The following is a 142,232-nucleotide window of genomic DNA, read 5'->3' on the forward strand; positions in this document are numbered from 1 at the left end:
GTGAACCTAGGATTCAAGGACGGAGGCACAATATGATTCCAAACCTCTCCTTAATTTACTACTTCAGACCTAATCTATTTCACTTCGCCGGCCCATTTTTTTCTTCTCACTCTCGCCCATTTTTAACCTTCTCTCCCTGGCTTCTTCATAATTAATTTTTCATTAATCATTTTTTTAACCAATATAATTAATATAATTAAACATAAAAATTATTCGTATTCTGATATGTAGGAGTATGAATTTCCTGAGAGTGCTAAGTGGTGATGTTTAAAGGGCAGATATACAGTTATCACATTACAGAACTTAGGTAAAGGGGCTGGGGTTTTGTGATGCTGGGGATTGCGGCTTAGCGGCAGAGCACTTGCCTAGCACATGTGACGCCCTGGGTTTGATTCTCAGCACCACATAAAATAAATAAATAAAATAAAGCAATTGTGTCCAACTACAACTAAAAAAAAAAAAAATTAAAAAAAAAAAAGAACTCAGGTAAAAAGCATGTAAATGGTAAAAGTAATTTCAGGATGAAAAGTCTGTGTAAGGGGCTGAGGTTGTAGTTCAGTGGTAGAGCTTGCCTAGCATGTGTGAGGCCCTGGGTTCGATCCCCAGCACCACATAAAATTAAATAAACAAAATAAAGGTATTGTGTCCATCTACAACTAAAAATATTAAAAGAAAGAAAGATAGATCTGTGTGGGAAACTAACTTATATTAACGGGGAAGAGAAGTAAGGAAGCTTGGATTTACTGAATACTCAGAATATACGGTGCTGTACAGACGAGGAACTGGGTGTTTATAATGAGGCTGAGTGAGGTATTGGGATCACACAGCCTGAAAATGGGAAACCAGGATTTAAAGCCGGGTGGTGGGGGAGGGGCTGCTAACAAGGCTGTGGGATCAATTGGGATAAATCCCCAGTACCACAAAAAGAAAAAAAAAAGAGTACCTGCTTTAGATGCAGAAGGCCCTGAGTTTAATCCCCAGCATCACAAAACAAAAAATTTTAAAAACAGAAACAAAAAAAACCCAAAGAGCCAGGCCCAGGTACTTGGGAGGCCAAGGAAGGAGGATGGCAAGTTGTAAACCAGCTGTAGCAACTTAGTGAGAACATTTCTCAAAATAAAAAATGAGATTATGTACCTCATTTGAATCAAATGTATAATATGTCAAGATCATTGTAATGTTTTGAGCAACTAATAAAAAAATTAAAAAAAAAATAAATAAAAAATGAAAAGGGCTGAGAATATAGCTCAGTGGTAGACTTGCCCTTTAATTCAATTCCCTTTAATACAAAAACAAAACACCCCTCAGAAGAGTCTGATTTCAGAATATCTACCAAATACTTTTCTTTATCACCTCTAAATTAGATAAACCATTTTCTCCAACTCCTTCCCATTCAGGAATTAGACACCATTGGACACTATAATACATAGAACCTTGTCCTAGCATTTATTCATAGTAAATCAAACTGGTTCTATTTTATCAACCCCAAAGCTCCCATGTTCAGTCTTTTATTTTCTACCCACTGAAATTAAGGTTTAGTCCTCAACTTCTTTCAAACAATTCCTTACAATTTTGCTTAATTCTTGGTATCACTCTTGGACTCTCAGGTTTACACAGCATTGATAGATGCCCCACTAGCAAAAGAATATGTTAATGGCATTTTAGCTCTGCAAACAATTTAAAAATCCATATATTTTACAGTTGTAAATGATTTCTCACTTTTCTTAATTTATTGATAAAACAGACCAAGCAAAGTGAACCCTGGCTCAAGGTTATAATAGCTTGATGAACAGAACAGCTGTGAATGCAACTGCCTAGGCCAAGATGCTCTTCACTACACTTATGAGGTTTTAATAATTTCTATACTTTGATTTATATGATATCAATAAGTAAAATGATTTCCAAAATTTCCTGTCTGGTATATACTTTGTCTTGGGGGAAACACACACACACACACACATACACACAGACACAAAATTCAGCTAGGGAACAATATGCACACAAATTGTCACCAACTCCTCAGTCTTTCATACTTAATCATGATATTTTTTAAGGACACTAGTACTGTAAGTATTTTATAAAATGAGTCACTATATTGCTTTGTAGGCATTAATATATTATAAGTACATGGGGCTGAGGTTATGGCTCAGTGATAGAGTGCTTGTCTAGCACACGTGAGGCACTAGGTTCACACCTCAGCACCACATAAAAATGAAATAAAGATATTGTGTCCACCTACAACTAAAAAATAATAAAAATAAATTCTAAGTACACGAAACACTAAAAAAGTTATAGTATTTTTAGAAACAAATATTTAGAGGTACCTGAATGTTTTCTAAGGACTCTTGCCAATTCTTCAATAGTTCTTACACAGTCCAACCCCTGCAACAAAGATGACACAAAAATTAATCAAAATTGGAAGACAGGTTACTATACTGTTTATAGTATCCACTGTCTTCAGATATAATGAAACTCATTATATGTTTTTCACTTTTAGTTGAGAATCAGTCAGTATCCATAGGAAATATTCTAAATATGCAAAAACTGCCACACATCCTATGTTCTAATTGCTTTTGAAGGTGCAAAAAAGGTTAAAATCAGTCAGGAAGCCATGGACTGAGAGCTTCTTGAAACGTCTCTGAACCATGGATGAGGACTTTCATTTTTTTGCTATGTAATTACCTCTCTCAGAAGTACCCTATGTGCCAGAGTATATAAGAAGGGGCTTCTATGCCTCATCTTATTAATTACAGGTAAAATCTTAATTATAGTTTAAGAGTTGATGACTTGCTGTGGATAGTGATTAAGCTCACATTATTTCCCCACTGGAAGAGCCAAAATTATAATGCAGAAAATTAAGGTAATATAGCAAATAAGAATGATATTTCTAATAATTCATACTTAAAAACACATTCACAGTCCCTATCAATGTAAGCCCTTTTGATGACTGTACACATTCCAGAACATATTTGGAATTTCACTTTAGAAATGCCTTCAAAATTAGTTTATATACTAGGTTAAAAAAAATTAATCTCGGGCTGGGGATGTGGCTCAAGCGGTAGCGCGCTCGCCTGGCATGCGCGGGGTGCTGGGTTCAATCCTCAGCACCACATACAAATAAACTAAAGATGTTGTGTCCACCGAAAACTAAAAAAAAATAAATATTAATAAATTCTCTCTCTTAAAAAAAAATTAATTAATTAATTAATCTTGAGGTTGTATAATAGGGTTGTGCCATACGGAAGACCTAATCTTGCTTATTCATTTTATTCACCAAATTCTGGGCAGATCATTTTTGTCCATTTTTCCAAATCTGTTATATCTTCAAGGCAAAGAAAGCACTTGAGAACAGTAGCAGCACTCTTCTGGATATAGAGCCTTTGGACTACTGTTACAAATTTAAAAAATAGGGACATGGGGTGTAGGTAAGAGGTAAGAGCCCTTATTTAGCATGTTCAAGTCCCTCAGCACCACTAATCAAAAATAAAAATAATAAAAACAGAAATAAACAAAACAAACAAACAAAAACGAATAGGAACTCAGCACATCTCAGAATTTATATAATTTTTATATAAGTGCCTTCCTGTATACATCAGGGGCTGACAAATTTGTTCTGCTTTGCGAGCCACATAAGCATGTGTTATAAGTACTAAACTCCCAGTCATGTAGAGAATCAGACATACACAAAACATAGGGCTGGGGGTTATGGCTCAACGGTAGAGAGCTTACTTAGCATGCGTGAGGCACTGAGCCACTGGGTTCGATTCCCAGCACCACACACACACACACACACAAACCAACTAAATAGACAATACATAAATGAATGGGTGTGGCTCTGTTCTAATACAACTTTATTTACAAAAACAGGCTGTGAGCTGAATTCAGCCCATAGGCCAAAATTTGCTATCTCCTGACATATAAAAACCAAGCTGATATGCACTATGATCTCCTAAAGCAAGAGACAGAAGTTATTATTTCCATTTTATAGCTATCGACCAAAGACCACATGTTTAGGTACTGAAAAAACCAAGTTGTCTCAAATCCAGGTCTTTGTACTATAAAGGTAGCACTCATCATTTATACCACACTGCCTGCCTGATTTAAAACAAAAACAAAATAAAAACCTTATAGATAACGTATGGATATGCATATCCAGGTCAGTCTAGTAGCCAGGCTAATGGAACACCAGGAAAGCTGGTTTGGCTTTGCAGAATTCCCAGTGGTCACTTTCAAATCTACTTCATACTAAAAGTTGAATGTACAAGGCAATCTATTCTTCATATTCACCTCTAAGCTTAATGTATTTGGCTAGAGGGTGTGCCAAATGGCACACTCCATATGGCATGCCTTGATAAATTTGGAAAGTACCAAGCTGTACCATCAGTCAAGATAGTTCAAATCACACTGCCAGAGCAAATGCAAGTTTTATGTGGTCACTGTACCTCAGCAGTTTCATGTCCGTTAATTGTCATGCAGACGTCAAGGTCACTCTGCTTAAAACCAAATCCATTTTTGGAGGAGCCAAACAAGCTCAATTTAGTTCCTGTTAGGGATATATGAAAAGTAATAACTAATTACCTGAGTACATTTAATATTTTGACCAAAATGACCCTCTCATGAATCAAATATACCCAGGTGTTAACTATCCTATCTCATAATAATTTTTTTATTAACTATTTATTTATTTTTTCCAAGTTTACTTTAATATACAAGCTGTATATATCATGAAAGATTACTAGGTGACATTTCAAACAAAATGGAGATCATTTCAACACATTTAATAATGTATCACTCCTTTCTAAATAAATGCATATTTTAGAGGTGTGAACTCTGATTACAAATGTAATATTAAGTGAAATTCACTTGTGGTATCTATTAGAATAAATTCTGCACTGTACTTTCTTTTCTGTTCGTAAACCAGGATTTGGTGCACCAAAGACCATCCTAGGTATATCACAAAGCAACTGAAACTCCGAACCCACAATCACTGCAAGATGTTATTCTCAAAATTAGTATGCTCGTAATACATGTACTCTTTTGAAAGGAAGGTCACATTACCTTTTTTAAGGATTAAAAAATATATATCATTTACCTGGAAAGTCCTGTTTTATGAAACTTTCTAAGTTTTGCCGGATATGTTCACGAGCCTGATCTTCTAAAACAGTTGGAGAAAAATCCTCTGTTTAAAATAAATAGACACATTGAGAAAAAGACTGATGACTTTTTTTTGAAAAAGCTGAAAGTAAGACTTCAAAGGTTTAAAGAAAACACCCTAATTTTTGTGCCTTTGCCCAGATAACATTTGTAATGTAAAATAATCTTTTGTTTCTTTAACAGAAGAGTCTATTAGAAAGAACTACTCTTAAAATGAAAACTAATTTAGACAGGCTCTGTACCTGGGTTTTACAGAGACCTCAAAGAGTGAATCCAAAAATTTGTGAGCATGTCCATATTTTTTCCTAAAGAGAACCTAGTTTTCTTTTATAGATTTAAACCACCAAAAAGTTTTTGTTTTCATTTTTAAATCCCTGGCAGCCAGGCATGATGGTGCACACCGTAGTGCCTGTTACTCAGAAAGCTGAGGTGGGAGGATCACTTGAGTCTAGGAATTTGAGAAGGCTTTTGATAATACCTCAAAAGTTTTTAAAAAATTATTTTTCAGCATAGATGGACACCTCAAGATGTAGCAATATGAAGCATTAAGTTCTCCATTCTAAGCAGTAAAATGTCTCTATTGCAAAATTTTCTCATTGTAGGACTTGAAACCTCTCTATACCAATGCTCCCCCAAACTCTACTCTTCCTTAAAGGGCTGTCATGTTGTGTGCACTATGAATTAATGTTAACTAAGAATAATTCTGTGCTCAAATTTTGGAGCTGTTGGATTAAAGATATAAAATCAAGTTTCTTTGCTACAACATTGCTTTTAAACACTGCTTTTATCATGCCTTGCAAATCTCTAAAGAAGATTTACTGCTCCCCAAGGGAGGGGGCAATATGTACAGTTATTCCTTTGTGAGAGAATACTTCTGGTCATGAAAAATGCATCTAGGAAAACATTTCAAGGAATGTAATCTATTAGTTGGAAAAGCTAATATAGTATTTTAATCTTAAGACTTAAAAAGTCTTAAGATTAAGTAGTTCAGTGATAAAGCATGAGTTAAGCACGTGGAAGGCCCTGGGTTCAATCTGCAGCACAAATAAAACAGAAAAAACAAACAACTTAAAAAGATATTCCTTCCTTCTTTCTTTAATGATTACTTATTGTGTGTCCCAAATGGGACCTGCATGTCACACTGAAGCAAGAGGATCTCAAATTCAAAGCCAGCCTCAACAACTTAAGAGTGACCCTTAATTTAGCAAGGGTCTCAATAGAAAAAATAAAAAGGACCAGGAATATGGCTCAGTGGTAAAGCACCCCTGGGTTCAATTTCCAGTAACAACTACAACAACAACAACAACAAGTCAATTTACTTTTCTGACAAATGAAAAGAAATGTGAATAACTTACTGTAACACTGGAAACAAACTTGATCTAAGATATTTGAAAACTTGGGTGTTAGTGGTGGCAAAGGTTCCAGCTGGATTCTTTTGAAGTCTTCAGGACAGTCCTTCTTTAGATGACCCTCTCGTTTGCACAAGCTGCACACAACTGTGGGAGACTGTAGGAATATGGCAAAGCAAAATAACACTGAAAACTTTATTTGCCAAATAATGGGATTTAGAATTTTTTTTTTTTTTTTTTGGCTTGCAGATTGAACCTAGGAGCACTTAACCACTGAGTAACATCCCCGGCCCTTTTTACTTTTCATTTTGAGACATAGTCTCGTTAAGCTGGTTAGGTCCTTGCTAAGTTGCTGAGGCTGGCTTTGAACTTACGATCCCTCCTGCCTCAGCCCCTTGAGTGGCTGAGATTACATGCCTGGATCTTTTTTATTTTTGAAGTACAAAGCCTACTCTTCACTTTCCAAAGAAATGAAGCCATTAAAAGATCTGAGAGAGAAGCATCCTTATGATGTCATCAGGAGAAAAGGATAGTTACTATCAGCTTTCCATTCCTCCTACGCAGATTCCTACAAATCTGATTGGAAGGAATGTAAAGTGGAAGGAAGTGAATCAAGTGGCTGTATTAGGACAAAGGCAAAACTTCTTAACCACACCCAAAACATGGAGAATTATGTTCTTGTGTATGAAAATTGAAATTACATGTATTAAAATTGTTTAAAGTCTCCTGGTGTTTAATTGTTTAAAGTCTCCTGATTACCTTGCCTTTGGTGAAGATAAGTTTACTAAATTCATAGAAGAAATCAGACTGGTCCACTGGTGAATTTTCCTCACATATATTTTCTTCTTTAAGATTTATTTTATTAAGTTCCGTAAGTAGGGCGCCATCTACATTTTTTTCACATTCTTTCAAGTCTTCATATTTAGCCGGCTGAACTAATTCATCATCCTCTTCAGAAAGAGCATCTTCATCACCTGATCCAGTATAGGTATTGTCCAGCTCATCTTCATTAGCAATGCCATCCTCATCTTCCCTTTGGTTAATGGTGAGCCTGGGTTCTTCCTCCTCCTCTTCATCTTCCTCCTCTTCTTCATCAAAGTGAATGATTTCAGATGTTTGACACTGGACTAAAGGGACAAAGTGGTTTAAAGAGTCTTCTAGCTCATCAGTACCTTCTACACTTTCTTCATCAAGATCAATCTTGTCATCAAAAGTAGCAAATCCATCACACACTTTGGCTGTAGGATTTTGGAGGCCTTCTAAATTCAAAATGCTATCTGTCTCATAATTACATGGGCTGCTGCCAATTGTAAGTTCTCCACACTCATTACTGCTTATACTGGGGTCATCAGCAGTCAAAGGATGCTTTCCCTTCTTTCTGATTTTCTCTTTCTCATCTTTACTTCCTGTTTCTTGATGGTGTACTTTAATATCCTCATAATTATCACAATTGACTTCTGCCTGGATACAGCCAGAGTTTCCTAAATGTGTGCATTTCCTGATGTGTACATTTCCAATTTCCTCAGCTGGTGGGCTTCCACAGCTTTCAGCAGTCTCTTTAAGAGAAAGTGGCTGTGCCTTGCAAGCATTTTCAGTTGAAATGGTAGTAGCACCAGGGCCTTGAGCCAAAACTGAATTGTTGAGCTTATCGTCTTTTGTTTGCACATCTGGATCATGATTTATTACTTCTTTAAAATGTTCTGAAATACACGTAACTGTGCTCAGAGGCTTTGGAAGGCTGGATTTTGCAAGTTTGTGTGGAAGAGCAAAATATTTATATGTCGTTCTTAAACAGTGAAGTATATATTCAAACACAGGTTGATTATTTAGGGTCCTTGCCACATTTCTTTTAACAGAGTAGGGATCTGTAACAATAACAATGAAAAAACAAATATACCACTTAATATATTTCTATTTTGTGCTCTAAAAATTAGCCCGTTGCAAATAAAAATAGATAACAAATAAACAACAGTGAAGTTTATATCTTATATGCTTAAAAAAAGAAAAAATGCAGGTAGAGAATAAGAAGATACAGTATAAGAACAAAAAGCAATGTTTTCTGAAACATCTGTTCTGCTAAGAGAACCCATCCTGTACAGAACCAGTACCCCTTCCCTATTCTGCCGTGACTGCGGTGGTAGGAAAGATGTCATTCGTGTGTTTATCGTGCCCTCAGGAAGTCAGGTCTTCCCTATAGGCTTTGCTGCTGAGTGCTCTGCCTCCCCACTCAGCCAAGCCCTGTGGTTTGTCGAGCTTACCTCCACTCTTCTGCCCTGGGAAGCCCCATCACTGAATTGGCTGGACTGAATTTCAGGGGCGAGAGGGAGGCACCAGGAGGAGACACCACTTCTCTCAATCTTTTCTCCTCCCCTAGAACTCCAGCAGGTTAGGCAATTGGCCAGAAGAGCTGAGCCAGAGAAACTGCAGGGGAGGGTTTAAAAATGTGAGATCCCCATGACTGCACACAGAATTTATGCAAATTGCAAAAAACCCTCTTATGCAACATAAAGCTTGAAAAAAAAATCAAGCAAAAATAAGAGAATTCCATTTAGGAAATTCTGTAAATTATTAAAGGAGGAGAATTAAGATTTCTAGAGGGGTTTCAACCTCCTGACTTTGCAAAGCTGAGAAGAGATAGTCCATTTAATGACATCTACAGGGCACATCAGTGTGTCTTTCATATAGTGACTTCAGTTAAAGAAGCCTTCACTAAAAATGTGTTTTTAATGAGTAAGTTACTGATTACTACTTTAAAAAATAATTATCTGTTCCCTTTACTGGAGAGTTATCCAACTAAGAATGTCAGTCTTCACAAGAAAAAGTATTTTTCTCATCTCTGCAAAACTAAACAATATTAACAATAACCCATGAAAGGACTGAATTTAAAAATCCAGAAGTGAGAACAGCAGGAAAGGGAAACTCAGATCACTGGGAAAAAAACATTAAGCATTTAAGTTGTTAAGCAATTCACAAAGAAAGCAAGAACTCAGCTAACCATTATTCAAGTTGCTTAAAAATTAAGATATTTCATTATAGTTCTTCAAAAACTCAGGATAAACCTTTTGATCCTTTTAGATGACTCACTGTAACACATGCAAGATCCTAATTATTTAGTTCACCTTTGAGGTCAGGCCTACCTTACAAGTAGGAGATGAAAAGAGACTGAAATAAAAGCATGCTGTTAGACTGGTACCTTAAAAAAATAATAAAATAAAAAAAGAATAAACATTTTGAGATACCTTCAATGGCAATGCGCTTTTTGGGCCAATCCTTTGATTCTCGAGATATTGATTCTTTGACACGGATACTGATCACTAAATCAGCCAAATTAAATTCTAAAGCATAGAATCGCAGCAGTTCCACCCAGAGCTGCCCAACTGGTACTGAAGGCTGGTGTTTTGTATCAAATATTAATGATACCTATTAATATCAAAGAGAAATATATTGGTTACTTCGGGTGTTGGCTTAATCTGAAAAATTAAAGATCATTTGAGCATCAAATTAAAAAACCTGGAAAATCTGAGCAAAGATAGAAATTTGACATCTAGACAAATCACTTTGTATGTGGGAAAATAGCAAAACTTCACTGCATCCCTGACATTTGGGTAGGTTAAAATCTAGTCAGTACCATGGAACAGACAGGACCAATTTTATTTAACCAGACAGCACCGAATTTTGAAATTTTAATAACAGGTGGATAGGACCTTGCACAGTTTGCTAATACTCTCAGCATGGACCTTCACCTGTTACTGCTGCTGGAGGGCACCTTTATATGGATACATGGAAATGTATAGTAGCTAAAGACAGAGAAAAAGAAAACCAATACTCTCATTGCCCTGATATGCTACATAAGTACACTAAATCTGCCAGTGGCAATTAAAGTCAAATAACTATAATAGAAATTGATACTAGTTCTACAGTCACTGACTTGACAAGTTCAAATAACATACTTCCTATAATCTTTTGGGAAATACACAGAACTCAGAATAGGGGGGGAAAAAAAGGGCCCAAACAGTGATTCTGCCATTTCATAGCTCTTGATTGCTCTGTAATTTAGTGTTTTCACTCTCAGACTAGCAGTATTGCACAATGGTTAAGTGAACTGGCTTTGGAATTGGAACAACCTTAGTTTGAAATCCAAACTCTGCCAAGTACTAGCCGTGTATGATCCTGGTCAATGTCTATAACCTAAGACTTGGTTTCCTCATCTGACAAATGGGGATAATAGTACCCACCTCATTGGGTTCTTGGGAGGACTGAGTGAGATAGTGTCTGTAAAGTGCTTAGCACAGTGCCTGGCACACAGTGTTCAAAAAATGGTCGCTATCATTATCTGCAGAGTAGGGATGATACCACCTATAACACAGGATAGTTATGAGGATTAAATCAGAAACAAGGGAAAGCATCTGGCAGACTTGGTTGCTTTCTGTATTTTTTCACTCAGGTAGTCTTTAAGTACAAGAAATTCATATATCACTGAAACAATGTCACAACAGTAAGATGCTCTTAAAGGTAATCTAGTGAAGAAGTCCACATGTTAAAAGGAACTGAAGCCCCAAAAGTTTTCGTGACTTGTCAGAAGGTTGCACTGCTTGTAAGTGGCGTGAGAACTTGTTCTGACCCCAATACATTGTTTTTCTCACCACAGCATATGCAACTTCTACAAAGTCTAGAGCTCACTTAATTTCAGATGTGGCAGCATGACTAACCTCTCCAAAGAACATAAAAATATAAAAGAAAAGCATTAAATGGACTTACAGAAATAGCTTTTTCTTCACATTAGTCTTATAATTCACACTGAAAAAATTCTTTCCTTAAGTATACAAATTTGTCTCCAATCACACTTTACTAAATCAGACTTTAAAACAAGTGGTATAGTAGTTTATTCATGGATAAATCTCAACCACAAAGGGTCTTAGAGTAAGATAAAGTCATCTGGTAGGTAGACTTATAAGGCAGAACTGATAGATACTGGAAGTTGTCTGGGTCCCAAATACTAGAATTGAGGACACAAAGGAAACCCCCAGAAATTGAAAGCTTTATTAAATTTCACCTCTCATCCACAGCCTTTTTCAGCTTTACAAAGGATTTTTAAGCATCTCACTGAAATGACTTGAAAACACTTTAACATGGAACTTTAAAATATCTAGATTATCGTCAATAAAATTGTTTAGAAGTAGGGAACATTCCTTTTTTGAATAAAGTAAGAATAGTGTAGGTAACATTTCCTGAGTGCTTACCACATGCTTGGCACTGAGTTAAGCATTCTATAAATCAATGACCCTATGAGAGGGTACTAATATTATCCTCATTTACAGGGAGGAAACTGGGGCATGGAAAAATTAAGTAACTTGCCAAGGACATATAAGTGGGAGAACTGAGAATATTTGTATATCTGGCTCCACAGCCTGTGCTCTTATCCACACTGGAACCCCCAGTAGAAAACAGACAAAAGTGGTGCTGTTCTGGTGCCAGCAAGGCTGGGGTGGCATCTCCTCCTTCCTGCTCCAATGCTTAAGAATTCTAGGAAACACAACCGGAAACTCTATGATTCACCACTATCTCTTCATTTTAGGAACAAGTAAACTACAGACTGGAGGAATGATATGACTTATTTGTATAGAGATGGGATTAGATTTTTGGCATCAGAATTATTTCATGAATATTACTGTCATTGGGATCTAGGACCATTCACCAATTTGGGACAGAATAGTGCGACCTGTATAATCTGTGCACAAATTTTTTTTTTTGTTGGAAACTCTAATGGTAATTCTTTACACATAGATTTTTTTATGCATTTCCAATAGTATGGGACCAGTACATTAAATCATATGCTTATTTACTGTTATTTCAGTCCTTTGAAGTTAACATTCCATAGATTTAAACCTTAAATACAATTTAAGACCTAACTCTTTTGAAGATACACAGGGATTTTTCTTTGAATTCTCAGTATTTTTCCAAGGCCTCTGTACAAAGAATAAACCATATAAATAAATTTAATGATCAATTTTTTAAAATCTTTCCACATTACTTTTAAAAATCTTTTCATAATTTTTAAAAATCTTTCATGTTGATTATTCAATGGACTAAACAGATTAGGAAATGAAATAACCATGAAATACTTAAGACAGTTAAGGAAAAACAGGAAAACTGACTAACTCATAAACACCACAATTGATAACTAAAATAAAAATCAACAGTAAAATTAGAAATAAGAGAACAGACCTGCCCCCTTTTAATTGGCCTTTCTTTTGGTGACTCTTCTTTTGCTGTGTTTGTATCCCCAACATTATCAGTGTATTCCCAGACCACAAAATCTTTCTCAACGTCTTTAAGGTTGAAGTTCGTAAGTTTGTTTAATGAGAATCCTTCAATCTAGGAAAAAGTAGACATCTATTATTATAAGGTAGAAACCATTTTTGTATTGATTTGAGCATTTAATATGTTTGAAGAAATGAAAAAAGTTAATATATTCCAAGTTCACTGAAAATATAAAAGATATTGTTTGTGGAATATTTTTAAGATAAACATAAATTTAAAAATATTTTTAGCTGGGTTCTGTGGTACATGCCTGTAATCCCAGCCATTTAGGGAGGCTGAGGCAGGAGGATTGTAAGCCAGCCTCAGCAACTTAGCAAGGTCCTAGGCAACTTAGTGAGACCTTGTCTCAAAATAAAAATTAAAAAGGGCTGGAGATGTTGCTTAGTGTTTAAGCAACCCTGGATTCAATGTCCAGCACCAAAAAATGAAACAAAACAAAACCCAACAACAACAAAATCTGCAATCAAAGTAAAAAAGAAGATTCTGATGATTCTGATTTGCAAAAGAAATGGCAAATTTTTGCTCTACCACTAACTACACCTTCAACCCTTTATAATTCTTTAGTAAATATTCTGAATTGAGGATGTACTTTGGTGGTAAAGCACTTCCATAGCAAAGCCTTTGGTTCAATCCCCAGCACTGTAAAACAAAACAAAACCAAACCGAAAAGTTACAACAACAAAATTTCTGAGAAGGCAACAGGGCATAGTGACTAAAGCCATGAGTTTTGGAGTAAAACTCAGTGGTCCCAAATCTTGGATCCTCCAGGCACCTACTCTCTTTAGGTCTCAATTTCTAGTAAAATGGGATAGCACTAGAACTTCCTTCATGGGACAGCTCTGATATATATGCCGCATGTAGAAATACTCAATAAATCCAAGAAACTGTCATTATCAGTATTGTAGAGATATAATTATAAAAACTAAATTCTCCTAATTAGAATTTTTCTTTTTTCATAGTACTAGGAATTGAACCCAGGGGATTTCTACCACTGAACGGTATTATCGATCTTTTTGTTTTTCTTTTGAGATACAGTATCCCTAAGTTGCCTAGCCTGGCCTGAACTTGCAATCCACAAGTCTTTGCCTACCTAGTAGGTAGGATTACAGGCATAGGCCATTGTGCCTGGCTGGAAACTATTTCCAATATTTTAAATTCTAGTTAAGCCCAAAGGTTTCAAAATACAGTTTAATGTGGTATTAATGAATGCAAAAGAAAATGGTCTGGGCTCCAAAGTTCTGAGAAATATTAACAGAGTTGAACAGGTCTTTTTTTAATTATATAATGGACTCATTACATAATAAACAGGTTAGTGAACATAATAAATTGTGAGATGAGGTAAGGATAAGGTTTTCCAAATTTATTTCTACCCCAAAGAGTGATCCCTCTGAAACATAAGACATCGTGTCACACTCTTCTGCTCATTGTGGTTTCCTTCTTATTTCAGAGAAAATTCAGTCCTTCCAGGGTCTATGTAATCTGGCTCTTGGCTGTTTCTCAGAACCATAGTCTATCCTTCTGATTTGGAACTAACATCTGCTCTTCCCTCTGCCTGGAATACTCTTCCTGCTATCAGTCAATTATATGGCTCAACTTCCACATCTTATTTAGACTCTGCTCTACTAATTTTTTTTCTAGTATCTTCCTGCTTTTCACTCTTAATTCAATGCCCATTATGATTAACTTCAATTGTATCAAGATCTAATAACAATACAATGGGAAATCTGACTGGGAGTAAAAGATTTGGAGATTATCCTAGCCAAGGTGGAAGAGATCTGAGTACAACTGGGCAGAGAGGCTAAAAACCTCAAGAAAGATAAATCAGAGCACAGGGGCACAATATACTAAATTTCCTGATAAGAGAATTTAGTCTTGTTCATTTTTATATTCTCTTCAAGGCCTGGTACAATGACTAGTGTACATAAGTACTTTAATTGTGAGGACCTTGAAGGAGTTTCTGCAGAAGTGATGTAGGTGAAATATCTGGTAAGAATAATATTAATTCCTTTCCCCCTCATTTGCTTTATTTACTTTTCTTGATTAAGCTTCTGGCAGCAGCCACTAAACCAATGCCTGTATAGTTTATAACCTGCAGATCATTTTGGTTCATTAAGTAGATTTTTTGGTTCATTAAGTAGATTATTTGATCCATAGAGTCAACCCAGTGTTTGATCATCATGTATCTGTTTTTGTCATTAAGTCTTGGGAAAAAAGTTAAATGATACAATCAAAATAAATTCAGAGTTGCTTCAGAGAGTTTCCAGTTTCACTGCAAAGGAAATTATACATTGGCCTTGGAATAAAGTATTCATACTACTCTTAAGGAAGAGAAACAGCTTTTGTCCTACATCCTCACATCACTGACAAATGATTATTTAGAGAGGATCAGTACACATGAAAAGGCAGCTCTTACTCAGTAAGACATTTATGTGCAAAGCCAAATATCCAATTTATTTCCAGGCCCTTTTGGGTCCAACTGTTTTGGTCCCATCCTAAACTCCACTCTCTCTTGGGACAAGATGAAAGGAAAACTTCAAACAGTTTACCAAATTCCTTCTAGGGTGTGGATGACTTTGTTCTCTTGTTCTTTTTGGAAGGAGAGTAATCTGGCGGAGATACCCTCTTGGTAGCCCTGAATCCTTTCTTCTCAGTGTCATAGCTACAAAGAGTTACCATTAGACAACTAAGATATAGAGCATACTTTAATCCCTTGTGTCAGGATAAAGTTTGCAAGTAGTTTATTCTACTTCAGTTTTTTATTACTGAAGCCTGCTAGACAAAGTCTCCACTTAATTCTGTTTATTAAATATAAAGAAAAAAATGTCTAAAATCACACACACACACACACACACACACACACAAATATGCCTACAGATAAGAACTACCACTCTAGAACATACTTTGTGTGTGTGTGTGGGGGGGGGGAGTACTAGGGATTGAACCCAGGGACACTTTACCACTGAGCAAGATCCTTAGCCCTTTTATTTATTTATTTTTTAAATTATGAGAAAGGATTTAAATTGCCCAGGCTGGCCTCCAACTTGTGATTTTCCTGCCTTATCCTCCTGAGTTGCTAGGATTACAGGCATGTGATACCATGGCCAACTGAACATCTTCTTCAAGAGAAGACTGTGTGCTATTAAGTAAGACAAAAAGCAGTGAAAATATTCAATGTGTAAAAGTAAGCTTTTCAGTAAATAAGGCTTTCTATAAAATACCTACACACATAAGAATATACCAAGATAAACATGTAGAGATTAAAAATGGTTCCAGAAGCAATAGCATAATTTTGACCTTTCAGTGGCTTCTTATTAGACTTATTAAACAAATCAACTCAATTGTTTTTTATGGTTTTTTTCTACATTTTTTTATTGGTGCATTATAGTTGTATATAACTGGGATTTGTTGTTATGTATTTGCACACGCATATAATATAACAACGTAATTTGGCTAATGTCATTCTTTAGTATTTCCCCTTCCCACCCCCTGGTCCCTTTCCTCTACTCTGATTTCCCTTTGATTTTCATACGACTTCCTTACCCCCACTTTTCTTTTCCTTTTTCCTCTCTAGCTTCCACACATGAGAGATCACATACAACCCTTGACCTTCTGAGTTTGGTTTATTTTGCTTAATATAATGTTCTCACGTTCCATTCATATCCAGCAAATGACAAATTTTATTTATCCTTATGGTGGAATAAAATGCCATTGTGTATAAATACCACATTTTCTTTATCTATTCATCTGCTGATGGACACTTAGGCTGGTTCAGTAGTTTGGGCAAATATAAATTGTGCTGCTATAGACATGAGTGTGCATGTATTACTATAGTATAATGACTTCAATTCTCTAGGATAAGTACTAAAGAGTGGTATAGCTAGTCACACTGTGGTTCCATTACTAGTCTTTTGAGAAACCTCTAGACAAATTTCCATAGTGGTTCAAATAAACTCAACTTTAATTTTTTTCAGGTCTTGCTAAGTTGTCTAGGGTAGTCTTTAACTCATCATTCTCCTGCCTCAGCCTCCTCAACTTTAATTTATCCAGATTACATTATTATTGTTTTTTAAAAATATTTTTTAGTTGTCAGTGGAGCTTTTTATTTTATTTATTTATATGCGGCACTGAGAATTGAATCTAGTGCCTTACACATGCTAGGCAAGCACTCTACCACTGAGCCACCACTCCAGCCCCTCCAGATTACATTATTAAAGTCTAATTCACCTTAAAGATAAAACCAAAATATTATTGAAGAGTTGACTATAAGCTCTGCATCTTGTATAGTTAGTAATCTTGATGCTTTTATTGTTTTACAGGTCATGGGATATAAAGAGAAGCAAAAAACCAGAAATAGAAAGTAAGCTACACTGGTCATGGTAGTATATGCATGTAGACTCAGTTACTCAGGAAGCTAAGCCAAGAGGGTCATTTGAGCCTAGGATTTTGAGGTTAGCCTAGGCAACATAGCAAAAATTCATATTCATTCATTCATTCATTCATTCATTCATGTATACGTACATGAATTGAAGTCCATTTCAGAGAGACAAATGCTTCATATACTGTCTGAAGATGATATATAAGTTTAAGTATCGAATTAGAGTGCTGTACCCAAAGAATGTGTCAAAAGATAAACTTAACATAGATTCAAAGTCTCTTGTTTGAAATCTTCAGGTCCACAGGTGTTTCAAAAACTAAGATTTATAGGCTAAAAATGTAGTAATACCCCTAGCAAGGTATAGATCGGCATCTTGTAATCATATTAACATTTCAGCAATGAAAGATGTGAATACCAGTAAAACAAACAAATCTATTTTACTTCTGGTTAGCTTTTTAAATTTTGAAATTATGCATAAGGAATTGTAGATCTATAATCAATCAATCGGATATATAAGCAAAAAAGTTTCATACCCATGAGCCTAGATAAACTGGCAGAAGAGGTTCTTTCCTCTGTTGAAGAAAATAAATGGCCATAAGGGCAAACACGTAAGGTGGCAGGCCTCCTTCCTCAGGGCGATCTATACTGCAAAGCTATAAGTGAGAGAAAAGAGAATTTGCATTTTTTTTTTTTTGCATCAATTTGTGATTTAAATAACTTGGCCTAAAACCTGCAACCCATTCCCATATTGTAATGGTTAATTAGAATTGTCAACTTGATTGGATTAAGAGAAACCAGAAGGTGTGTTGATGACAGTGTGTCTAGGAATAACTGGCATGTGGAACAGCCAAATAAAATGGAGACCCTCCCTAAGTGAGGGCAGCACCATACAATAAAATGATGGTTTGGATGAAATAAAAGATGGAAGAACATGACAGCAACAGCAGATACAAGCTTGATTTTTCATGATCGAGTTCTTGACTGCAGCCGTGATTGATGATATGGGGCTCTCACTTTTTCACTCTTCCAAAGTGGATTCTGTCAGTGATTCTCCAGAAGCCTTCAGTCTCAGCTTGGGATAGCACTTGTTCTGGGGCTTCAGCTCCTTGGACTGAGCAGTTGCTGGTTCTTCCAGCTCTCTGCCTGTAGATGACCACTGTGGACTATCTAGCTTTTGGTCGCCTGAGAAATTCTCTTTTTGTAATTATACTTCCTGCTGATTCTGTTCCTCTAGGGAACCCTGACTAATACACATATATTATATGATATATAGTGATTATTCTGAATAAAGCAGCACAATAAAGGGCAGGGGTATAGCTCAGTGGTAAAGCACTTGTCCAGCATGTATAAGGCTCAAGATTTGATCACCAACTCCACAAACAAACCAAAAAACAAAGCAACAACAATCCCTCCCCCCCAGCAAAGTGATACAAATAGACAACTTCCTATTCCTTTGCAGTAACCACATACTGTGGTTTTGAAAGAGTTTCAATTTCAAATATTTAATCTTGTTAACTTACTCATGGAAGGCCCTAAAATACTATTTACTGTTTCATTTTTTTGACATCTACAATAAATCCACTCACTTAGTTAAGACACATGTTAATGAAATACAAATGATCGTTCAGTTCCAACTGATTTTGCTTAGCTTAAGGGTCCTCTCAACTTTTACAGTCCTGCAAATGCATGCTTTGGTCACAAAGGCAATTTGGGGAGAGAATGTTGGCAAACCCATCAGTACTAATTAAAATAACACCTAAAAGAGCATGGCCTACATAGTGATGAAGCAGAAGAGAGTTTTCAAAGAGGAGCATATTGTAATTATTAATTCATCCAGCAAGAGTGGGGTATCCTGTGTTGATCCTGGATCCAAGAAATTGGAACTATCTCTTATCACTGTTATACCTCAATCAGTAAGATTTTTGCTTTTCTTTATATAAGGCACCTTATAGAATATCAATTTTATCATTATGATCTGACCTTATACTATGGGGGAATATTAAGTGCTCTAATGATTATTACAGCATATCAACTGGGAGAATGTATTTAAAACATTGTAGATATAGGCAAGACCAGATATAGTATTTTTCATTTCTTTATGTAATCCTTGGATTTCTTCTTGAAAATGGTTATGAGAATTATTTTCTAAAACTTTACAGTGCCTAAGTATTACCCTGGGAAACTAGTTAAGATTGTAAATTCTTTGACTACATCCTTTGGGATTTGACCCAAATCTGACTTCTAATAAGCATTATAAGTCATTTTGATCTTTTAAGCAATACTGTTGTAATGAAACAGAAACCTTAAATTTTCCTTCTGTATAGTGTTTCTATTCCAATATTCAGATACTTTCTCTTTTGATGTCTATAGGTATTTTTCTAAACATTTAAGGTTAAATGAACCCAGTAAAAATTAAAGCGCAGTTAAGTTCACAGAATACACACATGCATTTAATGAAGTCTAACTTACCTTTGCCCAGTACCTAAATGCAATCACCAAAGGAACCAGCTTTGGTTCTAGTTTTCCGAGTGCAGTTAAGTGCTTTGTTGTCAGACAAGCATTTTCATTTCCTGCACTCACTTTACAAAGAAGACCACTGGTGGGTGTGCCGGTGAAGTTGGGAATGAAAAAGAAAGAGAAAAAGGTGTGTTACATAGGTATCAGTACATTTTTACACCAGTAGCTAATTTACACTGATAATAACTTTTTTAAAAAATGGAAAAAAAAACCCCTAAAACTCCCTACATCTTCATAGGTCATTTAAAAATACTGAATTAAAAAAAAAAAAAAAAAAAAAAAGACACGACAGTTACTTATTGAACAAACTATATTTTCAGAAGAACTCTGTTTTAATATGCTAAAATTATTTTGGGGGGGAACATGCAAATAAGGAAAATATTATGAAATATTTCAAATGGGAGCATGACTTGTCTCATTTTTTCAAATGGTGTTTTTACAAGAGTTAAGGAATCTGTTGGTGAAGAGTCATTATTGCTTATAAGCCACCCATTCATGGTAGTGATAGTTATGTTTCCAGATGGAGGGAGACCTATACAGGGGAGGTCACATTAACAGCTATTCAGCACTGCCACAAATGCTGGTAAAAAGGATGGCAAGTAAAAAGTGATTAAAGCAAGTAACCATTTGATAAGGTTGTTTTTTTACTTAGTTAAAATGGGTCAAATGCTTCCTTATAATTTTTCCCTCTAGGTAATTTTACTCTTTTTAAAATAAGATTTCTTTCCCTCTCTTGCATCAAATGCCAAAGTATAGACAGAATGCTAGTAAGAAACATGAGATAACCATATAAGGTATAGCTTATAACTTCAAAGTTGGAATTAAGATTTAGCAAAGTCCTTGTGCTTTTGGCAAGCTGATACCTAATGATCAGCTTAAAGAAACAGAGACCTTTGCTTTTCTCTGCATACTACCACCGGTACCCTTGCATGGAAATCTGCGTCAACATCAATAAAGGAGTCTGAGGAAAGAAGAAAACACATGTTAAGTAGGTTAATTAAAGCTTTGTTACAAGCAAAATGAGATAAAGTACAAGGACCCAAGTACCATGTGTGGCTTATCTATTCAGCCATTTTGAAAGACAACTACTAAATAAAATTCTGAAGGGATTTGAAAAAAGAAAAAAAATGTTATATTCAAGAATCAAGTAATCACATTAATTTAAAATCATTATTTTATAAAGCTTATGTTTAATTAAAAGTAACTACGCCAGTGGATCACAATATTTAAATATTATGAGGGTAACCTAATTAGAAATATAGACATATGATTTAAAAACAACATTGATACAAAGGCTACTGAAATCTTCAGTGTCAAAATATGTATTGACTAAAATAAAAAAATATTTAAATGCTTTATTCAATCAAAACAAAAAGGACAGGGGATGACTACTTCAAGGGAAAATTAGTGAGGTTATGAAAGCAAAAAAAGTCATAAAGCTCTAAGTTGGATAGTATATTGGAAAAGGCAACGGATAAACTTACATGGGAACAACTATTTATGAATTCATTAATCAGGATTGGGCCACACTTACTGCACCTTTATAAAACATTAATTTGAACCACTGGATACAGTATATTATTCTTTAATTTTACTCTCAAGACTAAATTATGCATATTTTGCATTTCTTCGTCACACTCTAAGACTCATTTAAGCTTTAAAAAATTTTTCTTGTAGTTGTAGATGGACAGAACACCTTTATGTATATTATTTTTATGTACTGCTAAGGATCAAACTCAGTGCCTCACACATGGTAGGAAGTGCTCTGCCACTGAGCTACAGCCCAAGCCCTCATTTAATCTTTATAGTGATGTCATCAGCAAGCTAAAAGCTTTGAGACATAGAACTACTACTAGAATGCTAGCTAGTTAATAAATCATGGCCATTTGCTTTAATTTTTTTGCTTTGGATATTACACTTATCAATAATTTTAAGAGGGAGAGAGGAAGGGAGGGAAAGGAAAGTTACTGGGGAATGAAATTAATCAAATTATGTTATGTGCCTGTACAAATAAGGCGTAATGAATTCCACTATTATGTAGAATTATAATGTAACAAAAAAGCAAAAGAAAAAAAAACTTTAAAAGCATGAGTTTCTATTTTCAGAGTTTGAGTAATAAGTTATATAAAATTTATAGAGAAAAGAAAATATTAAGAGCAAAGTGTACAAAGCATTTGACCTTACCACTGTTCTTTAAACATTCTTGAACAATTAAGAGGACATCTGGCTGAGACATCTAGGAAATAAATGAATGAATACATGAAATAATCCCTAAATAATTTTGCTTCACGATAAAATACACAGTCTAAAGTTCCCAATATTGTTTCCCAAATTAGAAATGAACATTGGTACCAGAATAAAGAACTAATCATTATGCAGTGTCTATGTACGTCAAAGACAGAAAGACAGATGAAAACCAAATGAGGATGAGTGTGGGCAAGAGACCTACTATACATTTAATTTGTGGTTAATTAATTCTTGAGGTAATTAGCTTTTTAGAAAATCTCAAAGTGGTAGCTGGAAGTTGTTACACTACTAATGACATTTCCTCTCACTCTGTAAGACTATTACAACAGATAGCTTACTGGTTCCAACTCTAAATCTTGTTCCACAGTGGAATCAAAACCATTAAAAATCATGAACTGGATTCTTAAAACGTATCAATGACTTTTCACTGACTGTAGATCAAAGTAAAATTCTTACCATGGCCTATGAGATCCTGCATATGGGGCTTCAGCCTACCTTCCATCCTAATCAGAGTTCAGCTTAAATGTTCCCTCTTCAATGAGGCCTCCATGACTGTGGCATCTCTTCACAGTTCCTGTTTTCTGTTATTGAACCCTATTTTTCTGCACAACTCTCATTATAATTAATAATATAAGTAACTACTTATCTCCTTAACTAGATATGTGTTCTGTGAAAGAGAAACTGCATTTGTTTTTTCCTTTAGAATCGAGTATAGTACCTGCCATACAACAGGTATTTAGTGAATATTTGTTAAATGAATGAATGAATGATGTCAGAACAAAATAACTGCTATGGTTAGTAATTTCACTGATCAGAATTTAAGATTAAAAGAAGAGCAAAATCCACTGGTTAGCTGACTAAGTAACTACATTACTCAGAGCAAGGAACAAGAGGCTATAAAATAGAATATCTGGGGGTGGAATCTCAGAGTCTATACTTTTAATGAGTAACCAAAGTAGGATACACCTTCTGCAAACTGACCTATGAGAATGACGAAGTGGGTAAGCAGATAATCTACTTAAGTTCCTTCCAGTTTTAAAATTCTGACTGTCAATGTCTTTTTGAATTACATTTAACCCAGAAATCGAGGCTGGGTGTGGTTGTTCAAAAAAAAAAAAACAATATTTTAACAAAATTGATATATAAAAATAGGAAATTCGGAGGCTCATTAAGCTTTCAGATCATAAATGTTTAAAAATCTACACTGTTTAAAACCTGAATTCTTTTCCTATTAATGGAAAGTTGATTTTACCAAGAATTTAAGCTTTCCAAGCTAACAGAAACCTAAATATCCCCATAAGATTCACATGGTTAGAAAACCAGTGTTACAAGTAAGTATGAAAGATCTGTAGTGTAAAATAAACAAGATTGAAAATCTATGGAGCATAAGAATTCTCTGAACCTGAAGCTGAAAACAGGCAAGACATAAAAATGGAACTTTTAAGAAAATAGGTGTCACCATTAAAGTATCTTTACGTATCTAAAATATATTCACACACAGTTCAATTTGAAATAAAGACAATTTGAAAGAAAGAATTTCCATACCACTGAAAATTTCAACATTTCATTTTGTACTTACAATGGCTGGAAATTGAATGTCAATGTTTACATCCGAATTTTTGAAACCCAATCTGCTACAGGAAGACCCATATAATCTTAGAGAACAATCTACAAATAAATAAATACATAGAAGGCATAAATAGAGTAAAATTTCTCAAAAAGTTGTAACAAAACACTGCTATTTCAGAAATGAACCATCAATTAAAACTACATACAAAAGCAAAACTGTAATGTATGTCACCAACAAAGGACAGGAATAGGTGGCTATTTGCTCATCCCTTAATTTTATGTAACAGGGAAGACAGCAATGACTGGTTTGGTTTAATGACTATTGATCTCAAGTCAGTTGCAAAACACTTTAAATAAAAATTTTTATTTTATCACTCTTGCATTTTGTGTAGAAAACTATTGGCAATAATTTTCAAAATAAGAAAGCTGAAAAGGGATGTCTATTTTACACTTATAAACTTTATAGTATAGTCAAGAGCTAATGCAAATATTTTTTGTTACTTATTTTATAATACAAATTACTCACAAACAAAAAGTATTTGATATAATGCAATCCCTTGAGAAAAACTTGCAAAATAATTACAATATAACCGATATCTTAATATGCTAGGCAGTATACATTTCCTTTTCAGAGGAGGATATAAGTGTTAACATGTGTATCTTCCATATGTATTTATGGAATTTATTTTCAATATTTTACTATTTTTGCCAAAATATTACCCATTCTTATCAAGAGGACATTTTCTTCCTTCAAGTTTGCCAATTCAAATGATTTCTTTGGGGTTTAAGATGCATATTTTTTTCTTCAGATGGGGACTTACTATGTTGTCCAGTTTGGACTCAAACTCCTGCCTTAGCCTCCTAAGTGCTGGGACTACAGTTGTGAACCATCATACCTGGCTTCAAGAGTTTTCTATTAACAAATCAGGTGTGATAGTCCATGTCTACAATCCCAGTGACTCAGGAGGTTGACACAGGAGGATAAGGAGGCCAGTGTGAGCAACTTAATAATATCCTGCCTCAAAATAAATAAATAGATAGATAGATAGATAGAGCTGGGAATGTAGATCAGTGGTAGAGCACTTGCCTAGCACATGGTTTAATCCCCTAGGTTTAATCCCCCAGTTCTGCAAAAATTGATAAATAGGAGTTTTCTATAAAAAAGTTTAATTTTACATGGAATTTCATAGCAAAAATCAGTGAAATTAAAATTTACTATTTGGGAAATACCTATGTATTGAAATGAGTTGAACTTCCCTCCTATTCTTGTAAAAATTATATGTATATGTATCCATGTATACATGTTATAAATACTTGCATGATCTCCAGGAACAAATAGTTTAAAGAATTATAAGGTGATATATACATAAATAATGAGTCTAGCCCTGTGAATCAGAATCACTTGTGAAATTTTCTAAAAGTAATTGTCCATGACTCCACAGATAATTCTTATTTATGGCAAAATTGAGGATGATTAAGCTATTCCAATCATTTATCTAAATAGGAAGGCCAATGACCTTTCATTGGCAAGGGTTGTTCCTATCAAGACTAGCAGCTGCAGTGTCAAGCATTTACCATACCCAGCCTTAAATTTTTATAAGCAGTTTACTCCAAACATTGTATTCCCTCCCCTATTTTGCACTAAAGTCTACATGAAAAATAATGCAAGTCAGTGGTGTGTGCCCGTAGTTCCAGCTACTCAGGAGGCCGAGGCAAGAGGATCATTTGAGTCCAGGAGTTCAAGGTGAGCTTGGGTGACACAGTGAGACCTCTGTCTCAAAAAATTAAAATAAAAATAGATATAATTTCAAAATATCAACTGAACAGCACACAAAACCCATTATAAAATTATTTATAAACTAGTTTTTCAAAGCTCTTTTAGATCCTCCTGACTCAGCCTACTGAGCTGCTGGGATTATTTGCACCATTGTGCCCAGCTATTTTAATTAAAAAGTATTCTGTCAATTCAGATGGAAAGGTAAACAAATACATACAAGAGTCCCACAGTGCCCCAATATAGGGCAATTAACCATATTGAATTTTATAAGAGAATAATATTTATAATGAAAACAGGTTCACAGTGGCAATGAATGTTTAAAGTCTGTTACCTTTGGAGAAGCCAGGAGAAATAACAACCAAACACAACAACAACAAACATACTCACTAAGGAAAAAAGCTTCAGTACATAACAAATGAATTTTATGAGGTGAAAATTACTTGAAATATGAACGAGTTACTTTTAAGTAGCTAAGTAGAAAAAAGAAATCTAGAAAATACCTGGTAACTTGTGCTGGAACACATTTTCCATGATACATTTGATTTCTAGCCTCTGTTCCAAATTCTCATTGTGTAAGCCAAACTCCTGTACCACTTTGTCAATGGCAATGCCAATTGCATTTATCTGGGAGGGTGTTGGCGGGGGTAACGTAGTGAGCAACTCTTCCTCCTGCTTCTCCTTTTAGGATCAATGTTCAAATTAAAAATGGCTCATACATAGGTTTTACCTTTTATGTTTCACTGAGACAACACCCTATAGAATTTTCAGGAATCTGTTTTTAGCCCTCCTTTTCATCTTAGCTGTGTTTGTCTTTATTGTAACAAACATATACACACTTTATGCATATAATTTGGATCAGTGACAATAGAGAGTAAGCAGGAACAAGGAGAAAGTGTAAGAAAAGAGCATTAAAACCAGTAATGACAGTCTGATTATTTTTTTTATTACTGTCATAAGGACACATATAGGTCCTAACTGTGATTTCCTATACCCTGATTTTATACTTAAGGAAATTCAAAAGACTGCCCAGAAAACACATCTGATTAATTAAAAGTATTTTGGTTAAAACAATTTCAAGAAGTTAATTAAAGTTATTAATATTCATAGCTTTAAGGAGAAGAAAAATGACAATGACAACTGATAGGTAAAAACAACAGTTTGGGTCACATAAAACTTACCTTAATGTTTTTCTTGTGCCTCTTCTCTTTGATATGCTTATGAGCAAATGCAATGGATTCAATTAAAACATCACAGAGTTTGCAGGTGTATTTTGCTGTAGGGCAGTTTCGTGGTCGCTATAATTTAAACAGATTAATCAAAAGGTATATCTCCAAACATCCAGGGGAAAAAAAATAAGCCAGAAAAATGATTTCCCCTTCAGTTTAAAAACCGACACTATGTTACTGTCTTGCTTTATCACTATCTTAATAGTAATTTTTAATTAAGTACAATTGCAACTATTTGGAATTCTATTGCCTCATAATGAATATACTTTTCAATGTGTAATACTTAAATACTGATAATCCAAGTAGTATACCTCAAAAGGGAGGTAGGCTTATTTGTATGATGGGCAGGTCCTAGGACTTCAGAACATGTGAAAAAAAGTTTTAACCCCCAGAAGGAAATAAAATCACTGAATTACAAGGGGAACTTTTTGACAATGCAAAGTGCCACAACAGGGTACAATAATTATCCCAAAAGATTCCTCAGGACAAAAGAAGACTACCTAGAGAAGTTAGGAAGTGATTAGAGGAGAAGCCTGATCCTAAAGTATTTCTTACAGGATGGGGCTGAGGAAGGAGAGATTTAAGGGAGGAGGTTTCATGGTATAGCAAGTTCATTAGTATATTTTCAGAATAATATGCCTGTTAAAAATAAACACTTGTTATTTTAACTTTAAAAAAGTAGGGTTCCGAATTCATCAAAGCTGGTATTTCCAATTACTAACACAGTTTAAACCAGAACAAGGATTTTTATTAGCAAATACATGCTCATAGCTGTTACCCTTTTTAGTCTGTCAATGCAGTCTCTCCTCAAACGCTCCTCAGCCTGCTGTAAGCCCAGTAGCTCCTTTGTCGAAAGCACAGACTCGTCAATCACAGGGCCTTCCAACTCTCCATCCTGTTCATTTTCCTCATTTCTAGTCCTCCTTGGTTTCCTGGGTCTGGACCGCTGCTTCTTGTTTTCTTAAGTTAGGGGAAAAATATTATTGGCAATATTGAATTATACCTCTTCTGGATAAAAAGCAGAATTTACCTATTTATTAATTAAATGGCATGACAGAATAAATCACATCTGAACACAGAGCAAAGGGAAAGGTGGATCTCCATGGACAAAATGTTTGAATAATCACTAAGCACATCATCTGTGATATACCAATCCACAGAAATACCATAACTTCAAAGGAATTCTGCTGGAATGAAGAAAACTGTCATATGTTTTTATGAATATGTCAAAACAAACCTTACTATTAATTAAGTGCACTAACAATAAAAAGAAGAAACAAGAAGGAAAAAAAAAATTTATCCAGGCATAGTGGCACACGCCTGTAATCCCAATGGCTCGGCTCTGGAGGCTGATGCAGGAAGATTGTGAGTTCAAAGCCAGCCTCAGCAACTTATCAAGGTGCTAAGCAACTCAGTGAGACCCTGTCTCTAAATAAAATACAAAATAGGGCTGGGGATGTGGCTTAGTGGTTGAGTGCCGCTCAGTTCAATCCCTGGCACCAAAAAAAAAAGGAAAGAATTCTGCTTTGATAATACAATTTGATTTTCTTTCTTCCCGATATGCTGCTGAGCATTCTAAATCAAGAGTAAAAATTATCCTCTGATGGCAAGTATATATGTAATTCTAATATATTCCATATTAGAATTTTCTAATATACTAACATATATAATCTACATTATACCTAATATTTTATTATACTTGTTACTACATCTGTAGTAATGAAAACTTCCCACGTTTGCTTTTATTTTTTAAGTGACCAATCTTAATAGTGTGAAGTGGACACTATTGTATACTTCTCAAGAATTCAGAAATCCTTATGAGCAGTGAAAAAAAAATCATTTAGTTGTAAATTAAGCCTTTCAAGACATAAAATTGGGGTCTACCAGAAATGGGAAGAAATATAAAATTTCATCTGCTGAGGGCACCATTTCCCATTTTATTTTTACTTTCATTTTAGATTTTTTGAGCCACCTGCACACCTAGCATATCAAAGGAAAAAACAATTGGTAGTTAAAATAAAGGCTTTTTTCTAAGCAAAAATTTATCTGCTTATAAACTCCTGCTGTTACTTCTATAATTTCTAGAATAAATGAATCAGTTCTTTTTTTTTAAGTTTACAACTTTCAACCTGTGAAAGAGAAGATGGTGGTGAGACTGAACCATAAACACTGTTTTAAGTACATCTGTGACTTCTAACAATAAGTTGAGAAAAATAAAGTTATTAATAATATGACTAAAATTTGTTTTCCAAATTAAAATTCTGTTAAGTGGATGGAATCATGTGCAATGGTTTAATACAAATTACTTTTTGGAAATATAAACCTACTGCCCAGCATGAGGCAAATTCCTCTCAATTTTTCAGAACTCATTAACTCATTACTAGTGAGCAAATTACAATGAATTAACTAATTGTAAAAAAATTCAGTGTCAATGGAAGTATAGGACCTCCAGTTTTCAAAAAGGCTATTTTGAGGCTGGGGAATGTAGCTCAGTGGTACAGCACCTGCCTAGTATGCATGAGGCCATGGGTTCAATCCACAGCATGGAAAAACACACAAAACTATAGCTAAGAACTCTAACACACAAATAGTAAGCAATATGCTCAATACACATGAGATGAATGTAATGAAATTTGACAAAAAGCTTCTATAATAAGTGAAAGTTTTTTAAAAACTAAACAATATTAGGGAAAAATGCACTTAAAAAAATCAAAATGGACTGAGCAGCAGGGCACTATGGCTCATGCCTAAAATCCCAGCAATTTGGGAGGCTAAGACAGGGGGATCCCAAGTTCAAGGCCAGCCTTAGCAACTCTGTGAAACCCTGTCAATCAATCAACCAATAAATGGGTTGGGGATGCAGCTCAGTGGTAAAGTGACCCTGGGTTCAATTCTTTTTCTTTTTTTGGTGGTGCTGGCGATCTCCTGGGCTTAATTCTTAAAAAAAAAAAAAAAAAAAAAAGACTGAGCAAATAAAACATCAAAAGATTAATAGTATTTGACTAGGAAATCATCAGGCTACCTCAATACTTCTTCCCCCAATTATCACAAACTTTTAAAGCCAGTAGTACTTATTGTCTTAATAAATTTTTGAGATGACCATCCCTTAACTTAAAAATGTGTTCATTCTCATTTAATTATTATTAGTTTAATCTTTATTTATTTTATTAGTATCTTTTTCTAAATAAATACATTTGACTTCAGTGTTCAGAACATGACAGAAACTTCTTACTTAGGCAAATACTCAAAAAAGAGTTTCAACATGTGCAACACCTTTTTAGAAAAGTCTCATATTCACAACAGTAATTGATATGTAACCAAGTTCCTTCATTAACTTCCTTTCTCTTGTTGACAAAAGCTTTCCCATATAACTATTTGCTGTCATTTTCTAAGGATTGACATCTCTCACCAAAGACCATGATTAACTCCAATTACTTTTATCTGTAGCATGGCTACAGAAATTCTGCCAGATGACGATAACAGTAGCTACCATTACTATTTTATTATGTGGCAGATGTAAAGCAAGCATTTTCTGTGTGCTGCTCTCGTTTAATCCCTACAGTAATCCTGACACGGATATTAATATTTTCCCCATTGTACAGATGGGGACAATGCCAGTCCAAGAGAATTAATAATCTGTTCAAGGATACGGGACAAAGTCAAAGGAAAGGGATTTGAAATACAGATTAAAATATGGATGGATCCTGAAATTCGGCCTTTCATCTTGAAACAGAAAAAATAAAAATTACTACAAAATCTCTTTGAGGCACATACAGACTCACATCTAGAACAGACTAGAAACTGATAGCAGTATAACCTCCTGAACTAAATCTCACAGGCCTGCAGGTATAAACTGTCAAAATCTCATTGGAGGGATTCTTAGAAGGTATAACTGGGTATTGCTAAAAAATTCCCATAATGGAGGAAGACCATCTAGCTCATTCCAAATTTATTGTAATAAGAGATCTCTATATTTAGTATTTGAATTTTCCCAGATTTTATTTGAATATGGTCCATTAGCCCATTCACAAAGGACATGTGTATCTGAGTGGATGTTTTCCAGCTAAAATAATTAATGGCATTTTCCCAAATATGTTAAATTGCAACCTAGGACATTTAAGAGATGAGGTAGAAACAGTAATGTAAACTGATAAACAGAAAAGATGGTATTAAAAAAAAGTAACATTATTTTCATTATATTTTCTCACAGTTTCAATAAGATCCTTCTATTAAGACACATTTTGATTTAAGGACATTTTGATCCCTTTAATGAGATCCTTTTTAGGATCCTTTAAATGAAGAGCAAAGTTTAGATATTAAACTGAATAACAGTTATTCAATTTGAACAACTTCCTTAGTTATTCCTAACACCAAATAAGAATACATGAACTACTTTTTGGGTCTCCAAATGGCACCTTGTATTGTCTAGCTGCAAATTTTTGATCTGTAAACCTTCATTTTTAAATGCTTTTCAACTTTTTCTTTTATAAAAGACAAGCATTGATAATTAAATTTAATGTCCACATTCCACATGGACACTGCAATACATAAATACAAATATACAATATAAAAAAGAAAAACAAAAACTAGAAGCCCAGAAATTATCAATAAATGTTCAGTTTCCCTATTTGGATTCTGGGTCTAGTGAGAATTACTTAATGGCCAGGGCGACGGAGTCCCCACTACTGTTCTACTTCCTCATCTACCACTTTGAATAAACAAGTGTGGATAAATTTAAACTCTCCAAACTGCAACTGCCTAATTTGTAAAACTGTGATTCCACCTTTGTTGTATCATAACAGTGCTCCATCAGAAAATTCCTTCAAGTTCTTTTCAGGCTTAACGACATGTAACGCTAAGGTATTACCTCTACCTATTATTTTAATTCTTTTATAATCTTGCATTCTGTCTCTGCTCCTTGATGTTAGCATTAATTTTAACTTTCCTTTTTCCTTTTCCCCCATTTAATATTAACAAGTGCTTGAGATTTTCACTTTGTACTAAGACTGTCTAATGATTTAAAAAAAAAAAAGAGCTTTTCCTTTTTAAGCATTCTATATGCATGAGTCCCAAATTCAAGTGCCTTGCAAGTAACACATATATGAACTGGCTACTGAGACAACATGAAGAAAGAGGCATCTGGAGACTTAGAAAAGTACCCACATTTGCCTGAATACATTTAAATTAAAAAAAAAAAAAAAGTTTAAAAAAAATTTGATTTGGACAGTTTACAATTCATTCTACATGGTCACTACAAAAGACTTTCAGCCAATAAACATAAAAGCCCATTTTTAAATACTATGTTTCATTTTTCCCATCCAATTTATGACTTCCCCTCACCTCAGTGAATATATCCATTAGATAAAAATAACCTTCCTGATTATAGAAATCATTGCTACATGGACATTATCTACCTTGAACCTTTCAGAAAAAAGTATAAATAATCACTCTGGGGTAATTATTATCAAGCATGTGAAGGCACTTAGAAATGGGTTGTTATTTACTGAAAACAAACAGCAAAGCTTTTTTCTGTATTCTGACTTTCTAAACTCATGTTTCCCAATCTCTGTTGCCATGCTTACCCTCTCACCCCTACCCCTCCATGGCCTTGCACAAGCTAGGTAAGTGTTCTACCACTGAGCTATACCCCTAGTTCCCCCCAGATGGTGACTTGCTGAATTCCCAGACTGGCCTCCAATTCTTAGGTTCAAGTGATCCTCCGTCTCCTCAGGGCTGGGACTACAGATGCATGCAACTAACTGCACCTGACAGCTCTTGAAAAACAAAAACCATGGGTTGTTCTCCTCTGGAGATTGATACTTCACCCAAAAGACAAATCCTTCTTTTGGCAGGCAATATATTCAGTCTATATTGTGTTTTCACATTGAATCTTTTTTGTTTTACTTTTATACTGTCACTTATATAATGGACATGTTCATTATTTAAATACAATTTTTTAAAAATTTTTTAGTTGTAGTTGGACACAATATCTTCATTTATTTTTATGTGGTGGTGAGGATCGAACCCAGGGCCTCGCACGTGCTAGGCGAGCACTCTAGCTCTGAGCCACAATTCCAGCCCTAAATACAAAATTATAAACATAATTTTAAAAATACATAATACCACTTAGAAATTATGCTATGGTCCCTAGGGGGATATGATACCCTCCTTCTATAAAAAACATATTTTTTACTGTATGAAAATATGTTCACTAAAGTAAAATAAGCCTTGAGGTAAAATTTTTTTTTAGTATGGGGGATTGAACCTAGAGGTGTTTCACCGCTGAGCTACATCCTCAGCCCTTTTTTTAAATTTTTTCTATTTTGAGAGAGCCAAGTTGCTAAAGGTAACCTTGAACCTGCAATCCTCCTACCTTAGTCTACCAAGTTGCTGGAATTAGCAGGCATGTGCTACACCCCCAGTGAGGTAAACTTTTGAAAGGACCAATATATGAAATGTGTTAGAGGTGCCCAAATGTCATGATTATAAACCTTAAAATAATCACATTAAATAAATTAACACTTCTGAAAACATATACTATGAAAAATTGGAAATTCACTGCTGAAAATAAAACTTATTTGGATGAAAAAGAATAAGACACTGTTGACTTTGGGCTATAACCTTACAAGTTGGAACACATTACCAGGACTTCCTGCTTCCATTTCTGACATGGCCTCTAGGCTTGTTAGGTCTTTATGAAACAGTCTTCTTACAGTTCTGCAGCCTCTTCCATCTTGCCACCTGTAACCATCTTCACTTTCTTGAAAGGCATCTTTCCTTGGTCTGCTTATGATAGGAATTCTAGGTCCAGGTTTAAACTCTCTCCAATTGTCTGAATTACCAGTAAGTTCATCAGATAGCCACCTCTTATTCTGATCTTTGTGGTTGTCATTCATCCAAGTGGGCTGACTGTAAATTGGGTTTTTAAATGCATATGGATTGCTGGAAACAGCGTATGATCCTTTTCTCGCGGTATTCCCATAGTTCCCAGGAGTTAGCTTTTTTTTCGGAAGGCCTTTTTCCATTTCACTGCTATGGCCTTTAGCATAATCATCCATTATTAAATAATCTTGTTGGGGGTGACCCCTTCTGAAATCATCATCATCAACAGGTCCTCGATCTTTACTGCGCTTCACAATATAAGGTTTTGCTGCATCTCCCATGGTCTTTGACTTCAATTTTCTTTCTTTGCACCTGAAAGAAGGCATTTCGGGAAAACAATTAAATACAACAAGATATGATACCAAGTACACAAAATGCCATATCATATTGATGCCCAAAAGTGTGTAAGAAACCTTTCCTTTTTTTCTTTTAATTAAATTTCTATCACATTCCTAATAATCAGTGCATTGCACTAGAAGTTAGGAGACATAGTCCTACAATCATGGGATTCGTACCTAGTATTTTTTGTGAAGACTAAATCTGTGAATAAGAAAAGCTCCTCTTATCCGGAAAACTATTATAGTAAAACGTTATATCACATTGGTAAGCTTTACTTATATACAAAAGCGCCTCTCTTCAAAGAAAACTTCAAAAGCAAACCTCATCCCAAGCCAATACTGCTACAGAACTCCTGAAAGTCTATTTTTTTAAGTTGGCAATTACTTTAAAGTGTTACACAAAGTAACCAAAACTTTATGTAAACAGACTACATTTCCTCTCAACTCCACTCTAGTTGCTTCATCACATTTCAGAACAGACCGGCTTTGATCTCTCGGGCTACAAGAGGGGCTGGGCTCCGGACTAATGAAAGGGACTGGGTTTCTGACCAAAGGACAACTCCAGAGAACCGTCCTATTTCTCATTCTTCAATACTAAACAAGTTTGGTTTTGTCACTAACAGCAATTCTCTAAAGAATGCCACACCTTTTCGATTCTTGTCTTGACTGCCCCACCCCGGTCTGCCTCAGTTTCCACCCCTGACCGTCCGAGATGAAAAAGTAGGAGGCGTACCCGCAGTCCCGGCCACGAAGCCACCGTGGGGACCAGGAAGCAGGAAGTGACCCGCCACTTCGATGGGATTCCGGGGTCCCCCCAGCCGCCAGGGGGCCGGGGCCGAGTGTCTCGACCCAAATCCCTTCTCCCACCCTCGCAGAGTCTGACACAAAGTGAAAAGGCGGACTCGAACCCGAGACCTCAGTTCTAGCCGGCCTGGAGGATCCCTAGACACCGAAACTGGACTAGGAGGCCGCCTCAGGATGGAGCCAACGTACCTATGGGGCCAGGCCCGACCTCTACTTTGGAGACTAAGGAACCCACGGGAGACCCAGCCAGGGGGCGAGTCTAGGAGGGACACAGGGAGAAGGCGCCCCAGAGCACTCACCACCTCCGCCGCGGTCCCCCGCCTCTTCCTGTCCCGGCTGGGCTCCCTCTCCGAGTTTTCCTTCGGTCCCACTTCCGGCGCTCAGCGCTGTCTCATTGTGCGCGATTGGGGGCCGGCTGTGCCCCCGCCCCGGCGCTCCGCCGCGCACGCCGGAAACGCGCGCCGCGCCCGGAGGGCCGCCCTCCGCCCCGCCCGCCGTCGCCCCGCTGCCGGGCCGCCCACCGTCGCCACAGCGCTCTGCCCCCGGGTATGGGTTGTCAAGGCCCAGCCCGGTTACGCCCCTCGGTGCCCGCGGGTGGTTCGCCCTCTACCCCGGCGCGCGGGCAGGGCCTTCTCCGGTGAGCAGTGCCCGGGGCTCCCCGGGTTCCCCTCTTGATTGTGGGCGCTAAAAGCTCGGGGTAGGGTGGGGGAAGCAAGGGGAGCCCAGTCTCCTGCGATCTGAGGGGAGTCGGCACTGGGGGACTCAGCTTTGCCCCTGGATGCTACTCAGTGGCTTCTGGGGGAAATTGAGCCAGCTTCTTTCTATTCCTGTTTTCCTGATAATTCAGAGTGACTTAACGTTTCCGTGAGGTCTTAATTGCCGACCTGGTAGAAAGGTCAGTTTAAGCATCTAATGTTCACCCACAGTTTAATGTGCCCCAGGGGAATGCTCTGCTCTTTCCTAAGGTTGTGACCCTAAGAGAAGATAAGAACAAAGTGAATTTTGACGAACTTGGCAGGAGAGTATGGCCAAAGCACGACCATATGTGGACATTTAAAAAGAAAGATAGCCGGGAATGGTTTACTTTTAAGAAAAGTCATTTTTAGAGAGTGAAAGTGATCAAGTTATATCTATGTATGAATATTCCACAGTGAAACCCACTATTCTGTACAATTATACACCTATTAAAAGTCGTTTTGAAAAGTATGTGTGATGGGAAAGGATGATCAGAGAGGGTCAAATTCAAACTATTTTTTTTTTTTTGATACTGGTTGAACCCAGGGACGCATACCACTGTTGAGCTACATACCCAGCAATTTTTTTTTTTTTGACCCAATTCTGCTAAATGGCCCAGCCAGCGATCCTCCTGCTTTGGCCTCCTGAACGGCTGTGATTCACAGGCCTCTGCCTCAGGGTTAGTTCAAATTCAGATTTTTGAACTGAAGAATGTACACCTTGAACTAGCAAACAACTAAGGGTTGCCTCCCCCCCCCAAAAAAAAAAAAAAATTGGTATTATCCTCCTTGCTACCTGGGATGTTCTGAGTGTTTAAAAAAAAATCAAAATTAATAGAATTAGGGAGTGCTGGGAAAATAGGACAGCTTATTTGTCCATTTTTCTAGAGCTTTTAAATTTAAACCCATGAGATTCTGTTGAGGCAAGAGTCTAAATCAGTAAAATATTGGTTATTGCCAGACATCTTTGAGAGCTTTACAAATATTAACTCATTTAATCATCCTCACAACAACTGCATTAAGAAAATATCATTATTCCCACTTTAAAGATGGGGAAACTGCTGAGTGGGGTGGGGCATGCCTGTAATCCCAGAAACATTGGAGGCTGAGGCAAGAGGATCAAATTGGAGGCCAGCCTCAACAATTTAGCAAGACCTGTCAAAAAGGGCAGAGGATATAGTTGGGGTAGAGTGTGAAGGATATGAAATATAACCGTCAAGGAGAAAGGAGGACAGTTTGTTTGGGGGATGATCTCTGAGCTCTGGACATTCATTCACCCTTTCCCAGCAACAAATTATTCAAATCTTATTTTTTGGAGGGGGGTGGATACTAGGGATTGAACTCGGGGGCATTCGATCACTGAGCCACATCTTCAGCCCTATTTTGTGTATTATTTAGAGACATGATCTAACTGAGTTGCTTAAGGTCTAGCTAAATTGTTGAGCTGACTTTGAACCTGTGATCCTCCTATCTCATCCTCCCAAGCTGCTGGGATTACAGACCTATGCCACCTTGGCTTTCAAATCTCATTTTTATGAATCAAAACTTACTCAAATCCTGTAAAAAAAAAATTAGACCCCTCCTATAATCATTTGCCATTTTTTCTTCTGAAAAAAATGTGCCATTCTGTTGCTTAATAAAGAAAGCTTGCTTTCCATTGAGATCTGGTCTCTGATTATTTTTGCTTTCCTCTGTATAAATAATAAGTAAAGATGGGGAAATTAGCACTTAATGGTGAATGAAGTAAATAGCACAACTGGAATCCAAACTCAGATTATCCTGAGATGTCTGTTCTTAACTAGGTGACTATACTATGGTGATTTTAGGCACATTCCTACAACTTTGCTGTAATTCTTTATTTAGATGTTTTGGGACTGCATGGTGGCACACACTTGTAATCCCAGCAGCTCAGGAGGCTGAGGCTGGAGGATGACAAGTTCAAAGCCAGCATCAGCAAAAGCGAGGCAGTAAACAATTCAATGAGACCCTGTCTCTAAATAAAATACAAAATAGGGCTGGGGATACAGCTCATTGATTGAATGCCCCTGAGTTTAATCCCTAGTACCAAAAAACAAAACAAATCAACCCCCCCCCCCCAAAAAAAATGTTTTGGTTTTGAAAATTCATGGGAATAAAACTAATAATCTTTTTGACCAGCAGGCAGTAGCATTTAGCATAGAGTAGGAAGGGAGTGTGGGCGATACATGATTGTATTTATTATGGGAAAATAGCATTACCAGTCAGGTTAGTACTTCCTATTTGAAAGAATTGGTTTAGGTAAGTCCATCTTGATTTCTGAACTCTAGGGAACCAAAATAGCAAACATCTTTTTAAGGATTTAGAATAGTTCATATTTGCATTTTCTTCAATGCTTTGTCCAAAGTGTAACTTCTCATATTATAAATTAGCTGACTTTAAGATTCATCTTGAGGATATAATACTAATTGAAACACTGGCAGTAGAGTTACTTTCTTGTGACCTTTTATACTGTAAGAGTAATTTAAATTGGTCAGTGGAAATCCTTAAATCTAGTTGAAAAGTTTGGAATTTTCTTTGATGTCATTGAAAGGAGGATTGAGTTTCTCAGAATGATAGCTTTTTGTTCTACAAATATTTTCAACAATTTATAGTAGAAATGTGGGGACAGAGGTTGTTCTCTGGTTGGGAGGTAGCGATACTGTTGTTACCAAAAGCATGATCATTATCCCCAATGCCAGTTCAATAAAAAGGACACAGTTTTGAGAAAAAGGAAAACATTTTGATTGCTTTGCAAGCAAAGGAGAAATATCAGGACTCCTGTCCCAGAGGCTGTGGTTCTGCCCATCTAGGGGAACAGGGATTTTTAAAGAACTGAATCAAAGGCTACTTTCCATGTGTAATTCACTTGTTAATTTGAGAGAGAGTCATTTCTTGTATTTTTTGGTGCCATCGGCAAGTCTGAATTACTTTGTTCCAGTGGTGGGTGTGTGCTCAAGGACAGATAACTGCAGAAGTGGAAGAAAGATAATCCTGTCCCATCCTGTGCCCCTCCCTGCCTTCCCAAGATTAGGGTTGGGAAGAGATTAGGGAGGAGAAGTGACTGAGAAAGGGGAAGAAACATGTTCCTTTTAAAAATAAGTTGCAATCATGAAATGGTGCAACCACTTAGGAAAATAAGCTAACAGTTTTTTGTTTTTTTTTTTAAAGATTAAATATTTACCTATCATGGGAAAAAAAAAAAAAGTTGCAGTGGCAGAGCATAAAATGAACCACTGTTACATTTCCTTATTTTGTATTTTATTTAGTGATAGGATCTCACTGAAATGCTTAGCACCTCGCCATTGCTGATGCTAGCTTCTTTGAACTCATGATCCTCCTGTCTGGCCTCCTGAGATGCTGGGATTATAGGCCTGTGCCACCTTGCCTGGCCCTTACTGTTACTTTCTACAATTCCCTTTTTATGGCAGTGACATCTCTGAGCTACTTTCTGTGTGAATTTGGGGGAAGTGACCTGAAGTTCTTGTTCTCTATCAGGTGGGACAGTTAAGTGTATATATTCAGCATCAGGGCAGACCAGAGGTCCATGGTGGCAGTTGGTAAGTGACTGGACAAAGTTTACATAGGACAAGGATCATGCTAGGACAATAATAAAGACTTCAAAGTATTATGTTTGGGTGAGCAATTAACACAAAAACAATTAGTATTTCTGCCAGTCTCTGAAAACCATAAACAAGTAACTCATAATCATGTCAATGAAAAACAGATCAAGTTTATCTATGTAGAAGGTTAAGAAGATTTGTAGGTCTATGAGATCAGGCTCAAATTGACTCAGGATATACTTGTGACTTTTGAGTCTTTCGTGATCATTATTATTAGGCATTCCCACACAAGAACCCTTCCTTTATAGCTTCCAGCTTTACTTACTTTTGGTAGCGTTGACAGAAGTGTACATCTTAAGTTACATTAAAAAAATTATCTTTCCATTTATGCATTTAGGAACCAGGGATTAAACCCAGAGGCTCTTAACTATTGAGACATATCTCCAGCCCTTTATTTTTTATTTTGAGGCAGGGTCTCACTAAGTTGCCTAGGGCCTTGCCAAATTGCTGAGGCTAGCTTTGAAATTATGATCCTCCTGTCTCAGCCTCCCAAGCTGCTAGGATTACAGGCATGTGGCACCATGCCTGGCTGTCTTTCTTTTTAAATGTCCACATATAGTCATACTTCAGTCATACTCTCCTGCCAGGTGTTTAAGACCAAGTTGGTCAAAATTCACTTTGTTCATATCTTCTCTTAGAGTCAGTGATCTCAGGATTCCTTAGCAATCATTCTTGGGGACATAGTATGAGAAGTCTCTTTCCTCTTTTAGCCTTCCTGTACCAATTGTGTTATCTGCTAGGATGGGTCAAAGTCTTGCTGACTGTATCAGGATATTTCCCTCTTCAATGACCCTGTTCTTTGCAGAATGTGCACTGATTGGCTGGCTTCCTGTTCTCTAGTATCTCCTTGATCCCCCTGATGAGGAGGCTGGGTGACTCCTTGAAGTTGCAGGGTCCTTAGAGGGGTTCTGTCATTCTCTGGCTCCTTGCTGATTTGAGAGAGCAAGGGCCAGAAAATTGGCTGCTTTTTCCTTGGCCCTTTTACTTCCTTGACTTGGGTCTCCCAACTTTTTGGTTTTGAACATCCAGCAGGCCAGTTTCACCAGTATTAAAAGTGGAAAATATGGGTTATACTTTTACAGTCACCCTATCATTTAATTGAGGTATTAGTACTGAAAAGCAGCATTGCAATCTGTCTGTTCTTTAGGTGATAACTTATTGTCTTAAATTCATTACGGTTGTTCTGTTCGAAGTAGAACTTCTGTAAAATATTAATAGGCAATAGTTATATACTTTTATAAGGAAAATACAAAATGAACACTAGACTATCTTTGGTATCCTATAGCTTCTAGAAAGATCCATATATCTATCAACTCAATTACATACAAGTTTTGTTTTTTTCTTAACTCTTTTACAAGCCTAAATCACTTTTACAGTTTGCCCAAACTTTTACTTAAGTATCACATCCCTTGTTTATTTTGAGATCATAGTAATCTTTACAACAACAACAAAATAAGTCTTTTGAACACAACTTTAAGCTTAATTTTAGCTTACTTTGGAACTCTTCTAACATGGAGAAGGACAAGAGCCAAGCCTTAACTTAGGTGAGGCTGGACTCTTGACAAAGTGTTTATTCCTGAAGCTGATCTGATCTTTGCCTTTCTTTTTTAAAAAAGTATCATTTTACAAAGTTCTCATGAATTGTTTCCTGAGTCTGTCTGAATAGCAGTTAGCATAATACAACATCACATCTGAAACATGAATCAAAGAAAAAAGGCTAAGAGAGTTCTTAACTTTCTTTTTGTGGAAAAAGTGACAAAATGTTTTCATGTTCCACATTGTCAACCTTTGAACAAATCAGGCTCTCCTTATTATCTTCCAAAAGTACATTTAAATTTCCATCCCAGTGTAAAGAGTACCACAAAATTTTATATGTAATTTATTGACAATGGGTTACTTTTATCCAGTTACAAAACATTAACTGACATAAGTAAATACCAACCAAATTTGTTATTTCTATATAAACCTGAGGGTGATTATTGCTACAGATAATTTTAGTTTAGAGAACACCAACCTGGTAAATTGCTCTTCTAAGCTTACATTTAGATGGCTTATATATTTGAAGAACATAAACTCATTTACTATTCAAAGAAGCTAGTAATGGTTAGCATTACAATTGCATAGATGTCCCTATATTAACTAAGTTTAACTTAAAAGTAAAATTTAGAGTCCACATTGTATATGGTAACAATAATCATGAGTCTTCATACTAGCAAAAATCAAAGAATAGCCTTAAGTCTCATATATTTAGGAAACTATTAATAATCAGGAATAGGCTTAGTCAAAGCAAATAGATATAAGCCAGGTCTTCAAATGGCATTGTGGCCCTTCTATGTCAGATACAAAGTATAAAAGAACATTTATTAGTTACCTTGCTAGTAAACCTACATAAACTTTCATTTTATGAACTTACGTAACACTTAGACCAGGCTCAGGCAAACACAATTCTCAGATGTATACTTATCTCTGGTAACATGTATTCAGGGTGTCAACTATATTGTAGTAACCTAAAATAGAAGTTGCTTATTTAACTAGTTATGAAGTAATCATTTAAAAGACTTTAAAAGAGCAGATAAATGTTCTAGACTTTGCTTCATATCATTGCATTAAAATTTGAATAACTTTGACTATGCTAATTACAGCCAATTTAATCACACAAACTTTTTCAGATGTACCTTCACAAACCTTCTGCAACTTATTTAGCCATTCTACACTTGTTTACATCCTTAGTTTTGTCCTCTCTTTCATCTTGGTCATTAGCGCAAGAATATTACTTTATCAGATAAAATACTTCATCATCCAGAAATTTCTTTTACCTTCTAAGACTAAAATATATTTCCATACCTATAACTTTCTTACATTTCTTTTCTAGTTTCAGACCCTCTCTTAAATTCATATTTTGAAATAATCTTTATGAATATTATATGTGCATGTAATTACTCAACAAATTTTATCCCAGGAGAGGACCAGACAATTTGGCATATAGAAAAACTGTACCTTAATCTTTTTCTTCTAGGTTGGATTCAAGGGGTTGGAGCACGGGATATTTTTGAGCCTGACCTGTCTCCCTTATCTTTATTATAATGCCACCAACTTTGAGTTCCCCAATGGTCAACTGTACCCCAAGTCACCTTTCACACCATTTTCTTACACTAGGCATATTGATGGTCAATAGAAGAGGCCCTTTCCATCCTTTTCTTTGGGCATTCTTGAAGATCCCTTTGCGGAGGTTGCCAGCAAAACTTGGGATTGGCTTTAATTTCTACTTTTATTTATTTATTTTTTATTTCTGAGTGCAGTTGTTTATCCTACCAATTTCCTTATGCATTTAGTTTTTTAAATTTTTTTTATAGTTTTAGATGGACAGCATGCCTTTATTTTATTTGTTTATCTTTATGTGATGCTAAGAATTGAACCCAGTGCCTCACACAAGCGCTCTGCCACTGAGCTACAGTCCCAGTGCCTGCATTTAGTTTGATGGGATACTGTTATAGCAAGGATTGCTCTGCCCCAGTGATGGATATCCCTGACTGAATGGCTGCTTTCCCTGTTGTCATTTCTTTTGGTGCCATCCCTAAGTCTGAATTACTTTGTTCCAGTGGTAGGTGTGTGCTCAAGGATAGATAACTCCTTGGGATGGGGAAGAAAGGTATTCCTGTTTCTCCTGAGGTTAGGGAGGAGAAGGGAGAGAGGAAGAGAAATAAACATGTCCCCTTTAAAGTCACAGTGGCAGAGCAGCAAGGGCTATATTCAAAGCATAAAGTAGACCACTGTTACACTATTACCCAATGTTCAGAAGACATTAATACTGCTTCTTATGTTACAATATGTCATCTATCTTAAGCCAGAAGATTTAATATTATATCTTGACAATCCAACCTTTAACAAAACCAATGCCCCTTTTCCTGTGGAGCTGTGGTTTCCGAAGTGCAGGAATTATATTCATAGCTTTATCAGCCACGTTTTTTTCTTTGAATGCTTTCAAGCATTTTGTTAGCATGTAATATCGTTCTTCCTTTAAATATATATCCAGGGGAAATAAAAGATAAATGTGGTCAGAGTTCAGTGACTTCTGGACACTCCTTCTGCTTGCAACATGGTCTTTCTTAGTCATCACCATGACTTGCCTGGATTGCTGAAATCAGCAGTTTCCACCTTTATCCTCCTCTAGTCTGTTTTTAACATAATAGGCATATGCTACCATACTCAGCTTGCCAAGTTTTCAACATCATAATGCCTTTAATTTTTTTTCTTTTAATTTCTCAAATAGAACTAGGGATGTAACTCAGAGGTAGGGCACTTGCCTAACATGCGTGAGGCCCTGGATTCAGTCTCCAGTACCAGGGGTGAAAAATCTAATTAAATAAGAATACTTTTTTCTTTTTTTTTTTGGTACTGGCAATTGAACCTGGGTCACTTTACCACTGAGCTACATTCCCAGCCTTTTCTATTTTTAATTTTGAGACAGGGTATTGCCATGTTGCTGAGGGTCTTGCTAAGTTTCTGAGGCTCGCCTTGGACTTGTGATCCTTCTGCTCAGCCTCCGGAGTCACTGGTATTACAGGCGTGCACCATTGCACCTAGCTAGAATACTTCTTGAGCCACTTAAGAAGTATAGGGATTTGGGTTCGAAAAACCTAATTTAAACTGGTTTAAACAATGAGGACATTTATTGATTCACAAAATAGTGTCCAGACAGTCTTCTGTGCCAGCTTCATCTAGTGGCTGTGCTTTCCTCTCTGTGTGTGAACATCTTCAGAAAGGCACAGTTGTCAGTAGCATTTATTAACTTCACTTCTACCAACAAGAAAGAAGGTAAGCTGGGTGCAGTGACACATACCAATCCTAGCAGCTTGGGAGGCTAAGGCAGGAAGATCATGAGTTCAATGCCAGCCTCAGAAACTCAGCAAGGCCCTAAACAACTTAGTGACACCCTGTCTCGAAATAAAATGTATAAAAAAAAAGGGCTGGGGATGGGGCTTAGTGGTTGAGCGGCCCTGGGTTCAATCCCTGATACCAAAAAAAAAAAAAAAAAGAGAGAGAGAAAGAGAAGGTGGCCTCCAGAGATCAGGAAGAACTTTCCAGTAATCTTTTGCAAACTTCATTTGACATCTTAATATACTTAAATAGGTCAGTCTAATAGCAGTTTCAGGTAAGGGGGAATCATTACCCTTAGACCAAGTTTCTCCACCTCAAAACTATTGTATTTTTGAGTTGGGTAATTCTTTGTGTATGGTACTGTTCTCTGAATGATAGAATGTTCTGGATCTCTAACTGTGATTTCCTCTGTCTGTGACACTCAAAAGTATTTCCAGAGAGGTGGAGAATGTAGCTCAGTGGTAGAGGGCTTGCCTACAGTGGGCCTGAGGTTCCATCCCCAGCACTTGGAGGGAAAAAAAAAAGGAAAGAAAAGAAAGATCTTACTCAGACCCCCCCCCCAACTGAAAATTGATCTAATCTTGCTCTGAGAATCCTACTCCCCATTTAATGTATCTTAGTTTTTTCAAATTTGAATTATGTCTTATAGTTCCACTTCTTTTGGATATATGTCCTCTCATTCAGATTTCCTATTTCACTTTCCATGGATACCATTGGGGATGTGATGATCTGGACTTATGCTTGGAAAGAGTCCTTGTACATACATCCACAGGGCTGTTTGTGTGATTCTCTAACTTATTTATTTTATATTTCATTGATTTTGGTACCAGGGATGCGAGTTACATCCCCAGCCCTTTTTAATTTTGAGACAGGGTCTTGCTAAATTGCCTAGGGCCTCACTAAGTTGATGAGGCTGTCCTGGAACTTGTGATCTTCCTGTGTCAACCTCCTAAACTGCTGGGATTACAGGCATGCACCACCATGCCCAGCCTCTTTTTTTTTTTTTTTTAAACTTAATTGGTGGTACTGGGGATTGAACCTGGGGTCTCTATCATGCTAGATAAGCACTCTACCACTGATCTAGTAGACTCCTTACCTCTTTTTAAAATTTTATTTTGAGCCAGGATCTTGATAAGTTGCCCAGGTAGGTTTCTGTTCTACTTGCTTCTCTGATGTTTCCAATGTCAAATAAACATTACATTGCTTTGAAATGAGAACCTGTAATAGCCCAGGTTAGAAACCTAAATGGAGTCACACACTAAAGTTTCATGTCACAAAACTGCAAATAAGCTAATTTTTTTTCTTATCTTCTGAGAAATTAGGATGAGAGAGGTAGCAGCCAAATTTCCCAAATAGGGTACTTTCACTTGACAAAGTAGTGAAAGTTTCCTCTACCTTAATCCTTACACAAAGAAGTTATCCTAAAGTGATCTGAAATTTATCCATCAGTTAATTTTTCTATTGTCTATTCCCATCTTACTAAGAACTGTTTTGAAATGATGAATCTGCTTTTTGTTCTTTTGTTTTTGCTTTCTTTATTCTCTGTTTATAAAACTGACCTTTTCTGCTTTGCCCATTGGAACCCTTTTTCTCTTCTGTGGAGTGAAGACTTGCCTGATTTTAGAATAAAAAATAAAGTCATTTAAGATTATTAATCTAAATTGTTGTGGTTTTGTCTTTTAATACCAGTCTCTCTTCATTGCCTTATTGATGATATCTAATGGTGAGTCCATCTCCTGTGCTTTGTTCCTGCTGACAGGGACCCACCTTTCACTTTAATCACAGGTGATTTTCAGTATGGGTGGTCCACTACTTTGCTCCAATTGTGGCTGTCTCCTGGTTACTTTGCCATATGTTTTCCCTTGGCACCACGAAGAACCCAGGAATGCCTGGATTCCTTTCAAGGACACATGAATCTCAAGTGTGCTTTAAATTTGCCAGTTTTGGGCCTGTTCTGCTTGCTATGCCCTGCTATTATTTTTTATAATGCTGAAACCATTCTGTTTCTGTTAGTGGTTAACTTCCCCTAGTTCCAAGCCAGGGTCACATACTCTAAGCTTTTCCTTTGACTATTCTTACTCTCAAATATGGTAGAATGTTCTGTTTCCTTTCCTGTTGCCTTGGAGACCACCCTGCCTTTCCCTTCACTTCCACTTCCAAGTCTCAGCCTTCCTTTTTCTGAATACCCAACTCCCAACATTTTTGTAGATAACATAGCTGTGTGCCTCAAACTTTCACTATGGAGAATGGTTCTCTCATCTCTATAGTCATCAAATGTAGGCCTCCACTTCTCTCTGGCTATCCACGCCCTGCTTCCAGAACTTTCCCTAGAGATCTCTGCATTCACTGGGTCACGAAGCTGAGTATATCCCTGGGCCTCAGGGCTACCTACATAGCTTCTAGTCCTCTCATTGCTGGCTTACTGGGGGTCATCCTGGGGCTTTCAGACTCATCCCTAGGCTATCTTCATCTTTTTTTTTTTTTTAAAGAATGGAAAAGGTATCTTTAATTCTTTTTTGTAAGATTTATTTTAGTGTTACCAGTGTGTTATTTTTTTTTTAATTTTTAAAACATTTTGTCAGTGAATGATAGCAGGACTCATCATGCATCTTTGTACATGCACATAAGATAATGTCATTAATCTCATTTCCCATACCTTCCCTTTCTCTCCTTTCCTCCCTCACCATTATCTGCTTGCTCTAGTGAAGTACCTCTAATTCCTAAAAGTCTGAGCTTCAGCCAGTCAATGTGGGTTGAAACCGAGGAAGCTAGATTTCAAGGATCAGACGAGGCCAGGAAAATTTAAAACAAAGGAACGAAAAGAAAACTTGGACCAGTTTTGAAATCTGATAGACTTTGAAATTAGGATAAAGAGGCCACCAGATTACATTGACAGTGCACAAATTTTACAATAACTTAAGAAAGCACCAGTATTTTAAGACTCTATTTTAGAAAATAATATAAACTCTCAATGAATTAATTGTTTGTAATGAAAGATGTTATGTCATGTGTGTGTAAGATTGAGATGGCAGTGTACCTCCTTTCATTGTATAGAATTGATACTAAATTAATCCCTGTTAAACTGGAGATTGTGATCTCCCAGCCCTCATCTAGGTATAGTCAGCCATGTGGTATAAGTCACTGTCACCAATAAGGACATAAACAGGCACATTGTGTGGCTGTCTTCATCTTTATAGACCTAACCCCCAGAAGAAGCCAGCAAGCTGCTGCCTTGCACCTGACTAATAATTCTAGCATAGATGGAATGCCTCCTTTAGCACTTGACATTGGGCTATGATGGGAAGAAATCAGGGCTGCATTCTTCAGAGGAAAAAAATCTATCTCCTTAAAAAGGAGATCAAGCTGGTGTTAAATAGACCTGTTACCATGTTGATTATGCAAAGACAGGAGAGGGAGGAAGGAAACTTCTATATGTAGTAACACTGGGCGGAGCACTAAGTATATGTGACTGGTTATCTTTTTGCAATCTACAATTTATGAGTTAAATTAGAAAGTGGAGGCTCGTTGAAATTAAATTATAGGCAGTGGTACTATGGCTTCACTGGTCCTCTTTAAGACTTGAGGAGGTTTGTTTCATTTGGGGGGGGGGAGGTACTGAGAATTGAACCTAAGGGCTATTTACAACTGAGCTACATCCCCAGCCCTTTTGATTTCTTATTTTGAGACAGGGTCTCACTAAATTGCTAAGTCTGGTCTCCCCCTGCCTCAGCCTCCCTACTTGCTGGGAATACAGGCCTGTATCCCCACACCCGACTGACCAAGATCTTTATGACTTCAAAGTTTATACTCTTTTTACTAGACCACAGGCTAAGCTCTTGTCCCCTGATGGAGGTCTTATACTCCAAAGAGCCACTGTTTCTTTCTGAATTCTCTTTTTCTGAGACTATTCTCAGAAACTAAGACTCAGTAGGCTCAAACCATAGTTCCAGTAGTGTTTCTGCTTTGATCTTGGGCAAGTTGTCTTCCCTCCTGGGCCTCAGCTTCCCTGTCTGTAAGGAAAAGATAGAAATATAAAGTCAAAATCTTCTGTTCTTGATTTATCATGAATAGTTTAATTCTTCTTACTGAGAAACTTATCTTGGGGTGTGTTGGTCAAATACCTGACAAGAACAGCTTAGAGGAGGAAGTTTATTTGGCCTCGTGGTTTCAGAGGTCTCAAGTCTATAGATGGCTGACTCTTTTCCTTTGGGCTCAAGATGAGACAGCACATTATAGGAGAAGGGCTCAGTAGAGGAAAGCTGCTCAGTTCATGGTAGCATCAGGAAGCAGAGAGACCGGGCTGCAGAGAAAATGTACCCTTCCAAGGTACATCCCCAGTGACCCACCTCCTCCAGCCATGCCCAACCTGCCTACTGTTACCACCCATTTATTCTACACAAACTGATTAGGTAATAGCTCACAATCAATCCAAACATTTTACCTCCAAACATACCTGCATTAATACTGGAGCTTTGGGGGAACACCTTGTATCCAAACCATAACATGGGTGAATATTTTTATAAGGCTTTATTTATTTTTGCAGTACTTTGATTTGAATACAGAATCTCATGCATGCTAGACAAGGCTCTACCACAGAGCTACCCTAGCCCTTTGTGAGACAGGGTCTTCCTAAGTTGCTGGCCTTGAGCTTGACATCCTTCTCCCTCGGCCTTCTGAGTAGATGGGATTACATATAGGCATTCATCACCACTCAGCTTTATGATTTTTATGTTTTTATTGATCATTTTAAATTAAAAATTTAATGAGATTAATTTTTAAAGATTTGGATTTAAATTTCTAAAATTTAGAAATTAAAATTTTGTATATTTTGTATTTTTTGTTTCTATTTTGTCATGTTCTTTTGAAGTGGATTCTTGCTGTATTCCCCAGGCTAGCTTTGAACTCCTGGGCTCAAGTGATCCTCCTGCTTTATCCTCCGAGTATGCACAATACCATGCATTCCTTTTATTTTTGTTTTATTTTTAGATTTTATTTTATGGTACTAGGGATTAAATCCAGGGGCCTTCTACTGTTGAGCTACATCCCCAGCCCTTTTTAAAATTTTTTTTGAGTCATGGTCTTGTTAAGTTTCCCACACTGACCTCGAATTTGTGAGGCTTCTGCTTCAGCCTGCTTGGTTGCTGGGATTACAGACATGCATCATCACACCTGGCTCTTGTTGTTATTTGGTCCTGGAGATTGAACCCAAGGGTGCTTTACCACTGAGCTATATCCTCAGTACTTTTTATTTTGACACATGTTCTTGCTAAGTTTCCAAGGCTCGCCTTGAATTTGCAATCCTCCAGCCTCAAGCCCTTGGGTTGCTGAGATTACAGACTTTCTGCTTACTTTTCACTTTTTCCTAGTATCTGTTCCCACAAAAGGCAATGTCCCTATATTAATAGTATTCCAGGCATTAGAGAACCAGGGTCAGAATTACAAGACTTTAAGGCTACTTGCTTTCTTCTCCCTTCAAAATACACACACACACACACACACACACACACGCACGCACGCGCGCGCGCGCATGCACACACACACGCACACACACACACACACACACACCCTGCCTTTGAAAGAGTCATTATTCAAAATATAGCCTGAAAGCTGTCTAGGCTGTAAGCAATTGATAATTAAGATGACTGCAATATACGTTTAATTTGTGTGAGAATGGGGAAGGGATCAGTTGTAGTATCAAGATAGAGTACTCTGTGAACTGGTCCTGAAGCCAGCAAATAGATTGCAAAGGTTTATGCAACAAGAGGACTAATGACATTCTCTCTTCCAGAAAAGTGGAGTGACTCAGTATACAGATGTTCCACCTACCCCAGCGTTTGTAATTATGAACTGGCTGGCGGCAGTATGCGAGTAGTCTTTGAATCATCTGTTTTTATAGTTTCTTTGGCTGCTACTCTTTTTAGAACAATCTGGGACATGTCAACTGAAAAATGCACCAATTGCTTACAAGGAGAAAAGGACTTGGTATAGGGGTGCGGACACAGGGAGTTCTTAACCTGCCTCTACTCAGAATGGTGGGTAGGGAGAATGACCTGATGATTCTCAGAGAAATATATGACTTCTGATGAATCCAGATATCTGGAGAACATGAAATGAAAATACTAGCCTAGGTGTATACAAAATGAGGCAAGCTTCAGGAAGAAATGCTGATATCACTTTAATAAATACTAACACAAAGGAGATAAAACTAGAAAGACCTGAATTTGTGGGTAGCCTCATGAAGTAAAAATAAGCTGGGCGCCTATTGCAAAATCATTTTTGTTGCAGTGTGTGCCCCAGGAATGTGCCATTCCTGGTAATCTTTTCCATTTGCATGTGAGCATCTTGTTCCAGCAGTCTTTGGATTCAAATGAACAGAACTTTGGGTTGAGTGAGTTCTTGGTCATCCTGGCACAGAACAGGCTATGTATTAGTCAGTTTTCTGTGACTATAACAAAATACCTGAGATATTAAACTTAGAAAAGGTTTACTTTGGTTTAAAGTTTTGGAGGTCCGTGTTCATGTTTGGTTGGCCTTATTGCTTTGAACCTGTAGTGGCAAATCATGGTGGAAGTACATGGCAGAGGGAAACTACTTACCTAATGACCAAAAAGCAAGAAAGAGAGGGAGAGTGCTGGATCCCACAAACCCTCCCCCGCCTTTTTAAAAATATTTTTTAGTTGTCAAGGGACCTTTATTTTATTTATTTATATGCAGCGCTTAGATTGAACCCAGTGCCTCACACATGCTAGGCAAATGCTCTCCCATGAGCCACAATCCCAGCCCCCCACAGTCCCTCTTAAAGGGGATTCCCCAGGGACCTAAAGACTTCCCACTAGTCCCTACCTCTTAAGTTTTTTACCTCCCAGTATGTCAACCTGGGGACCAAGCCTTTAACACTTGGGCTTTGGGGGAACATTGCAGATCCAGAGTATAGTAGGCTATATGTGTATCTTTTAATTTGTCAAGTATATCTTTGTCAAAGTAGTCTATAAAGTACTGCTTTGGTTTCTGTGTTGAATCAAAGGCCCATATTTTAGAGCTGTGATCCTTACCTTGGTGCTCTTGGAAGGTGGTGGTAGCTTTAAGATAGGGCCTAGTGGGAGGTTTGTGGGTCATCAAAGGCTTTGAACTCAGTCGGCCTGCCTCGGCCTCCCGAGCTGCAGGGATTACAGGCATAATCTATAGACTCAAGAAAACTATTGAATGAATTTAGGAGTTAAGCCTGAACTTTTATTTGGACAGTATGTTACATATGAAACAGAAGAGAAGCATGCTCTTAGACCACTGAATTGGGTGTTATGCTTTATTAAAGAGCCTCACTATTAAGACTTAATTTTAATTTTTGTTCTTTCAATTCTTTAGTCATAAGACAAAGATGACCACAACTCTTCATGACATGGTAGACCAACTGGAACAAATTCTCAGGTGAGAAAAATGAAGTCTTTTGGTTCTGTGCCAAGTAAGTGGGACTATCCAAGAAGTGTGACCCTAAGCCAGCCTTTTAGTCATTATTTCTCCTTTGACCTTGTATTTTTTTTTTTCTGGTTCTTTTTTGAGTGAATCTCCCCAGTGATGAATGTACAGCTGCCTTGTTATAGCAGAATGGAAGAATAGTAAGAGGCATGGGATTATAGACTGATGAGCCTGTATTCAAATCTAGACATTTCTGCTGTGTAATCTTTGAACTTGTGGTTTCCTTATTTTTAATTACTGAACTCGTGGAATTTGGGAATTAATATTATATGAAGCATTTAAAGTCCCTTAAACATAACAGGCACAAAAGAAATGATAATTTCTGCAGCAAGTATTGAATCTGACTTTTGTGGGTACAATATATTATATTAGATCAAACTGTGCTAGAACCTTCATATTACTTGGTATTAGTTTTCTTTACTGTTCTGAGGAAACATTGAGTTATTTCTTTGAGATTGGAACATTCTTAATTTGCCATTTAAGAAGTTAATATTGTTTGTGTTTATGTGTATGTAAAAATGTAACTTTAAAATATTTCAAATAAAATGTTAAGAATAACACTGTTCTTTCAATGTGTAATTATAGAAATTACAGATAATAACACCACTTTAGTAGTGGTAATATGTATGGTAAAATATAATTTGGAGTTCAGTAATTTTATTCACTCAAACTAAGGGTCTTTAGGGTAAATATTTTAAGCTGCACTTAAGGGAACAGAATGTTTTGTGTACCATGTATGTGAGTTAAATGAAGAATTAACTGTTTTTCTCAGGACCTCCATTTATTATTAGCTTGATTCTTATTATTCTATGTTCTGAAAATTATACAGTTGTATTTCTTACAGAATGTTTAATAAATCAAGTGCTTCCTATTACAAGTTGACTTTTCACTACTCCTTTTATCTGTTTGCCTAATGAAACCTAGAAAAGAGATTTCACTGAGATACAATGAAATAGTCATACTTTATTTACTGCATGTTTGTGGTCCTTATGCCACCAGTACCTCAAGAAAACAGTAGTATCCTATAGGTCTCTGGATGATGCTTAGGTCTTACTTTTAAGGTGTGTGTGGGTGTTTTTTTTTGGGGGGGGGTACTGGGATTGAACTCAGGGGCACTTATCCACTGAGCCACATTCCCAACCCTATTTTATATTTTAGAGACAGGGTGTCACTGAGTTGCTAAGCGCCTCGCCATTGCTGTGGCTGGCTTTGAACTTGTAATCCTCCTGTCTCAGCCTCGCACACCATGTTTGACACTGTGCCTGGCCGTAGGTGTTATTTTAAAATAAGAACTTTTTAGTCTTGTTGCCCCTCACAGCTACAAATCATAGAATTGTTAACAATGAGTTAAAATTGGGCAATGAAATTATATATTTGGTTTATTTTACTGATTTGTGTTATTATGGTAGAGGGAAATTGCTAAAATAATTTTGAAATAAAAATGCCCTTTTAAAAAATATGCTTTAGTCCAGGTATATTCTAATGAAAGTCGACGGGGAAAATAAGATTTGAAATATAATGAGCTTTGTTTTTCTTAAATTAAAATATAAAACTGGATCATTGTGAACGTCTAGAGCGTTCGGGTCCCTGGGTAAGGGTCGAGAAATAACCAGGACACAGGGGATGCAGAGCAAAGGCAGCAATTGCAACTGCATGCTGAGGTTTATTTGCAAGTTCCTTTTACACACTTCTTCTAACAAAGCAAGCAATTTTTCAATATCACGTTACCCACATTGCCCAAATATCATGCCTCAGCGGATACACAGAGCTAAATTCAGATTGTTCCTGTTTATTTGATAAGTACCCTCTTAAAGTTCTTTGTAGACATTATCTAATCCCCTGAGGATGCATTTGTTTCTTTAGAATGTACTGTTCCCAGGATAAGTATGCAGGAAGCTTCTTCCTCTTGGCCAAACCACGCAGAACTTGTGACTTGCGATGAGGGGAAGAGAACTTTTCCTCCTCCTAGCTGAGGTTTGCCTCAGCTGACCTAAATCACAACCACAGCTCTTGCAAAATGTCAGGCCTGAGGGAGCTAAACTCTGAACACTCAAACCCCAACAGATCATATTGTGTGATGCTCTTTGTTTTAATACTAGAACTTAAGTATTTGTATGTTTAAGATTTTTTAGAGTCCTTTTGTTTGGCAGCAAGATTTTAAATAATTCTTTTTTTACTTACAGTGTGTCAGAGCTTTTGGAAAAACATGGACTTGAGAAACCTATTTCATTTGTTAAGAACATTCAGTCTAGCTCTGAAGAGGCTCGCAAGCTGATGGTTAGATTGACCAGACATGCCGGTCGGAAGTGAGTCGTTAAAACTCATACGCATATACAGTTTGATAAGGTTTGACATATATGTGCTCATGAAACCATCAGTATTGTCAGGTTCATGAATATATTCATTCCCCTTAAGGGTTTGCTGTTGCTTCTTTACAATCCATTCCTGCCAGCTTCTCCTCATCAAGTCCACATTCCCTTACAAGGTCAGATCTACTTTCTGTCCCTTTACATGTTACTTTACATTTCCTAGAATTTTGTGTAAATGAATCATCCGTATTTTGTGATGGTTATTTGACATCTTTTACTCAGAATATTTTGATTCATTCAGTAGCCCATTCATTTTTATTTGCTGAGTAGTATTTCATTGCTTGGATTAATCTCACCTTATTTAACTATTCTATTAGTGGACATTTGGATGGTTCAAGTTTTGACTTTCACAAATATATCTGCTGTAGATATAGATTTCAATTTCTCTTGAATAAATACATAAAGGTGAACTGGCAGGATCATGGTAGGTAGATGGATTGGTCAGTTTTGTTAAGCTCAGCTATTTTAATAGGTATGTGGGTAGTATCTGATTTTGGTTTTAGTTGCATGTCTTTAATAATGTTGGGGATCCTCTTATAGGCTTATTTGACAAGTCTCTTTTCATGTTTTTTTTTTCTCCTTTGGTACTATATATTGAATCCAGATGTGCTTTATCACTGAGTTAAATCCCTAGTCCTTTGTAAAAATTATTTTTTTATTTTGAGAAAGGGTCTTGCTAAGTTGCTTAGGGCCTTGCTATTGCTGAGGCTGGCTTTGAATTTGATTCTCCTGCCTCAGCCTCCTGAGCTGCTGGAATTACAGGTGTAATTCAGGAGGGGCTTATTTTTTTTTTTTTTTTAATCGTGTCTTCGTTTTTTTTTTAATATGTTCAGGATACATGCTCCTTGTTAGACATATGCTGTGTAATCTTTTCTCCCCTTGTGCCTTATCTTTCCATTCTCTTATTTGTCTTTTTAAAAGCATATTTTTAAAAATCAATTGGTGGTTCTTGAATTCTGCTTTTGTTTTCATATCTAAAAAATATTTGCCACAGTTTTATATTTACCTTTTATAGCAGAATTTTTAGTTGTATGTTTATTTTTAGGTTCATGATGCATTTTGAGAGTTTACTTTTATTGTTCAAAGTATGCATCACATTGGAATGAATTTTTGGTGGTAGGAGTCAAACCTAGGGCCTCGTACACACTAGGCAAGGAGTCTACCATTGAGCCACGTTCGCAGCCCTCACATCTGAGTGTTAACCACACTACTTGTTGAAAATACTGTCATTTCTCTACCTACTTACCTTTGCAATTTTGTTGAAAATCAGTTGTGCATATGTGTAAGGGTGAATTTTTAAAGTCTTTATTCTGTCCATTAATTTTTCATTCTTCCAAAAGCACATTACACTGGTTATTATAGATCTATAATAAATCTTGACATTAGTTAATATTAGTCTCTCAACTTTTTTCTTTTTCAAGTTTGTTTTGCTTATTATAGGGCCTTTCCATTTACATGTGAACTTTAAAATCAACATGTCAAGTGTTCTCATTTGGGATTTTGGTAGGGATTATATCAAATTTATATATTTTGGAGGCATTGCTATCCTAAATCCCTATTAAGTCTTCTATTCCATGAACACAGTATACCTCTCTATTTACTTGGGTCTTTAATGATTTTGTTGCTTTTGATGCACAAATCTCATACTTATTTTGTTAAATTGATTTCTAATATTATTTGTTGATTCTATTGTAAATGAAATTGCTTTCTTAATTTTAAATTGTCCATTCCTAGGATGTAATGAAATACACTTGATTTTTGATACATTGATCTTGTGTTTTTTAACTTTGTTGGACTGACTAGCTTGACTAGTTTTTCTCTGCAGACTTCATAGTCCTGGATGCTAAAGTAGAAAGCTGCCATGTGCTTGGAAAGCTGAGAGTAGTCAGAATGGAGGGCATGTGGCTTGTACAGTGTGTGCTAATCAGGATTGTTGTAAGCCACATCTCTCGTCTTTCCCAGTCATGACCTCCCTTCAATACATAACTTTGCCCCTTTTTACTGCTTGATGCAAATAAAATTCTATAGTATGTACTTTTATGTAGTCTCCCTGCATTATATGGGTGAAATTCATCTACATTGCTGGTATAACATTATTTGTTCATTCTCATTGTTGTAAAATATTTCATTTTTTGAATATAATACATTATTTATAAATTCTATGTTATGGACATTTTGATTATTTCTCAGTTTTGCTTGTTCTTAATACTATTTCTATGAATAATTTTAATTTTTAAAAATTTGTTCTTTTTAATTAAACATGATAATAGAATATATTTTGACATATTTAAATAAATCTGAAGTATATCTTATTCTAATAAAGATTCCAGTCTCTTGTTGCACATATGTGGAGATTCACTGTGCTATGCTTACATATGTACATAGGAAAGTTAAGTCAGATTCATTCCTCTGTCTTTCCTATACGTATGTCTTTGGATATATATGCATATGTGTTTTTCTTGAATACCATACCTACTTAGCATACAATTGCTGAGTTATAGAATATACCTGAGACCAACTTTAGGAGATTCTGCCAAATCATATTTCACAATTATTGTGTATATTGCTCTAGCAATATATAGAGTTATTTGATAGAGTTTTTTTTCCCCTTTCCTCCTTTTTTAAGCAAATACGATAGCATTTTACTGAAATCCTAATGTGTATTTCCCTAATGACAATGAAGTTGGGACTTTATAATAGGATCAAAACATCACATTTCTAGCAGTAAATCTAAAATGAAATATATAAATCATATACACTGAAAATTACAAACACTGAGAACAATAATAGACAAAAAATGGAGAAATATACCTCATGTTTGTTGATTAGAAGATACAGTAGTGTAAAAATGTCAGTTCTGCCTAAGCTGATCTATTCTTTTCCTGCATTCCTATAAGGATTCTAGTATATGTACATATTAAGAGCTGCGCAAGTATAAAATTTGTTCAGTGGAAATGTTATTTTCTGATGCTGATCAGAAAATATTTGTGTTGCTCAATAATTTGGTGAATATGTGACTTTTTCACGTACTATTTCTGTTGCTTAAAACAGTTTCTAAGAGTTTATAGGTAATGAATCTTTTCAAACGAATGAGTGAATAAGTGTAAAAAGATAATGTTAAATTTGATAACTAGAACATTTGTATTTACACTAATCCTGTATGTTTCTATGTTAACGTCATTTGAAGTGTAACAGTCATTCTAAGGAAGGTAGAAATTTTGCTGAGTTTCTCTTTGGAAATTTACTTAAAACCAGTTATAAGAGAGACAGGACAACTGAACTCATTAGTTAACATTTACATTTCTTAAATATTTATGAATTTTTTATTTACATTATTTTATGACTATTTTGTTATGGATTTTGACATACTTAGTGTCTGTATTATGCTTGATGTCAGGCTTCTGAGGAAAAAAGACATGACACCTGTCTGGACTGGTTGGAGCTATGTCCGATTAAATTATACTAATAGAATACTCATGAAGTCTATGTGAGAATTAACAGATTACCTTGTAGAAAAGTTGGCAACAGAGTTGAAAGGCATTTTGAAGTAGGTGGTATCCAAATGTTCAGTAATAAACTCTAAAGTGTTTTTAATCTATTATACTAGATTTTTAGGCAGGGAAATAAGCAGAGAGGACCTGTGACCTTGTGGCCTTTAGGTGGAGATTCCAGATTGAAGATGGATGTGAAGATCAGAGAGGTGTGAGCTGGAGGTAGGGAGTGGAGGGTGATCCCCAAGGATGCAGGTGAGGTTAGATTCTGAACCTGTCCCTCAGGAGACTGTATAAAGATGTGAAGAATGCTTGGGAAAAGTCTTCTCAAAAGCTAATGCTGAAGGGGCAGCCTCACAGGAAGTAGGATCAAATAATGAGAGCTTTTCAAAATCTTCTTTCTCTCTTATTATTCGAATTTTGAGATATAGTTTAAAGATGAAAAGAAAAAACTCCCATGCTAATGAGACAGTCTTATATATTTCCCTCTTTTAAGATCTTGTTCCACATCTTTTTAGGAAACCTGGTTTGACTACTCCAGGTGGAATGAATTGTTTTTCCTGGAGATTCCCTGGCTTTTCCCATGTGCCTCCCTTGCTGCTGTCCTCATTTCTCGCAATAGCATCCTGTGGTTATTAAAGTCTGTACTTCACATTCCCCTTTAGATCCCTCTTTCTCTAGCACGAATGTGATCACCACCATACAGCTCAGATGGGAACTCACATATCAGCTGTCTGATTATTGAATGAATGATTAAGATTTTGAATGATTCAAGTCTTAAGATTTCTTAATGGGCTCTGGGCTGCTTTCCCTTCTTGAGTGGGCACGGAGCCCCAGCATGCTGGTTCAATAAATCCCCTTCTGCCAAAAAAAAAAAAAAAAAAGATTTCTTAATGGCCGGAGGAATGCAACTCAGTGCTAGTAGCACTTGCCTCGCAGACTGGGAGACTTGGATTTGATCTCAAGTTCTGCAAAACAACCAACCAATCAATCAAAATGCAAAACAAAAATCCCACTTCTCTTTCCTTTAAGAGGGGGAAAAAAATTTCTGTTCAAGTGGGGTGTGAGGTTCTGACTGCTCTAAAACCTTCTCTTTAACAGGAAAGCCTTGCTGTTGCTGCAAGATTATCCTCACATTGAGTTTCTTACATAATGTTGAAGTGTCTGAGGTTAATTTCTACTCAGTGACCTGTTTACTAAGAATACGGCCCATTTTCAAAGTAGTATGTTTAAAATGAATTTAATTATTTTGTTATGTTACCATGGCTTGGTCTTCATTACCTCCAGAATAGTCTTGTATATATCCTAAATGGTAGCAATGTCCCCAAATCTGTTAAAACTGAGGTTTGACCATCTTGAATACAAGACTGTTTTTCCCTTAAAAATCCACCTCTGTTCCAAAGCTCAACTCATACTGTGTATGTGTGTGTTCAGGAATCTTGTTAATTTGCAAGCCTGTTTAGTTTCTTCAAGTTCTATTCTTCATTCTTATTTACTGAATGTTTTCTGAAGAAGGCCATTATAAATAATGTGTTATAATTTATTTTAATTAGAACTCTATTTACGACTAGCCATGTGTGAGGAAACATTAATACCATCTGTCCCAGTGCTGATGGCTTCTAGAAGAACAGCTGGGCTGTGAGGACTTGAGTTCAGCTAGATGATGCCTAGGTCTGATTTTATTGAGCTGGTGGAAGCTGGGGCCCTCACTTCATCAAACATTTCACTGTGTCTCCGCTTGCATACCAAAGCTGAAAGAGTCCTCCATTCTTTGATGCCAGAGGGTAGAGTTCAAGTACTAATATCAAACTAATGAAAACATTTTATGGATTATTCTGAGAAATTCTTGCCAATATTATAAATTTTGTGTGTGTGTATGCTAAAAAATGGTTTTCTTCTTACGTATTATTACATATGAAACGAGAGTAATTCATTTTGCGTAATATAAAATGCCAAAGGCAAGTGAAGCATATTCTTATTAAAAGAAGCATATACTTATTAAAAATTTTTAGGAGAAGCTGGGCAAGGTAATGTGTGCCTTTTACTCCAAGAACTCAGGAAGTTGATGCAGGAGGATCACTTGAGCCCATGAGTTGCAGGACAGCCTAGAAAACATAACACAAAAATTTTTATAGACAAGATTTTTTACAGAAATTACCCCTCAATGCATACTTTTTCTATAGAAATATTTATTATATGTGTACTGTCAATCTGCTCTTTTTAACACAGCTCTTGGAAATAGTAATGATTTTTTAAAAATGCATTATATGACATAAAGCCAAAAATGATTAACAAAAAGATACATTATCTAGTTGGTATTTGACAAACACAAAACAGAATCTACCCTTTTCAAACATTGAGATTCAGGGCTGGGGTTGTGGTCCGGTGATAGTGTGCTTGCGTTGCGTGCATGGGATACTGGGTTTGATCCTCAGCACCACATAAATAAAATAAAGGTATTGTGCCCATCTACAACTAAAAAAAAATTGAGATTCATTATGTAGAACTTGAAAACAAATTTTAGGTAAACATAAATGATGATTCCAAAGAAATATATATTAATCTAAGATGAACTTTTGAGAATTATAATGTTCTTTCTACAAGGCAATATTAGTAATCATATGTAACTTAAACACAAATGTATTTGTAACTTCATTTTCATTCATTGTTTGTTGAAAACTTAATACCAGAAAAATTGGAAGTCTTTTTATATGTTCTAGTTTAAGTTCATATTTATAACATAGATAAAAGGGAGCCTAGAACTCAGTATATTAAAAACTCAAGTTCATACAGGTAATTAAGCTTATAGGAGCATCTTGCATCAATGTTTGTGTTTCATCAGAATTATTATCCATTCCTTTTGAGACTGAGGTGGGCTTTGAGTTAGGAAAGTGAAATTCAGAAACATTAAATGACAGCTAATCTGTGACTGTGGATGAAAATGTTAGCAAAACCCTTTCCCCTGCTACAGGAGATCTTGACCATTAATCCCCTTCTCTGTACCTTTGGAAGAAAACATAAAATGGTTTTTAATCAACCGAATTACAAAGGTCTCACTGCTTGGGTATAATTGATCGAACTGGTAAATTACTTCTGGCATGGAAGAAGTGTAAATGACCCAGAAATACCCTGTGGGACCTTTTCACTTTGGCCTTTCTTGAGTGTGGTCACTGGCATGTTTCTTAAGGGGCCTGGAACACTGTCTGTGGAATAGTTGCAGAGGGTCCTGGCTCTTGGGAACAGGAAGCTCCTTGCTGTGCCCACGGGGTGAACTGCTGTAACTGCTCCATGAGGCTTCTTTTACCTGAACTGTCACCTGAGAAGGTGACTCTGCAGTATTCTGTAAGTTGCTGTATGGAGTGCTGTCCATACTGTCACTGAAGGAACAACTCAAATGGCCCTGCTGCGAGTCATGGTTCGCATCCTGCCTTCAAATCCAGTGTCGCCTGTGGTTGCCCCATGTGTTTGAATGTTCAGTTGAAGACAGACCTCAGAGAGGAGGTGCACAGTGATGAAGAAGTAGTTTGAAATGAATTCCTGTCTCCAAATGCTTTTTCTTCATCATAGCTGCTTTATCTTTTGGTGCTTTATTTTACCTTAGAAACTCACAACTTGTCGATATGCCATTTGTTGTTTCTGCTGCTCGTTTCGTGTCTAAGCAGCCTATGACAGGGGCCGATTTGGCAGCAGCTCTAGCATTGAGGTACAGCTGCCCAGCTTTTCCTTCTGTCTTCATATGAGATCATTCCTAGTGATCATTTGGAATGGTGGTACTTGTTTGTTGTGTTCTTAACTTTTAACTAATAGAAGAGAGATCTTTCATGTTTTCGGTTTTCATCTTTTGTTTTTCCTGTTATTCCAGGCAGCCTCCTGTGAGTGAGTCTCATTGGAGAACCTTGCTGCAAGACATGTTAACCATGCAGCAGAATGTGTACACGTGTCTGGATCCCGATGCTTGTTATGAGGTAACTACACCTGTAAACTGCTGCCTTTTAATTTTTTACACTGTTGGTGACAAGGAAGATGACGATAAGCTGCACTGTGATACTGTTCAAATAGCTGATAATTGACGGGTACTTCCAGTTTAGTAGTTTTATACTCACTATTTTCCTATCTTTGCTTATTGCAACACCAAGTATTTAATGGGGTAATCATGAGCTAAATACAAAATTGTACATGACTTCTCTTCGTGGTGGTTATTAAAACTTTATTTAGTGGCTGAGGGTGTAACTCAGTGGTATAGTGCATTCTTAGCTTGTGTGAGGCCCTTAATTCAGCCCTCAGCATGCAACAAGACTATAAAACCAAAAAACATATTTAATGTACCTTAGAAAATTCTTCCAGATTTGTCTTGTCTTCCTTTATCTTTGCTGAATTGCAGTAATCCTACTTGTTTTCCCTATGTCTGTATCTCTTTATTGTTTATCCCGTCAGGGTATTCTAAAACGAAATGTTCATGGTGCTCCCTTTCTTAAATGTGTTGCTTGATATCCATATAAATAACCAGATGAAAATGTTAGCATTGTAGTTGTTGTTTGCATGGCATGGAGAGCCACAGCAGCCTGCTTTCTCCTGTCCACTCCCACCTTGGTCACACTCCACCATGAATTTATATTCCAGGAGCTCCATCAAATCTGACATGAATCCACCTATCCACCATCATGCTGGTCCACATTTCTGTGACTTTATGTACTTTGCCAGAAATATATTCCTTTTTCATTTACTTGGAACATCCCGATGCATTTTTAGGACTCAGCACACTAATTCTGTCCCCTGTCCCCTAGGACACCTTCCTTTGTCTTTTCATATAACTTACCTCTGCTGTAGCTTTTCTTAAAATACAGTTTTTGCTTACATATGTGTTCCTTTGATTTGGTCATGAATTTGGTCATGGTCCTAGTTAGGTGTTATCCCAACACATTCATCCTTACATACCCCAGTGTTGTTATGTCTGGAATGTAAAAAATGATGCTTAAGAAATGGTTGTCACTTGACTGGGAACATAATCCAGGGGGACTTATTATTTCTGAAGGTTTGTGTAATAACAATAAATTACTGATGATCCAACTAACTCATTTTTAATGAGATTCAGCCTAAAAGAGGTTTCACATTTGAAGTTTCTTGTTAAATAAGTCATGTACAAAACTATATAGGGCATTCCTATAACAAAGCACAATCCATTTTATGGAATGAGAGTTGTAAAAATAGGTCTCTATTTTGTGAAATTGTTGAGTTTTTTAATTCAAGTAATTCAAATAAAAAAGCAGTAACAGACTGTTGAGAAAAGAATGATTTTATATTTGAAATTCAGGTTTTTAAATGCTTGACTGACTGTAAGGTTGATATTGTTGATTACAGTCTCACAGCACATACAACTGCCAGTAACTTCCCATTGTGTGTTTAAAACAAAACTTGAAATCAAATTTAGGAGAAAATAATCTGTATGTACTTGGAATCTAAAACTGACTTACTATGTCTGAATAGTATTTTTATATCACTGTGGTGGTGTTTTGGTACCTTCCTGTTTCGGATTAGGATTCTGATTCTGATTGAAAAATTGGCCATCTGTATGTTACGCTTCAACTAGCTCCTTTGTGCAGTAATCTCTCATAACAACCGGATTGATATATTACATTTTAAAATATTGTAGTACCTTTTTATTAGGCTTGACATCTTAATGATATCTATTTGAGTGTCTCTCTGTTGAGAAAACATTTGAAACATTATGAAGATTCTAGAAGACAGTTGTATAGATTTGATAAACTTAGAAGTTTTAAATATCATTTTTGTACCTTTAAACTATGCTATATTGTCTTACTGACTTTCAGTTATTAGATTTTGCTGTCCTTGGAAAGTAATTTGAAACCTCAGTGGTGTAACTTTGAAAATGTTACATACAGATTTACTTATAGACTGTAGAACAGAAATCCATACTGTTCATTTTAGCAAGACTTTAAGTTTTAGGATTAAATAATTTGAGTTTTTCAGCTTTTGCCTTGAGTCTTTATGGCTTGCTTGAATAAACCAGAGGTATAGAGAAACTGGTCCATGATTGGAGGAAGCTGTTTTGGTCAGTCAGATGGAAGAAGTGATGAGGACTGTTCATTGATTTGCTTTCTATATAATATTTGTTTTATAGAAGATACTTCTTAGACATTAGTGACTTTTTTCTTACCAGACATCTCGATAAAGGCCTGGTCAAAAATGCTTCTCGTAAAGTGATAACAAGGGAATACTGTGAAAACTTGATCTTAATTATGAGGAAACTCTTCTCCATGAAATATATATATATTTTTATCTTTTCTGTTTCTCTTCTATCTTCATCCAGCTGTGGAATGCTAGGGAAGAACATTCTTGGGGAAGTTCTTGTGCTAATTATAGATCACATTATTAGTTTCCTTAAAAGTTAAAAATTTTTTTTTAGTCATACATGGGCACAATATCTTTATTTTGTTTACTTTTATGTGGTGCTGAGAATCGAACCCAATTCAGGAGCTCAATTCAACTATAAGAAAATGATAAGGAGAAGGAAATACTAATTACTCTGATTTCATAAGTACATGCTACGTGCAAGTGTTGAAATATCCCACTGAACCCCATTAATTTGTATAATTAATATATGTTAATATAAAATTTTTAGAGTGTGAGGTACAATAAGGACATTTTCAAGTAAACGGAAATATCACAGGACTGTACTTCAGGCAGGAGAATTAGCTAAATATTCAAACATCATGAGCACAGACTAGTAGATAGGTGAGTAAATCTAAACAAATCACTGTCCAAAATAATAATAATAATTGTCTATTTTGTAAAGGAAAACATTCTAGAAATAAAAGACAACTGCAATAATTTATAAGGTGGAAAAGAACTAAATAGAGTTTAAACATTCTAATATCTTTATACTCTGTGAGAGAATAATAGGACATTGATTAATGTAAGCCGTTGGGGCACTAAATGCTAGTGAGACTGCAGGGGAAAAAAAGGAACTCTTATTGCTGTCAGTGAGTATATAAATTAGTACAGCCACCATAGAAAACAGTATGGAGGTCCCTCCAATAAATTAAAAATAAAATTACCATATGATTCAGCAATTCTACTACTGGTATACATATCCAAAGGAGATGAAGTCAATACACTGAAAAGAAACTTGTACTCCCATGTGTACTGCAGCACTCATCATAATAACTAAAATAGGGAATCAACCCAGATGCCCTTTAGTAAGTGAAGGGAAAAAGAAAATATTATATTTACACAGAGGAATACTATTTGGCCATAAAAAAGAATGTAATCCACGTCATTTGTAGCATTATGGATCAAACTGGAGGACACTATGTTAAGTAAAATAATCCAGACACAGAAAGACAAAGACCATATGTTCTCACTCATTCGTGGAAACTAATTAAGTCAGTCTTGTAGAGGAATGGAATGAAATAGTGTTCACTGGAGACTGGAAAGGACAGTAGGGGTCAGAGTTGGAAAGAAGTTAGAATGGTGGAATTACTTCTTTTGCACATTAGGGTTTTTTGGTTAAAAACTACGATATATTTCAAAATTACTAGAAAAGATTACAAAATTCTCAAAATGTAAAAATGATTAATGGTGGAAGAGGTGAAAATGCATATTACTCTGATTTTATTATTACACACTGTATGCATGTATTGAATTAACATAACATATCCCATAATCTCGCCATCTGCCCACGTTGACTAGATGAGCTGGGTTCAAAAGAGCTGGCTGCAAGATTAAGATAAGAAAACTGCGAAGAAAATAAAATAAAGATACATGTGTTTTCATGTAACACATGGAAATGAGTTTCTCAGATTGAGGGTAGGACAGCTCTTCGACCTTAAGGGTCAACTGGGAAAGAGAATGTGCACCCAGAATCTCTTTATTTTTATAGGGGGTACACACAAAGGAGATTTGATGGAATGTTCTTCACCAAATAAGGCAGGGGATAATGTTTCAAAGGTGGAGTCTTGCTTTGTGATGTCTTGTGGTCAGCAGATTGACTAACATCTTGGCAAGTTACACCCATCTCAGGTGCTATATGGGAATCACAGGCAGAGCAAGAGGACGCAGAGCACTTGCGTCACACAGCCCAATCAGCATGCAATGCCAGACCTGTCCCTTCATATAGCTCTAATGTGCATAGCTCACACACACAGCCCACAGATGGCTCATGACACCATAAAGATGTACAAATATTATATTTCAATAAAAAATAAATTTAAAAAGACAGAACATAACTTCCAAACCAAAACAAATTAGAAAAAAAAAATTGAGCAAAAATTAAACCCAAAACAAAGTCAAGAAAGGAGACTCTTTTTAAAGGAAAGGCAGGACTGAAAACATGAGACAAAAAGAAAGACCATAACAAAATAAAATGGTCTATGACAAAACAAATGGACTGGGCGCTGTGGCACAAACATATGATCCTAGCAATTCAGGAGGCTAACGAAAGTAAATCAAGTTCAAAGTGAACCTGGGTAATTTAGTGAGAGCTTCAGCAACAAGAACCTGTCTCCAAGTTAAAAATAAAAATAAAAGTGAAAAGGATGGGATGTGGTTTAGTGGTAAAGCACCCTTGGGTTTGAAACATCCCTAATACCAAAAAAAATTTTTAAATGACCAACAGTTAGTCTCCTTCACAAAGCATGTCATGTGAGAGTGATTAGTTTGAGCTTTCACTTGAATTCTCTCTTCTGAGAATTCTATATAAAACAAACAGGACAGATTTTGAACTGACAGAGTGTGTGCTCCCCCTATGGTAATGGGGGATATGGAGACCAAAAGGCAAAACTTAAAAATATCAAAGAATACACATGCAGTGGCATACACCTGTAAATTCAGCAACTCAGAAGGTTGAGGCAGAAAGACTGCAAGTTCCAGGCAAGCCTCCACAATTAAGCAAGACCCTGGGAAACTTAGGGAGACCTTATCTGAAAATGAAAAACAAAAAGGACTGGAATGTAACTCCGTGGCAAAGTACCCTTGGATTCAATCTCCAACATTGTTTAAAAAAAAATGCTGAAGAGAAAACAAGAACAAAACAAAACAGAGTTTACTTACTTTTCAACCCAGATTTATTCTGAAAAGTTGGATATTTATTTACCATAACCTGTCAGGGGAAAGGAGGAAATAAGTGGAATCACAAATAACACAAATTCTTTTTTCTTTTCCCCAAAACCTTATGCTTACGTCCTTTATCCATTTTCAATTCTAAAGGGTGAAGAGGAAAATTGCTGATTGGCATTTAATTTCTGGAATTTTCTTCTAAAAGTTTTAGGCAAATGAAAAAGATTCTGATTCTTATGTGGAAGACCGGGATCCTAGGCCAAAAATATATATTTTTTTTCCAGCCACAGGTATTGATGTACCATCTAGCTGGATAGAGACACTATAAACAAGAAAAAAATGCTACATGAAATGGAACAATTTAAACCTATTCAATAAATAAAAGAGCTATCACAAGACAAGTAGTGATTGTCAAAGGAATCAGTGCCAAAAGAAATGCTAGCAAAGATGGGCTGATGACATTGCTAAAGCATTTACTTCCACACCAAGAGATATGTGAAGGCAATCCCACATAAGCCTATGACCCAGTAACAAGAAAGAGAGGGAGAATCCAGTGGATAAAGAACAAGCAAATTCTGCACAAACCCACAGTTGCAGAAGAGGGTGGCAGTGTCAAGGCAAGGGTTCTGTATCTTTTGATCAACCCACAGCTCTGTTGCTAAAGAAGAATAACACTGTGGGAGCAAGTTAGGTGAGAAAGAAGAGGAGGGGTCCTGTCTCTGCTAAGTCAGCAATGGAGATAGTGCGGGAAGGACACTGAAGACTAGTGCAATGGGAACTGATGAGTCAGGGGGAAAGAACTCATCCCAGCTCCCACTCTGCAGCCACATCAAAGGTCTCAAGGATAAGCAAAACTGCTTAGCCCGTCATGCAAGTGATCTTAGATCCTGAGAATCTAATCCAGTTTATGAGTTTATTCAGGCCAGCTTTATGTGAACTTGGTACAAAATGCTTAAATCACTTTTTTGCTAAAGGAAGAAAAATGGAAGAATAGTCCTTAAGGAGCACCCTCATTCACATTTCCTAGTGGTAATGCAGCAATTATAGAACTCTGCTAATATTTTAACAAGAAATCATGATAGCCAAAAACCCAAATCATAGTCTCATATTCTTTTTTCCCTAAATAAATTAGTCTCAGTTATCTAGATTATTTGAGTAGTATCCTTTCTATTCTCCGGTCAACATATTGCTGTCACGGAAACCAAAGGATAGGTACATTGCTCCCTCTACTGGCTCTACAAGTACAGCTAACACAAATTTAACCTCACACTCAAAGCTAGACTCCTTTCTCTAATGACCAAGAAATAGAACAATGGTGCAAGTTTCCTAAGGTAAAAAATCAAAGATTGGGAGCTCTCCAAGATGGCCATGAATAGAGTGCATCACACCCCATGTACCGCGTCACTGCGCAGGTGAATAACGAGTTACAGCGACAAAAAGCTATCTTGTTAGGAATTTACAGCAAAATAGGGGTGCACCGAAACCTAGAGGAAGGATTTCCAGCACCGAGGACCGGTTATTGAATCTCTAACACGAGCCAACTGTGCAACCAGAGTTCCAGGCTGACTGATCCGCCGCCCATCGCGCGGCCCGCCCCGCGGCTACAGACGGCGGGGTGACGTCGAGAAGCGACCAGCAAGCAGAGAGAAACAGTGCTACGGATTCTGTGGAATCCTGCCGGCTGTGCACTCACTGAGCTTCGGGCTGAGTTCGGGATTTGAGACGGGGAAGGAAGCTGTCCACTTCTATCTCCCACAACACAAAGTCCACCAAGGAAGCCAGCGGCCATCATCTTGGAGAGCTGACGTCACCACCGCCACTCTCCGACAGATTGCAACAATAAAACAGGTGTGTGTTACTCAGCCCATCTCCCATACAGCGGGGAATTCGCATAAAATCTCTCCCAGGCTTTCCGGGGGAGGAATTATCAGAACGAGCCTGCATAGAGACACAGGGAAAGGTAGAGACACCTGACCTTCAACTCCCCCTCCCATCAGCGGCGAAAACGAAACCTGTCTAGCCAGCGCTGGGGGAGGGGCAAGCGGAAAAAAAACAAAACAATAGGGTGCCGGGGTTCCCAATAGCCACCTTCCACACCCAGCAAATTGCAGGGCCAGAGGACAGTTTGAACTGCCGAGAGGCATCACACAGGGGAAGGCCGGGCTAGCAGGAGAAACCAGGGCTAGCAGGAGAAGCCAGGGGACGAGAGGCCAGGCCCTTGCGACTGAGCGGCTAGAGATCGCCCGCCCGCCGGCGACCGCCCGCTGCCCGCGCGACTGGGCGGCTAGAGACCGCCCGCCTGCTGGAGACCGCCCGCCCACTGCCCACGCAACTGGGTGGCTAGAGACCGCCCGCCCGCAGGTGACCACCCACAGCCCCCACGACTGGGCAGCTGTAGACCGCCCGCCCGCTGGCGACCGTGCGGCTAGACCCCGAGGTGCGGCCCAGCAGGTACGGCGCAGAGACTCTAGGAAGAGGTCTATAGCCAGGCCTTCATGAAGTAGCTAACCGGGAGCTGAAACCAACCAGAGACAGACCAGTCCCACCCCTCCCTTCGGACACCCCGGCAAGGAGCCTGGGGCCCGCCATAGCAGAGAGGTGACGTCACCAGAGTTCGGCCGTCGGAACTCCTTCCCAGCGGAATCCACTTTAGCAGGCATAGTCTACCACCACAAAGGAGAGACAACAGAGATATACAAAACCAAAACAAATTTATAGGAGAGAGCAGAAACAAAGCAATCAAACAGAGCTGGAAAGTAACGTGAACAACAGGAAAAAAACAAGGGAAAAAAGGATTACAAACAATGCAGGACAACTTAAGTCTACAGGAGGACCTAGAACCATCAGAAACATGGATAGGGAAAGAACTCAAGGCATACCTAACTCAGAGGGAACGGAATATTAGAGAAGACATGAGACAGCAAGTCCAAGCAATGAAAGTATATTTTGAAAACGAATTAAACAAACAAATTCAAATGGCAAAGAACGAGCTTTACCAGGAGATAGAGATCTTAAAAAAAAATCAGGGAGAGGTGGGGAGGGGGGATGGTGGAGAATGGGAAAGGCAGCGGAGCACAACAGACACTAGTATGGCAATATGTAAATCAATGGATGTGTAACTGATGTGATTCTGCAATCTGTGTATGGGGTGAAGGTGGGAGTTCATAACCCACTTGAATCAAAGTGTGGAATATAATATGTCAAGAAATTTGTAATGTTTTGAACAACCAACAATAAAAAATTTAAAAAAAAAGAAAAAAAAATCAAACAGTAATCCTAGAAATGCAGGAAACTATAAACCAAATTAAAAACTCAAACGAAAATATTACAAATAGACTAGATCAAGTAGAAGTCAGAACATCAGATAATGAAGACAAAGTTTATCAACTTGAAAAGAATATAGTCAACACAGAGAAGATGCTTAAATCTCACAAGCAATCTATTCAAGAGATATGGGATGTCATAAAAAAAAACAAATTTGAGAGTCATCGTGATAGAAGAGGGCATAGAGGTTCAAACCAAAGGAATGGACAACCTATTAAATGAAATAATCCTAGAAAACTTCCCAGAGATGAAAGATGGAATGGATTGCCAAATCCTGGAAGCCTACAGGACCCCAAACATTCAAAACCATAATAGACCAACTCCAAGACATATAATTATGAAGATAGCCAACATACAGAACAAGGAGAGAATATTAAAAGCTACGAGAGAAAGGAGGCAGATTACATTCAGGGGTAAACCAATTAGGTTAACGACTGATTTTTCATCACAGACTTTGAAAGCCAGAAGATCCTGGAACAATGTATTTCAAATGCTGAAAAATAATGGATTCCAACCAAGAATACTGTAGCCAGCAAAATTAAGCTTCAGATTTGACAATGAAATTAAAATATTTCATGATAAACAAAAGCTAAGAGAATTTGCAGCCAGAAAACCAGCACTGCAAAGCATTTTGAGCAAAATACTACAAGAAGAGGAATTGAAAAATAACACCCCAAACTAACAGCGGGAGGTATCTCAGTAAAGGGGGAGGATAATAACCAAAGAGTAAAAACTAGCCAAACTAAAATAAATAAATAAATATACATGACTGGAAGTATAAACCATATTTCAATTGTAACCTTAAATGTTAATGGCCTAAATTCACCAATCAAGAGACATAGGCTAGTAACCTGGATCAAAAAAAAACCAAATCCAACAATATGCTGCCTTCAGGAGACTCATATGATAGGAAAAGACATACACAGGCTGAAGGTGAAAGGTTGGGAAAAATCATACCACTCACATGGCCCTCGGAAGCAAGCAGGAGTGGCCATACTCATATCGAATAAAATCAACTTCAAACCTAAGTTAATCAAAAGGGATAAAGAAGGACACTATATACTGTTAAAAGGAACCATCCACCAACAAGACATAACAATTATCAATTTGTATGCACCAAACAATGGTGCTGCAACGTTCATAAAACAAACTCTCCTCAAGTTCAAGAGTCAAATAGACCACAACACAATAATTATGGGTGACTTCAACACACCGCTCTCGCCATTAGACAGATCCTCTAGACAAAAACTGAATAAAGAAACTATAGAACTCAATAGCACAATCAATAACCTAGACTTAACCGACATATATAGAATGTATCAACCATCATCAAGTGGATACATGTTCTTCTCAGCAGCACATGGATCCTACTCAAAGATAGACCATATATTATGCCATAGGGCAACTCTTAGTAAATATAAAGGTGTGGAGATAATACCATGCACCATATCTGATCATAATGGAATGAAACTGGAAATCAATGATAAAAGAAGGAAGGAAAAATCCTACATCACATGGAAAATGAACAATATGTTACTGAATGATCAATGGGTTACAGAAGACATAAAGGAGGAGATAAAAAAAATTCTTAGAGATAAATGACAATACAGACACAGCATACCGGAATCTATGGGACACAATGAAAGCAGTTTTAAGAGGGAAATTCATTTCCTGGAGTTCTTTCCTCAAAAAAAGAAAAAACCAACAAATAAATGAACTCACACTACACCTCAAAACCCTAGAAAAGGAAGAGCAAAACAACAGCAAATGTAGTAGAAGACAAGAAATAATTAAAATCAGAGCGGAAATCAACGAAATTGAAACAAAAAAAAATTGATAAAACTAAAAGTTGGTTCTTTGAAAAAATAAATAAGATCGACAGACCCTTAGCCATGCTAACGAAGAGAAGAAGAGAGAGAACTCAAATTACTAACATACGGGATGAAAAAGGCAATATCACAACAGATACTACAGAAACACATAAGATAATTAGAAAGTATTTTGAAACCCTATATTCCAATAAAATAGAAGATAGTGAAGATATCGATAAATTTCTTAAGTCATACGATCTGCCCAGATTGAGTCAGGAAGACACACACAATTTAAACAGACCAATAACAAAGGAAGAAATAGAAGAAGCCATCAAAAGACTACCAACCAAGAAAAGCCCTGGACCGGATGGGTATACAGCGGAGTTTTACAAAACCTTCAAAGAAGAATTAATACCAATACTTTTCAAGCTATTTCAAGAAATAGAAAAAGAAGGAGCTCTTCCAAATTCATTCTATGAGGCCAACATCACCCTGATCCCGAAACCAGACAAAGACACTTCAAAGAAAGAAACTACAGACCAATATCTCTAATGAACTTGGATGCAAAAATTCTCAATAAAATCCTGGCGAATCGAATACAAAAGCATATCAAAAAAATTGTGCACCATGATCAAGTAGGATTTATCCCTGGGATGCAAGGCTGGTTCAATATACGGAAATCAATAAATGCTATTCACCACATCAATAGACTTAAAAATAAGAACCATATGAAGATCTCGATAGATGCAGAAAAAGCATTCGACAAAGTACAGCATCCCTTTATGTTCAAAACACTAGAAAAACTAGGGATAACAGGAACTTACCTCAACATTGTAAAAGCTATATATGCTAAACCTCAGGCTAGCATCATCCTAAATGGAGAAAAACTGAAGGCATTCCCTCTAAAATCTGGAACAAGACAGGGATGCCCTCTCTCACCACTTCTATTCAATTTAGTTCTTGAAATACTAGCCAGAGCAATTAGACAGACAAAAGAAATTAAAGGCATAAAAATAGGAAAAGAAGAACTTAAATTATCACTATTTGCGGATGACATGATGGTATATTTAACAGACCCAAAAGGGTCTACAAAGAAACTGCTAGAGTTAATAAATGAATTCAGCAAAGTGGCAGGATATAAAATCAACACGCATAAATCAAAGGCATTCCTGTATATCAGCAACAAAACTTCTGAAATGGAAATGAGGAAAACCACTCCATTCACAATATCCTCAAAGAAAATAAGATACTTGGGAATCAACCTAACAAAAGAGGTGAAAGATTTACACAATGAAAACTACAGAACCCTAAAGAGAGAGATAGAAGAAGATCTTAGAAGATGGAAAAATGTACCCTGTTCATGGATAGGCAGAACTAACATCATCAAAATGGCGATATTACTCAAAGTTCTCTACAGGTTTAATGCGATGCCAATCAAAATCCCAACGGCATTTCTTGTAGAAATAGATAAAACAATCATGAAATTCATATGGAAAAACAAAAGACCCAGAATAGCAAAAGCAATCCTAAGCAGGAAGTGTGAATCTGGAGGTATAGCGATACCAGATTTCAAACTGTACTACAGAGCAATAGAAACAAAAACAGCATGGTACTGGTACCAAAACAGGCAGGTGGACCAATGGTACAGAATAGAGGACACAGAGACCAATCCACAAAATTACAACTTTCTTATATTTGATAAAGGGGCTAAAAGCATGCAATGGAGGAAGGATAGCATCTTCAACAAATGGTGCTGGGAAAACTGGAAATCCATATGCAACAAAATGAAACTGAATCCCTTTCTCTCGCCATGCACAAAAGTTAATTCAAAATGCATCAAGGAGCTAGATATCAAATCAGAGACACTGCGTCTGATAGAAGAAAAAGTTGGCTACGATCTACATACTGTGGGGTCGGGCTCCAAATTTCTTAATAGGATGCCCATAGCCCAAAAGTTAATAACAAGAATAAACAAATGGGACTTACTTAAACTAAAAAGTTTTTTCTCAGCAAGAGAAACAATAAGAGAGGTAAATAGAGAGCCTACATCCTGGGAACAAATTTTTACCCCTCACACTTCAGATGGAGCCCTAATATCCAGAATATACAAAGAACTCAAAAAATTAAACAATAAGATAACAAATAACCCAATCAACAAATGGGCCAAGGACCTGAACAGACACTTCTCAGAGGAGGACATACAATCAATCAACAAGTACATGAAAAAATGCTCACCATCTCTAGCAGTCAGAGAAATGCAAATCAAGATCACCCTAAGATACCATCTTACTCCAGTAAGATCTGCAGCCATTATGAAGTCAAACAACAATAAGTGCTGGCGAGGATGTGGGGAAAAGGGTACACTTGTACATTGCTGGTGGGACTGCAGATTGGTGAGGCCAATTTGGAAAGCAGTATGGAGATTCCTGGGAAAGCTGGGAATGGATCCACCATTTGACCCAGCTATCGCTCTTCTCGGACTATTCCCTGAGGATCTTAAAAGAGCTTACTATAGGGATACTGCCACATCAATGATCATAGAAGCACAATTCACAATAGCTAGACTGTGGAACCAACCTAGATGCCCTTCAATAGATGAATGGATAAAAAAAATGTGGCATTTATACACAATGGAGTATTATGCAGCACTAAAAAATGACAAAATCATGCAATTTGCAGGGAAATGGATGGCATTAGAGCAGATTATGCTAAGCGAAGCTAGCCAATCCTTAAAAAAAATGCCAAATGTCTTCCTTGATATAAAGAGAGCAACTAAGAACAGAACAGGGAGGAAGAGCATGAGTAAAAGATTAACATTAAACAGAGACGAGTGGGGGGAGAGAAAGGGAGAGAGAAGGGAAATCATATGGAAATGATAGGAGACCCTCAATGTTACACAAAATTACATATAAGAGGTTGTGAGGGGAAAGGGGGGGAAACAAGGGAGAGAATTGAACAACAGCAGATGAGGTAGAGAGGGAAGATGGGAGGGGAGGGGAGGGGGGATAGTAGGGGATTGGAAAGGTAGCAGAATACAACAGTCACTAATATGCCATTATGGAAAAATGTGAATGTGTAACCAATGTTATTCTGCAATTTGTATTTGGGGTAAAAATGGGAGTTCATAACCCACTTGAGTCAAATGTATGAAAGATGATATGTCATGAGCTTTGTAATATTTTGAACAACCAATAAAAAAAAGACAAAAAAATCAAAGATTTACAGTAGCTGGGCGCAGTGACGCATCCCTGTAATCCCGTGGCTCAGGAGGCTGAGGCAGGAGGATCATGGGTTTAAAACCAGCTCAGCAAAAGTGAGGTACTAAACAACTCAATGAGACCCTGTCTCTAAAGAATACAAAATAGGGATGGATATGTGGCACAGTGGTTGGGTACTTCTGAGTTCAATCCCTGGTGCCCCACTCCACTGCAAAAAAAAAAGATTCACAGGCTATTCCTTGCTTACGATGTATAGACTAGTAGTTCTCAGACTATGTCTAAGCCTGTATTACTCCTTTTAAAAAGTGGTAGGTAGTGTGCCATAAGCTATTCCATTTTGAGTTTAAGTGCTGAGATAGAATGACTCTATACCTTGTTTGTCCAATTACAAAAAAAAAAACACCATTTGCATAGAAAATTGATAAATAAATTAATCACACTAATAAAAATAACACCTGTGGAATTATCAAATTATCAAACTCAAATTATAAAAACTATGAGCTTACCAAATACACCAGGCCACCAAATGAAGCAAACCCCTCACTCCAGGTCCATAAAAGGAGGAGTACCCTGAGACTGGACACCATGGCACCCTGCCCCTATCACCTGGTGACTCCTCACAAACTTTGCCAAAGGAAATTGCTATAGCAACAAACCTCTAAATCTCTATCCTCAGGCTTCAGCAGAGCATGACTTCTCCTACTCATAGCTACCACACATGGCCTACTCCAAGATGACATCTCAAGTTGACACTCTGAGCTGATACTCTGAAACTGCTGTTTCATCTGGACCTGGACCGAGAGTAAATTCCTATACTTTGACAGCTTTGCACCATGAACAAATTCTTGGCTGGTTCTGCATCTTATCTAACCAATTACAATGACTCTTTGCATTCACATCTGCTCTGTGCCTTTGCTTTCAGTTCAGCCACCTGAACCTTTGTGGCTGTCTTAGCCCTTTTCTTATTCTTTCTGTTATATATGAAATTGTATTAGTATGACATGTGACTTCAAATGTTATATAGAAATTAGGATTAGAATAAAATAACTTGTGATTACCTGATTTATGACTACCAAGTAACCCACAAGTATTCAGTGAACCAATGAAAGTGGTGTAACCTGAGAATTTATTCTTATTCAATAAATTCTGACATTGTGGAAAGATACAAATATATTTGGTATATGTTAATGACCATAGCTTGCTCATGACAAAAGTTAACATAAAAATGTTTAAATCCTTAAAAATAATTCTGTTCATAAACCAGGCACAGTGGTGTATTCCTATAATTCCAGCTACTCAGGAGGCTGAGGCAGGCACAATTCCAAGGCTAGCCTTAGCAACTTAAGACCCTATCTCAAAATAAAAAATAAAAAGGTCTGGGAATGTAGCTCAGTGGTAAAGCACTTGATTTTCAGTTCCACTAAAAATTTTGTTTTGGTTCATGTGATACATGTTAGAACTATTATAATTTTCTGTCATTGACTGCAGGGAGCATCAAATACAGAAAAATAAAAATAAAGCCATTTTAGATGTTTGTTTCAAAGCAACATTTCCCATACTCTTTTCCTATTCTCTCTCTTATCAATACTTGCAGAATCTCTGCTACCCTGTTTTTCCATCACTGAAATAGACAAACTCACAGTGTTCTTATACTTCCCTGCTTTGAACTCTCTGAAAAGAATGCATATAGATGTACTGACTTTACTGAGCTCAATGTGGCATTCCCTGATTCTCAAAAGTTACAGAAATAATAACAATAGTCTAATGATAACAACAATTGAACTCCCCTTGCAAGAAGCCAACTATTACTCAAATGACTTAATAGCTGTTCCTCCCTCACTGATTACGTATCATATGGTCCAAACTTGATGTTCCAGAATGTATGCTCTCTCTTTCAAATTGCCAATTCCACACCTAACTTATTTGTTCAACCAAATTCATTCATTGGAGTATTTTATATTTACTGAGCATCTACAATGCAATTTTTTCCCTAATGTTTGAATTGAACCCAAGGCCTCATAATACTAGCTAAGTGCTCTATCACTAAGCTACATTCCCAGCATGAGCATCTACAATATATTAAGCAATGTTGTAGGTACTGTGGATACAGAAGTGAGTAGAAGGCCTCAGCCCCATTTCACTGGAATGGAGAGTTAGCTTGGTGAGTTACCATTTATTCTCAAAGAGTTTGTGCATCTGCACACAAACTAAGGTTAAATTCCTATTCCATGAAGTTTCCATTGACTAACTAGGGTCATGGGTCTCATATCAACTCATCTTATCCTGTAATTAAGATACTATGTATTTCCTGTTTAGAGATATTACTCACATCTCTCATTGCCTTGGATTAGTATTTAAAGATTTCACTGAATTTGACTTTTCACATACGTGTTGTCTCCTCAACTAAATTAAGAGACACATGGCTTGACATACAATAATATGAGAAACCTTTAAAAAGTTTAATAATAAAGAAATATACAATATACCTTTATACAATATACAATGTTTAACAATATATCTTTTTTTTACATTAAATACAGCCCATTAGCAAAGCTTTATATGCTATAGAACTTTAGTGGTTATTAATCAAAACTATATTATTATGTTAACAGTAAGTTATATTTTATGTAATCCCCAGAGCAAATGTCAAAAACTAACTCAAGAATATAGTAAAAAAAAATAGCAAAAGAATTAAAATGTTATGCTAAAAATATATCTATTTGACACAAAGGAAAGCAATAATGAAGAACCAGATGAGCAAAAAGGATATAAGATACATAAAAAGCAAAAAAATGACAGGAATGAATCCTGCCTTTATGAGTAATCATATTAAATGTAAATGGATTAAACACTCCCAAAGGCAGATATTGACAAATTGGATTTTCTTTTAAAACTGATCTAAGTCTATAAATATAGACTATAATCTATATATAGATTCAAAGACATGGGTTAAAAGTAAAAAGATGGTGCTATGGTTTGAATATGTTCCCTTCATGTTGCCAATGTGATAGTATTAAGAAATGGAGCCTTTAAGAGGTCATTAGACCATGCAGGTTCTTCCATCACAAATGGGATTAAGTTCCTTATAAAAGAGGCTTTATGTGGGATTTGGATCACTTGTCTGTTTACCATATAAAGACACAAAGTCCCCCACACACTGGAGATTGCAGCAACAAGACATCAACCTGAATGTGCAGAGAGCAGGCCCTCATCAACCACTAAAACCTGCTGGTGCCTGCCTTGATCTTGGACTTCCTAGCCTCCAAAACTATGAGAAAATAAATATATGGTCTTTAGAAATTACTCAGTACCAGGTATTATTATAGCAGCACAGATTTAAAAAAATATACCATACAAGAAGTAACCAAAATAGAGTTGGAGTCCTATACTAATAGCAAACAAAATAGACTTTAAGGCAGAAAAGACTGATGATAAGAGAGTCAATCCATCGGAAAGACATGACAATATAAATATGTATGCATTTACATACAAATGCTTGTAGCAATGCAATTCACAATAGCCAAATTATTCCATAATTTGGAACCAGCCTGGGTGCCCCTCAATAGATTGGATAAGTGGTTGATATATACAATGGAGTTTTACTCAGCCATAAAGAAGAATGAAATCATGTCATTTATGGGCAAATGGATGGAACTGAAGAACATTATGCTAAGTGAAATAAGCCAAATTCAGAAAGTTGAAGGTTAAATGTTCTCTCTCCTATGTGGAAACTAAAAAGAGAGGAGGAAAGTTGGGTAAAATGGTGATGTATCTCAGGAAAATAGAACAGAGATCAATAGACTAGAAGAAGGGGATTGAGAGGAAGGGCATGAGGAAGTAATGGGGAACAAAATTTACTAAGTTATGCTAGGTCCATGTTCAAATATACCACAATGAATTCTGATATATATATATATATATGAATGACACAGACAGACAGACACTCCATGCAGAGGGAGCCATAAGAAAAATCAAAAACAACATTTGTTCAGGGAACTGGGATTAGCTCAGTACAACAGGAACATACTAAGTTACAGAAAAGCCTAGTGAGGCAGGCAAAAACCAAGTCACAGAATGTCTTATTTCCCCCATCACTGAACTGAATCACCAGATAAATAGGGATCTCCCTATACCCTTCTAACAGAGGCACTTCCTTTTATTGGTTTTATTTGTGGTGTTGCTGTCACCAAAGGTCAAAGGGCAAAACAAGAAGGACTGAACACACTTTGCCATGCTTCAGACAACTTAAACATTTCTAAAATGTTCTGCTCATTTTACTTCTGACAAGGCTAGTCATTCACTGGTCAGTCACCAATGTACAACAAGAGACTGCAACAGCAATCAGAAACAAAGTTTCCTTGATAAGTGCTGTGCACTTTGTAAAGCCCAGTTTTCCTTCCCTGCTCCCTACATGCATCATTCCCACACTGTACACCAGGAGGCTAAAACAAGATGGCAGCTCCCAGAGGAGTCCCCTCAATTACCTACAACAAGCAGCTGCACATAGAGTCCTCATCATAGGTGATTATGGCCATGGGTTAATCTAGTGGTTCCTCCTAATTAATAGCCCGGAGTATTGAAGAAGCCAGAAGTGACCACAACACTCCAAGTTTTTGGAAAACCCCAGCTGTGTAAGTGTCAGACTTGCATTAGGCCAGCCCTTGGTGTGCTGTTTAACCACATCACCCTTTCCTGGAATCCAGCCCTTTGGCTGACACTCTTCTGTGGAGACAGAGTGTCCCTCTCACGGTTCACAAATACCACTTAGGCTTTTTTCTGCTTCAGCTTTCCCAGCCCTCAGTCCTCAGCCTCTTCTAATCCATTCTTATCTTCTCTAGGAAACACATTCTTTCCTCACTTGTTTGTCAGTTTATTCTCTCTAGAGTTTTGTTTTTCCTTTTTTCTTAAAAGAACTTAAGATTTTCCAATTTCTCCCTTTCCTACTGCCCCTCATCTTTCTCTCACTTATCTATTTTTCCTTTTATCTACTGCCTTCAAATGAAACAAGTAGATTAACTACATTAAGTGTTTCTTGACATTTTCACCAGGTTCCATGCACGGACTTCTTTAATTTGGTTTGTGTTTTTTTTCCTAATTACTTGTTTCAATAATCATCTCCCATGAATCCAACGATCATTGAAACAAAAACAAGAATATTCTACAGTGATCCCACCACCACCATTAATGGTCACCATCATGCTAAAACCTGTGCATCATACATCCTTTCTTTTTATAGTTTCATCCTATCTAACTACTATAACTAATTTAATCTACTCTACATTTTTACATTTATGAAAAGGTACAATACTATTTGTACTCCTTTTCTATGTTTTAGCCTTATTTTATAGAACTTTTTAAAAATTTTTACCTTGAAATAAGTTCAAACTTACAGAAAAATTGTAAGGATAATACAAAAACTCTCTCATAGCTTTACTGATACTTACATATATGTATATGTTATATATATTTATATATTATTAATATTTTCCAAATCACTTGCAAATAGGTTGTATGTATGTATGTGTGTGTGTGTGTATATATATATCATGACTCTTTTCTCTCTCAATATGCCAGTGTGTATTTCCTAAGGACAAGGAAATTCTTATATAACCACAATTATCAAATTTAACATTGAAACCATATTTATATACTATCTATAGTCTATTTTTAAGTTTTGTCAGTTGTCCCAACATATTGTTAATAGAGGCTTTCCAAGTATGTAATCCGGTCCAGAATTACACATTGTGCTCAGTTGTCTTATCTCTTTAGTCTTCTTTAATCTTAAACATTTCCTCAACCTTTCTTTGCTCCTCACAACCTTACCATTATGAAAGTCTGATAATTTAACATGTCAGTGCCTGGTATTTTATTAATGTCCTTCATTTTGGTTCTTCTGATGTTTCCCTTTGATTGGATTCAAGTGATTCATTTTGGGCAAGAATATAACAAAATCCATGCTACAAGTTTCTTAGTAAGTCACATCCTGAGGCCCCATGTTAGTAACATTAGCTTTCATCCTTTTGTTACAGAGCCACCTAATTTCTCCAGATTATATTTATATCTTTGCATATATTCTTGGAAGAATTGCTATTTCACTTAATATGACATTGCCAAGATTTATCCATATTGTTAAATCAAATATCTCTCCCTTAAGAATTCCTGCCTCCTCTCTCTCTCTCTCTCTCTCTCTCTCACACACACACACACACACACACACACACCCCTTCATTTTTCTTTCATGCTTTTGTACTCAAAATAAACTTATGGGAGTATATAACTCCTAGCTGAAGCACATGATTTCTCCTGTTAAATTACTACAAACTAAATCTCCAAAGACTAATAATATATAGTGTTCCAAGAATGTGTTGCTGCGCAAATGTGACTAAGAGATACCAAAGATATCCTTCCCCTTTTACTCACGCAACCAACCAAACTGTCAATACATAATAACAGAGTAACTATTACATTCATAGCACCTCACTTGAATAGATAGAGGAATTTAAAGTACAAAAATACAAAGGGCTTTAGAACTCAAAACTCTCACAACAGTGCACCCATAGACACCTTCCTCATGCTTCAAGACACAGCCGATTGTCACCTTCTGTAAAGTGAACCATTACTTCCCTGTCCATGCCCCCCGCAAACCCAAGTAACTGATTGAGTACATACTATTTTCCAAGTTCAGTATTGGATTCTTTTGTCACTATAGTAGTCTGGAAGTTAGGTATTACCATCCTCATATCTCTAATGAATAGACTAAAACTCAAAATGTTAAAGGACTTGAATACAATCACACAGCTGTTTCAGGGCAAAGCCAGAACTGGTGCCAAGTCCTGATTTCAAAGTCAATTAGTCTTCTCACTATCCCATGATATATACTAAGAGATAATTATGTGCTTTTTCCTGAAAAATCTTATTCTTGCTCATAGCTCAATTATAGTGGTCATCACTGTATTATATTAGTTTTGTTCACCTCACTCCCCTGAGATTAATTTTTAAGCTTGTTGAGCATTAACAGTTAAGTCTTATTCATCTTTGAACATATAGAACTTGGCAAAGGCACTGCAAATACAGTCAATCCTCATTATTCACAGATTCCATATTTGAAAATGTTAAATTTTTTTATTCCCCAAATCAGTATTTATGGCACTTTTGCAGGCATGATCACTCACAGCAGTGAAAATGTTGAGTTGCTCCATGAGTGCATTCCAAGCTGAGGTAAAACAAGGCTTCCAGTTTCAACTCTCTGCCTTCCAGTTGCAGCTCTCATAATGTAAACAGGTGTCCTTTTTAGAGTCTATATGGTGTCATTGTTTTTCATATTTCGTGTTTTTTGTTGCTGTTTAAAATGATCCTAAGCATAATGATGAAGTATTGTCCAGTACAAAAAGACTCAGATGTTACAGAGAAAACACATGTGTTAGATAAGCTTTTTTCCAGGCATGTGTTATAGCAGCGTTGGCCATGAGTTCAATGATAATGAATTGACTATTGTGTTAATCAGCTTTTATGTCTCTGTGACCAAAATACCTAAGAACAACTACTTAGAGAAGAGAAAGTGTATTTGGGCTCACCGTTTCAGAGATTTAGTCCATAGTCAGTGGAGTCAATTGCTCTGGGCCCAAGATAAGAACATCATGGCAGAAAGGTGTTGAGGAGGAGAATTGTTCTGATTCTAATAGCCAGGAAACAAAGAAAAGGAAGGGAAAAGGGGCTGCAGGGAAGATGAACCCTTCCAGAACATGCCCCCAATGACCCATCTCCTCCAGCCATGATCCACCTGCTTATAGTTACCACCCAATTAGTTCATTCAAACTAGGAAGAACTGATTAGGTTACAGTTTTCACAATCCAATCATTTCATCTCTGAATATTCCTGCATTAACACAGGAGCTTTTGAGGAACACCTCATATCTTAACTATAATAACTACATATTAAATAAAGAGTCATTAAGCTGGATGTGGTGGTGCATACCTATTATTTCAGCTACTCAGGAGGCTGATGCAGGAGGATCACAAATTGGAGGCTAGCCTGGGCAATTTGTCTCAAAATAAAAAGGGCTGGGAATATAGCTCAGTACTAGAGCACTCCTGGGCTCAATATCCTCGCCAAAAAAAAAAAAAAAAAGAAGGAAAGAGGACACGGGTTATAGTGATGATATTAGCAGATGAAAAGCTGCTTCATAAAGACATTTTAAGCCAACTAGATATAATATTGATATAATCAAGAAGTACTGAATTATGTTGCTCAGATTGAAAGATATTATCATGAAATAAGACTTACATATAAAAGAAAGGAATAACAAATGTCACTTTCTGCTCAATAAAAAGAAGGTGTTATGTAACAACTTACTTCTAAAATAATAAATATTATGCAAATTCAAGTATATTTGGCTGCCTTGAATTTAATAGTCTATAATTAATAACTTTACTCTTAATATGTCATTGAGCATATTAAAAATCTGTATGTTTTATGTTTGCATAACAGTACTAATTTTTTGCATGTGAGATGCTGGGAATCAGCCCAAGGCCTTACACATGTGAGGCAGGTGTTTTACTACTGAGCTATATATACCCATAGTCCTGTACAACATTTTTAACCCTAAGAGTTTTCAAAGGTTCACTATAACTCTTCCCCCAAATTTTCTTACTACATTTCCCATACAAAATACAGCATTATTACCACTACTTTTTAAAAGAAGTGCTAGGATATTTATCTTTGAGTTCCTCATGAAGCAAGGAAGAAGGAATTTGGTTGATCTTTTGACTGACTATAAAAAGCAAGATTTTAGCTTGGCATGATGGCCCATGCTTGTAATCCTGCAACCCAAGAGGCTAGGGCAGGAAGATCCCAAGTTTGAGACTAGCCTCAGCAACTTAGAGAGACCCTGTCTCAAAATAAAATAGGGCTGGGGACGTGGCTCAGTGTTTAAGCACTTCTGGGTTCAAACTCTAGTACCAAAAGAAAAAAAAAAAAAAAAAAAGCAGATTCTACCCTGTTTCATGATGGAAGAAGGCCTGGCCTGCTAGTCCCTTATCCATATGATTGTGGTAAAAGCAGACATAACATTATGGCTCAAACAGAACAAAGATGAGCTTACAAAGTACATGGTTAAAAATTCCAGAGTTTGGGGACACATCTCTTTTTTCAAGACACAAATCTCATGTAACCATAATCATGATTGGTAGTGGGGAATTTTAAAAACAGAGCCTCCCCCAAACCTTCTAGACTTAGTTATGCCACAGCTAAATCAGGGGATTCCAACACATGATTCACATCCCACAAAAAATGAAATGTTTACAAAAACAAAACTCCCAAAGAATAAAGCAGCCTTTTCTCAAAATCCATTCAAATTTTTAAACCAATCTTTCTTTCTGTGTTTTGTTTGACTTAACTGCTATGTTTCTTCTTCTAAAAGTCCATGCAAACACACAGTTTTCACATCTAAATTTTAACTTTCCCAAGATATCGTAAACACAGTTTTGTCTTAGTAGAAGTCATGAGTCAAATCTATTATTATAGTGATGTATACATACATAAATACATACATACATTTTTTATTATGAAAAATTTTAGTCATACTCAAAAGTGTTACAAGGGCTAACATAACACACTACCAAGTACCATCTAGCTTTAAAAATTATATGAGGCTGAGAGAGTAACTCACTGGTAGAACATATGCATGAGCCCTTGAGTTCAATCTCCAACAACAGCAGCAGCAAATACTATTTGAGATATCAGAAATAATTTTGAATATAAAGATTATACAGTATCCTGTCTTGTCCAGCCAATACCTACAGCAAACAATACTACTACCACCAATACTTCACAGAATATATGAGCTGTTTGACTTAAAAACACTTTAAATTTCAACCTGAAACGCCCAGGAGAGCAGCCAGTAAAAGCAGCTTTCCTAAATCCCTTGAATAATAAAATTGATGGGAACAATTCATGTTGATTATAAAAATCTGATTTTTAAAAAAGAGATTATTTTCTTTTGTTGTTACAAAGTTTTGCATTTTCATTTTGCAAAAGTTATAAATCACATAAATTTGTAGATTTTATTATATTATGAAATAATAGTTTGTTTTCTTTGGTGTGATCATGATGCTATGTCTAAGCAGAAATGTTATATAAGGAGATACAATAATGAATTATTTGAAGCAGAAATGTTATAATGTGCAGCTTGCTTTCAAATGGTTCAGCAAAATGTATGTGTGTGTGTGTGTGTGTCAAGGTTGGAATATTTTTTGGAGTAGGGGAATTATTTTTGGTTTTGTTTTTATTTTGTACTGGGAATTGAACCCAAGGGCACTTTACCACCAAGTTAAATCCCCAGTCCTTTTTATTTTGAGACAGGGTCACTACGTTGCTTAGGGCTCCAAACTTATTGGGTTACCCTCCCCAAGTTGGCGCCAACTAGGCTTCTCTTCTGGGTCCATTTTCCGCTTTATGCAGATTAAGGCACCAATAAGTCACCAATGGGCAAATGACAAAACCATTCTAATGACTGTAATCCAATGAGAATTTGCTTCCTGTCCTAAGGGGCTCTGCCTACCCTGGATAAAAGGCTCTGCTGTACTGGAATAAACGGACTTCTTAGATGGGTAACTCCATGTCTCAGTTTCAGTTCTTTCTCTCCTGGGGAGGGGACAATCTCTCCCTTAGGACCCCTCCCAATTCAAACCTACCAGAGTTTCTCCTCCTCATCCACCTTCTCGAGGGCTTGCTTCTTCTGGACCAACACCAGCCGATCTCTAGGTGAGTGGGGCCCCCTATGAAGTGACCACCTGGGTCTTGCTATTGCAGAGAACCATGATCATTAGGCAACTCCGACGCTTGGCTGTGGGAGGAGAATTCACCCCACCTAGGTCTTCATGACCACAGTGGTCTCCTAGGTCATTTCCCAAGACAGTACCTGCCTTACCCTAACGAAATCAGAGGGAAGAACAGACCCCTCCTTCCCAGTCTCTCTCTCTCTCTCTCCTCTCCTTCTCCGACAAATGCCTAGTGCCAAGTGCTCCGAGACCTCTGGCATTTCCACCCTACGGGAAGAGCCCTTGGGTGATGACCCAACTGCTCCTCCAGTTTCACACTCTAATGAGTCCGTCAAACAGAAATACCTCTTGGGGACGCCCAACTGGGTCCCATTTGTAATTCCGGTCCAGAGTTTCTTCTCCTTGACTTTCCTTGTTCTCCTCTGTCCTCACCATGGGGGCCTCTTCTTCCCTTCCGAATGACTCCCCTCTAAAATGCCTTCTTTACAATTTGAACTGTCTGTCCTTTGCTCTAGACATTAAGCCTAAATTATTAATCAAATTTTGCACTCAAGACTGGCTATACTATCCTTTGGACAATCTCAGTAAATGGTCTGCTGAAGGGTCCTTAGATCCCCAAATTCTTCGTGACTTGTTCAACTACTGCGAGCGCTCAAAAAAGTGGAAGGAGATCCTTTATGTTGAAGCCTTTTCCCTTCTTCGTACCCATCCCAAACTTTCCTCCACATGCAGTCCTCAACAAGTCCTCTTAGCCTATAAGCCTGTCCCCTCACCTCCTGGTGATTCTTTTGTATCTTCTTTTGACCTGGCTGAGGAACCACCCCCTTATCGTCCTTCACCATCTTCTGCACCCCAGCCTTCTGCCCCACCTCCACTTTCCCCTTCACCCCCAGCCCACTCTTTCAGCCCCCCCCCACAACCCTATCTCTCACGCTTCATAATCCTTCTAGTCAACCCCTTACTATGGCCCCTTTACGTGAAGTGGCTGGATCTGAAGGCATTGTGCATGTCCATGTTCCCTTCTCTATGTCCGATCTCACACAGCTTGAAAAGAGGCTGGGATCTTACACCATTGACCCCACTACTTATATTAGAGAATTTCAGTGGGTCTTACAAGCCTATAGTCTCACCCACCAAGATATATACATGATCCTGGCCAATACATTACTCCCTGGGGAATGTAGAAGGGTATAGGACTTGGCTCCGGCCCATGCAGATGGGACCCACCTAGTTAACCCTAATCACCCTAACTGGTCCCCATGCGGTCCCAGACCAGGAACTGAACTGGGACTATAATACTGTGGCTGGACTCCAATTGAGGGACCAATTTGCAACATGTATTATTGTAGGCCTTAAGAAGGCCTCTAGAAAAGCAGTCAACTTTCAAAAACTTCAGGAAGTTATTCAGAAAAGGGAAGAGACTCCTTCAGAGTTCCTGGAGTGCCTTACAAAAGCCCTCCAACAATATACAAATTTAGATCCTGAGTCTCCAGATGGGAGACGTGTCCTTATGACGTACTTCCTATCCCAAAGCTACCCCGACATAAAAGCTAAATTGAAGAAATTGGAACAGGATCCTGCAACTCCTCAGACCGAAATTTTGGCCATAGCCTTTAAAGTATATCATAACCGGGATAAGGAGGCTGAGCACCTCAAGCATCAGAGATCTGAAAAATTTGAACACCAAAAATTTCAAATGCTGGCCCCGGTCTTACAAAAGGCTCCACAAGCTCAATGACCACTGCCCTTCTGGGGTAAGAGTCCTCTGGGTGCCTGCTTTAAATGCGGTAAAGAGGGTCACTGGGCAAAGGCCTGCCCAACCCCGAGGACTCCAACGCCTTGTCCGAAGTGCCAACAGATGGGCCGTTGGGGGTCGGATTGTCCCAATCCCCGAAGGAGGAATGCGGTCAAACACCCTGGCTCTGACCTCCTGGGTCTTGCACTCAATGATTGATGAGGTCCTGGGTCCTCCTCCCCGACTGTTACCATCAGCAGGCAAGAATCTAGGGTACAAATTTATGTAGAAGGGCACTCTATTAGTTTCCTCATAGATACCAGAGCCACGTTTTCAGTCCTGAGGGAATATTGGGGTCCCACGTTCCCTTCATCTTCTCCTATTGATGGGGTAGGAGGGAAGACCATCATTCCTCATAAACCCCCCCACTTGTTCCATAGAAAAGTTCCCATTCACCCATTCTTTCTTGGTTATGCCTCAATGTCTTGTACCCCTTCTGGGAAGATATTATTTCCACTCTCCGAGCTACACTCTCCGTCCAATTGCCAATCTCATCCATGCCCTCCTTCCTTTTAACACTTCTGCCTGAAGATTTTACGCTCCCCTTCTGCTCTCAATGTGATACATCAATAGAAGCCCACTCTGAAAGACGCTTTCCTACACCTGGTGGATCCCATAATATGGGACATTCAAAGTCCATCCAGGGTAAATTGCCCACCCATTTTGGCGCAACTTAAGGATCCCTCCTACTTCCCCAGCCAGCCCCAATATCCTTTATCTACAGCAGCTCTCATTAGCTTAGAGCCAATCATAAAAGACTAATAAGGATACATTAGGCCCACACATTCATCATTCAACACCCCCATACTGGCAGTAAAAAAGCCTAATGGCACTTACCGCCTGGTTCAAGATCATCACCTCATTAATTCCACTATTAAACCCATCCACCCGCTGGTTCCCAACTCCTATACCCTTTTGTCACAAATTCCTACCGTAACCACCCACTTTTTTGTCATGGACTTAAAGGACTAAACTACTTCCTTTAGCCCTTCTCCTGCAAGCCCTACCTAAGAAGCCGTCATCTCTCTCTCCCTTTGAGGTCATATATGGAAGCCCAATCCTTCTCCGGGCCTTACCCCATCATCTTGGCCCATCCCCAGTCGCTATGCGTTACCACTTCTTACTCATCTCCATGCTGAGATCTGGAAACATCAGGACTGGCTTCTTCCAGATCTGGAAACCTCCCAGATCCCTCTCTCCATGTCACCTGGCCAATCTGCCCTCTTTAATCTGCCAGGAGACAAGGGTCCCTTACTATCAAAGTGGGAAGGTCCAACACAAGTTGTATTATGTATTCCAACTGCACCCAGGCTAGTGCTCCCTAATAACCAATTAACTCCTTGAATTCATATTTCCAGGCTCAAGCCGACCTAGGATTTATCTGCATGCGGCGCAGTCTAAGCTCCATCTGTCTCAGGTCGCGCTTCTTGAACCCATATTGGAAAATGAACCCCTGGGTTTCTAAGCCGCTCCTTTTCTTAACTCTCATAAGCCTTATTCTTATGGTCTCTTCTTCCCCTTATGTCTGGAGATTTAAGGCTAGACAAACCTATACTTAAAAAAATACTAAAACTACAGCCCTAAACGCAACGGCAGACTGCCCCCTGCATGGTTGCTCTGACACTGAGTACTTATCCTTACCTGCCTCAACAAAACTTATTCAGCAGTCCTCAAGGCCATACCTTTGTTTCCTATATGATCAATGGGATGAACAATGCCGTTGGTGGCCAGAGGTATATGGGGGATGTCCATATTCAGGCCAATTAAACATGGGAATATGCTCCTATGTTAGCCAGATTCAAAAATATAACATCACCATCAAGGACCCATGGGACCCACAATGGGCTGCAGGGGTCACCGCCTTCTTCTATCTCAAGTTTCTCGAGTGTCCTCTGACATTCTGCATTCAGAAGAGGTTATCATATAGGCAATTCGAGACTCCTCTTCCTCTTCAGCCTCTTCTTCACTCACAATGTCTTACTCTTGGCTCCAGATCCTAATGGATACTTAACAAAACATCAATAAACTTAATGATCTGGCAGCAGGCTTAAGGAAGACATCCCAAACCTCTTCTTTTTCCTTCTGGCTCCAGTCACCCCTCTTGACATGGATGTGGCCAATAATGGGACCGCTCTCCATTATTCTGTTGGCCTGCCTCTTTCTCCCTTGTATGATTAAATTTGCTCAAAATCAGATAGCAAAAATCTCTAACCAATCTTTTAACCAGCTCCTTCTTAGGAATTACCAACTACTGGCCTCAGAAGATCCTGATCAGTCTTCTACCACTCAACTCACGGCCTGCTAAATGGCAGATCCATGGAAAACCTTTTTGGATGCCCTTCGCCATGAACACTGAGGAAGATTAGTGGGACGTGATCCAGGACCTATGGTTTCAGGGTACTTTTTTTGGCCCCATCAGAAGTCTTTAGTTTTTTGGTGCTGCTTTGGGGATTAACCTCAGGGTAATCCAGTGTTCTCCCCGCCCCTTCCTGGCAACGCCCCTGCTCAGCAGGAAGCAGTCAGAACGAACTCTGACCCTACACCCATTATTAAACTAAAAAGGGGAAAATATTGGGTTACCTGCCCCAAGATGGTGCTGACTAGGCTTCTCTTCTGGGTCTGTTTCCCACTTTATGCAGATTAAGGTGCCAATAAGTCACCAATGGGCGACTGACAAAACCATTCTAATGACTGTAATCCAATGAGAATTTGCCTCCTGTCCTAAGGGGCTCTGCCTACCCTGGATAAAAAGCTCTGCTGTACTGGAATAAACGGACTTCTCCTATGGGTAACTCCATATCTCGGTTTCAGTTCTTTCAGTGATCCTCCTTCCTTAGCCTCCTGGGGCACTGAGATTATAGAAAAGTGCTACTGCACCCAGCTGGAATTTTTTTTTTTTTACACAGGGTAAGATGATGAAGTTTTAGGTTTTGCAGACCAAGAGGCAAAATCAAAGATACTTTGTATGTATGCATATAGCCAATTAAAATACTGCTATTTGAAAAATGAAAAAAAACATTTCTTAATTCAGAGCTGTGCAAAAACAGATGATGGGCCAGATATGGCCTTGAGACAAAACTTATCAACTTCTGATGCAGATATATAGATAAAATAGATATAGATCATATATGGGAAAACAAGCAATTGTTGAATCCAACTAGGTACAAGGATAATCATTGTACTAGTCTTTCAAATTCTGTCTTTAAAAGATTTTTAAAGATAATAATTGGAAGAAAATGAAAATATATAAAAATAATAATGAAAATAAATATGCATAAGGATAGCATCCAGAGATGAACACCATTAACATCTCAGTAAATTAGTTTTTAGTTTATGGAGCTTGTGCTTTTTATTCCAAGTCTTATAAGATCCTATTCCATATAAAATTTTATAGCTTGCTATTTCATTTAACATGTAATCCCAGTAACTGGGTTAGTGGGGTAGCCCAGGCAGGAAGATCACAAGTTCAAGGCTAGCCTCAACAACTTAGGGAGGCCCTCAGCAACTTATCAATGATTTAATCCCCAGTACAAAAAAATTGATAATTACTATAAATAAAGCAATTTAGTTGTGTATGTGTATATGTGTGTGTGTCTTTGTTTCATACATAATATAGGGAAAAAGGAGAAAAGATAGTAAAAATTGATGGTCAATAATACTAGAAAAGCCAGGTGCAGGGGCACATGCATTTAATCTCAGCAACTGAAGAGGCTAAGGCGTGAGGATTACAAGTTTGAGGCTTGTTACAGCAACGTAACAAGATCCTGTCTCAAAAAAATAAAAAAGGCTAAGAACGTGGTTCAGTAGTAAAGTGTCCCTGGGTTTAATTCCCAATATAAAAAAAAATACTACTAGAAAGTATCCATATCTTAAAGTCCTTGTCCTTGTAAACAGTTACTTGAGAGGATAAAGTAAATAATAGGAATAATGAAGAAATAAAGAAAGTTTTTTGATTGTACTAAAATATGTATAATATAAACTTTGCCATTTTAACCATTTTAATTGTACAGCTCAGTGGCATTCAGTATATTCATAATATTGTGCAACTACCACCACTAACCATTTCCAGAACTTTTTCATAATTCCAAACAGAAACTCCACACACATTAAAAAATAACTCCCCATTACTCACTCTCCTTAGACCCTGGTAACCTCTGTTCTACTTTTCTTCTCTGAGAATTTGTCTATTCTGAGTATCTCATATAAGCAGAATCATACAGTATTTTTTCTTTCTTTTTCACTTAGTATAACACTTTTCAAGTTTCATCCATGTTGTAACATGTATCAAAATTTTATTCCTTCTTAAAATTCAATAATATTCCAAGTATGTGTACATATCACATTTTGCTTATTCATTGATTTGTCAATGAACACTTAATTTGCTTCACCTTGCAGCCATTGTGAATAATACTGTTCTGATTATGGGTATGCAAATCTCTCTTTGGGACTCTGCTTTCAATTATTTTGAATACATACCTAGAAGTAGAACTGCTGGGTAATATGATAATTCTATGTTCAACATTTTGAGAAAATACCAAACTGTTTTCTGAACAAAGATTTTGATAATATTACATTCTATTAAAGATCTTTTCTCCTCAATGTCTGTTCACTTACTGGTTCATAAGGCCAAACCATGATCTGGCCCTAGTACCTGCCCAGTCTCATCTTCTGGCTGGTTCCTATCCTTCATTTCATTAAGTCATACTGGCTGCTTATCCACCTGACTCATGGTCTTTGCATAGAAACTTCTCTCCAGATGCACAGAGCCCACACCTGGTTTGCTCAAGCTTTTACTCCAACGTCACCTCTCGAGAGGCCGGCCTACACTGACTACCCTATCAAAGTAATAGTAATTTTCATTTTCTTTCTAGTACTTACCATTACACAATCAATGGTATGGGTATTTGCTTTTTTATGTCTTTCCTAGCTCCAGGAGGGCAGAAATTTTGTCTACAATATTGGTTGCTATAAGCCCTGTAAAGAGTCTCATATTCAGTAATTGTTAATTAAGTATGTGTTAGATGAATACCAGTCTGGGGTCCAACCATGGTAGAGACTAGGCCTTAATTTGCTAGAATAGTAGGTCTCATCCAAAACTTCTTAGACTGATATGTTTGGTATATTTATTATAGTTGTGGTTATGCTGCATAATAATCCCTTCTATGAATCTACTATGCATGAGTTATGACACAATCTCTTATGTGTAAGTTATGTGATAACATTTTTTGCTTTTCTAGTTTTTAATTTGAAACTTTTAAAAAAATTTATTAGTTGAAACATTTTTAAACTATGGAAAATATACAAGAACAGTACAACGAATACCACATGACTTCCACCCAACTACACCAATTGTTAACGGTTTTACACATGTGCTTTATATCTCCCTCCCCATAGTCATTATTTGTTATTGTTTTTGAGAATCTTGAGAAAATTGCCCTTAAATTTCTTGTTAAACTATTCAAAAATCTACTAAAGAGCTGACTTTCTCAGGATTTCCAATTTTCAAATCAAATGTCCTCTGAAACATAACTAATCTTGAATAAATCAATTAAATGACACTTGAAAATTGGGCTGGAGTGTAATCAGTAGTAAAATACATGATTAGCAAGAGAAAGGCCCTGGGTTCAATTCCCAGAACTACAAGTAAAAAAGAAAGGAAGAAAAGAAAGAAAAAAAAATGAACAAACCCAAAAGATATTTTTAATAATAATGTCAAATTAACTTTTTGCCAATTAAAATTAACTTCATGTATTGGGATTTAGAGTTAATAGTTCCCTAATAGTTCCCTAAAGGTATGTACTTTTATCTTATAAAGACTCAAATGCAGAGAAAGAATTCAGCTCCAAACACGTTTTGTCAAAATGAGTATATATGTTCGAGTGTTATATCACACCTTCTTGTAATTTCTCTTTATATAGATTTTGTTCTCCCTCTGTCTTCATTGCAGCTTTGTGGGAAAATTCACCAAGTCTCTGAAATAAAGAGATAGAGGCTTTTAATGTTTTTCTTTTGCTCTACTGCCATCTCATGGACATAAAAGAGAATTCTGAGCTCAGTAAAAACAAAATTTGCTTGTTTATCTTGGGACATAGCATATTTTACTATAAAATAAACTCTTAGAAACTTACACCTATCATAGTCTTATTTCTTTGCTATGGATTAAGTAAATTTCTTAGCAAAATCATACTTCAAAAAATCCACCATACACGTATTTCACATTGTCCTGAAAACAATACAGGCATTAAGGCTTGGTTTTGTTAGTGACCTTTTGGTCCATTTGGCCTCACAAAGGGGGCCTCCATTTTCCCTTTCTATACAGTCATGTCTTCAGATCTTTGGCAAGGTTATATTCCTTCTTTCAAGTGTGGCAAGTTGGGAGCAGGGAGAAGAAACAAGAGAGAGAAAGTCAAAAGAAAGAGGAAGAGAATGAGATGGGGTATAGATGATAAGGGCAAAAAGACACTAAAGAAATTAAACAGTGGGATGAGAGAAAGAAAGTAGAGAGGGAAAGCCATATAATGCTAGAGTAACAGACTGGGATATGGTTTGAATATGTTCCTCAAAGTCTCATGTAATGAAAGATGATCTCTGGTATGGCAACATTGAGAGGTGGTGGGAACTTTTAAGAGGTGGGACCTCATGGGAGATTGTTAGGTCATGATCCTTAGAAGATATTAACATAGTTCTCACAAAAGACCAGTTTTTGTGAGATTATCATTATAAAAGTTATTATAAAAAGGATAAATCTGACCCCAAAATCTCTGATTTCCTATCTTTCCATGTAATCTCTTGTGCTTACAGAAGGTTCCCTTTTCCTTTCTCTACAATGTTGTGACATAGCTAGGAGGTCCTTGCCAAGAGACTGGCACCATGCTGTTTGGACCCTCCAGCCACCAGAATTGTGAGCTAAATAAACCTCCTTTATTTACAAGTAACACAGTCTCAGTGATTTTTTTCTGTAATAGAAAATAGACTAATACAGCTGGGCATGTTGGTTCATGCCTATAATCCCAGTGTTTCCAGAGGCTGAGGCAGGGGATTGCAAGTTCAAAGCCAGCCTCAGCAACTTAGCAAGATCCTGTCTCAAAATAAAAAATTAAAAAGTACCTCTGTGTTCAGTCCCCAATACACACACACACACAAAAAAAAAAAAACTAATTCAGAGACTCAAGAAGGTATAATGACAATGAAATACAAGGGACGGATTGGGGGTGCAGCTCAGTAGTAGCATGTTTGTGAGGCCCTAGGTTTAAGTAAGAAGGAAGGAAGGAAGCAAAGAAAGAAAGAAAGGGAGAGAGAGCGCAAAAGAAAGAAAAATTATAAAGAAATCATTTGAGGAAGGAAGGAAGGGCAAATATCAATTAATAGAAGAAACAAGGTAAAAAGAAGGAAAAGAAAGAAATGGAGAGAACAAAGGGGTGGGCTTGTCAATTGTTGTTCATTTTTTAACCTCAAGAGGGACACCTGGCCAGATCTATGCACTTGCATCTTGAGCAGTTTAGAAACCTTCAGTGGTCCCTAACCCCACATCCCATTCCCCCAACACCCAGAGTTGCACACGTGTGCAGTGGTCCTGATGTCCCCTACCCTGCTCTGTTCATTCCCCAGTACTCAGCATCTCCTTTCCTACCATCTAATTGGCTTATTTGTTAAGCTTTCTATTCATTGCCGGATTTTCCCTATCCCTGCTGGAATGCAACCTACAGAAAGGCAAAAATTTTTATCTTTTAGTCTTTCCTGATTTGTTTGTTTGTTTTTACAGGGATTCAATCCAGCAGTGCTTAACCACTTGGCCACATCCCCAGCCTTTTTTATTTTTTGAGACAGGCTTTCTCTAAGTTGCCAAGGCTGGCTTTGAACTTGCTATCCACGTGCCTCAGCCTCCCTTGTCACTGGGATTATAGGCATTGCACCACACACCTAGTTCTTTCCCGTTTTGTTCACTGAATTTACCCCCACTTGAACAGAGTAAAGCCTGGCATACATATGACAAGCACTTAATAAATATTTATGAAATAAATGAACAAAAGGAATAAATGAAGAGAATGTATATTTGCATAATTTCCTTTGCTCTGTGACTGATACCTTTTCCCAAAGGCAGAACACATTTTCATTCACAGGCTTCATATTTCATTCACAGTAAAAGATCACATTCATGACCTTTGGTATTTTGTTGTTGTTGTTTGTATCCTAAGGAGAAGGGCAATGTTGCTTCCTTTCTTTTACTACCATTTCACTCAAATAAACATTGATTCTGTTTATCAAAAACAGAGAAACCATATAATACTAGACATTGTATGACTAGATATTACACAATACCGTACATCAAAAATAGATATTTTGCTAGGAACCATGTAATGATAGAATGGAATAACTCTTTAGAAACAATAAAGCAAACTAGACAAGATATAGATTCTCAGTTCAAGCTAAATCTTGGAAATGATGTTATAAAGCAATAATACCAAATGTTAAAAGGTTGTTTTTCCTTCTATCTAGTGACAACCTTATTTGTTTTGTGGGGCTAGGAATTTAACCAAGGGACTTGCACATAATAAGCATGCACTCTACCATTGGGCTACATCCCCAGCCAAATAACTATAATAAATTTCTCCTTTCCCTACATTTTACTCCTTGTAAATTATTATAGATATCTTCTTAGATTCCCAATTCCTGATTCAGATAAAGTAATCACTATGAATTTCTGAATCCTGAACCTTGTATAAACAAAAAAAATTATAAAGAACTAATTTTAAAAATTATGTTAAGAATGGATTTCATCCTAGGGATGCAAGGTTATTTCAACATATGCAAATCAACATAATTTACCACAAAATAATAATTGGAAGAATCACATTATCATCTCAATAGATACAGAAAAAGCATTAGAAGAATTAAGTATAGCACCCATTCATGTTTAAAACTAGAGAAAATAGGGATAGAAAAAACTTACCTCAACATTTTAGGACTACATATAACAAACACAAAGCTAACATCATTCTGAACAAAGAAAAAACTTAAAGCATTTCTTCTAAAACAGGAACAAGACAAGAATATCCATTCTCACCACTCCTATTCAACATAATCCTTAAAACTCTAGCCAGAATGATCAGACAAGAGAAGGAAATTAAAGGGATATAAATAGGAAAATAAGATGACAAATTATCAATTTGCTGATGAGATGATCCCATTATTTAGAAGACCCCAAAAAACTCCACCAGAAGTCTTCTTAAGCTGACAAACAAAGTAGCAGGGTACAAGATAAATATATAAATCGTTTCCCTATACTCCAATAAATCTGCTGAAAAATAAATTAACACTGAAGAAAGAAATTGAAGAAGACATTAGAAGATGGAAAGATATCCCATGTTCTTAGATAGGCAGGATTATTAATACTGCATGACCATCAAAATGGTCATACTAACAAAAACATTATGAAGATTCAATGCAGTTCCCATCAAAATACCAATGACATTTCTTACAGAACTAGAAAAAATAATCTGATTTGGTGGTGCATGCCTGTAACCTCCTGAATTCAGGAGGCTGAGGCAGAAGGATCACAAGTTCAAGATGAGCCTCAGCAACTTAGCAAGACCCTCAGCAACTAGTAAGATACTGTCTCAGGGGAATTAAGGGAAGGGAGGGAGGACAGATGGTGAAATTATTCGGACCTAACTTTCCTATGTACATATATGAATACACCACAGTTCGAATCATTACTCTAAGTACATGTATGATTGCACTAATGCTGTGACTCTACTTCATGTACAACCAGAGAAGTAAAACTTTCTGCTCCATTTTTGTACAAGGAATCAAAGAGATTTCTACTATCATGTATAACTAATGAGAACTAATTTTTAAAAAATTAAATTAATACACTATAATGAATTCCTTCATCATGTACAAGCACAAGGCTGGGATCCTGATTAGAATAAGATGGACTCCATGTTTGTATAAATAAGTCAAATTATACTCTACTGTCATGTATAACTTTAAGAACAAAAATTTTTTAAAAATTTAAAAAAGAATGACCCCCCCACACACACAGTCTCAAAATAAACTCAAAAAAGAGCTGGGTTTGTAACTTAGTGATAGAACGCCTTTGTTCAATCCTCACTACTGAAAAGAACTAGAAGAAACAGTTCTAAAATTCATTAGAAAGGACAGGAGACCCAGAATAGCCAAAGCAGTCCTGAGCAAGAGCAATGCTGGAGGCATCATAATATCATATTTCAAATTATACTAGAGTTATAATAATAAAAAAGCATAGTATTGGCACCAAAACAGACACGAAGATCAATGAAAGATAATAGAAGACACAGAGACAAATACACATAGATACAGTCATCTCATACTTGACAAAATTGCCAAAAACATACCCTGAAGAAAAGATAGTCTTTTGAACAAATGGAGAGCCATATGTAGAAAAATGAAACTGGATCAAAGCGGATCAAAGACCTAAGAAGTAGATCAGAAACTCTGCCACTGCTAGAAGAAAATGTGTTGGCTCAACACTCCAACACACAGGCCAAGGCAACAACTTTCTCAATAGGATCCCTAAAGTTCAGGGAATTGTACCAAGAATTAATAAATGTATATCCATAATGTACTAATTTTTTTAAAAAACTGTACAGAAGAAAGGTCTGCAGTGTAAAGGAAAGGGAACAAAGCAAGGGAGGAGAGAAGAAAAAGGAAAGTACTGGGGATTGAATTAGAGCAACTTATATTTTATACTTGTAAAATTATGTCAAAATGAGGGCTGAGGTTGTAGCTCAGTGGCAGAACACTTACCTAGCAGGTGTGAGGCACTGGGTTCAATTCTCAGCACAGAATATAAATAAATGAATAAAGTAAAGAGGTCCATCAACAACTGAAAAAAAAAACGTTTAAAAAATGAACCACAATGTTATGTATAACTATAAGGCACTAATGAAAAATATTTTTAAAGAAAACTGCATTTTCAAAAATTACTTATGAAAAAAAATTATTTATGAAGCTAGGCATGTTGACACATACCTGTAATCCCAGTGACTTAGAAGCCTGAGGCAGAATGCAGCAGGATGATCCTAAATTCAAAGGCTAGCTTCAGCAACTCATGAGACTCAGCAATTTAGGGATACTCTGTTTCAAAATAAAACAATAAAATAGGCTGAGGGGTGTAGCTCAGTGGTAAAGTGCTACAGGGTTCAAAAGAAAAATAATTACTTAAGAACAAGAAGATTACATGAGAATCTACTGAAATATTTTAAAAAGGAATAGAGAAGCAAGAAGTGATGGCACACACTTATAATCCCAGCACTAGGGAGGCTAAGGTAGGAAGATGGCAAGTTCAAGGTTAGCCTGGGCAACAAAAAGACCTTGTCTCATAATAAAAAGGCCTGAAGGAGTAGCTCATTTATAGAGCACCTGCACTCCAAAAAAAGGAAAAGGAAAAGAAAAAATGGGGGGTTGACATAGAAAAGTTTAAAGAAGACAGTTTCTCAAGTATCTACACCTTCTTTACCTTATTTGGTACTCCAAATATTCTTTTGGCATAGGTGAAACCAAGTAGTATCCTTAGCTGCACTGTTTTTTGGTGGAAAACTGGATTCATAATTTCCCCTGCCCTTCTCAGCCTCCCCCTGCCATGGAAATGAGAGATGAGCCAGTTCAGGACTTTGGGTCTCTTCTCATCTTCCACCAGACCATCATGGAATCTGAAATAAATCCTAGAGGGTAAATGGAGCAAAGGTTGAAGATCTCACCTGGGAGCCTCTGAAAGGTTTGATAGAACATAGTTTGGTTTATAAGCAAATTAAGTAAACTCTCGATTTTATATTATGTACTTGTAAAATGGTCACATAATTCTATGTGATTTTTTAAAAATTTTTTTAGTTGTCAATGAACCTTTATTTTAATTTACATATAATGCTGAGAATCAAACCCAGTACCTCACAAGTGCTAAGCAAGTGATCTATCACTGAGCGACAATCCCAGACCCTCTATGTGATCTTTAAGGTAAAGGATTCCAGATGATAAGACCCTAGATCAGTTTGAAACTGACTTTAATTTTGGAGATGAATGGTCTTGCCAACTCTTTTTTATTTGAAATACGTTAAAGAAAATAACTATGACTATTCACTCACTCTTTCTCCCACCCTGGTTCCAATCAGTGAAGAAATAACACACAGAGACAGATGCAGTGGCACATGCTTATAATTCCAGCAACTCAGAAGGCTGAGGCAGGAGGATCACAATCACAAGTTCAAGGCCAACTTCAGCAATTTGCAATATCCTGTCTCAAAATAAAAAGGGTTAGGGATGTAGCTCTCTGGTAAATGCCCCAAAGTTTAATTCCCAGTACCAAATGTAAGTGGAGAGAGAGCCAAACAACCCATTTCCAAGAAAAGTAATTCACCCCTGAAAAAGGCATTAAACCCTCCCAAGGGTAGTACCCCTAATACTTAACCATCTTCTACTAGGCCCCACCTCTTAAATGTTCCACCACCTCGATACCACCACATTGGGGATCAAGATTACATGACATGAAATCCTTGGGGATACACTCAAACCATACCCAAATCAAAACAATGAGTGTTTCAGATGGAGGGTTGTGGATCCCAGTGGCACTTGAGGTATTTTCAGGAACAAGCCAGTGGTCAAAGGTACAATCCACATTCAAGTTTCCAATAGAATGGATCCTAAAAGAGGAACTATTGAAATGGTACCTAATGACTGAACAGATAGGCCTTAATTTTTGTTTGCTATACCTGTTTCTCAGCTGTGGCAGAAAATGTATCACGTTTTCATATACTACCCAACCCTGTATCCAAGAAGATGCTAGAACTTCCAAAAAATCTTAATATAATATCAAAACTATGAGTGCAAATGTACCACCTGACACACTGAAGACCTAGTCCAAATTCCTTAGAGAACAATTAATCATATATTAGAATATTATTCAGCCTTAAATAGGAAGGAAATTCTGACACATGCTACAACATGGCTGAATCTTGAGGACAATATCTTTTTTTTTTTTTTTTGGTACCAGGGATTGAACTCAGGGCCACATCCTTAGCCCTTTTTTGTATTTTACTTAGAGAAAGGGTCTCACTGAGTTGCTTAGTGCCTTGCTAAGTTGCTGAGGCTGGCTTTGAACTCGGATCCTCCTATCTCAGCCTCCCGAGCCGCTGGGATTACAGGCATGTGACATGGCACCCAGCTTGAGGACTATAAGCCAGTCACAAAAAGATAGATATTACATGATTCCACTTATATGAGTTGCTTAGAGTAGCACATTCATAAAGACCTACAGAAGAATGGGTGTTGACAGGAGCTGAGGGATAAGGGAATGGGGAGCTGCTGTTTAATAAATATATAGAGTTTCAGTTTTGGAAGATGGAAAAAGTTCTGGAGATACATGATAATGATAATTATACAACAATGTAAATGTACTTAAGCCACTGAAACATGCACTTAAAAATGGTTAAGATGGTAAATTTAATATTAGTATATTTTAATCACAATTTTAAACTTTTCTCTTTAATAAAAAATAAAGATTCTTGTGGGGCGCAGTAGTGCATGCCTGTAATCCCAGCTGATACAGGAGGATCTCGAGTTCAAAGCCAGCCTCAGCAACTTTGCAAGGTACTAAGCAACTCAGTGAGACCCTGTCTCTAAATAAAATACAAAATAGGGCTAGGGATGTGGCTCAGTGATTGAGTGCCCCTGAGTTCAATTCCCAGTATGTATAAATAAATAAATAAATAAATAAATAAATAAATAAATAAATATTCTTACTTAGTCCAATTGTGGAACTAAGAACACTTTTTATTATTTTCTCCAACCCTTAACTGTCCAATGCTGGCAGATTACAACGAAATCATTAAGGTAACTCAAGTCTCTTTCAGCAAATATTAAGTTTACATAACTCTCCTATGTTCCACGGAGGAAGAGGTCCACAGAGGATCTCCCTCCAGACCTACACTGGGAGGAGAGCTTTCACTCTACATTTTTGCCATCTCAAAGGAAGAGAAACACCTCTTCTGATTGGTGATGGTTGATGTTAAGAGTGTATAGTTCGCTGGTGATCAAGGTCCTAGAGTTCACTGTACCTGTCCTTATCTTTGTTAGGTAAGCAGACTATGCTGGGAAATCAGCAAATCAAAAATTCTCTTTCAGTTCCACCTCCTCTGCCTGTGTCTGGTATGAGTCAGATCATCCTCATGGGATGGACCTGACTGAATTTGGTTTCGAATTTTCAGAAATAGGAAGCTCCTTCTGGCCTGGAAACCGAAAGCTTTTCTCATCTCAGTTTCACAAGAGCTGGCCTGAATTTAGGGTTCTACTGGGGGAAAAGAATGTATCAATCCCCTTCTGGATGGGATCTTTTTTAAAAAATTTATCTGTTCTAATTTGTTATACATGTCAGCAGAATGCATTTTGATTCATAGTACACTAATGGAGCACAATTTTTCAATTCTCTGGTTGTACACAAAGTAGCCACGCCATTTGTCTCTTCATACATGTCACCTAGGGTAATAATGTCCATCTCATTCTACCATCTTTCCTATCCCTGTGCCCTCTCCCTTCCCCTCCCTCCCTTTTGCCCTATCCAAAGTTCCTTCATTCCTCCCCCCACCCACCAATTATGGATCAGCATCCACTTATCAGAGAAAACATTTGGCCTTTGGTTTTTTGGGATTGGCTTACTTCACTTAGCATGATATTCTCCAACTCCATCCATTTTCCTGCTAATGCCATAATTTCATTCTCTTTTAATGCTGAGTAATATTCCATTGTGTATATATACCACAGTTTCTTTATCCATTCATCTATTGAAGGGCATCTAGGTGGTTTCCACAATTTAGCTATTATGAATTGTACTGCTATAAACACTGATGTGGCTGCATCACTGTAGTATGCTGTTTTATGTCCCTTTGGGTATAAACCAAGCTGTAGGGGATCTTGAGCCTGTCCTCTACTGGCAGAAAGTGGGCAGAAACAAAAGAGTAGAGCATACAAGCTTCATTCCCTGAATCATTATGAAATTACCTTCTAAAAATAAGAAAAGTAGGACAAACATTCAAAAACAAAATCTTTTCAATTGAACACATTTCACTTTATAAATCTGGTACCTTTCCAGGCGTGACAACACATGTCTGTAATCCTTGCCACACAGAAGGCTGAGGCAGGAGGATCACAAGTTTAAGGACAGCCTCAGCAACTTAACGAGGCCCTGTCTCAAAATAAAAAATAAAAGGGCTAGGGATATAACTCATTGACTGCCCCTGAGTTTTATTCCCATGCTGGGGGTGGTGAGGGACTTGCTACCTTCTTACTTTGTCTTTCAGCTTGTCCAAATTGAGGATAATTTCCTAATCATCACAAGTCTATAAAGCTGCATTTGATATTTGACAGCATTCTTCTGAAGCACTTTTTTAACTCTAAAATTCTATAATATGATACTCTCCCTTTATCCACAAAGGATATATTCCAAAACCTCCAGTGGATACCTAAAATCATGGATGTACTAAACACTATACTAGCTATGTTTTTTCTATATATATATATATATATATATATATATATATATATATATATACCTATTATAAAGTTTAATATAAATTAAGCTCAGTAAGAGATTAATGCTAACAACAGAACAATAACAACAATGTACTATAATAAAAGTCGTGGGAATATGGTCCCTTTCTCAAAATGTTATCGTGGCCAGGTGCAGTAGCACACACCTGTAATCCCAGTGGCTCAAGAGGATCATGAGTTCAAAGCCAGCTCAGCAAAAGTGAGGTACTAAGCAAACAGTGAGACTCTGTCTCTAAATAAAATACAAAATAGGGTTGGGGATGTGGCTCAGTGGTTCAGTGCCCCTGAGTTCAATCCCCAGTACTAAAACACATATATTATTGTGCTACACTACTTAACCTTGTGATGTGTGATGATATATTGCTTTCACAATAAGATGGTGAGTGGTATAGGCATTGGTTATAGAGCACCATGTTACTAACAAGCTTTTGACAATATAAGATGAAGCATCTTTTTTTTTTTTTTTTTTTTTGTGGTACCGGAGATTGTACCCAGTTTAGTGGTAGAGAGGTGTTCTACCACTAAACTTTACAGCCCAGCCCTTTTTATTTTTATTTTGAGACAAGGTCATACTAAGTTGCCCAGGATGGCCTCAAATTTGCGATCCTCTTGCCTCAATGTCCTAGATCAGTGTGAATACAGGCATGCACTATCATAACAGACCAGAAAACCATTAAGCCATATGATTCCTGTTAACTGCAGATAATAGAAACCACAGAAAGACAATCACAGACAAGGGGGACTACTGTATTGCTTCACCATGCTTCCCATAACCTCAGGAAATGGAGGAGATAACAGAAGACTAGAGTGGAAACCACGGCTTAGTGCCTATAGTCAGCTTTCCTGAGGTAGCCAACTTACCAAGAGAAAAGTTTTAATTTGTCTCAAGGTCTTGGGAGGTTTCATTCCATGGTTGATCTGTCCTGTTTTTTTTTTTTGTTGTTGTTTTTTGGTTTTTGTTTACCTTTGTTTTGTCCTGTGGAGTCACAATACCGTGGAGTAAATGGCAGAGCAAAACCATTCATCTCAAGGCCAAGAAGCAAAAGAAAGGGATAGAAACCAGGGTCCCACCAACCCCTTTCAAGAGCACACCTTTGATGACCCACAAACCTCCCACTAGGCCCTATCTTAAAGCTACCACCACCTTCCAAGAGCACCAAGGTAAGGATCACAGCTCTAAAATATGGGCCTTTGATTCAACACAGAAACCAAAGCAGTACTTTATAGACTACTTTGACAAAGATATACTTGACAAATTAAAAGATACACATATAGCCTACTATACTCTGGATCTGCAATGTTCCCCCAAAGCCCAAGTGTTAAAGGCTTGGTCCCCAGGTTGACATACTGGGAGGTAAAAAACTTAAGAGGTAGGGACTAGTGGGAAGTCTTTAGGTCCCTGGGGAATCCCCTTTAAGAGGGACTGTGGGGGGCTGGGATTGTGGCTCATGGGAGAGCATTTGCCTAGCATGTGTGAGGCACTGGGTTCAATCTAAGCGCTGCATATAAATAAATAAAATAAAGGTCCCTTGACAACTAAAAAATATTTTTAAAAAGGCGGGGGAGGGTTTGTGGGATCCAGCACTCTCCCTCTCTTTCTTGCTTTTTGGTCATTAGGTAAGTAGTTTCCCTCTGCCATGTACTTCCACCATGATTTGCCACTACAGGTTCAAAGCAATAGGCCAACCAAACATGAACACGGACCTCCAAAACTTTAAACCAAAGTAAACCTTTTCTAAGTTTAATATCTCAGGTATTTTGTTATAGTCACAGAAAGCTGACTAATACATAGCCTGTTCTGTGCCAGGATGACCAAGAACTCACTCAACCCAAAGTTCTGTTCATTTGAATCCAAAGACTGCTGGAACAAGATGCTCACATGCAAATGGAAAAGATTACCAGGAATGGCACATTCCTGGGGCACACACTGCAACAAAAATGATTTTGCAATAGGCGCCCAGCTTATTTTTACTTCATGAGGCTACCCACAAATTCAGGTCTTTCTAGTTTTATCTCCTTTGTGTTAGTATTTATTAAAGTGATATCAGCATTTCTTCCTGAAGCTTGCCTCATTTTGTATACACCTAGGCTAGTATTTTCATTTCATGTTCTCCAGATATCTGGATTCATCAGAAGTCATATATTTCTCTGAGAATCATCAGGTCATTCTCCCTACCCACCATTCTGAGTAGAGGCAGGTTAAGAACTCCCTGTGTCCGCACCCCTATACCAAGTCCTTTTCTCCTTGTAAGCAATTGGTGCATTTTTCAGTTGACATGTCCCAGATTGTTCTAAAAAGAGTAGCAGCCAAAGAAACTATAAAAACAGATGATTCAAAGACTACTCGCATACTGCCGCCAGCCAGTTCATAATTACAAACGCTGGGGTAGGTGGAACATCTGTATACTGAGTCACTCCACTTTTCTGGAAGAGAGAATGTCATTAGTCCTCTTGTTGCATAAACCTTTGCAATCTATTTGCTGGCTTCAGGACCAGTTCACAGAGTACTCTATCTTGATACTACAACTGATCCCTTCCCCATTCTCACACAAATTAAACGTATATTGCAGTCATCTTAATTATCAATTGCTTACAGCCTAGACAGCTTTCAGGCTATATTTTGAATAATGACTCTTTCAAAGGCAGGGTGTGTGTGTGTGTGTGTGTGTGCGTGTGTGTGTGCATGCGCGCGCGCGCGTGCGTGCGTGTGTGTGTGTGTGTGTGTGTGTGTGTGTATTTTGAAGGGAGAAGAAAGCAAGTAGCCTTAAAGTCTTGTAATTCTGACCCTGGTTCTCTAATGCCTGGAATACTATTAATATAGGGACATTGCCTTTTGTGGGAACAGATACTAGGAAAAAGTGAAAAGTAAGCAGAAAGTCTGTAATCTCAGCAACCCAAGGGCTTGAGGCTGGAGGATTGCAAATTCAAGGCGAGCCTTGGAAACTTAGCAAGAACATGTGTCAAAATAAAAAGTACTGAGGATATAGCTCAGTGGTAAAGCACCCTTGGGTTCAATCTCCAGGACCAAATAACAACAAGAGCCAGGTGTGATGATGCATGTCTGTAATCCCAGCAACCAAGCAGGCTGAAGCAGAAGCCTCACAAATTCGAGGTCAGTGTGGGAAACTTAACAAGACCATGACTCAAAAAAAATTTTAAAAAGGGCTGGGGATGTAGCTCAACAGTAGAAGGCCCCTGGATTTAATCCCTAGTACCATAAAATAAAATCTAAAAATAAAACAAAAATAAAAGGAATGCATGGTATTGTGCATACTCGGAGGATAAAGCAGGAGGATCACTTGAGCCCAGGAGTTCAAAGCTAGCCTGGGGAATACAGCAAGAATCCACTTCAAAAGAACATGACAAAATAGAAACAAAAAATACAAAATATACAAAATTTTAATTTCTAAATTTTAGAAATTTAAATCCAAATCTTTAAAAATTAATCTCATTAAATTTTTAATTTAAAATGATCAATAAAAACATAAAAATCATAAAGCTGAGTGGTGATGAATGCCTATATGTAATCCCATCTACTCAGAAGGCCGAGGGAGAAGGATGTCAAGCTCAAGGCCAGCAACTTAGGAAGACCCTGTCTCACAAAGGGCTAGGGTAGCTCTGTGGTAGAGCCTTGTCTAGCATGCATGAGATTCTGTATTCAAATCAAAGTACTGCAAAAATAAATAAAGCCTTATAAAAATATTCACCCATGTTATGGTTTGGATACAAGGTGTTCCCCCAAAGCTCCAGTATTAATGCAGGTATGTTTGGAGGTAAAATGTTTGGATTGATTGTGAGCTATTACCTAATCAGTTTGTGTAGAATAAATGGGTGGTAACAGTAGGCAGGTTGGGCATGGCTGGAGGAGGTGGGTCACTGGGGATGTACCTTGGAAGGGTACATTTTCTCTGCAGCCCGGTCTCTCTGCTTCCTGATGCTACCATGAACTGAGCAGCTTTCCTCTACTGAGCCCTTCTCCTATAATGTGCTGTCTCATCTTGAGCCCAAAGGAAAAGAGTCAGCCATCTATAGACTTGAGACCTCTGAAACCACGAGGCCAAATAAACTTCCTCCTCTAAGCTGTTCTTGTCAGGTATTTGACCAACACACCCCAAGATAAGTTTCTCAGTAAGAAGAATTAAACTATTCATGATAAATCAAGAACAGAAGATTTTGACTTTATATTTCTATCTTTTCCTTACAGACAGGGAAGCTGAGGCCCAGGAGGGAAGACAACTTGCCCAAGATCAAAGCAGAAACACTACTGGAACTATGGTTTGAGCCTACTGAGTCTTAGTTTCTGAGAATAGTCTCAGAAAAAGAGAATTCAGAAAGAAACAGTGGCTCTTTGGAGTATAAGACCTCCATCAGGGGACAAGAGCTTAGCCTGTGGTCTAGTAAAAAGAGTATAAACTTTGAAGTCATAAAGATCTTGGTCAGTCGGGTGTGGGGATACAGGCCTGTATTCCCAGCAAGTAGGGAGGCTGAGGCAGGGGGAGACCAGACTTAGCAATTTAGTGAGACCCTGTCTCAAAATAAGAAATCAAAAGGGCTGGGGATGTAGCTCAGTTGTAAATAGCCCTTAGGTTCAATTCTCAGTACCTCCCCCCCCCCAAATGAAACAAACCTCCTCAAGTCTTAAAGAGGACCAGTGAAGCCATAGTACCACTGCCTATAATTTAATTTCAACGAGCCTCCACTTTCTAATTTAACTCATAAATTGTAGATTGCAAAAAGATAACCAGTCACATATACTTAGTGCTCCGCCCAGTGTTACTACATATAGAAGTTTCCTTCCTCCCTCTCCTGTCTTTGCATAATCAACATGGTAACAGGTCTATTTAACACCAGCTTGATCTCCTTTTTAAGGAGATAGATTTTTTTCCTCTGAAGAATGCAGCCCTGATTTCTTCCCATCATAGCCCAATGTCAAGTGCTAAAGGAGGCATTCCATCTATGCTAGAATTATTAGTCAGGTGCAAGGCAGCAGCTTGCTGGCTTCTTCTGGGGGTTAGGTCTATAAAGATGAAGACAGCCACACAATGTGCCTGTTTATGTCCTTATTGGTGACAGTGACTTATACCACATGGCTGACTATACCTAGATGAGGGCTGGGAGATCACAATCTCCAGTTTAACAGGGATTAATTTAGTATCAATTCTATACAATGAAAGGAGGTACACTGCCATCTCAATCTTACACACACATGACATAACATCTTTCATTACAAACAATTAATTCATTGAGAGTTTATATTATTTTCTAAAATAGAGTCTTAAAATACTGGTGCTTTCTTAAGTTATTGTAAAATTTGTGCACTGTCAATGTAATCTGGTGGCCTCTTTATCCTAATTTCAAAGTCTATCAGATTTCAAAACTGGTCCAAGTTTTCTTTTCGTTCCTTTGTTTTAAATTTTCCTGGCCTCGTCTGATCCTTGAAATCTAGCTTCCTCGGTTTCAACCCACATTGACTGGCTGAAGCTCAGACTTTTAGGAATTAGAGGTACTTCACTAGAGCAAGCAGATAATGGTGAGGGAGGAAAGGAGAGAAAGGGAAGGTATGGGAAATGAGATTAATGACATTATCTTATGTGCATGTACAAAGATGCATGATGAGTCCTGCTATCATTCACTGACAAAATGTTTTAAAAATTAAAAAAAAAATAACACACTGGTAACACTAAAATAAATCTTACAAAAAAGAATTAAAGATACCTTTTCCATTCTTTAAAAAAAAAAAAAAGATGAAGATAGCCTAGGGATGAGTCTGAAAGCCCCAGGATGACCCCCAGTAAGCCAGCAATGAGAGGACTAGAAGCTATGTAGGTAGCCCTGAGGCCCAGGGATATACTCAGCTTCGTGACCCAGTGAATGCAGAGATCTCTAGGGAAAGTTCTGGAAGCAGGGCGTGGATAGCCAGAGAGAAGTGGAGGCCTACATTTGATGACTATAGAGATGAGAGAACCATTCTCCATAGTGAAAGTTTGAGGCACACAGCTATGTTATCTACAAAAATGTTGGGAGTTGGGTATTCAGAAAAAGGAAGGCTGAGACTTGGAAGTGGAAGTGAAGGGAAAGGCAGGGTGGTCTCCAAGGCAACAGGAAAGGAAACAGAACATTCTACCATATTTGAGAGTAAGAATAGTCAAAGGAAAAGCTTAGAGTATGTGACCCTGGCTTGGAACTAGGGGAAGTTAACCACTAACAGAAACAGAATGGTTTCAGCATTATAAAAAATAATAGCAGGGCATAGCAAGCAGAACAGGCCCAAAACTGGCAAATTTAAAGCACACTTGAGATTCATGTGTCCTTGAAAGGAATCCAGGCATTCCTGGGTTCTTCGTGGTGCCAAGGGAAAACATATGGCAAAGTAACCAGGAGACAGCCACAATTGGAGCAAAGTAGTGGACCACCCATACTGAAAATCACCTGTGATTAAAGTGAAAGGTGGGTCCCTGTCAGCAGGAACAAAGCACAGGAGATGGACTCACCATTAGATATCATCAATAAGGCAATGAAGAGAGACTGGTATTAAAAGACAAAACCACAACAATTTAGATTAATAATCTTAAATGACTTTATTTTTTATTCTAAAATCAGGCAAGTCTTCACTCCACAGAAGAGAAAAAGGGTTCCAATGGGCAAAGCAGAAAAGGTCAGTTTTATAAACAGAGAATAAAGAAAGCAAAAACAAAAGAACAAAAAGCAGATTCATCATTTCAAAACAGTTCTTAGTAAGATGGGAATAGACAATAGAAAAATTAACTGATGGATAAATTTCAGATCACTTTAGGATAACTTCTTTGTGTAAGGATTAAGGTAGAGGAAACTTTCACTACTTTGTCAAGTGAAAGTACCCTATTTGGGAAATTTGGCTGCTACCTCTCTCATCCTAATTTCTCAGAAGATAAGAAAAAAAATTAGCTTATTTGCAGTTTTGTGACATGAAACTTTAGTGTGTGACTCCATTTAGGTTTCTAACCTGGGCTATTACAGGTTCTCATTTCAAAGCAATGTAATGTTTATTTGACATTGGAAACATCAGAGAAGCAAGTAGAACAGAAACCTACCTGGGCAACTTATCAAGATCCTGGCTCAAAATAAAATTTTAAAAAGAGGTAAGGAGTCTACTAGATCAGTGGTAGAGTGCTTATCTAGCATGATAGAGACCCCAGGTTCAATCCCCAGTACCACCAATTAAGTTTAAAAAAAAAAAAAAAAAGAGGCTGGGCATGGTGGTGCATGCCTGTAATCCCAGCAGTTTAGGAGGTTGACACAGGAAGATCACAAGTTCCAGGACAGCCTCATCAACTTAGTGAGGCCCTAGGCAATTTAGCAAGACCCTGTCTCAAAATTAAAAAGGGCTGGGGATGTAACTCGCATCCCTGGTACCAAAATCAATGAAATATAAAATAAATAAGTTAGAGAATCACACAAACAGCCCTGTGGATGTATGTACAAGGACTCTTTCCAAGCATAAGTCCAGATCATCACATCCCCAATGGTATCCATGGAAAGTGAAATAGGAAATCTGAATGAGAGGACATATATCCAAAAGAAGTGGAACTATAAGACATAATTCAAATTTGAAAAAACTAAGATACATTAAATGGGGAGTAGGATTCTCAGAGCAAGATTAGATCAATTTTCAGTTGGGGGGGGGGTCTGAGTAAGATCTTTCTTTTCTTTCCTTTTTTTTTTCCCTCCAAGTGCTGGGGATGGAACCTCAGGCCCACTGTAGGCAAGCCCTCTACCACTGAGCTACATTCTCCACCTCTCTGGAAATACTTTTGAGTGTCACAGACAGAGGAAATCACAGTTAGAGATCCAGAACATTCTATCATTCAGAGAACAGTACCATACACAAAGAATTACCCAACTCAAAAATACAATAGTTTTGAGGTGGAGAAACTTGGTCTAAGGGTAATGATTCCCCCTTACCTGAAACTGCTATTAGACTGACCTATTTAAGTATATTAAGATGTCAAATGAAGTTTGCAAAAGATTACTGGAAAGTTCTTCCTGATCTCTGGAGGCCACCTTCTCTTTCTCTCTCTCTTTTTTTTTTTTTTTTTGGTATCAGGGATTGAACCCAGGGCCGCTCAACCACTAAGCCCCATCCCCAGCCCTTTTTTTTTATACATTTTATTTCGAGACAGGGTGTCACTAAGTTGTTTAGGGCCTTGCTGAGTTTCTGAGGCTGGCATTGAACTCATGATCTTCCTGCCTTAGCCTCCCAAGCTGCTAGGATTGGTATGTGTCACTGCACCCAGCTTACCTTCTTTCTTGTTGGTAGAAGTGAAGTTAATAAATGCTACTGACAACTGTGCCTTTCTGAAGATGTTCACACACAGAGAGGAAAGCACAGCCACTAGATGAAGCTGGCACAGAAGACTGTCTGGACACTATTTTGTGAATCAATAAATGTCCTCATTGTTTAAACCAGTTTAAATTAGGTTTTTCGAACCCAAATCCCTATACTTCTTAAGTGGCTCAAGAAGTATTCTAGCTAGGTGCAATGGTGCACGCCTGTAATACCAGTGACTCCGGAGGCTGAGCAGAAGGATCACAAGTCCAAGGCGAGCCTCAGAAACTTAGCAAGACCCTCAGCAACATGGCAATACCCTGTCTCAAAATTAAAAATAGAAAAGGCTGGGAATGTAGCTCAGTGGTAAAGTGACCCAGGTTCAATTGCCAGTACCAAAAAAAAAAAGAAAAAAGTATTCTTATTTAATTAGATTTTTCACCCCTGGTACTGGAGACTGAATCCAGGGCCTCACGCATGTTAGGCAAGTGCCCTACCTCTGAGTTACATCCCTAGTTCTATTTGAGAAATTAAAAGAAAAAAAATTAAAGGCATTATGATGTTGAAAACTTGGCAAGCTGAGTATGGTAGCATATGCCTATTATGTTAAAAACAGACTAGAGGAGGATAAAGGTGGAAACTGCTGATTTCAGCAATCCAGGCAAGTCATGGTGATGACTAAGAAAGACCATGTTGCAAGCAGAAGGAGTGTCCAGAAGTCACTGAACTCTGACCACATTTATCTTTTATTTCCCCTGGATATATATTTAAAGGAAGAACGATATTACATGCTAACAAAATGCTTGAAAGCATTCAAAGAAAAAAACGTGGCTGATAAAGCTATGAATATAATTCCTGCACTTCGGAAACCACAGCTCCACAGGAAAAGGGGCATTGGTTTTGTTAAAGGTTGGATTGTCAAGATATAATATTAAATCTTCTGGCTTAAGATAGATGACATATTGTAACATAAGAAGCAGTATTAATGTCTTCTGAACATTGGGTAATAGTGTAACAGTGGTCTACTTTATGCTTTGAATATAGCCCTTGCTGCTCTGCCACTGTGACTTTAAAGGGGACATGTTTATTTCTCTTCCTCTCTCCCTTCTCCTCCCTAACCTCAGGAGAAACAGGAATACCTTTCTTCCCCATCCCAAGGAGTTATCTATCCTTGAGCACACACCTACCACTGGAACAAAGTAATTCAGACTTAGGGATGGCACCAAAAGAAATGACAACAGGGAAAGCAGCCATTCAGTCAGGGATATCCATCACTGGGGCAGAGCAATCCTTGCTATAACAGTATCCCATCAAACTAAATGCAGGCACTGGGACTGTAGCTCAGTGGCAGAGCGCTTGTGTGAGGCACTGGGTTCAATTCTTAGCATCACATAAAGATAAACAAATAAAATAAAGGCATGCTGTCCATCTAAAACTATAAAAAAAATTTAAAAAACTAAATGCATAAGGAAATTGGTAGGATAAACAACTGCACTCAGAAATAAAAAATAAATAAATAAAAGTAGAAATTAAAGCCAATCCCAAGTTTTGCTGGCAACCTCCGCAAAGGGATCTTCAAGAATGCCCAAAGAAAAGGATGGAAAGGGCCTCTTCTATTGACCATCAATATGCCTAGTGTAAGAAAATGGTGTGAAAGGTGACTTGGGGTACAGTTGACCATTGGGGAACTCAAAGTTGGTGGCATTATAATAAAGATAAGGGAGACAGGTCAGGCTCAAAAATATCCCGTGCTCCAACCCCTTGAATCCAACCTAGAAGAAAAAGATTAAGGTACAGTTTTTCTATATGCCAAATTGTCTGGTCCTCTCCTGGGATAAAATTTGTTGAGTAATTACATGCACATATAATATTCATAAAGATTATTTCAAAATATGAATTTAAGAGAGGGTCTGAAACTAGAAAAGAAATGTAAGAAAGTTATAGGTATGGAAATATATTTTAGTCTTAGAAGGTAAAAGAAATTTCTGGATGATGAAGTATTTTATCTGATAAAGTAATATTCTTGCGCTAATGACCAAGATGAAAGAGAGGACAAAACTAAGGATGTAAACAAGTGTAGAATGGCTAAATAAGTTGCAGAAGGTTTGTGAAGGTACATCTGAAAAAGTTTGTGTGATTAAATTGGCTGTAATTAGCATAGTCAAAGTTATTCAAATTTTAATGCAATGATATGAAGCAAAGTCTAGAACATTTATCTGCTCTTTTAAAGTCTTTTAAATGATTACTTCATAACTAGTTAAATAAGCAACTTCTATTTTAGGTTACTACAATATAGTTGACACCCTGAATACATGTTACCAGAGATAAGTATACATCTGAGAATTGTGTTTGCCTGAGCCTGGTCTAAGTGTTACGTAAGTTCATAAAATGAAAGTTTATGTAGGTTTACTAGCAAGGTAACTAATAAATGTTCTTTTATACTTTGTATCTGACATAGAAGGGCCACAATGCCATTTGAAGACCTGGCTTATATCTATTTGCTTTGACTAAGCCTATTCCTGATTATTAATAGTTTCCTAAATATATGAGACTTAAGGCTATTCTTTGATTTTTGCTAGTATGAAGACTCATGATTATTGTTACCATATACAATGTGGACTCTAAATTTTACTTTTAAGTTAAACTTAGTTAATATAGGGACATCTATGCAATTGTAATGCTAACCATTACTAGCTTCTTTGAATAGTAAATGAGTTTATGTTCTTCAAATATATAAGCCATCTAAATGTAAGCTTAGAAGAGCAATTTACCAGGTTGGTGTTCTCTAAACTAAAATTATCTGTAGCAATAATCACCCTCAGGTTTATATAGAAATAACAAATTTGGTTGGTATTTACTTATGTCAGTTAATGTTTTGTAACTGGATAAAAGTAACCCATTGTCAATAAATTACATATAAAATTTTGTGGTACTCTTTACACTGGGATGGAAATTTAAATGTACTTTTGGAAGATAATAAGGAGAGCCTGATTTGTTCAAAGGTTGACAATGTGGAACATGAAAACATTTTGTCACTTTTTCCACAAAAAGAAAGTTAAGAACTCTCTTAGCCTTTTTTCTTTGATTCATGTTTCAGATGTGATGTTGTATTATGCTAACTGCTATTCAGACAGACTCAGGAAACAATTCATGAGAACTTTGTAAAATGATACTTTTTTAAAAAAGAAAGGCAAAGATCAGATCAGCTTCAGGAATAAACACTTTGTCAAGAGTCCAGCCTCACCTAAGTTAAGGCTTGGCTCTTGTCCTTCTCCATGTTAGAAGAGTTCCAAAGTAAGCTAAAATTAAGCTTAAAGTTGTGTTCAAAAGACTTATTTTGTTGTTGTTGTAAAGATTACTATGATCTCAAAATAAACAAGGGATGTGATACTTAAGTAAAAGTTTGGGCAAACTGTAAAAGTGATTTAGGCTTGTAAAAGAGTTAAGAAAAAAACAAAACTTGTATGTAATTGAGTTGATAGATATATGGATCTTTCTAGAAGCTATAGGATACCAAAGATAGTCTAGTGTTCATTTTGTATTTTCCTTATAAAAGTATATAACTATTGCCTATTAATATTTTACAGAAGTTCTACTTCGAACAGAACAACCGTAATGAATTTAAGACAATAAGTTATCACCTAAAGAACAGACAGATTGCAATGCTGCTTTTCAGTACTAATACCTCAATTAAATGATAGGGTGACTGTAAAAGTATAACCCATATTTTCCACTTTTAATACTGGTGAAACTGGCCTGCTGGATGTTCAAAACCAAAAAGTTGGGAGACCCAAGTCAAGGAAGTAAAAGGGCCAAGGAAAAAGCAGCCAATTTTCTGGCCCTTGCTCTCTCAAATCAGCAAGGAGCCAGAGAATGACAGAACCCCTCTAAGGACCCTGCAACTTCAAGGAGTCACCCAGCCTCCTCATCAGGGGGATCAAGGAGATACTAGAGAACAGGAAGCCAGCCAATCAGTGCACATTCTGCAAAGAACAGGGTCATTGAAGAGGGAAATATCCTGATACAGTCAGCAAGACTTTGACCCATCCTAGCAGATAACACAATTGGTACAGGAAGGCTAAAAGAGGAAAGAGACTTCTCATACTATGTCCCCAAGAATGATTGCTAAGGAATCCTGAGATCACTGACTCTAAGAGAAGATATGAACAAAGTGAATTTTGACCAACTTGGTCTTAAACACCTGGCAGGAGAGTATGACTGAAGTATGACTATATGTGGACATTTAAAAAGAAAGACAGCCAGGCATGGTGCCACATGCCTGTAATCCTAGCAGCTTGGGAGGCTGAGACAGGAGGATCATAATTTCAAAGCTAGCCTCAGCAATTTGGCAAGGCCCTAGGCAACTTAGTGAGACCCTGCCTCAAAATAAAAAATAAAGGGCTGGAGATATGTCTCAATAGTTAAGAGCCTCTGGGTTTAATCCCTGGTTCCTAAATGCATAAATGGAAAGATAATTTTTTTAATGTAACTTAAGATGTACACTTCTGTCAACGCTACCAAAAGTAAGTAAAGCTGGAAGCTATAAAGGAAGGGTTCTTGTGTGGGAATGCCTAATAATAATGATCACGAAAGACTCAAAAGTCACAAGTATATCCTGAGTCAATTTGAGCCTGATCTCATAGACCTACAAATCTTCTTAACCTTCTACATAGATAAACTTGATCTGTTTTTCATTGACATGATTATGAGTTACTTGTTTATGGTTTTCAGAGACTGGCAGAAATACTAATTGTTTTTGTGTTAATTGCTCACCCAAACATAATACTTTGAAGTCTTTATTATTGTCCTAGCATGATCCTTGTCCTATGTAAACTTTGTCCAGTCACTTACCAACTGCCACCATGGACCTCTGGTCTGCCCTGATGCTGAATATATACACTTAACTGTCCCACCTGATAGAGAACAAGAACTTCAGGTCACTTCCCCCAAATTCACACAGAAAGTAGCTCAGAGATGTCACTGCCATAAAAAGGGAATTGTAGAAAGTAACAGTAAGGGCCAGGCAAGGTGGCACAGGCCTATAATCCCAGCATCTCAGGAGGCCAGACAGGAGGATCATGAGTTCAAAGAAGCTAGCATCAGCAATGGCGAGGTGCTAAGCATTTCAGTGAGATCCTATCACTAAATAAAATACAAAATAAGGAAATGTAACAGTGGTTCATTTTATGCTCTGCCACTGCAACTTTTTTTTTTTTTCCCATGATAGGTAAATATTTAATCTTTAAAAAAAAAAACAAAAAACTGTTAGCTTATTTTCCTAAGTGGTTGCACCATTTCATGATTGCAACTTATTTTTAAAAGGAACATGTTTCTTCCCCTTTCTCAGTCACTTCTCCTCCCTAATCTCTTCCCAACCCTAATCTTGGGAAGGCAGGGAGGGGCACAGGATGGGACAGGATTATCTTTCTTCCACTTCTGCAGTTATCTGTCCTTGAGCACACACCCACCACTGGAACAAAGTAATTCAGACTTGCCGATGGCACCAAAAAATACAAGAAATGACTCTCTCTCAAATTAACAAGTGAATTACACATGGAAAGTAGCCTTTGATTCAGTTCTTTAAAAATCCCTGTTCCCCTAGATGGGCAGAACCACAGCCTCTGGGACAGGAGTCCTGATATTTCTCCTTTGCTTGCAAAGCAATCAAAATGTTTTCCTTTTTCTCAAAACTGTGTCCTTTTTATTGAACTGGCATTGGGGATAATGATCATGCTTTTGGTAACAACAGTATCGCTACCTCCCAACCAGAGAACAACCTCTGTCCCCACATTTCTACTATAAATTGTTGAAAATATTTGTAGAACAAAAAGCTATCATTCTGAGAAACTCAATCCTCCTTTCAATGACATCAAAGAAAATTCCAAACTTTTCAACTAGATTTAAGGATTTCCACTGACCAATTTAAATTACTCTTACAGTATAAAAGGTCACAAGAAAGTAACTCTACTGCCAGTGTTTCAATTAGTATTATATCCTCAAGATGAATCTTAAAGTCAGCTAATTTATAATATGAGAAGTTACACTTTGGACAAAGCATTGAAGAAAATGCAAATATGAACTATTCTAAATCCTTAAAAAGATGTTTGCTATTTTGGTTCCCTAGAGTTCAGAAATCAAGATGGACTTACCTAAACCAATTCTTTCAAATAGGAAGTACTAACCTGACTGGTAATGCTATTTTCCCATAATAAATACAATCATGTATCGCCCACACTCCCTTCCTACTCTATGCTAAATGCTACTGCCTGCTGGTCAAAAAGATTATTAGTTTTATTCCCATGAATTTTCAAAACCAAAACATTTTTTTTGGGGGGGGGGGGTTGATTTGTTTTGTTTTTTGGTACTAGGGATTAAACTCAGGGGCATTCAATCAATGAGCTGTATCCCCAGCCCTATTTTGTATTTTATTTAGAGACAGGGTCTCATTGAATTGTTTACTGCCTCGCTTTTGCTGATGCTGGCTTTGAACTTGTCATCCTCCAGCCTCAGCCTCCTGAGCTGCTGGGATTACAAGTGTGTGCCACCATGCAGTCCCAAAACATCTAAATAAAGAATTACAGCAAAGTTGTAGGAATGTGCCTAAAATCACCATAGTATAGTCACCTAGTTAAGAACAGACATCTCAGGATAATCTGAGTTTGGATTCCAGTTGTGCTATTTACTTCATTCACCATTAAGTGCTAATTTCCCCATCTTTACTTATTATTTATACAGAGGAAAGCAAAAATAATCAGAGACCAGATCTCAATGGAAAGCAAGCTTTCTTTATTAAGCAACAGAATGGCACATTTTTTTCAGAAGAAAAAATGGCAAATGATTATAGGAGGGGTCTAATTTTTTTTTTACAGGATTTGAGTAAGTTTTGATTCATAAAAATGAGATTTGAAAGCCAAGGTGGCATAGGTCTGTAATCCCAGCAGCTTGGGAGGATGAGATAGGAGGATCACAGGTTCAAAGTCAGCTCAACAATTTAGCTAGACCTTAAGCAACTCAGTTAGATCATGTCTCTAAATAATACACAAAATAGGGCTGAAGATGTGGCTCAGTGATCGAATGCCCCCGAGTTCAATCCCTAGTATCCACCCCCCTCCAAAAAATAAGATTTGAATAATTTGTTGCTGGGAAAGGGTGAATGAATGTCCAGAGCTCAGAGATCATCCCCCAAACAAACTGTCCTCCTTTCTCCTTGACGGTTATATTTCATATCCTTCACACTCTACCCCAACTATATCCTCTGCCCTTTTTGACAGGTCTTGCTAAATTGTTGAGGCTGGCCTCCAATTTGATCCTCTTGCCTCAGCCTCCAATGTTTCTGGGATTACAGGCATGCCCCACCCCACTCAGCAGTTTCCCCATCTTTAAAGTGGGAATAATGATATTTTCTTAATGCAGTTGTTGTGAGGATGATTAAATGAGTTAATATTTGTAAAGCTCTCAAAGATGTCTGGCAATAACCAATATTTTACTGATTTAGACTCTTGCCTCAACAGAATCTCATGGGTTTAAATTTAAAAGCTCTAGAAAAATGGACAAATAAGCTGTCCTATTTTCCCAGCACTCCCTAATTCTATTAATTTTGATTTTTTTTTAAACACTCAGAACATCCCAGGTAGCAAGGAGGATAATACCAATTTTTTTTTTTTTTTGGGGGGGGGAGGCAACCCTTAGTTGTTTGCTAGTTCAAGGTGTACATTCTTCAGTTCAAAAATCTGAATTTGAACTAACCCTGAGGCAGAGGCCTGTGAATCACAGCCGTTCAGGAGGCCAAAGCAGGAGGATCGCTGGCTGGGCCATTTAGCAGAATTGGGTCAAAAAAAAAAAAATTGCTGGGTATGTAGCTCAACAGTGGTATGCGTCCCTGGGTTCAACCAGTATCAAAAAAAAAAAAATAGTTTGAATTTGACCCTCTCTGATCATCCTTTCCCATCACACATACTTTTCAAAACGACTTTTAATAGGTGTATAATTGTACAGAATAGTGGGTTTCACTGTGGAATATTCATACATAGATATAACTTGATCACTTTCACTCTCTAAAAATGACTTTTCTTAAAAGTAAACCATTCCCGGCTATCTTTCTTTTTAAATGTCCACATATGGTCGTGCTTTGGCCATACTCTCCTGCCAAGTTCGTCAAAATTCACTTTGTTCTTATCTTCTCTTAGGGTCACAACCTTAGGAAAGAGCAGAGCATTCCCCTGGGGCACATTAAACTGTGGGTGAACATTAGATGCTTAAACTGACCTTTCTACCAGGTCGGCAATTAAGACCTCACGGAAACGTTAAGTCACTCTGAATTATCAGGAAAACAGGAATAGAAAGAAGCTGGCTCAATTTCCCCCAGAAGCCACTGAGTAGCATCCAGGGGCAAAGCTGAGTCCCCCAGTGCCGACTCCCCTCAGATCGCAGGAGACTGGGCTCCCCTTGCTTCCCCCACCCTACCCCGAGCTTTTAGCGCCCACAATCAAGAGGGGAACCCGGGGAGCCCCGGGCACTGCTCACCGGAGAAGGCCCTGCCCGCGCGCCGGGGTAGAGGGCGAACCACCCGCGGGCACCGAGGGGCGTAACCGGGCTGGGCCTTGACAACCCATACCCGGGGGCAGAGCGCTGTGGCGACGGTGGGCGGCCCGGCAGCGGGGCGACGGCGGGCGGGGCGGAGGGCGGCCCTCCGGGCGCGGCGCGCGTTTCCGGCGTGCGCGGCGGAGCGCCGGGGCGGGGGCACAGCCGGCCCCCAATCGCGCACAATGAGACAGCGCTGAGCGCCGGAAGTGGGACCGAAGGAAAACTCGGAGAGGGAGCCCAGCCGGGACAGGAAGAGGCGGGGGACCGCGGCGGAGGTGGTGAGTGCTCTGGGGCGCCTTCTCCCTGTGTCCCTCCTAGACTCGCCCCCTGGCTGGGTCTCCCGTGGGTTCCTTAGTCTCCAAAGTAGAGGTCGGGCCTGGCCCCATAGGTACGTTGGCTCCATCCTGAGGCGGCCTCCTAGTCCAGTTTCGGTGTCTAGGGATCCTCCAGGCCGGCTAGAACTGAGGTCTCGGGTTCGAGTCCGCCTTTTCACTTTGTGTCAGACTCTGCGAGGGTGGGAGAAGGGATTTGGGTCGAGACACTCGGCCCCGGCCCCCTGGCGGCTGGGGGGACCCCGGAATCCCATCGAAGTGGCGGGTCACTTCCTGCTTCCTGGTCCCCACGGTGGCTTCGTGGCCGGGACTGCGGGTACGCCTCCTACTTTTTCATCTCGGACGGTCAGGGGTGGAAACTGAGGCAGACCGGGGTGGGGCAGTCAAGACAAGAATCGAAAAGGTGTGGCATTCTTTAGAGAATTGCTGTTAGTGACAAAACCAAACTTGTTTAGTATTGAAGAATGAGAAATAGGACGGTTCTCTGGAGTTGTCCTTTGGTCAGAAACCCAGTCCCTTTCATTAGTCCGGAGCCCAGCCCCTCTTGTAGCCCGAGAGATCAAAGCCGGTCTGTTCTGAAATGTGATGAAGCAACTAGAGTGGAGTTGAGAGGAAATGTAGTCTGTTTACATAAAGTTTTGGTTACTTTGTGTAACACTTTAAAGTAATTGCCAACTTAAAAAAATAGACTTTCAGGAGTTCTGTAGCAGTATTGGCTTGGGATGAGGTTTGCTTTTGAAGTTTTCTTTGAAGAGAGGCGCTTTTGTATATAAGTAAAGCTTACCAATGTGATATAACGTTTTACTATAATAGTTTTCCGGATAAGAGGAGCTTTTCTTATTCACAGATTTAGTCTTCACAAAAAATACTAGGTACGAATCCCATGATTGTAGGACTATGTCTCCTAACTTCTAGTGCAATGCACTGATTATTAGGAATGTGATAGAAATTTAATTAAAAGAAAAAAAGGAAAGGTTTCTTACACACTTTTGGGCATCAATATGATATGGCATTTTGTGTACTTGGTATCATATCTTGTTGTATTTAATTGTTTTCCCGAAATGCCTTCTTTCAGGTGCAAAGAAAGAAAATTGAAGTCAAAGACCATGGGAGATGCAGCAAAACCTTATATTGTGAAGCGCAGTAAAGATCGAGGACCTGTTGATGATGATGATTTCAGAAGGGGTCACCCCCAACAAGATTATTTAATAATGGATGATTATGCTAAAGGCCATAGCAGTGAAATGGAAAAAGGCCTTCCGAAAAAAAAGCTAACTCCTGGGAACTATGGGAATACCGCGAGAAAAGGATCATACGCTGTTTCCAGCAATCCATATGCATTTAAAAACCCAATTTACAGTCAGCCCACTTGGATGAATGACAACCACAAAGATCAGAATAAGAGGTGGCTATCTGATGAACTTACTGGTAATTCAGACAATTGGAGAGAGTTTAAACCTGGACCTAGAATTCCTATCATAAGCAGACCAAGGAAAGATGCCTTTCAAGAAAGTGAAGATGGTTACAGGTGGCAAGATGGAAGAGGCTGCAGAACTGTAAGAAGACTGTTTCATAAAGACCTAACAAGCCTAGAGGCCATGTCAGAAATGGAAGCAGGAAGTCCTGGTAATGTGTTCCAACTTGTAAGGTTATAGCCCAAAGTCAACAGTGTCTTATTCTTTTTCATCCAAATAAGTTTTATTTTCAGCAGTGAATTTCCAATTTTTCATAGTATATGTTTTCAGAAGTGTTAATTTATTTAATGTGATTATTTTAAGGTTTATAATCATGACATTTGGGCACCTCTAACACATTTCATATATTGGTCCTTTCAAAAGTTTACCTCACTGGGGGTGTAGCACATGCCTGCTAATTCCAGCAACTTGGTAGACTAAGGTAGGAGGATTGCAGGTTCAAGGTTACCTTTAGCAACTTGGCTCTCTCAAAATAGAAAAAATTTAAAAAAAGGGCTGAGGATGTAGCTCAGCGGTGAAACACCTCTAGGTTCAATCCCCCATACTAAAAAAAAATTTTACCTCAAGGCTTATTTTACTTTAGTGAACATATTTTCATACAGTAAAAAATATGTTTTTTATAGAAGGAGGGTATCATATCCCCCTAGGGACCATAGCATAATTTCTAAGTGGTATTATGTATTTTTAAAATTATGTTTATAATTTTGTATTTAGGGCTGGAATTGTGGCTCAGAGCTAGAGTGCTCGCCTAGCACGTGCGAGGCCCTGGGTTCGATCCTCACCACCACATAAAAATAAATGAAGATATTGTGTCCAACTACAACTAAAAAATTTTTAAAAAATTGTATTTAAATAATGAACATGTCCATTATATAAGTGACAGTATAAAAGTAAAACAAAAAAGATTCAATGTGAAAACACAATATAGACTGAATATATTGCCTGCCAAAAGAAGGATTTGTCTTTTGGGTGAAGTATCAATCTCCAGAGGAGAACAACCCATGGTTTTTGTTTTTCAAGAGCTGTCAGGTGCAGTTAGTTGCATGCATCTGTAGTCCCAGCCCTGAGGAGACGGAGGATCACTTGAACCTAAGAATTGGAGGCCAGTCTGGGAATTCAGCAAGTCACCATCTGGGGGGAACTAGGGGTATAGCTCAGTGGTAGAACACTTACCTAGCTTGTGCAAGGCCATGGAGGGGTAGGGGTGAGAGGGTAAGCATGGCAACAGAGATTGGGAAACATGAGTTTAGAAAGTCAGAATACAGAAAAAAGCTTTGCTGTTTGTTTTCAGTAAATAACAACCCATTTCTAAGTGCCTTCACATGCTTGATAATAATTACCCCAGAGTGATTATTTATACTTTTTTCTGAAAGGTTCAAGGTAGATAATGTCCATGTAGCAATGATTTCTATAATCAGGAAGGTTATTTTTATCTAATGGATATATTCACTGAGGTGAGGGGAAGTCATAAATTGGATGGGAAAAATGAAACATAGTATTTAAAAATGGGCTTTTATGTTTATTGGCTGAAAGTCTTTTGTAGTGACCATGTAGAATGAATTGTAAACTGTCCAAATCAAATTTTTTTTAAACTTTTTTTTTTTTTTTAATTTAAATGTATTCAGGCAAATGTGGGTACTTTTCTAAGTCTCCAGATGCCTCTTTCTTCATGTTGTCTCAGTAGCCAGTTCATATATGTGTTACTTGCAAGGCACTTGAATTTGGGACTCATGCATATAGAATGCTTAAAAAGGAAAAGCTCTTTTTTTTTTTTAAATCATTAGACAGTCTTAGTACAAAGTGAAAATCTCAAGCACTTGTTAATATTAAATGGGGGAAAAGGAAAAAGGAAAGTTAAAATTAATGCTAACATCAAGGAGCAGAGACAGAATGCAAGATTATAAAAGAATTAAAATAATAGGTAGAGGTAATACCTTAGCGTTACATGTCGTTAAGCCTGAAAAGAACTTGAAGGAATTTTCTGATGGAGCACTGTTATGATACAACAAAGGTGGAATCACAGTTTTACAAATTAGGCAGTTGCAGTTTGGAGAGTTTAAATTTATCCACACTTGTTTATTCAAAGTGGTAGATGAGGAAGTAGAACAGTAGTGGGGACTCCGTCGCCCTGGCCATTAAGTAATTCTCACTAGACCCAGAATCCAAATAGGGAAACTGAACATTTATTGATAATTTCTGGGCTTCTAGTTTTTGTTTTTCTTTTTTATATTGTATATTTGTATTTATGTATTGCAGTGTCCATGTGGAATGTGGACATTAAATTTAATTATCAATGCTTGTCTTTTATAAAAGAAAAAGTTGAAAAGCATTTAAAAATGAAGGTTTACAGATCAAAAATTTGCAGCTAGACAATACAAGGTGCCATTTGGAGACCCAAAAAGTAGTTCATGTATTCTTATTTGGTGTTAGGAATAACTAAGGAAGTTGTTCAAATTGAATAACTGTTATTCAGTTTAATATCTAAACTTTGCTCTTCATTTAAAGGATCCTAAAAAGGATCTCATTAAAGGGATCAAAATGTCCTTAAATCAAAATGTGTCTTAATAGAAGGATCTTATTGAAACTGTGAGAAAATATAATGAAAATAATGTTACTTTTTTTTAATACCATCTTTTCTGTTTATCAGTTTACATTACTGTTTCTACCTCATCTCTTAAATGTCCTAGGTTGCAATTTAACATATTTGGGAAAATGCCATTAATTATTTTAGCTGGAAAACATCCACTCAGATACACATGTCCTTTGTGAATGGGCTAATGGACCATATTCAAATAAAATCTGGGAAAATTCAAATACTAAATATAGAGATCTCTTATTACAATAAATTTGGAATGAGCTAGATGGTCTTCCTCCATTATGGGAATTTTTTAGCAATACCCAGTTATACCTTCTAAGAATCCCTCCAATGAGATTTTGACAGTTTATACCTGCAGGCCTGTGAGATTTAGTTCAGGAGGTTATACTGCTATCAGTTTCTAGTCTGTTCTAGATGTGAGTCTGTATGTGCCTCAAAGAGATTTTGTAGTAATTTTTATTTTTTCTGTTTCAAGATGAAAGGCCGAATTTCAGGATCCATCCATATTTTAATCTGTATTTCAAATCCCTTTCCTTTGACTTTGTCCCGTATCCTTGAACAGATTATTAATTCTCTTGGACTGGCATTGTCCCCATCTGTACAATGGGGAAAATATTAATATCCGTGTCAGGATTACTGTAGGGATTAAACGAGAGCAGCACACAGAAAATGCTTGCTTTACATCTGCCACATAATAAAATAGTAATGGTAGCTACTGTTATCGTCATCTGGCAGAATTTCTGTAGCCATGCTACAGATAAAAGTAATTGGAGTTAATCATGGTCTTTGGTGAGAGATGTCAATCCTTAGAAAATGACAGCAAATAGTTATATGGGAAAGCTTTTGTCAACAAGAGAAAGGAAGTTAATGAAGGAACTTGGTTACATATCAATTACTGTTGTGAATATGAGACTTTTCTAAAAAGGTGTTGCACATGTTGAAACTCTTTTTTGAGTATTTGCCTAAGTAAGAAGTTTCTGTCATGTTCTGAACACTGAAGTCAAATGTATTTATTTAGAAAAAGATACTAATAAAATAAATAAAGATTAAACTAATAATAATTAAATGAGAATGAACACATTTTTAAGTTAAGGGATGGTCATCTCAAAAATTTATTAAGACAATAAGTACTACTGGCTTTAAAAGTTTGTGATAATTGGGGGAAGAAGTATTGAGGTAGCCTGATGATTTCCTAGTCAAATACTATTAATCTTTTGATGTTTTATTTGCTCAGTCTTTTTTTTTTTTTTTTTTTTTTAAGAATTAAGCCCAGGAGATCGCCAGCACCACCAAAAAAAGAAAAAGAATTGAACCCAGGGTCACTTTACCACTGAGCTGCATCCCCAACCCATTTATTGGTTGATTGATTGACAGGGTTTCACAGAGTTGCTAAGGCTGGCCTTGAACTTGGGATCCCCCTGTCTTAGCCTCCCAAATTGCTGGGATTTTAGGCATGAGCCATAGTGCCCTGCTGCTCAGTCCATTTTGATTTTTTTAAGTGCATTTTTCCCTAATATTGTTTAGTTTTTAAAAAACTTTCACTTATTATAGAAGCTTTTTGTCAAATTTCATTACATTCATCTCATGTGTATTGAGCATATTGCTTACTATTTGTGTGTTAGAGTTCTTAGCTATAGTTTTGTGTGTTTTTCCATGCTGTGGATTGAACCCATGGCCTCATGCATACTAGGCAGGTGCTGTACCACTGAGCTACATTCCCCAGCCTCAAAATAGCCTTTTTGAAAACTGGAGGTCCTATACTTCCATTGACACTGAATTTTTTTACAATTAGTTAATTCATTGTAATTTGCTCACTAGTAATGAGTTAATGAGTTCTGAAAAATTGAGAGGAATTTGCCTCATGCTGGGCAGTAGGTTTATATTTCCAAAAAGTAATTTGTATTAAACCATTGCACATGATTCCATCCACTTAACAGAATTTTAATTTGGAAAACAAATTTTAGTCATATTATTAATAACTTTATTTTTCTCAACTTATTGTTAGAAGTCACAGATGTACTTAAAACAGTGTTTATGGTTCAGTCTCACCACCATCTTCTCTTTCACAGGTTGAAAGTTGTAAACTTAAAAAAAAAGAACTGATTCATTTATTCTAGAAATTATAGAAGTAACAGCAGGAGTTTATAAGCAGATAAATTTTTGCTTAGAAAAAAGCCTTTATTTTAACTACCAATTGTTTTTTCCTTTGATATGCTAGGTGTGCAGGTGGCTCAAAAAATCTAAAATGAAAGTAAAAATAAAATGGGAAATGGTGCCCTCAGCAGATGAAATTTTATATTTCTTCCCATTTCTGGTAGACCCCAATTTTATGTCTTGAAAGGCTTAATTTACAACTAAATGATTTTTTTTTCACTGCTCATAAGGATTTCTGAATTCTTGAGAAGTATACAATAGTGTCCACTTCACACTATTAAGATTGGTCACTTAAAAAATAAAAGCAAACGTGGGAAGTTTTCATTACTACAGATGTAGTAACAAGTATAATAAAATATTAGGTATAATGTAGATTATATATGTTAGTATATTAGAAAATTCTAATATGGAATATATTAGAATTACATATATACTTGCCATCAGAGGATAATTTTTACTCTTGATTTAGAATGCTCAGCAGCATATCGGGAAGAAAGAAAATCAAATTGTATTATCAAAGCAGAATTCTTTCCTTTTTTTTTTGGTGCCAGGGATTGAACTGAGCGGCACTCAACCACTAAGCCACATCCCCAGCCCTATTTTGTATTTTATTTAGAGACAGGGTCTCACTGAGTTGCTTAGCACCTTGATAAGTTGCTGAGGCTGGCTTTGAACTCACAATCTTCCTGCATCAGCCTCCAGAGCCGAGCCATTGGGATTACAGGCGTGTGCCACTATGCCTGGATAAATTTTTTTTTTCCTTCTTGTTTCTTCTTTTTATTGTTAGTGCACTTAATTAATAGTAAGGTTTGTTTTGACATATTCATAAAAACATATGACAGTTTTCTTCATTCCAGCAGAATTCCTTTGAAGTTATGGTATTTCTGTGGATTGGTATATCACAGATGATGTGCTTAGTGATTATTCAAACATTTTGTCCATGGAGATCCACCTTTCCCTTTGCTCTGTGTTCAGATGTGATTTATTCTGTCATGCCATTTAATTAATAAATAGGTAAATTCTGCTTTTTATCCAGAAGAGGTATAATTCAATATTGCCAATAATATTTTTCCCCTAACTTAAGAAAACAAGAAGCAGCGGTCCAGACCCAGGAAACCAAGGAGGACTAGAAATGAGGAAAATGAACAGGATGGAGAGTTGGAAGGCCCTGTGATTGACGAGTCTGTGCTTTCGACAAAGGAGCTACTGGGCTTACAGCAGGCTGAGGAGCGTTTGAGGAGAGACTGCATTGACAGACTAAAAAGGGTAACAGCTATGAGCATGTATTTGCTAATAAAAATCCTTGTTCTGGTTTAAACTGTGTTAGTAATTGGAAATACCAGCTTTGATGAATTCGGAACCCTACTTTTTTAAAGTTAAAATAACAAGTGTTTATTTTTAACAGGCATATTATTCTGAAAATATACTAATGAACTTGCTATACCATGAAACCTCCTCCCTTAAATCTCTCCTTCCTCAGCCCCATCCTGTAAGAAATACTTTAGGATCAGGCTTCTCCTCTAATCACTTCCTAACTTCTCTAGGTAGTCTTCTTTTGTCCTGAGGAATCTTTTGGGATAATTATTGTACCCTGTTGTGGCACTTTGCATTGTCAAAAAGTTCCCCTTGTAATTCAGTGATTTTATTTCCTTCTGGGGGTTAAAACTTTTTTTCACATGTTCTGAAGTCCTAGGACCTGCCCATCATACAAATAAGCCTACCTCCCTTTTGAGGTATACTACTTGGATTATCAGTATTTAAGTATTACACATTGAAAAGTATATTCATTATGAGGCAATAGAATTCCAAATAGTTGCAATTGTACTTAATTAAAAATTACTATTAAGATAGTGATAAAGCAAGACAGTAACATAGTGTCGGTTTTTAAACTGAAGGGGAAATCATTTTTCTGGCTTATTTTTTTTCCCCTGGATGTTTGGAGATATACCTTTTGATTAATCTGTTTAAATTATAGCGACCACGAAACTGCCCTACAGCAAAATACACCTGCAAACTCTGTGATGTTTTAATTGAATCCATTGCATTTGCTCATAAGCATATCAAAGAGAAGAGGCACAAGAAAAACATTAAGGTAAGTTTTATGTGACCCAAACTGTTGTTTTTACCTATCAGTTGTCATTGTCATTTTTCTTCTCCTTAAAGCTATGAATATTAATAACTTTAATTAACTTCTTGAAATTGTTTTAACCAAAATACTTTTAATTAATCAGATGTGTTTTCTGGGCAGTCTTTTGAATTTCCTTAAGTATAAAATCAGGGTATAGGAAATCACAGTTAGGACCTATATGTGTCCTTATGACAGTAATAAAAAAAATAATCAGACTGTCATTACTGGTTTTAATGCTCTTTTCTTACACTTTCTCCTTGTTCCTGCTTACTCTCTATTGTCACTGATCCAAATTATATGCATAAAGTGTGTATATGTTTGTTACAATAAAGACAAACACAGCTAAGATGAAAAGGAGGGCTAAAAACAGATTCCTGAAAATTCTATAGGGTGTTGTCTCAGTGAAACATAAAAGGTAAAACCTATGTATGAGCCATTTTTAATTTGAACATTGATCCTAAAAGGAGAAGCAGGAGGAAGAGTTGCTCACTACGTTACCCCCGCCAACACCCTCCCAGATAAATGCAATTGGCATTGCCATTGACAAAGTGGTACAGGAGTTTGGCTTACACAATGAGAATTTGGAACAGAGGCTAGAAATCAAATGTATCATGGAAAATGTGTTCCAGCACAAGTTACCAGGTATTTTCTAGATTTCTTTTTTCTACTTAGCTACTTAAAAGTAACTCGTTCATATTTCAAGTAATTTTCACCTCATAAAATTCATTTGTTATGTACTGAAGCTTTTTTCCTTAGTGAGTATGTTTGTTGTTGTTGTGTTTGGTTGTTATTTCTCCTGGCTTCTCCAAAGGTAACAGACTTTAAACATTCATTGCCACTGTGAACCTGTTTTCATTATAAATATTATTCTCTTATAAAATTCAATATGGTTAATTGCCCTATATTGGGGCACTGTGGGACTCTTGTATGTATTTGTTTACCTTTCCATCTGAATTGACAGAATACTTTTTAATTAAAATAGCTGGGCACAATGGTGCAAATAATCCCAGCAGCTCAGTAGGCTGAGTCAGGAGGATCTAAAAGAGCTTTGAAAAACTAGTTTATAAATAATTTTATAATGGGTTTTGTGTGCTGTTCAGTTGATATTTTGAAATTATATCTATTTTTATTTTAATTTTTTGAGACAGAGGTCTCACTGTGTCACCCAAGCTCACCTTGAACTCCTGGACTCAAATGATCCTCTTGCCTCGGCCTCCTGAGTAGCTGGAACTACGGGCACACACCACTGACTTGCATTATTTTTCATGTAGACTTTAGTGCAAAATAGGGGAGGGAATACAATGTTTGGAGTAAACTGCTTATAAAAATTTAAGGCTGGGTATGGTAAATGCTTGACACTGCAGCTGCTAGTCTTGATAGGAACAACCCTTGCCAATGAAAGGTCATTGGCCTTCCTATTTAGATAAATGATTGGAATAGCTTAATCATCCTCAATTTTGCCATAAATAAGAATTATCTGTGGAGTCATGGACAATTACTTTTAGAAAATTTCACAAGTGATTCTGATTCACAGGGCTAGACTCATTATTTATGTATATATCACCTTATAATTCTTTAAACTATTTGTTCCTGGAGATCATGCAAGTATTTATAACATGTATACATGGATACATATACATATAATTTTTACAAGAATAGGAGGGAAGTTCAACTCATTTCAATACATAGGTATTTCCCAAATAGTAAATTTTAATTTCACTGATTTTTGCTATGAAATTCCATGTAAAATTAAACTTTTTTATAGAAAACTCCTATTTATCAATTTTTGCAGAACTGGGGGATTAAACCTAGGGGATTAAACCATGTGCTAGGCAAGTGCTCTACCACTGATCTACATTCCCAGCTCTATCTATCTATCTATCTATTTATTTATTTTGAGGCAGGATATTATTAAGTTGCTCACACTGGCCTCCTTATCCTCCTGTGTCAACCTCCTGAGTCACTGGGATTGTAGACATGGACTATCACACCTGATTTGTTAATAGAAAACTCTTGAAGCCAGGTATGATGGTTCACAACTGTAGTCCCAGCACTTAGGAGGCTAAGGCAGGAGTTTGAGTCCAAACTGGACAACATAGTAAGTCCCCATCTGAAGAAAAAAATATGCATCTTAAACCCCAAAGAAATCATTTGAATTGGCAAACTTGAAGGAAGAAAATGTCCTCTTGATAAGAATGGGTAATATTTTGGCAAAAATAGTAAAATATTGAAAATAAATTCCATAAATACATATGGAAGATACACATGTTAACACTTATATCCTCCTCTGAAAAGGAAATGTATACTGCCTAGCATATTAAGATATCGGTTATATTGTAATTATTTTGCAAGTTTTTCTCAAGGGATTGCATTATATCAAATACTTTTTGTTTGTGAGTAATTTGTATTATAAAATAAGTAACAAAAAATATTTGCATTAGCTCTTGACTATACTATAAAGTTTATAAGTGTAAAATAGACATCCCTTTTCAGCTTTCTTATTTTGAAAATTATTGCCAATAGTTTTCTACACAAAATGCAAGAGTGATAAAATAAAAATTTTTATTTAAAGTGTTTTGCAACTGACTTGAGATCAATAGTCATTAAACCAAACCAGTCATTGCTGTCTTCCCTGTTACATAAAATTAAGGGATGAGCAAATAGCCACCTATTCCTGTCCTTTGTTGGTGACATACATTACAGTTTTGCTTTTGTATGTAGTTTTAATTGATGGTTCATTTCTGAAATAGCAGTGTTTTGTTACAACTTTTTGAGAAATTTTACTCTATTTATGCCTTCTATGTATTTATTTATTTGTAGATTGTTCTCTAAGATTATATGGGTCTTCCTGTAGCAGATTGGGTTTCAAAAATTCGGATGTAAACATTGACATTCAATTTCCAGCCATTGTAAGTACAAAATGAAATGTTGAAATTTTCAGTGGTATGGAAATTCTTTCTTTCAAATTGTCTTTATTTCAAATTGAACTGTGTGTGAATATATTTTAGATACGTAAAGATACTTTAATGGTGACACCTATTTTCTTAAAAGTTCCATTTTTATGTCTTGCCTGTTTTCAGCTTCAGGTTCAGAGAATTCTTATGCTCCATAGATTTTCAATCTTGTTTATTTTACACTACAGATCTTTCATACTTACTTGTAACACTGGTTTTCTAACCATGTGAATCTTATGGGGATATTTAGGTTTCTGTTAGCTTGGAAAGCTTAAATTCTTGGTAAAATCAACTTTCCATTAATAGGAAAAGAATTCAGGTTTTAAACAGTGTAGATTTTTAAACATTTATGATCTGAAAGCTTAATGAGCCTCCGAATTTCCTATTTTTATATATCAATTTTGTTAAAATATTGTTTTTTTTTTTTTGAACAACCACACCCAGCCTCGATTTCTGGGTTAAATGTAATTCAAAAAGACATTGACAGTCAGAATTTTAAAACTGGAAGGAACTTAAGTAGATTATCTGCTTACCCACTTCGTCATTCTCATAGGTCAGTTTGCAGAAGGTGTATCCTACTTTGGTTACTCATTAAAAGTATAGACTCTGAGATTCCACCCCCAGATATTCTATTTTATAGCCTCTTGTTCCTTGCTCTGAGTAATGTAGTTACTTAGTCAGCTAACCAGTGGATTTTGCTCTTCTTTTAATCTTAAATTCTGATCAGTGAAATTACTAACCATAGCAGTTATTTTGTTCTGACATCATTCATTCATTCATTTAACAAATATTCACTAAATACCTGTTGTATGGCAGGTACTATACTCGATTCTAAAGGAAAAAACAAATGCAGTTTCTCTTTCACAGAACACATATCTAGTTAAGGAGATAAGTAGTTACTTATATTATTAATTATAATGAGAGTTGTGCAGAAAAATAGGGTTCAATAACAGAAAACAGGAACTGTGAAGAGATGCCACAGTCATGGAGGCCTCATTGAAGAGGGAACATTTAAGCTGAACTCTGATTAGGATGGAAGGTAGGCTGAAGCCCCATATGCAGGATCTCATAGGCCATGGTAAGAATTTTACTTTGATCTACAGTCAGTGAAAAGTCATTGATACGTTTTAAGAATCCAGTTCATGATTTTTAATGGTTTTGATTCCACTGTGGAACAAGATTTAGAGTTGGAACCAGTAAGCTATCTGTTGTAATAGTCTTACAGAGTGAGAGGAAATGTCATTAGTAGTGTAACAACTTCCAGCTACCACTTTGAGATTTTCTAAAAAGCTAATTACCTCAAGAATTAATTAACCACAAATTAAATGTATAGTAGGTCTCTTGCCCACACTCATCCTCATTTGGTTTTCATCTGTCTTTCTGTCTTTGACGTACATAGACACTGCATAATGATTAGTTCTTTATTCTGGTACCAATGTTCATTTCTAATTTGGGAAACAATATTGGGAACTTTAGACTGTGTATTTTATCGTGAAGCAAAATTATTTAGGGATTATTTCATGTATTCATTCATTTATTTCCTAGATGTCTCAGCCAGATGTCCTCTTAATTGTTCAAGAATGTTTAAAGAACAGTGGTAAGGTCAAATGCTTTGTACACTTTGCTCTTAATATTTTCTTTTCTCTATAAATTTTATATAACTTATTACTCAAACTCTGAAAATAGAAACTCATGCTTTTAAAGTTTTTTTTTCTTTTGCTTTTTTGTTACATTATAATTCTACATAATAGTGGAATTCATTACGCCTTATTTGTACAGGCACATAACATAATTTGATTAATTTCATTCCCCAGTAACTTTCCTTTCCCTCCCTTCCTCTCTCCCTCTTAAAATTATTGATAAGTGTAATATCCAAAGCAAAAAAATTAAAGCAAATGGCCATGATTTATTAACTAGCTAGCATTCTAGTAGTAGTTCTATGTCTCAAAGCTTTTAGCTTGCTGATGACATCACTATAAAGATTAAATGAGGGCTTGGGCTGTAGCTCAGTGGCAGAGCACTTCCTACCATGTGTGAGGCACTGAGTTTGATCCTTAGCAGTACATAAAAATAATATACATAAAGGTGTTCTGTCCATCTACAACTACAAGAAAAATTTTTTAAAGCTTAAATGAGTCTTAGAGTGTGACGAAGAAATGCAAAATATGCATAATTTAGTCTTGAGAGTAAAATTAAAGAATAATATACTGTATCCAGTGGTTCAAATTAATGTTTTATAAAGGTGCAGTAAGTGTGGCCCAATCCTGATTAATGAATTCATAAATAGTTGTTCCCATGTAAGTTTATCCGTTGCCTTTTCCAATATACTATCCAACTTAGAGCTTTATGACTTTTTTTGCTTTCATAACCTCACTAATTTTCCCTTGAAGTAGTCATCCCCTGTCCTTTTTGTTTTGATTGAATAAAGCATTTAAATATTTTTTTATTTTAGTCAATACATATTTTGACACTGAAGATTTCAGTAGCCTTTGTATCAATGTTGTTTTTAAATCATATGTCTATATTTCTAATTAGGTTACCCTCATAATATTTAAATATTGTGATCCACTGGCGTAGTTACTTTTAATTAAACATAAGCTTTATAAAATAATGATTTTAAATTAATGTGATTACTTGATTCTTGAATATAACATTTTTTTTCTTTTTTCAAATCCCTTCAGAATTTTATTTAGTAGTTGTCTTTCAAAATGGCTGAATAGATAAGCCACACATGGTACTTGGGTCCTTGTACTTTATCTCATTTTGCTTGTAACAAAGCTTTAATTAACCTACTTAACATGTGTTTTCTTCTTTCCTCAGACTCCTTTATTGATGTTGACGCAGATTTCCATGCAAGGGTACCGGTGGTAGTATGCAGAGAAAAGCAAAGGTCTCTGTTTCTTTAAGCTGATCATTAGGTATCAGCTTGCCAAAAGCACAAGGACTTTGCTAAATCTTAATTCCAACTTTGAAGTTATAAGCTATACCTTATATGGTTATCTCATGTTTCTTACTAGCATTCTGTCTATACTTTGGCATTTGATGCAAGAGAGGGAAAGAAATCTTATTTTAAAAAGAGTAAAATTACCTAGAGGGAAAAATTATAAGGAAGCATTTGACCCATTTTAACTAAGTAAAAAAACAACCTTATCAAATGGTTACTTGCTTTAATCACTTTTTACTTGCCATCCTTTTTACCAGCATTTGTGGCAGTGCTGAATAGCTGTTAATGTGACCTCCCCTGTATAGGTCTCCCTCCATCTGGAAACATAACTATCACTACCATGAATGGGTGGCTTATAAGCAATAATGACTCTTCACCAACAGATTCCTTAACTCTTGTAAAAACACCATTTGAAAAAATGAGACAAGTCATGCTCCCATTTGAAATATTTCATAATATTTTCCTTATTTGCATGTTCCCCCCCAAAATAATTTTAGCATATTAAAACAGAGTTCTTCTGAAAATATAGTTTGTTCAATAAGTAACTGTCGTGTCTTTTTTTTTTTTTTTTTTTTTTTAATTCAGTATTTTTAAATGACCTATGAAGATGTAGGGAGTTTTAGGGGTTTTTTTTTCCATTTTTTAAAAAAGTTATTATCAGTGTAAATTAGCTACTGGTGTAAAAATGTACTGATACCTATGTAACACACCTTTTTCTCTTTCTTTTTCATTCCCAACTTCACCGGCACACCCACCAGTGGTCTTCTTTGTAAAGTGAGTGCAGGAAATGAAAATGCTTGTCTGACAACAAAGCACTTAACTGCACTCGGAAAACTAGAACCAAAGCTGGTTCCTTTGGTGATTGCATTTAGGTACTGGGCAAAGGTAAGTTAGACTTCATTAAATGCATGTGTGTATTCTGTGAACTTAACTGCGCTTTAATTTTTACTGGGTTCATTTAACCTTAAATGTTTAGAAAAATACCTATAGACATCAAAAGAGAAAGTATCTGAATATTGGAATAGAAACACTATACAGAAGGAAAATTTAAGGTTTCTGTTTCATTACAACAGTATTGCTTAAAAGATCAAAATGACTTATAATGCTTATTAGAAGTCAGATTTGGGTCAAATCCCAAAGGATGTAGTCAAAGAATTTACAATCTTAACTAGTTTCCCAGGGTAATACTTAGGCACTGTAAAGTTTTAGAAAATAATTCTCATAACCATTTTCAAGAAGAAATCCAAGGATTACATAAAGAAATGAAAAATACTATATCTGGTCTTGCCTATATCTACAATGTTTTAAATACATTCTCCCAGTTGATATGCTGTAATAATCATTAGAGCACTTAATATTCCCCCATAGTATAAGGTCAGATCATAATGATAAAATTGATATTCTATAAGGTGCCTTATATAAAGAAAAGCAAAAATCTTACTGATTGAGGTATAACAGTGATAAGAGATAGTTCCAATTTCTTGGATCCAGGATCAACACAGGATACCCCACTCTTGCTGGATGAATTAATAATTACAATATGCTCCTCTTTGAAAACTCTCTTCTGCTTCATCACTATGTAGGCCATGCTCTTTTAGGTGTTATTTTAATTAGTACTGATGGGTTTGCCAACATTCTCTCCCCAAATTGCCTTTGTGACCAAAGCATGCATTTGCAGGACTGTAAAAGTTGAGAGGACCCTTAAGCTAAGCAAAATCAGTTGGAACTGAACGATCATTTGTATTTCATTAACATGTGTCTTAACTAAGTGAGTGGATTTATTGTAGATGTCAAAAAAATGAAACAGTAAATAGTATTTTAGGGCCTTCCATGAGTAAGTTAACAAGATTAAATATTTGAAATTGAAACTCTTTCAAAACCACAGTATGTGGTTACTGCAAAGGAATAGGAAGTTGTCTATTTGTATCACTTTGCTGGGGGGGAGGGATTGTTGTTGCTTTGTTTTTTGGTTTGTTTGTGGAGTTGGTGATCAAATCTTGAGCCTTATACATGCTGGACAAGTGCTTTACCACTGAGCTATACCCCTGCCCTTTATTGTGCTGCTTTATTCAGAATAATCACTATATATCATATAATATATGTGTATTAGTCAGGGTTCCCTAGAGGAACAGAATCAGCAGGAAGTATAATTACAAAAAGAGAATTTCTCAGGCGACCAAAAGCTAGATAGTCCACAGTGGTCATCTACAGGCAGAGAGCTGGAAGAACCAGCAACTGCTCAGTCCAAGGAGCTGAAGCCCCAGAACAAGTGCTATCCCAAGCTGAGACTGAAGGCTTCTGGAGAATCACTGACAGAATCCACTTTGGAAGAGTGAAAAAGTGAGAGCCCCATATCATCAATCACGGCTGCAGTCAAGAACTCGATCATGAAAAATCAAGCTTGTATCTGCTGTTGCTGTCATGTTCTTCCATCTTTTATTTCATCCAAACCATCATTTTATTGTATGGTGCTGCCCTCACTTAGGGAGGGTCTCCATTTTATTTGGCTGTTCCACATGCCAGTTATTCCTAGACACACTGTCATCAACACACCTTCTGGTTTCTCTTAATCCAATCAAGTTGACAATTCTAATTAACCATTACAATATGGGAATGGGTTGCAGGTTTTAGGCCAAGTTATTTAAATCACAAATTGATGCAAAAAAAAAAAAATGCAAATTCTCTTTTCTCTCACTTATAGCTTTGCAGTATAGATCGCCCTGAGGAAGGAGGCCTGCCACCTTACGTGTTTGCCCTTATGGCCATTTATTTTCTTCAACAGAGGAAAGAACCTCTTCTGCCAGTTTATCTAGGCTCATGGGTATGAAACTTTTTTGCTTATATATCCGATTGATTGATTATAGATCTACAATTCCTTATGCATAATTTCAAAATTTAAAAAGCTAACCAGAAGTAAAATAGATTTGTTTGTTTTACTGGTATTCACATCTTTCATTGCTGAAATGTTAATATGATTACAAGATGCCGATCTATACCTTGCTAGGGGTATTACTACATTTTTAGCCTATAAATCTTAGTTTTTGAAACACCTGTGGACCTGAAGATTTCAAACAAGAGACTTTGAATCTATGTTAAGTTTATCTTTTGACACATTCTTTGGGTACAGCACTCTAATTCGATACTTAAACTTATATATCATCTTCAGACAGTATATGAAGCATTTGTCTCTCTGAAATGGACTTCAATTCATGTACGTATACATGAATGAATGAATGAATGAATGAATGAATGAATATGAATTTTTGCTATGTTGCCTAGGCTAACCTCAAAATCCTAGGCTCAAATGACCCTCTTGGCTTAGCTTCCTGAGTAACTGAGTCTACATGCATATACTACCATGACCAGTGTAGCTTACTTTCTATTTCTGGTTTTTTGCTTCTCTTTATATCCCATGACCTGTAAAACAATAAAAGCATCAAGATTACTAACTATACAAGATGCAGAGCTTATAGTCAACTCTTCAATAATATTTTGGTTTTATCTTTAAGGTGAATTAGACTTTAATAATGTAATCTGGAGGGGCTGGAGTGGTGGCTCAGTGGTAGAGTGCTTGCCTAGCATGTGTAAGGCACTAGATTCAATTCTCAGTGCCGCATATAAATAAATAAAATAAAAAGCTCCACTGACAACTAAAAAATATTTTTAAAAAACAATAATAATGTAATCTGGATAAATTAAAGTTGAGGAGGCTGAGGCAGGAGAATGATGAGTTAAAGACTACCCTAGACAACTTAGCAAGACCTGAAAAAAATTAAAGTTGAGTTTATTTGAACCACTATGGAAATTTGTCTAGAGGTTTCTCAAAAGACTAGTAATGGAACCACAGTGTGACTAGCTATACCACTCTTTAGTACTTATCCTAGAGAATTGAAGTCATTATACTATAGTAATACATGCACACTCATGTCTATAGCAGCACAATTTATATTTGCCCAAACTACTGAACCAGCCTAAGTGTCCATCAGCAGATGAATAGATAAAGAAAATGTGGTATTTATACACAATGGCATTTTATTCCACCATAAGGATAAATAAAATTTGTCATTTGCTGGATATGAATGGAACGTGAGAACATTATATTAAGCAAAATAAACCAAACTCAGAAGGTCAAGGGTTGTATGTGATCTCTCATGTGTGGAAGCTAGAGAGGAAAAAGGAAAAGAAAAGTGGGGGTAAGGAAGTCGTATGAAAATCAAAGGGAAATCAGAGTAGAGGAAAGGGACCAGGGGGTGGGAAGGGGAAATACTAAAGAATGACATTAGCCAAATTACGTTGTTATATTATATGCGTGTGCAAATACATAACAACAAATCCCAGTTATATACAACTATAATGCACCAATAAAAAAATGTAGAAAAAAACCATAAAAAACAATTGAGTTGATTTGTTTAATAAGTCTAATAAGAAGCCACTGAAAGGTCAAAATTATGCTATTGCTTCTGGAACCATTTTTAATCTCTACATGTTTATCTTGGTATATTCTTATGTGTGTAGGTATTTTATAGAAAGCCTTATTTACTGAAAAGCTTACTTTTACACATTGAATATTTTCACTGCTTTTTGTCTTACTTAATAGCACACAGTCTTCTCTTGAAGAAGATGTTCAGTTGGCCATGGTATCACATGCCTGTAATCCTAGCAACTCAGGAGGATAAGGCAGGAAAATCACAAGTTGGAGGCCAGCCTGGGCAATTTAAATCCTTTCTCATAATTTAAAAAATAAATAAATAAAAGGGCTAAGGATCTTGCTCAGTGGTAAAGTGTCCCTGGGTTCAATCCCTAGTACTCCCCCCCCCCACACACACACACAAAGTATGTTCTAGAGTGGTAGTTCTTATCTGTAGGCATATTTGTGTGTGTGTGTGTGTGTGTGTGTGTGTGATTTTAGACATTTTTTTCTTTATATTTAATAAACAGAATTAAGTGGAGACTTTGTCTAGCAGGCTTCAGTAATAAAAAACTGAAGTAGAATAAACTACTTGCAAACTTTATCCTGACACAAGGGATTAAAGTATGCTCTATATCTTAGTTGTCTAATGGTAACTCTTTGTAGCTATGACACTGAGAAGAAAGGATTCAGGGCTACCAAGAGGGTATCTCCGCCAGATTACTCTCCTTCCAAAAAGAACAAGAGAACAAAGTCATCCACACCCTAGAAGGAATTTGGTAAACTGTTTGAAGTTTTCCTTTCATCTTGTCCCAAGAGAGAGTGGAGTTTAGGATGGGACCAAAACAGTTGGACCCAAAAGGGCCTGGAAATAAATTGGATATTTGGCTTTGCACATAAATGTCTTACTGAGTAAGAGCTGCCTTTTCATGTGTACTGATCCTCTCTAAATAATCATTTGTCAGTGATGTGAGGATGTAGGACAAAAGCTGTTTCTCTTCCTTAAGAGTAGTATGAATACTTTATTCCAAGGCCAATGTATAATTTCCTTTGCAGTGAAACTGGAAACTCTCTGAAGCAACTCTGAATTTATTTTGATTGTATCATTTAACTTTTTTCCCAAGACTTAATGACAAAAACAGATACATGATGATCAAACACTGGGTTGACTCTATGGATCAAATAATCTACTTAATGAACCAAAAAATCTACTTAATGAACCAAAATGATCTGCAGGTTATAAACTATACAGGCATTGGTTTAGTGGCTGCTGCCAGAAGCTTAATCAAGAAAAGTAAATAAAGCAAATGAGGGGGAAAGGAATTAATATTATTCTTACCAGATATTTCACCTACATCACTTCTGCAGAAACTCCTTCAAGGTCCTCACAATTAAAGTACTTATGTACACTAGTCATTGTACCAGGCCTTGAAGAGAATATAAAAATGAACAAGACTAAATTCTCTTATCAGGAAATTTAGTATATTGTGCCCCTGTGCTCTGATTTATCTTTCTTGAGGTTTTTAGCCTCTCTGCCCAGTTGTACTCAGATCTCTTCCACCTTGGCTAGGATAATCTCCAAATCTTTTACTCCCAGTCAGATTTCCCATTGTATTGTTATTAGATCTTGATACAATTGAAGTTAATCATAATGGGCATTGAATTAAGAGTGAAAAGCAGGAAGATACTAGAAAAAAAATTAGTAGAGCAGAGTCTAAATAAGATGTGGAAGTTGAGCCATATAATTGACTGATAGCAGGAAGAGTATTCCAGGCAGAGGGAAGAGCAGATGTTAGTTCCAAATCAGAAGGATAGACTATGGTTCTGAGAAACAGCCAAGAGCCAGATTACATAGACCCTGGAAGGACTGAATTTTCTCTGAAATAAGAAGGAAACCACAATGAGCAGAAGAGTGTGACACGATGTCTTATGTTTCAGAGGGATCACTCTTTGGGGTAGAAATAAATTTGGAAAACCTTATCCTTACCTCATCTCACAATTTATTATGTTCACTAACCTGTTTATTATGTAATGAGTCCATTATATAATTAAAAAAAGACCTGTTCAACTCTGTTAATATTTCTCAGAACTTTGGAGCCCAGACCATTTTCTTTTGCATTCATTAATACCACATTAAACTGTATTTTGAAACCTTTGGGCTTAACTAGAATTTAAAATATTGGAAATAGTTTCCAGCCAGGCACAATGGCCTATGCCTGTAATCCTACCTACTAGGTAGGCAAAGACTTGTGGATTGCAAGTTCAGGCCAGGCTAGGCAACTTAGGGATACTGTATCTCAAAAGAAAAACAAAAAGATCGATAATACCGTTCAGTGGTAGAAATCCCCTGGGTTCAATTCCTAGTACTATGAAAAAAGAAAAATTCTAATTAGGAGAATTTAGTTTTTATAATTATATCTCTACAATACTGATAATGACAGTTTCTTGGATTTATTGAGTATTTCTACATGCGGCATATATATCAGAGCTGTCCCATGAAGGAAGTTCTAGTGCTATCCCATTTTACTAGAAATTGAGACCTAAAGAGAGTAGGTGCCTGGAGGATCCAAGATTTGGGACCACTGAGTTTTACTCCAAAACTCATGGCTTTAGTCACTATGCCCTGTTGCCTTCTCAGAAATTTTGTTGTTGTAACTTTTCGGTTTGGTTTTGTTTTGTTTTACAGTGCTGGGGATTGAACCAAAGGCTTTGCTATGGAAGTGCTTTACCACCAAAGTACATCCTCAATTCAGAATATTTACTAAAGAATTATAAAGGGTTGAAGGTGTAGTTAGTGGTAGAGCAAAAATTTGCCATTTCTTTTGCAAATCAGAATCATCAGAATCTTCTTTTTTACTTTGATTGCAGATTTTGTTGTTGTTGGGTTTTGTTTTGTTTCATTTTTTGGTGCTGGACATTGAATCCAGGGTTGCTTAAACACTAAGCAACATCTCCAGCCCTTTTTAATTTTTATTTTGAGACAAGGTCTCACTAAGTTGCCTAGGACCTTGCTAAGTTGCTGAGGCTGGCTTACAATCCTCCTGCCTCAGCCTCCCTAAATGGCTGGGATTACAGGCATGTACCACAGAACCCAGCTAAAAATATTTTTAAATTTATGTTTATCTTAAAAATATTCCACAAACAATATCTTTTATATTTTCAGTGAACTTGGAATATATTAACTTTTTTCATTTCTTCAAACATATTAAATGCTCAAATCAATACAAAAATGGTTTCTACCTTATAATAATAGATGTCTACTTTTTCCTAGATTGAAGGATTCTCATTAAACAAACTTACGAACTTCAACCTTAAAGACGTTGAGAAAGATTTTGTGGTCTGGGAATACACTGATAATGTTGGGGATACAAACACAGCAAAAGAAGAGTCACCAAAAGAAAGGCCAATTAAAAGGGGGCAGGTCTGTTCTCTTATTTCTAATTTTACTGTTGATTTTTATTTTAGTTATCAATTGTGGTGTTTATGAGTTAGTCAGTTTTCCTGTTTTTCCTTAACTGTCTTAAGTATTTCATGGTTATTTCATTTCCTAATCTGTTTAGTCCATTGAATAATCAACATGAAAGATTTTTAAAAATTATGAAAAGATTTTTAAAAGTAATGTGGAAAGATT

General features: G+C 37.0%; 3 protein-coding genes across 7 annotated transcripts; 2 read left to right on the plus strand and 1 right to left on the minus strand.

Annotated features, from left to right (window-relative positions):
* Positions 1 to 2,324: 2,324 nt before the first annotated feature.
* LOC124098953 (terminal uridylyltransferase 7) lies at positions 2,325 to 35,009 on the minus strand (the record flags this gene model as incomplete). 3 transcript variants are annotated; one of them, XM_046453904.2, is given in 17 exon segments in its annotated part: positions 2,325 to 2,382; positions 4,443 to 4,543; positions 5,093 to 5,179; positions 6,510 to 6,660; positions 7,263 to 8,368; positions 9,743 to 9,923; positions 12,729 to 12,878; positions 17,733 to 17,852; positions 19,669 to 19,795; positions 20,608 to 20,677; positions 21,901 to 21,952; positions 23,543 to 23,631; positions 25,810 to 25,987; positions 26,488 to 26,604; positions 27,314 to 27,495; positions 33,179 to 33,729; positions 34,859 to 35,009. In XM_046453904.2, coding segments are annotated over 16 exon segments (3,289 nt in total), but the record flags the coding sequence as incomplete, so codon positions are not given.
* Positions 35,010 to 35,013: 4 nt separating this feature from the next.
* LOC124098955 (NBAS subunit of NRZ tethering complex) lies at positions 35,014 to 113,966 on the plus strand. The gene is made up of 6 exons (XM_058582496.1): positions 35,014 to 35,196; positions 51,172 to 51,234; positions 53,466 to 53,588; positions 61,005 to 61,107; positions 98,755 to 98,901; positions 106,927 to 113,966. The coding sequence occupies exons 1-5, from the start codon at positions 35,108 to 35,110 to the stop codon at positions 98,857 to 98,859; spliced, it is 483 nt and encodes a 160-aa protein (XP_058438479.1). The 5' UTR covers positions 35,014 to 35,107; the 3' UTR covers positions 98,860 to 98,901; positions 106,927 to 113,966.
* Positions 113,967 to 119,737: 5,771 nt separating this feature from the next.
* LOC124098954 (terminal uridylyltransferase 7) lies at positions 119,738 to 142,103 on the plus strand. Of its 3 annotated transcripts, none has more exons than XM_046453908.2 (11): positions 119,738 to 119,888; positions 121,018 to 121,568; positions 127,252 to 127,433; positions 128,143 to 128,259; positions 128,760 to 128,937; positions 131,116 to 131,204; positions 132,795 to 132,846; positions 134,070 to 134,139; positions 134,952 to 135,078; positions 136,895 to 137,014; positions 141,873 to 142,103. In XM_046453908.2, the coding sequence occupies exons 2-11, from the start codon at positions 121,049 to 121,051 to the stop codon at positions 142,086 to 142,088; spliced, it is 1,671 nt and encodes a 556-aa protein (XP_046309864.1). In that variant the 5' UTR covers positions 119,738 to 119,888; positions 121,018 to 121,048; the 3' UTR covers positions 142,089 to 142,103. The 3 variants fall into 3 exon arrangements, with proteins under 3 accessions (XP_046309864.1, XP_046309865.1, XP_046309866.1); XM_046453909.2 differs by having other exon boundaries at positions 119,856 to 119,998; XM_046453910.2 differs by lacking the exon at positions 119,738 to 119,888 and adding an exon at positions 120,051 to 120,258.
* The last annotated feature ends 129 nt before the right edge of the window (positions 142,104 to 142,232 follow it).

The sequence above is a fragment of the Marmota monax genome, unplaced genomic scaffold, assembly GCF_021218885.2.
Source record: "Marmota monax isolate L192 unplaced genomic scaffold, Marmota_monax_Labrador192_F-V1.1 WCK01_AAM20220418_F8-fsc00840, whole genome shotgun sequence".
Taxonomy (NCBI): Eukaryota; Metazoa; Chordata; class Mammalia; order Rodentia; family Sciuridae; genus Marmota; species Marmota monax.

What these genes read in the sequence shown, in the direction of transcription:
- LOC124098955 (XM_058582496.1), top strand. Translation starts at nt 35,108, where the DNA reads ATGGGTTGTCAAGGCCCAGCCCGGTTACGCCCCTCGGTGCCCGCGGGT. An exon ending in CGCGGGCAGGGCCTTCTCCG is followed by an intron (nt 35,197 to 51,171) that starts GTGAGCAGTGCC and finishes TCAATTCTTTAG; the next exon opens with TCATAAGACAAAGATGACCA. An exon ending in ACCAGACATGCCGGTCGGAA is followed by an intron (nt 53,589 to 61,004) that starts GTGAGTCGTTAA and finishes CTGTTATTCCAG; the next exon opens with GCAGCCTCCTGTGAGTGAGT.
- LOC124098954 (XM_046453908.2), top strand. Translation starts at nt 121,049, where the DNA reads ATGGGAGATGCAGCAAAACCTTATATTGTGAAGCGCAGTAAAGATCGA. An exon ending in GCATTGACAGACTAAAAAGG is followed by an intron (nt 127,434 to 128,142) that starts GTAACAGCTATG and finishes TTTAAATTATAG; the next exon opens with CGACCACGAAACTGCCCTAC. An exon ending in ACATTCAATTTCCAGCCATT is followed by an intron (nt 131,205 to 132,794) that starts GTAAGTACAAAA and finishes TTTATTTCCTAG; the next exon opens with ATGTCTCAGCCAGATGTCCT.